The 114,793-nt window shown below is 41.9% G+C and overlaps 7 protein-coding genes across 8 annotated transcripts; 3 read left to right on the top strand and 4 right to left on the bottom strand.

The window, feature by feature from the left end:
• Positions 1-1,069: 1,069 nt before the first annotated feature.
• On the bottom strand, positions 1,070-2,399 carry htr1aa (5-hydroxytryptamine (serotonin) receptor 1A a; the record flags this gene model as incomplete). Its single annotated transcript, XM_079161844.1, has 1 exon — positions 1,070-2,399. Exon 1 carries the CDS (start codon positions 2,351-2,353, stop codon positions 1,070-1,072), a length of 1,284 nt encoding a protein of 427 aa, XP_079017970.1. The 5' UTR covers positions 2,354-2,399.
• Positions 2,400-18,108: 15,709 nt separating this feature from the next.
• rgs7bpa (regulator of G protein signaling 7 binding protein a) lies at positions 18,109-24,223 on the top strand (the record flags this gene model as incomplete). The annotated part of the gene is made up of 6 exons (XM_079161657.1): positions 18,109-18,258; positions 19,199-19,365; positions 22,222-22,352; positions 22,776-22,920; positions 23,861-23,931; positions 24,132-24,223. 6 exons carry the CDS (start codon positions 18,109-18,111, stop codon positions 24,221-24,223), a joined length of 756 nt encoding a protein of 251 aa, XP_079017783.1.
• Positions 24,224-26,508: 2,285 nt separating this feature from the next.
• Positions 26,509-34,056, bottom strand: c7a (complement component 7a). The gene is made up of 17 exons (XM_079160797.1): positions 34,036-34,056; positions 33,809-33,887; positions 33,456-33,597; positions 33,228-33,369; positions 33,011-33,149; positions 31,774-31,917; positions 31,414-31,657; positions 30,561-30,680; positions 30,290-30,456; positions 29,937-30,165; positions 29,564-29,735; positions 29,345-29,432; positions 28,768-28,900; positions 27,574-27,762; positions 27,290-27,389; positions 27,000-27,184; positions 26,509-26,903 (listed from the first exon to the last, which is right to left on the bottom strand). Exons 3-17 carry the CDS (start codon positions 33,580-33,582, stop codon positions 26,698-26,700), a joined length of 2,385 nt encoding a protein of 794 aa, XP_079016923.1. The 5' UTR covers positions 33,583-33,597; positions 33,809-33,887; positions 34,036-34,056; the 3' UTR covers positions 26,509-26,697.
• An 8,133-nt stretch (positions 34,057-42,189) lies between these two features.
• Positions 42,190-55,380, bottom strand: plcxd3 (phosphatidylinositol-specific phospholipase C, X domain containing 3; the record flags this gene model as incomplete). Its single annotated transcript, XM_079160491.1, has 6 exons — positions 42,190-42,343; positions 43,349-43,450; positions 44,064-44,239; positions 45,942-46,115; positions 46,357-46,613; positions 55,278-55,380. The coding sequence occupies 6 exons, from the start codon at positions 55,378-55,380 to the stop codon at positions 42,190-42,192; spliced, it is 966 nt and encodes a 321-aa protein (XP_079016617.1).
• Positions 55,381-57,258: 1,878 nt separating this feature from the next.
• On the bottom strand, positions 57,259-99,813 carry oxct1a (3-oxoacid CoA transferase 1a). The gene is made up of 17 exons (XM_079160911.1): positions 99,668-99,813; positions 98,674-98,782; positions 97,954-98,044; positions 92,978-93,113; positions 92,639-92,788; positions 92,154-92,260; positions 91,388-91,448; positions 79,669-79,776; positions 79,277-79,391; positions 78,662-78,756; positions 78,055-78,103; positions 76,841-76,913; positions 75,526-75,601; positions 68,253-68,342; positions 67,064-67,144; positions 58,274-58,375; positions 57,259-58,169 (listed from the first exon to the last, which is right to left on the bottom strand). Exons 1-17 carry the CDS (start codon positions 99,770-99,772, stop codon positions 58,134-58,136), a joined length of 1,584 nt encoding a protein of 527 aa, XP_079017037.1. The 5' UTR covers positions 99,773-99,813; the 3' UTR covers positions 57,259-58,133.
• A 434-nt stretch (positions 99,814-100,247) lies between these two features.
• rimoc1 (rab7a interacting mon1-ccz1 complex subunit 1) lies at positions 100,248-104,895 on the top strand (the record flags this gene model as incomplete). Its single annotated transcript, XM_079160807.1, has 6 exons — positions 100,248-100,341; positions 101,016-101,125; positions 102,955-103,101; positions 103,269-103,400; positions 103,591-103,705; positions 103,828-104,895. 6 exons carry the CDS (start codon positions 100,248-100,250, stop codon positions 104,061-104,063), a joined length of 834 nt encoding a protein of 277 aa, XP_079016933.1. The 3' UTR covers positions 104,064-104,895.
• A 130-nt stretch (positions 104,896-105,025) lies between these two features.
• On the top strand, positions 105,026-109,455 carry fbxo4 (F-box protein 4). Of its 2 annotated transcripts, none has more exons than XM_079160485.1 (7): positions 105,026-105,242; positions 106,003-106,277; positions 106,362-106,582; positions 106,892-106,967; positions 107,084-107,256; positions 107,399-107,625; positions 107,727-109,455. In XM_079160485.1, the coding sequence occupies exons 1-7, from the start codon at positions 105,078-105,080 to the stop codon at positions 107,817-107,819; spliced, it is 1,230 nt and encodes a 409-aa protein (XP_079016611.1). In that variant the 5' UTR covers positions 105,026-105,077; the 3' UTR covers positions 107,820-109,455. The 2 variants fall into 2 exon arrangements, with proteins under 2 accessions (XP_079016611.1, XP_079016610.1); XM_079160484.1 differs by having other exon boundaries at positions 107,396-107,625.
• The last annotated feature ends 5,338 nt before the right edge of the window (positions 109,456-114,793 follow it).

The raw sequence follows: 114,793 nt of genomic DNA, 5'->3' as shown, positions 1-114,793 counted from the left end.
ATAATAACATAATGTAGGAAAAAGACGTTTGATGCTCTCTCTTGATTTTTTTTCTCGAGCTATTTTCTTTCTCAATCTGTTGTTTCAGTCTTCAGTCTTTCCCACACACACACACACACACACACACACACACACACACACACACACACACACACACACACACACACACAGGGGACAATCTCAAATAGGGATGAGAAGGGGGAGCTCTGGAATTGGAGGAGAGAGAGAGAGAGAGAGAGAGAGAGAGAGGGAGGGTGGGGGAGAGGGAGAGAGAGAGAGAGAGAGAAAGAACATATATCATAAATGTAATACCAGCCTTCATTTTTGAAAAAAAATGTCCCACCTTCTTTTGCTTTTGACTCCGAGATGGATTTGATGGACAGGCAGAGGGGTTTGTTCCACAACCATTTGCTGTAAGACATCAAACACACCATGCACTCCACAGCCTGATCGCCCATCATCATCTTCATCATCATCCCTGTGGCCTGTTTTATTTGCTCAACAACACAGTCAATTATTCATTCCTTATATACGAAGATGTGATGATGATGATGAGACAGGTCCCAAGTGAAACTGTTTTTGTTTTTTTCTCACAACAGGCCCTGATCTGTGCTTGGCTCATTAGCGATGTAATCGTCTAAACAAAGATGGACTCATTCTTAATGACAAACTTTGATTGCTTTTATTGTGTCAGTGCTACAAAGCTCATGGTGTGGGACGGAACCCCCGCGTGTCTTAGGATAAAATGCATGGAATCAGCACATGACACGTGTTGCATGGCAATATAGCGATGGCTGCCGTCGCATATAGGCTATATAATACAACACTGAACAAACATGAGCTTGTACATTAAGAGCGAAAGTTCCCGTCTTGTCTCATGTCATCACAGGATAGCGACCCCGGGGTTTCCTTTTTCTTTTTTACACGGTCCTCGAACACCCACCGACAAAGAGACTGTCCCTGAATGAAAAGCCCCCCCCCCCCCCCCCCATACAGTCAGCGAACATTTCCTGCTGTCCGTTCATTCACTCCACATCTAAGTAAACGCACATGTTTTCACTGTGTGTGGTTACGGTCTGTGGAATTTGCATCTGATGATCTTCTTGAAAGCACTTTGGAAGTCTTTGTTGAAGTAGGCATATATGATGGGGTTGAGGAGAGAGTTGGAGTAGCCCAGCCAGTTTATGACTGCGCCCAGCCAGTCGGGCATGTAGCAGCTCTCTGCACAGAAAGGCAGCACAAGTGCGACGATGAAAAAGGGCAGCCAGCAGAAGATGAAAGTTCCCATGATGATCCCCAGTGTCTTCACCGTTTTACGTTCCCTCGCCAGCGCGATCTTTCTTTTCGCCCCCGAGTTCTTTTCATTCATGTGTTCGTAGCCCTGCGAGGAGGACTGAGGCGTGTTGGGCAGAGGCAGGTGCGTTTTGGAGTTGCCGATAACTTCTATTATCTCAAGTGACTCACCCTCCTCTCCGTGCTTCACCGCGCCGTTTACGCACGGAGAGCTGGGCTTCGACTCGTCGCTGCGCTTGCAGCCTTTGCCCCCGGCTTCCCCGTTGGTTTTCTTGTGGAAGATGCCCGGAGACACAGTCAAGCACGTGTCGGACACTTTTGTTTTCTCGGGTTTCTTCACCGTCTTTCGAATCCGAAACCGAGCAGCCTTGAATATTCGGCCGTACAGGACCAGCATGAGAATGAGAGGGATGTAAAAAGCCCCAAATGTGGAGTAGATGGTGTAGCCCGGGTCCTGGCTGATGAGGCAGGCGTCGGGGTTCGCCCTGTCTTCGGCGCTTCTCCAGCCTAACATAGGCGGAATAGAGATGGAGAAACCAATTAGCCATGTCACGCTTATCAAGATCGCAGCTCGCCTCGGCGTCCGTTTATTTACATAGTCAATTGGGTCTGTTATGGCCCAGTACCTGTCCAAGGCAATTGCGCACAGATGCAGGATGGATGATGTGCAACACAGTACATCCAGGGAGATAAATACATCACAGATCCCCTGCCCCAGTGTCCACTTGTTCAAAACCTGGTAAAGGGCCGCCATTGGCAGAACCAGCACCGATACCATGAGGTCTGTCACGGCCAGAGATCCAATAAGATAGTTAGCCACATTCTGGAGAGATCTCTCCAGGGCGATGGCTGCCACGACGCACGCATTGCCAAATATGGAGCAGAGGATGAGGGCCGCCAAGAGCAGAGAGGTGATAATCTGGTAACTCAGCTTTACATCTGTCGGAGACCCAGAGCCCGTGCCATTCTCACTCCCGTCCCAGTCGGCAACCACGTCCACCCCGTCAGGGTAACCGCTGGTGGCGTTGCTGCCGTTGGCGCTTGTTGTTATAAAATCCATAATGCGACCACACTGAGAGCGCAACTTTCCCCAGAGCAGTGGGGGACACGCAATTGGACAGATAAGCAGGACCCAGTCAGCCCCTCAGACTGCTGCCGCTGTGCGTTTTACCGGGGTCCATCGGAGTTACCGCGTTCGTGCCGTCGCTCTCAGGACGCATGACGCAGAGGTGTTTGTGAGTATGTGTGTGTGAGGGGGTTTGTGTGAGTTGTAGCCCGTGAGTGTTGACAGCCGGGTGCGCTCACGGGTACTGCGAATCATCTGAGCTCGGTGACGCCGTGAATTCATTTATACCAGCAGCTTTGGGTACGTCAGACCGTGTGGAGGTCGCCCTGGAGTTTTGTGCCCCTGCTCTTCTTGTTGCTCCGTTTTTCACTGCAGACAGCCGACGAGGGCGCAGAGCTCTCCTTTCTTTTTCTCTGTCCTTTGTTTTACTCTTTGGACTCACTGAATGTAACATTTTGTGGATTTTTTTTAAGTTTACATCTCAAATGGTAGGTGCCAGTCAGGACTAAAACGTAATAGCCTAACTGAGTTATTACAAAAATAGCATGATAGCAAAAAAAAATATATCAGCAGGATACTGGAAATAATAACAGAACATTTCTTAATTTTTCATTACTTCTTATTAACTTTTCGTTTAAGGCAACTTCATCTGAAACAGACATTTTTTTGATATTCAAAATACCGTAAAAAGAAACTCAGTAACGAGTATGCGTGCATTTCGAGCCGGGATGGAAGGAAAGGTAACATGCTCGGAGCGTTGGGAGCGAGAGGTAGTTTCAGGACCAGGGACAGCGCCACGACAGTGCAGAGAGGAGAGCTGCTGTCATCTGCTGTTTACAGCGGGTACTGCATGAGCTGATGGCCACGGTTGCATCAGTATTTTCAGGCAAAGTTAGATGCTGTGGGAATGGGATGAGGAAAAAGGAAGGCTGTCGAAGGAGATGGTTGAAACGATGAGAAGCAAACGCGTGCAGGGTTTATAGTTAGCAGGATCATTTAAGCCAAAATAAAAAATGAAAAGGGAAAATTTAAAATAGAACAGAAACATATTCCTGCTGGTACTGTCGACTCAAGTGACTACAAGCCACTAGTTACAACGATGGGTAGAATGAGTCCAACATTTGTGTCCATAGAGTATAACCATATAGACTAAATATATGAAGGATGAAGGTCAAAGCGTCATTATTATCTCCCACTATAGCTACAACGGTGAAGTCAACGCCGCCTTGACATTCAGCTCCGCATTCTCGTTGAACTTGACTGACCCTCGTTGCTGCCTTGAGTCTCAAAATGAAAATGAGTATGTAACTAACTTAGGGCCTTTAGCCATTCTTTTTACACCAACGTTACATTTTCACGTTTCAAGTTTAGTCACAGTCACACATGGATGGGTTTTATCAGAGGGCAGAAGTTTGAAGATTTTGCCTGAGTGTGCAACGTTGGCAAGCTAATGCCTGCTGCAAGCTGCACTTACTATTCAAAGTGGATTCACTCATTAATTTAGCTCATAAAAGACAAGTACATGGCTTGTTCCTGTACTCCTTCTGTCTGTATGACGCTATGTGTGGGGGCATCAATAGCTGTGCAACGTGCAATGTCTTGTACTTTTGTCTAGTTTGTGGGTAACAGGTAATACTTCCAAGAAACTGCTAGATTCATTGAAATGTAAGCATTCATTTGGAGAAGCAGACAGAGAAAACACTGTAAAAACACATCACTATGTATATCCTGACTTTATTGAATCTCAAGCCAGAGACCTAGAGAAGGCAAAGAAACGTGTACAGAAAGACATAGACAGGTGGAAGAAATGAGGGAGAGGGGGAGAACAGAGAGATGGGGAGAAGTTTTGGTCAGGCCAGTGGTTGAAGCTGGTCCTGATCTTGTTCTTTACTTGCACAAACTGCAGCACAACATCAAAAATGAGGCGGCTTCTTCAGATTCTGTTGAAGCCGTCTTCTTCTTCTCCTTCTTCTCCTTCTTTGTGGGGAAGAAATAGAAACAAAAACAACACGTCAGTACAGAAACAAACATAAAAGGTGATCCGAAGACATCTTCAAGTCAAAGACTTGTTGTTTGGTCCAGAAAAAGCTTCATCGCTACACAACTCATGAAGCCTCTGGACAGAGAAGCACACACTTGGACATACAAGGATTCTCATGCTTTCATATCAGTTCGAGAATGAAGGGAGGGAAATGAAAGAACAAAATCAGGAGGGAAGTTCAAAACTGTTGAAATCTTTTAGATAAGGGCTAAAACCTCTTCAAGAACAAACAAGTCCAGTTGAGACAACTCGTCATGAATCTTTTATAGTGTCTCTCCTTTTATGTTCTACAGGATCTGGTTGTGTCTCTACAGCCTCGGTGGACTGTAGTGTCTTTTCAGCCTCGGTGGACTGTAGTGTCTCTCTACAGCCTCGGTGGACTGTAGTGTCTTTTCAGCCTCGGTGGACTGTAGTGTCTCTCTACAGCCTCGGTGGACTGTAGTGTCTTTTCAGCCTCGGTGGACAGTAGTGTCTCTCTACAGCCTCGGTGGACAGTAGTGTCTCTCTACAGCCTCGGAGGACAGTAGTGTCTCTACAGCCTCGGTGGACTGTGGTGTCTTGACAGTCTCATCAATCACCTGGTAGATTAGCATTTTGACTGCCTTAGTGATGGCTGTGTTGGTGGGGAAAGAAAAGGCAGTGGTGGCAGGTCTCACACTCTTCTCTGACCTGATGGCAAGTCTGGAGGTTGATCCTGTCTCTCTGGTCCAGTTTTCTGGATTCAAGAAGTTTTGACATCCTTTATGTCATACAAATGTCATAAAGATGTCAGAATCAGGTCCACACCAGGACAAGGAGGATGTCATCCACATGAAAGCAATTCTCACATATACCACACAACAAATGTGTTGTGTGATAAATTCACGAATGAGATTTAGCACATGTGAAACAGCATTCTTGCATGTGATCATGCATGAAACACATGAAAACATACATTTCACATGTGATTGTGGCTGCATGCATTTTAATATTTGCTTTCATGTATTCACAGTGAGTGCATTGACTTCACTGATTGCATTTTCCATGTAAATACAATTAAAGAAGCTGTTTGTATTGGAAAAAAACCCTTTTTTTATAGATCCATTTTAGGGGGGATACACTTTTCACTAATTGTGCAGAAGAATTGAAGATATTCATATCTCTGTCTGATTAAATATTTAGATTTACTTCTCTATATTTAATATTTGCTCAAGCTTCTGTATCGTGCATTTACTTCGGATGAGGGTTGACTGTTTTTATTTATTTTTCTGTGCTCAGTTATTATAACGAAGTAATTACACTTCACCTAACCCATAATAATAATGGGGGTTCTGTTTTTCCTCTGATGAAGAATCTTCTCTTTCTTTTTGTTTTCTCCATTTGATAAACAATAAAGCAATCTGTTGCAACAAAGCGCCACATCTTGCCTTCTCAAGTTATTATCAAACACATTTAGGTTCTCTTAGAGTCTAAAGAAACAAAAAATTAGACATCAAATAAAGGAAAAGTCACACACACACACACACACACACACACACACACACACACACATATACACACACACACACACACACACACACATACACACACACATACACACACACATTGTTTGTAAACCCCAGAGTGAAAAAAAGCTGACACCATGGTAGTGGTCGTGAGAAATAAAAGGTGCCTCTGGTTTTTTCACCTTATTTTTTGTGTGTTCAGTGGTTGCATAGCAGTGTGTTTTCTATAGGTCACGGGACAACAGTGAGGCCATGACCAGTGCACCTATTGTGATGGGGCTCACCAGGGGGACTTTGTCTTTGCCAACAGTGTGGAATGTCCCAGCGGGCTAACAGGGGCAGGAGAGGGCAGGCCAGAGGGCTGCAGTGCTCACCTCCTCTAAACTGGAACAGTCCCTCTAGCTCCTAGAAACAAAGTTACACCCAGTAGGAGCGGGATGCAGAGATAAGACTTGGGGAAAGATGACAGGGGAAAGACCAGGCTGGTTGAAGTTGAATCAGATGCGCTCTGCTGGTGACGGAGGGCCTCGAAAGCGCCGTGATGAGCTCCCATTTGGGACCGACTAGTTTAAATGTCTCAGGCAGAGTTGGAGGTCGTGGAAGTGAGGATGCCGTCGAAGAAAACGACAACAACGAGACTTGCGCCCAGTGTTTAAAAACAGCGAGACCCAGGCCGAGGAGTGCAGATCCAGCCGGTGAGGGAAGGCCGAGCAGTGTGGAGCAGCTGGTGAGACCTGCCCTGCCAGGGAGGAAGGCACACAGAAAGACCTGCAGCAAGGACAGCAGAGGGAGATGGAGAGAGGGAAACCAAGACAGGGATGAGGAGAGACAACATGTTGAAAACGTAGGACGCAGGGAAAGAGGAAAGCAAAGGCAGAGAAAGGCGGAAAGAACTGGCATACACGGAGATGGAGCCCAGAACAGACAGGGAACAGGAAGCACTGAAAGTTTGTCCAGCAGTAATTCTGACATCCCGTTCAACAACACTTTGGAAGTTGGAGAAGGATCAAACAACTTGCAGAGAGGATGCACATGCCCCAGACTTCCAAGTACTGGCTGCACCCAGACCATCACCGCCAATCTAAACCTCCAATCCCCTCGGCCAGCAATGAGATCCATGTCGTCTGCTCTCCCCCAGCCTCCCACCCAAACCAGATCCACACCTCTGTCCCCTCAGAGACTTTCATCCAGAACAGCGACAGGAAACCTGCACCACCACCCATTTAGTTCATACAGAGTGGCAGATCCGTTCTGGATGGAGGTGAGAACAGGGGCAGCAACTGGACGATCGTCACAAAGTCATCAGACACGCATCCCATCTCTCATCAGCTCAGAGCTTGGAGAAGAAGAGGAGGAGGAGGAGGAAGAAGAAGGAGAGGAGGACTTGGATGATGGCGAGGAGGGAGGCAGTGGCGTGATGGAGGTGATCGGTCAAACCATAACCTCAGCAGTGGTGCCGCCTTATGTTCCCTTTGGGGAGAGGAGGATGGGTAAAAGAGAGAAGAACAGGATTAGGTGTCTGAGGAGGAGGCAGAGGAGAAGGGAGAGGTGGAGACAGAGTCAACTGCAGGAGAGCAGACAGGTGAATGACACAATTAACTCAGCATCAATATGTCGATGGCTACTGAAGTCAACGTTCTTTTACCAAATGTTTTACCAGTTATTTTAGGATTAAGATCAGGCGACTGCTTCATATCGTGTGTTGCAAGAAGAGTCACAGAGTTTGGGATTAAATCATTGAATGATTTATTTTTCTCTTCCTGTTTCTTAATCAATACAATGCTAATACAATGCAAATCATTTATTACCTATACAACCAGCGTGTTATTTCTATGTGGCCACTGAGAAGTATAGGTGCAATCATCTACCACTAAATGACAGTCACCAAATCAAACATTGCTGTCATCATGTGCAGTCTTTTTTTCAGTTTGCATTAGCAGGATACTTGAGAAAACCGTAGGATACTCTTAAGCTCAAGTCTCAAGGCACTCCAGCCTTAAATTACCTAACTGATCCACTTAAAAGTCCATTTACATTTTAGGGTGGTAGGCTAGTGCAAGAAATCAAGTAAGAGTTTGGAGTGTTTGTGTGTGTGGTACAATACAATAGGCAATCAGACTAAAACATTGCTTGTTGGGTCCACTTTTAACTGTATTTATTGCCGGCACTTTCTGTGACTGTGTGTGGCCACACGTGTATTTGTGTGTCTGTGTGTGTTCACTTCAACTAGAGTCTGACTGTCGACAGCCCTATCAGCACCCAGCTCATCTCAAAAGCCATTGTCTCTGTGGTTTAAAGTGGGGTTACATCTGAATTAGTTGCATGATGAGGCTTGGCTGGAGAGCCCTTCAAAAACAACCAGACAAAAGAGCAGATTCAGGTTTGATTGGCTGCTGCAGATCTGCTGTCACGTTGGCGTACTGAAATTATTCTGACTGCTGAATTAGAGAAAGTGGAATAGAATTAGTTGCTTTGAAACACAGACTATCCATTTTCTAATTCAATGCCTCCCTGCTGATGGTGTTATTTTTGGTTTAGATATTCCTCTCTCTTTCTCTCTCACATTGGGGTTGCTGTGTTAATGTATGCATGATGTAGATGCATAATACACGTGCTATCTGGCTCTAGCAGATACAATTGTCTCCGTTATAATGTGGTCGATTATTTCTGTGGGAGATAACAGATGGCACAAGCCATGAGGAAAATGCATGAAACGTTATTACATCTTTTCTAATTTGTCCCACAGTTATCAGGAGCCAAATGTTAGAGACTCAAAGTTCTGGCTGAGTCAGTCAGATGAGAAGATTGATACCGCTATCTTTTCTGAGAGTGGTGTTGGTCTTCTCACCTATCCCTCAGTAAAAAAGCGAGTAAGCGTATTTGTCCCAACTTTACCCTTTTTATTTAGTCGGAGGAAATTGAATAAGCTTGCTTGGTCATTTGTCATTATCAAGGCTTGTTGAGTATGCATGCGCTTTCCTCAGTGTTATCCAACTTTGCACTTCTACAGTTACATTCCTTTTCACATGGGAGCTGCTCACTACAAGCACAGCATTTCTGCTATGAGTCATAGCTCTAGGGTTTTTAGGATTCTTCTCATTCACCCTCTCATATAATAATTATTTTTTTGGACCCATTGGTCTCAAAGCCTGATTTATATTGTGGATATGTATTTATATGGATTGTAAATTCAATATCCAAGTATGATGCTTTATTTCTTTTCCCCTGCATACATTCCAGCATTGTTGGTGGAAATGGTTGTCTTAACTCCCCTGATAGAATCTAATGTAAATATGTCTGAGTACAATGTCCTGCTGTCCTTTTTGCATACAGTATAAAGAAGGCCATAGGTCAGAGCGGGTGGTCATCCAGTTCCCCACTGGAAGTGGTTTCATCCTGTGTGATGGGGAAACCATTAGTGCTGGATTGCTCAGTTACTTCATCCAGCTGCTGCACGGAAGCTGACATGTGGTTTTAGTTGCTGCCTGTAGTTCTGCAGAGACATTTATTGGTGTAAGAATAACAATACTTTACACAAATCACATTTGTTTCACGTTAGTGGTGCAGTAGATATCTTCGAAGTTAAGATGGTAAAAAGACGAGGTTTAGGCCTACTCTGTGTCTACAAATATATTTAGATTTACGCTCCCTATGATAAAGAATTGTATTTACTTTTTTACACGTTTACCAATGCAATCAAGACAAAAGGTGCCATGATAAAGTACAAGTTGCCAGGGGAGAGCCTCAGTACCCTTGATAACTTTGGAGCTGAGCACTGTGTGTTGTCTACTCTGTGTTAATGACACACCTTGGGAAGCAGGACTGGTGCAACACGGAAATCCCTGGAGCTCCCCCTGTGTGAGAAAGCGGTAATTACTCTGTATGTACACCCCCCCCCCCCCCCCCCCCCCCCATGCCCCCAATGCCTTTTTTAAGACACAGGCTTCAGACACCAATCCTCTGTGTCTGCCGACATAGGTCTGAGGAGGAGATGGGGGACTTGAGGGGCCCCAGTTCTCAGAACAAGTTGTGGTACTCCCTCTGATATGAGTTGTAGCTGGAATTTGGAAATGCTGAGTGTGGGGGGGGCTGTTAGATGTCTTGAGCTATATGAAATAAAAGGATGCAAACTAGATTTAAAAAGGTAAACTGAAGACAGGCCATCTGCAGCATAAACTATTTTTTTAAATCTTAGAATCCTAATTGTGTCTTGTGGAAAAAAAACTCTACCTGAAGAGATGCAACGCCTCTGTTTTCTGTAACGTGAATGGAGGTTGAATTGGGGTCAGCTTCAGGGTCGAATAGCTCTCTTTAGCGAACAACGTTTATGCTTTACAATAAGAAGTGAGACAATGTAGGTAGGTATAGACGTTTCACTCTGTTGAGCTCACACCTGACACCCTCGTGTCCTCACACATATTATTGTGCTGTGCAGGTGGGTGTCAAAGATATTTACACCCAATCAAATAGGGCCTGTTAAAGAGTATTTCATACACAATCTCAAGAGGAACATGAAAGAATTTTTTGACAGCTGCGATGATAATGTATGCTCAGAATCTAATATGTGGGAGAGGGGCAGATTTCTGAATTGGTGTCCTTTATTCTTTTACTTGATACTTAAACTGTCTGTCTGAGAAGCTCAATCCGTATAGACATGACCCTAGAAGTGGGTGATGGTTTTAGAGATAGAAGAAGAGATAAGCATTGCAATAATATTTTGAATATATTCATAAAAGTATTTTATTAAAAATCATTCCGGAAAGGGGGAGTTGAAGAGGTGGGACAGGGGCCTGAGTCAGACGTTCCCAGTTCACCCGCAATACATGTTTTGGTTTACCCGGTCTGTCCAATAGAAAAGCACCACTAAGGTTTAGATAAGGCAGGCCGTTCCCCCCAATCCACCCCGCCCCTCTTGTCCATGTGAGATTTGAAGTCCCCCACCAGGACTATAGAGTCCCCAGTCTGCTCCGTTTCCTGGATGCCTCTCAGAGACTCCAAAAAGGCCAGTTACTCTGAGTTGCTGTTTGGTGCATAAGCACAAAAAAAACAGTAAGAGATTTCCCCTCATTGACTCACAGTCTCATAGAGGCAACATTTTCTTTCTCCGGGGAGAACTCCAACACAGCTGCGCTCAGCTGGGGGCTCGTGAGTATCCCCACATCTGCTTGGGACCTCTCACCTCGGGCAACTCTGGAATAGGCTGTAGTCCCAAGAGGGAAGAGCCCACCTCCCAGGTCTGGCCTGAGAAGGGGGCCCCCGGTTTCCGTTTTTCCGGGCGACTCTTTTCTGGCCGATTCATACAGGGTCACTGAATCGCTCTAGGTCTGGCTCCTCCCCTGGGACCTCTTTGCCTTAAAAAAGACCCGACCGGGAGTTAAGGTGGTGATTCGTTGGAGGGGGTAAAAGTATTTTATGCGTATACCTTTTTAGAGTAAATGTTTATTTTAGCGCTATTCTGATTTGAATCTCATCTAAAACCCACATACGTTAGCTCATACATATATGTTTGCATTTATACACATATATACATTGATTTGCATGAGGAGGAGGTTTAAAAGACAAGATGCACATGGGGCAAGTACATCTATCGATCTATCTGTCTTTTCTCTCTGCCTTTCCTCCTCACCCAGAGTTCAACAGGGAACCCATCCAGCAGCAGCAGTAGCGAGGATGATGACGTGAGCGCCGGTGAAAAAGAAGGTTACATCTGCGCAGTGTGTTTGGATGTGTACTTCAGTCCTTACATGTGCCAACCCTGCGACCACATCTTCTGTGAACCCTGTCTGAGGACGCTGGCTAAGAACAGCCCCACCAACACCCCCTGCCCCCTCTGCAGAACAATCATCACTCATGTCTTCTTCCAGAAGGGTGAGCTAATGGGCAGAAAGCACTTGCTGTACAATTCACATGATTGAAAAAAACTCATCACCTCTACTTGTGACTGCTCACAAGTCTAGATTGAATAATGTGAGACGGATGGAAAGACAGTTTGAAATATGTAAAATGTGTAGTTTAGAATATATTCACTAAGAAGGACCACGCACATAACTGTGTGAGTTTCGAGAGGTTTATTGCATAACGGAATGATTGTTGGATTGGGAAGCGGAAGAGGTAGAGGGTTGAAGGGATGAAGGGATGAAGGGATGTGGGGTAGGGATCAAGGTAAAGGGATGAAAAGGTGTAGGTTAGGGATAGAGGTAGAGGGATGAAGGGATGTGACGGGGGACCGTTGGTGTCCGGCGGCTGGTGGGAACGGAGACTGTTGGATGGGGGGCCGTCTCTTAGGAAGCTCTGGAGGTGCAGAGTCCCCAGTCGTTCCTGTAATCCTGTGAGAGAGAGAGAAAAAGGAAAACAAAAAACGGGGTTGGGGGAGGGATGAGAGAACAGATCCGAAGAGGAAGTGAACGGGTTAGTAGAGCTTAAATACTTGTCCGGGGGAAATGAGCCGTGTTCTGGGCGTGGTCCCGTTCCTGAACAAAGTTTATAAAACTACATGTAATCCATGACTGCATGATATAGTTAATATACATGTATATTTGCAGCTCTATGTGTATTCGTATGTCTGTTGGCTGTTGCACTGATGACATCTAAGCTGCAGATTGTTCAGAGGGCCCAGCTGCAGATACCCCACAGGGAGCAGTGTAGACCTTTAGTTCAGCTCTGACCAGATGAGTCACCCAGATCGAGAACGAGAAGACAACATCAAACACGTTCGGAACACTGTCATTTAGAGCTTTCCAATGGAAATAAGAAATCAAATTCCGTGTAAGTGAATAATGCATTGGGCTATGACAAAAGAAGATGTGGAAAATGAAACCGTAACCCCCAACTCATAAACCTTGTGATCACTGCATGCTGATCACATGGGACATAGTCGTGAAGTTCTGTGATTCACTTTGGCCTACTTCTAGATGCATGTAGGAGAAAATGAGCGGCAGGGACACCGTTGTGGCCATAACAAGACAGAGTGGCCGTGGTTATGAGCGCTGCAGACACACTAAGGGCTCTTGTGAGTGATTAGATGACAAGGATCGCAGATTAGATTCTTGTGATGATTACCAAACCCAAGGTGACACAGAAATGGAACAAGGAGAAAATGAGGGAGTCTGGCGATGCTGCATCTGCTGCTTTTTAGAATGCATCCAATACATCAAACATAATCCATCCAGGCTATCATGAAGTGGCGGTGTGAATAAGATGTTTATGTTTGATAATATTTACTTGGTCTCCCTGTCTGTCTTACAGAGCTAAACCACACAGCAAGGACATTCTTCCCAAAAGAATACCTTTCCCGGAAACAGAACTTCCAGAAAGCAAGTTGTGCAAAGTGGCCTCTCCCAAGCTGCCGAAAACTCTTCCGTATCTTTGGAGGCAAGTTTTTAATTACCCAACATTGAAATTCTCTCAGTTCAGGATCAATTCATCAGATTTGGCAAAGTATCAGCAGCAGTAGGACTCGTTTGTAACTTAACTGCTATTCTCTTTGTATGTACGATTGCAAGTCTTGACAAGACCTGTGACAGAGTAAAGTAAACCTGCTACACAATCATCCTAAAAGTACCTGAAGGTATGGTACAAACACAATACTTTATAGCATACAGAATACAAATTTAAGGGGCTGACTTTCCCACACAAGCAGGCAATTTCTTATTGTACAAAGAATGTTTGGAGAAGACCTTGAGGGGAAGCAGTGTTGCATCATTCCCAAGAGTTATTTGCTTACCTATGTGCAATTACTGATATTGCACAATTGCTAGTAATATAAATACATATTAAAGTATTTAATGTGGAGTCAGCAATTCAAGAGAAAGATTGCTAATATTTGAACTCAAACAAATAATAATAAAACAGATTTACCGTCCCTCCCGCTCCCACTGCCTTTCTCTTTATACATCCATGGCCTTTCTCCTGTCCTGTGCACGAGCATGAATGTTGATTGGCTGGAATAGCCAGGGCTGTATAAACACCGGGGTTTTTTCAGCCCACACACAGAATGGACAGCTAGTGGACCGTGAGGAGATATTATCTGAATTAGAAATTGTGTTTTGGATCAGAACTGCGGACTACACCTTTAAACACTCCAACCTTATGGCAACAATTACTTTCGGCAAATTATGAGCTCACAGCTTCAAGTAAAGGAGCAGCACAACATGGATAAGCTGTTTGAAGCAAATAAGACTTAAATACACAACGGTTGTTTGGTATAAACTGAGCATATGGATGGACAGTGGAAAAGTTGATTATGCTGCAGAAGTCGATGAAACATTTTGTTCAGTATTTCTCTTTACTATTTACCCACAAAACTTGTTTTGTTTTTGTTCTTGTCTGGCAGTCAGGTTTTAAGATATATACTCTAAAGAAAAGCAGAATCACCCTTAAAACCTAAATCTGTTTGTAATCTTAGAATGTACATTTCATTGAATTCCCCTAATTTCCCTCAATCATTTCTACGTTCTTGACATTTTGATGCATTTTTCCAAAATGAAAACTTGTCCCCATTAGAATCTATTGGAACTGGCATGGATTCAAGTAGCGAAGAAAACTGTTTAAATATTAGATTTTTTTTGGGTGGAGTACCACTACCACCAGATGAGATGCCCCATTTGTACCCCAAATCAGGCTTCCAGAGGCAGTCCAGTCCCATTGCTAGACGCCAGTTCCCCCACGGAGGAGGCTACCGGCTGGACGATCTGGACTTTGAGGATGACTCTCGAGGCTGGCGTTTTGACATGGACATGGTCATCATCTACATCTACTCAGTCAACTGGGTTATTGGCTTCTTCATTTTCTGCTTCCTTTGCTACCTCTTCTTCCCTTCTTTTTGACAGTCATGGCAACTATGAGTGAATTTTATGCAGGTGGGATGACGAGGTCGAGGGAAATTACAAGAGTGTACCAGCTTGATGTCTGTTATTAATAAATAATTGAAATAGGGAAATATTGTAGGGGGAAGTTTTGGGAATCAATTGTTCTCTCTCTCCACATGTTGCACATGAAATGTGGGTTGAAGAACACTTCCTGTTCCTGTATGGAGGGGGGTTAATACATGTATAACATCTCCTAGGTTGTAGTGATTTACTTGCAACATAAATACATACAGTCTGTTAATGTTTAAAATGTTGATTAACACCACAGTCAACTGGATTACTACCAGTCTGGTTGCTTTCAATGACATATGCTAAAAATGTCATCATCATTTCCCAAAATCGCCCACAAATGTCTAATTTAAAAAGATCTGATGGACCGTGGAACGAATTTGCATCAAAAGTTTTCATTGGGAAATACAAGCATGAGCAGCTCCTCTGGTGATGATTGAGTTCTTTAGTGCTTCTTTATACTTTTGCCCAAAACCTAGAACACAGCATTTCAGTACTACCACAGGTATTTCACATTTCCATGATAATACTGTAATGTAAATCCTAGTCCAATATAAATGATGATAATAATAACCAAACCACATTAAAAACTGAAGACTATTTTTGGATGGATTTTCATGTTCATGCATCCTCACAAAACTTAATTAAATGAAAGATTTGCTCTTTGGTTGAAACCACATGTTTATGGTTTTATGAACCTCTTTGTTCCAATGTACCACCATACACCATATCCTTGCAAAAAAATGTAATTGACACTTTTGTTATAATATACAGTATGTCTTGCTAGATGATTTTAATTTGCTTGGACTTTGTGGTTTCTATTGTTGCACCCCCTTGAGGGAAGGATGTTTGACTAAGTCACTGTATTTTATAGCCAATAAAGTTTACACGGTAACACCTACATACAGACTTGGCTTTTTAAATGAATATGTAGATTTGAAGTGATTTCCAATTTGGCAATGAAACCATGTGTTTAAGCCAAATAAATTACTCTATACTCGACACATTTAGTGTTATTTAATTGAGATACCAAATACTGTATATGTTTGAGCTTTTCCAAAGAGCTTCACTTTTAGTTAGTGGTGTGCTTCGCTCAGTGCAAGTATTGTTTTCAGCTTGATATAACTTTACAAAAACAATCAAGTGGTCTGTCTGGTGGGTTGCTAGTTTTAAAGCGAGAAAAGTCTAACTAGCCCTTGGGACAGAAAGCTATACCTCTGTGGTTAGTGGCTAGTACAGTCTTGCTAGTGCAGGAAGCAAAGTTTCTATGATGAGATGCGTAAGGCCCCAGCAAAAACATTTGGGGAGACCAGAAAGACTTTCAGTTGGCAACTCAGGAAGGCATAGCATTTAATATTGACTGGCAAAGTTATAATGACTCCATTTATTAAAATGGTACACACGTTTTGGAGTAAAAGCCATTTAAGAAGAATTTATTGACATCGCTCAGAAACCAGGAGATGGTTCAGGGTGCTATCTCTTCTAGATCCAAATCCAATTCAAACACATGATCACTGCATAATCTTTAACATTTTAATAGACATAAAATTACACTGTACATTTTCTATGTCGCTCCCCACTGTATGTGTCTTTTTGTGTTTGTTTGAGTGGAGCTGTGTGGGAGTATGTCACTTACATAGATGGATTTTGAAAGTCTTCCTCTGCATTCATAATTAAATAGTAATGCAGGTTTAGAAAGAGCACTCACCATACACTAAAATGGACTCTTAATTTATTCAGAATATCTACACTTTCGTCTTTGTGGTTGTGAAAAGCATGCAAGGGCAAATAGCCACCGCTGAAAGCTGGATCCAAGCACGTTGATAGTAGCAAACCAAGAATAGGAATCTTCTTGGTTTCATCTAGGCGATGAACTGGCACATGTATTGCTAAATTATACATTTATATATTCATATACACTGTAGCCTGTTTTGTTTCTTTGATGACACCATTCTGCATTTGTGTGTGTGCATGAAAGAAGCATACTTCCAATTTACAAATTACTTTTTGTGGTTATGTATTTGTCTGCCTGACATGTTTTGCATGGATTGCAAGTAAGACTTCCGTTGGGGGGGGGGGGGGGGGGGGGGGGGGGTTGTGGGCTACTATCAAGCAACATAGGAAGTAATAAAACCCAATTATTAACACATTTAAAATATGTTGCTGTGAACTCTAATAAAGTAACACTACACCATTATGTGTGTCAATAAGCATATTATATTGAGAAGAGACATAGATTTAAAAAGAAAATACAATAAAACACACTTTTCGTCCCAAAACAATGGCCCTGCATATCACAAATATGCCACAGATGTGTATATTTCAACCGTGGTGTTCAATGCTAAAGTTTAAATTGACCCACATTTAGTCTCCACTGGTGCATCGAATAATCCTTATGCCATTTGACTTATTTTCTATGCGGAGGCAAAGTGGCCAGCCGTCTGATGTTCACACGTTTGGGAGCTAATACAGCTCAGGGCGGGGGTTTCACCTGACGGGCCCAATTAGTATTCTCGTCCCTTTGGGTGCGCAGTGTTGCCAGCCACAGAGCCACGTCAGGCCTGTAGCAACTGCTCGTCTTCTAACTGCCCCTCCAAGGTTAGAGATAGGGCCGCCCGACCAGCTGGAAACACTCGAAGGGAACCGAGCCTGGGAGCGGATTGAGATCCGCCATAGCAGGGATTACGTTTTTTTCTGTTTTGTAACGTTCAGATTTTCTCCGACACAGAGGCTTAACGTGTCTTCTGTGCGATGTGAAATCCTCCGCGGCGTTGCGTCTCTATACGGAGGTTCTGCAGCTAAGTAAAAGAACGTTATCGCACCGTTTTTATCGCTGTTTAATGGAAACGCGCAATCATAAAAAATGGTTGCATCTGGAGAATATCCGTGAACGCGATCGTCTCCTTCCGACATCGGCGCGTCAGAGAAGACACCTCAGCTAGCTGGACTCCGGGTTGGGTGTGAAGTCTTCACTGTGTGCACCGCGCGCTGCTGGATTGAAGGTGACTCGCGCCCCGTCGCAGTCGAGGCAATGCGGAGAGGAGTCGCAGGCGCTCATCCGGTACTTTTTCTGCACTCTGAGGCTCGTCTGGGAACATATTTGCTCCGTCTCCCACATTAGAGGGGGAGGAACGTGAGAGACGGACAGAGCAAAGACAATAATCGGGGTTTCAACCCAGCCAGTAGTTGGCTGAGGTGAATTGAGCGTACAGGCAGAGGAGAGGAAAAAGGTGAACAGTAAGGTGCAGGGTGGTGAGGCAGGAAGAGAGAGAGAGTGGTGGAGTTTGGTTGGGAAAATAAGACAGAACCGTTCTGTGTTAGGGCTGTTTTATTAGTGGATGTGTATGCATGAGTTCTGCATCGAATGGGCGCAAAAACCGCCCCAGATCCGCCGGGAACATCTTCCAGATCGGCAAGCCTCCGTACCGAGACCCACAGAGGAGGGAGAGCACCGAAAGTACCCGCAAAGCCCAGCGCGCCGTGGCCGACTGCAGAATGGTAGGTTTGCGACACGTCGATGCCTGCATGGTGCCTCTGATTAGGACGTTATTAGCGCAATCTTCCTTTGTTCTAGGACAGTCGACTATCCCGTGCATGCAGGATGCACAGGCGACAGCTGTTAATAGCTGCAACAAAAAAAAGAGTGTAACCCGGTCTGGGAGCCTAAAAATAGATTTAAGCATTTGCATTGTTTTGTCGACAGCGAAGGCAAACAGATCATCTCGGCGTGCAGATTGATTGGGATTTGCATTTGGAGTGTTGGTGATTTGGCCTGATTTCAGAATTGCCCCAATCACAAGATTTTCGAGATGTTCGTGATCATGTCACATGTTTTGACAGATGTTTGACACGCATATGTCGATCATATGTCATCCCTTTCATCCGATTTCGCCATGCATCCTCGCTGAGTGCAGCAGGATGTTATGCAGGAGTTGCACAAAATGAACCAAATATTTGTACACCAACCCCAAGCTCTTCAGTTGTGCAAATTTAACATAATGGTACCTCCGTCAATAAAAGAAAAATCTGGATTTTTTCATCATCCACTTTGACTTTGCGGACTATTTTAATGGCAACGCTTCACTTTGTTGCTCAGTCACAAGTTACTCTAAGATATCAATGCACTTTTGTGACCACATATGTGCAAGTTTGCATTTTTTTTAAAATACCACCTCTTATTTGTCTTCAGTGTGGGGAGGAAAAGAATAGTGAGGCTGTGTGTAGTATACTGCTCAGCATTTCTTCTTGTCTGACACGTTTTCATGTTGACAAGTCAATATGCAGGCCATGGGATGAGGGCATTCTACTGCAATGACCACAACAGGAAGCCATGAGCAAGCAAAAGTTGTTTGTTATATTTGTGCGGCGCTTACTTGACTGAGTCATCTGGGGAATAACTTGTGTTTTTGTGTGATTTCATCATCTCATTGTAACACAGATCGTCCAAGAATTTAATACGCTTGTGGCTCTGTACCGTGAACTGGTCATCTCCATTGGCGAAATTACCGTGGACTGTCCTTCTTTACGGGCCGAAATGCTGAAGACCCGAACTAAAGGCTGCGAAATGGCGAGAGCGGCGCACCACAGTCTCTCCTTGATATCGGGGTGAGTTGGCACCGACACTGTCCATGGTGCTGAAAATAAGTACCTCGTAAAGAGCTGTCCACGGTCCTGATAGTGCGCCAAATGGGGCGCTCTGCAACATTGCTGCGCCTAAAGTTGTTAATTATAAATATATATATTACCAAAGTACATCTCTGATTTGCATAAGCATCCCCGTTTTAGGCACATGTATATTTAAGCCTGCTCCTCAAAACTTCAAAGAAATCATCCATGTGTCTGCCGTATTAGCGTTATAGGGGTGTGTGGGGGGACACGAGTTCAACTGAAAAAAGAAAAAAAAGCATGATGTCTCTAATTGCTAGTGGGACAGCTTTACCAGGAATCAATCACAACAACATGCTGTAACTGACCGCTTCCCATTAGCTGGGGCCTAAAACGATAATGCACAAAGTGAAACGCTTCCCAGGAAGAATATCTGAGATAATAGTATCAATAATGTGAAGCCAATGACTTTTGTATTGCTTTAGCTTTTAATGTATTGTGAGTGTTTGTGTGTGTGTGTGTGTGTGTGTCTGTGATAGTGTGTGTGTGTGTGTGTGTGTGTGTGTGTGTGTGTGTGTGTGTGTGTGTGTGTGTGTGTGGGGGGGGGGGGGGGGCTCTCTTTGAACAATGGATGTTATTATTTTCTAGAGTTCAGAATATTATAAGAATCCAAATACTTGGCTTTATCTTTCCTTAAAAAAAAGATACTCCTTAACAAACAGTCAATGTTTGTTTACGCTAGAGGTTTTGTTGACGACAGGGTAAAACAGCTGCGATAGAAGCTTGACGTGTCTGTTGACTTGGCCTGCACTCTCCATTGAGCACAACATCTACTCCACATTGGTGCCAGTGGAAGAAGGGCAAAGTGAGGCTTGGGATTTGAAGGTCCTCAGTGACGCTAAGATGCCAGTTGACTTGGCACCCTCGAATTTACTTAAATAACAATGGGACAGACTGAAGCCAGTGGTGAGAGGGATTTGGAAAGACGCTCTGCAGTGCTAGCTGCTTGCCAAAGCCTGGCTGCTATTGGAACAATAACAGCATCAGGTTTACTATAGCCCATCGTCCTCCTACATACACATTTGCTGGAGACCTGAAAAAATCATTCAATGATCTCCATTAAATATTAGCCTGCCATATTTTTCATTGGCACGCGTTTAAATGTGTTAGGCTGTACTCTACTCTGCACTGTAACCCATTTCCTGGCTCAATAATTAATCCACTTGCTATATCTTACAGCAATTTAAGAATGCATATCCTTCACTGTCTGTTACATGCATGACAAAATCTTTCCATTTAATGTATGGAGGCTTAGAACCGCATGTGCATCACACACTCGTATGGTTAGCCAGCAAGCACGTCGACTGCATGTTTCCTGTCATAAGGAGGCATGAATCATACAACATCCAATGTACAGGGACATCTCAGTTGCATTTTTTACAACACGGCTTTAATAACATCTTATTCAAATCATTTGAGAAACAGAGCAGTCTGTACTTCTTTTCCACATATATGGCTCGTAATTATACAGCTAGATACAGTTATACCTCCAAGCCAACAAGTACTATCAATTATAGTCCTGTGCTTGAATTTTCTGCCGTTGCTTCAGAAAAAGAGACGGTGTAGCAGCTTTATAGAAAACTCTAAGTTTCCATTGATAGCAGCATCAACGTCATTGTCATAACACTCTAAACCTCCTCCTCTAAAAGCTCTCCGGGCCATTTCAATGTCCGTCTCCACTGCTAGAGACACAGGGCTTGAATTAGACAGCACAGATCATTCCCCTTTAATCAAATAAAGCCAGTGTGTCTGAATGGTTTGAGTGATGCAGGGCCTCTCTGATCTGCTAGAGGAAAGCTGATAAGCAGGATAGCATTGATGATAGCTCTGCTTCAGCAACAGTACTGTAGAAGGCAGCACTGTGACAAAACAAGGATGGCAAGGAGAGGCTTGCTGTTGGAAGAGGGGAATGCAACAGCATGATTTGTGTGAAAAATATTTGCACCAGGTGCAAGTTTCACGCCTTCCATCGCTGTCACTTTCCCCTGTGATATCACACCCACTGGATATCACCTGCTGTAGTTCCCCTTCGAACACCAGATTGATATGGTCTTGAAGCTACTGCAGTGTCTTTTCAAAGCTAGTGATCAGCTCTGGGTAAATAAAACATACTCAGATGGGGGTTTATGTTTGAACTTCTCCACTGAATTTTATTTACACATTCTCAGATGGTTAAACAAACTAAAACACATGGACACACGATAAGATAATCAAGCAAAATCCAGCTAGTTGCAATTTTGACCCCGTCTGCTGTTGACATATAAATAGAAACAGGTCTAAAGAAACAGACCACTGCTATTTATTCATCCTTAATGCAAACTCCAGCTTATCGCTCATCTAGTGGTTTCAATTTGGGATACCTTTTTTTATGATTTTGTGAGTTTATGACCCCTTCTGATATTAGTTATTTTTATATTTACTGTTTTATGAAGTGATATAGAAGATGTGCATTCTTAAGGAATAATTAAGTTAGGTGAATTTGACTCTTTACTTCACTATTAGCCGCACTATTTTACTTTTTTCCCAGTTACCCAAATCAGGCAATGTCTTGCCTTTTTATGCAGTTTGGAATCTACATGCTGAGCACTGATCAAAGGATCTGCTAGGGTTAGGTGTAGCACATACACATCGAGTAACTGAGCTCAACAAGTCTAAACTCATCAGTCAACTTTCGATTTGTATTCATTTGTAATGAATTATTTTTTTATTTGTTTCCATAAAGTGTATTGTACCCAGAGTGCATCGGGTTCCAGCTGTCCAGTAACCGTTCTGTGTTCTAACTCCGTGTCATTTCAGGCCAGAGGACGGGGAGATCCACCCTGAGATCTGTAGGCTCTTCATCCAGCTGCAGTGCTGTCTGGAGATGTACATCACTGAGATGCTCAAATCTGTCTGCTTGCTGGGCTCCCTGCAGCTTCACAGGAAAGGTTAATACATGAACAAGCCTCGTGGCATAGCTGTTGAGTTTGGGTGTATACGCATGTTATATACAGCATGCTTTGTTTGCCTTTTTAAAAATGTCTTTCATTTAAAACAAATGACAAAGAACACAGACTAGCAGATTTCAAAATACATGCACAGATGTCATTATTTATTGACAGCTTTTAACATGTTTTATTATTCAGAATACCATCTAAAACTTCATCAAAATTCCTTTAATACCACCGGCGGACTAATCAACAAACCTGAATATATGTGTACAAATATAAACAAGTGCTTCTTTCATAAACAAAGACAAAACATGTGATCGAACGGTTAATTTTATGTCCGTTTTTTTCCGTCCTTGTTTCCCCCTATGTTTAGTGTAGTGGTGACACATGTTTAGGCTCGCTGCTCTCTATGTGCTTTAGGTAAGGATTCCTGTGGCCCTACCGGGGTCGAAGGTAAGACGGAGGAGAGCTCAGACATCCCCATCCTGGAGGACACCTCTTCTTCCCCCACTGACTTTCCTCAGCTCTGCTGGCTGGTGGCCACTGACATAGAAAACATAGAAAGGTAGGTAGACAAAGAATGTGTTGTGTCCTTCTGTGTGCGAGTGTCAGTGCTGTGTGTTCGTGTGTGTTTATTGATGTGTGAATAATTACATGTTCCTCGTTGTAGCGTGAGTGTCAGTAAACATAATGCAAAGTATGCCACTATTTTTCACAAAAGATCAGCGCTGCATTAACAGGTTGCTTCATAACATTCATTGTTTTCTTTAAAATAAAAATGTTGTTAAATCACTTCATTTCACTACATCCCACCTCAAATCTTCCTCGGTCAACCTCACTAATAATGTAATAGTTGATCATTTACAGCTTGCTTTGTTGAATATTTGTTGTTATGAAGATATAATTGCAGCGCCGAGGAAGAATTCATCTTTCTTCAACAATCTGTACAGCGTTTCTCTTTCTTTTGTTTCTTTTTGCTGTTAGTCATTTTTAAATGTTTGTACAAGGCCATTAAGGACAATTCATATTCTATAAATTACCAGATGTTTTTGTGCAATGCCAACTCACAGTATTTACAACCGACTGTACTTGGCAGAGTTGACAAAAAGAATATAGATTATATATATTAATCTATAACATCATATTAATCTATAGCATCTATATATTTATATAGATTGATTTTATTAATTTAAACACAATCAAATTATAAAACATGTAAAACATCCACTTTTACTTGGGATGTTGCAACATAGACTGTTTCCTGACGTATTGAGGCTGCATCTCCTCGTCACAGAGTGCTTTGTCAGAGCGTGTATAATATTAGCTGCTGAAATTAGACGAATACATTTTATCATGCCGAATACAATTTATTTAAGATGTATTTTTAGATGACACTGCAAAAATGGGGCAGCTGAGCATTTGCTGAAGTTGTGTGTGTGTGTTTGTGTGTAGATACAGCGCGTGAAAGACGCTCTACATTAAAGCCCTTACTTGTGTTGTTGCAGGGATATGAGGGAGATGAAGAACCTTCTCAGTAAACTCAGGGAGACAATGCCTTTACCATTGAAGAACCAAGGTGAGACTTATTTAGCTTCACCCAATGACACACACACATCCCCAAACACACCTCAACCCCATAGAGCAGGGACACTTTCTCAGTCTTTTATAGTCAAAAAGTATCGACAATCCATTGAGATAAAGAAGAGCACATATCTAAAACTAACACAAATGTCTAACTTGGCAGTGTTGTGCTCTGCCGTGTGTTCTTGTGCCCAGATGACAGCAGTTTGCTGAACCTGACTCCCTACCCACTGGTCCGACAGAGGAAGAGGCGGTTCTTTGGGCTCTGTTGCCTGGTAACCAGCTAAGGGCCCCGCCTTCGTGGGTAGGAGGCGGCAACAAAGACACCATCACGCACTGTCCTTCACCACTTGTGTCTCCCACCAATCTATTACTGCCATTTTCAAATAAATTGTCTCTTTCTCTTTTTTTTAAAGGCTGCCCATTTTATAATTTTATTTTGTGATACAAAGAAGAATTGTAACTGCAATGTAATGAAAACAAAAGTCATGAACATATATTTTAAGATATTTTGCAACACATTTTCCCTTTTTTGGTAAATGAAGTCAGATATTTGCTTGTCCAATGTAAAAGAGAATGAGAGGTCATTTGAAAGTGTCAATGTTCATTTACTTCTGCAAACCCGAGTGAATGAAATGAGGGTTCATGTAAAAAAAAAAAAGAAAAAAGGGAATGTAATTGTCAGTTTTTGTCAGAAATAATGTGTTAACTTATGAATAGAAGCCATCTGAATATTTCACGATGGCACTTGCAAAGACAAAGTTATATCTTCGTATGTCTAAGCTGAGATGAGAGGTTTGTGCAGGGTAAGTTTGTTGTGTATTACAGTAACTGTTTTCTGTTTCTTGCTGTTTTTTCTTCTTAAAGTACTTAATTTAGTCTTCCATAAACCAAGTACCTGTATCCAACTTTAACTTTCCAGCTTCAAAATGGAATATATGATACAATACTCAAAAAGAAAACTTCTTTGCACACAATATCTATCTATAAATTGAGACATTAGACTTGTATATACACATACTCTTTACGCAATGCTCTCTGGATCATTTCAAAGATGGAGGTGGTCAGTAAATATTCTGATTGTTGGTGTAAACAGGGAGGGTCTCCCTCTGTCTCAGGCAGTCCAGTGCAGACAGAGGCCAGGCAGCATGGTTCTTGCTTATTAATGATAGTGATCAATGTTTATGGCACGGTGAAGGTACAGTAGTCAAAGCTGATATAGGTCATTTTACATTGTTAATAAAACTTTTGTTATTGAAACTAATCATCTAGTCTTGCATGTAATCCACTGAATGTTCCACTGGGTGGAGACAAACTATCAAAAATGTCCCATTTGTCTGACACGTTTGAGTTCTGGTAAAAATCGAACTGTGAGTCAAACTGAAAAAATTTAATGGTTTGAGTTCACTTTAGGTGATAGTTAAAGGGTAATAATTCATATCTTGGGAATAAACACCCCAACATTTAAATGGTATTTTGTGCTGGTTTGTCCCACTCTTAATGCCTGTTTTTAGAGAACACATTTCTATCTTGGAGGGTAAGAAGGGTACAAAGATAGATGGAGGTACAGAATGGGAAAGAGAGAAAAGCAAGATGATCTTTTATTAGGTCCATAACAAGCAGCGTTTGTCTGTATTTACTGAGGGCTGGAGGCTGGATTTTTTTATCAGTAAAGGAAAAGCTTGAAGGTTTTGTCATCATATAGTGATAAGTGGTTGACATGATTTATTTCAAGGATAATGAAAATTTGGTCGACTGTATACTATTATATTTGTTATAATCTAAACATGCAGGTTAGGTGAATTATGACTCTAAATTGCCTGTAGATGTGTGTCTTTTAACAAATGGGTGACATGTCTACTGAATGCAGGGATACACAGAAGTCCCCTATACACCGGAACAGCACAATATAATGAATGGTTTATGTTACAGTATTGTATATAAACTGTTGTAAATTGCTCTGAATATAGACACTGTACACTATATTTTTGCTGCCCAGTTCAAACCATGTTTCTCCAATATGGTGAATTTGCAGATGAACTGGAGGATAAATGGTTCCTTTGTAGATTGAAAAGAAATCCTTTACTTTTTAAGCTATATGAACTATTTAGAAACGTGTTTAAAAATGCATCGTCACAAAGCTGAAATCAGCGCTGTTTTTCTTGGCTCATCAAAAGATGACTTTTTGGAGATACATGATTATCGCAGGACAATGACATTCAACTGACTTTTAATAAAATATATCATACTCTGACTTTTTGATATACCATATCATGACTTTTTTCCTGGCTATTATCAACATACCATTTTTCTTCTTCAAACTACTATAACTTGACAGTTTTTGAAATGCTATACTATGATTTTTTGCAACTATTATGCAATATGACTATTTATTTTTGTCATCCTATGCTATGACATTTTTTCGACTTTTTACGACATACTATACTGTCATTTTTTTATGACTTTTTTTGACATTCTATACAATGACTTTCTGTGGCAGGTTCAGACACACGCACTCGCACCTTGAGAGGGCAACTAGCTAGAATACATTTTCAGCAGGTCCATTTACCATTTTGCTATTTATTCGTTGTTTTGATACAGTTTTACATTATGTTTACAGTTTATACATCGTTATACATGCATAACGATGTTCTTTACCAATTTGGTGACGCGGGTAACATTTGATACAATACTAATTCACCAGAAAAATATCAGGAGTGTTATAGAGGATTAATGTGTAAAGGAAGGTGGAGATTTAAAGTCATATGGTCAATCCCGCATCTTCAGCAGTACAAGGCAGGATACCTACAACTGACACCGTTTCTCCCTTACATCTCCGTAGTCCTGTTTCACACTCGCTCATGGTCTGAGACACTGAGGTTGCATCCTCCCCAACTTTTACACACACATTTAATCCCGGGGTCAAGCAATCTGCAGAGTCCTTGCAGCGACACTCGTTGGTTTGATCTAAATGAAAGGCGTGAAGACAAATGGGATCAATTACTACAAACTGCAAATACTGTACATTGTCATTGACTGTTTGTAACTATTAGATGTCCCTACCGTCACAGGTCTCCCACGTGCGACAGTTGATGCAGCCTGTTGTGTTGCGCTCCGGCCACTTGCATGTGCTGTCCTCTACTATTGTATAGTTCTTCCCCATACACTGCAGAGCATGCATTTTGCAGACACTCAGAAGGACTGATTTTCTATTCACAGGATTAGCGCCGCACACCTCCAAAGATGAACTGGCGACAAAAATCATCATCAAACACAATAACCACAAAAACAAAAGAATTATTGAAATCCGTCCAATTTGCAAAATGTCACATGGACAAAGTCATGAAACATACCTGCACTCAAAAGGCATCTTGCAAACACATTTTCCTTTGGAAGACTTTTCCCACAGTTTACATTGCACGACAGGAGAGCTGGGTTGTTGCGGTGTACCAACTGTGGGATACATAGAAATCATTCTTCCACATTGCTGACATCCATGGATGCAACGAGAACATCATAGTATATGGAGCATTAAAGAATGAATGAAAAGTAGGGTACAATCACATTGTGTTACACAGCAGTTCCAAGCAGTCTGTTAGATGACTAAAAGGCCTATACACCTTGAAGTAAAATGTACCTGGGCTGCATTTGATGTCTGCTGGGTCTGGTGAAAAATGCAGACTGGGGTCACATATAATCGTTGGTTCTCCTAGTAGCTGTCTACCGGCTGGACAGGACAAGGTGACTGTCTCCCCTATGCCATAGCCCTGCTGTAAAGGAGAGGCTGTGACGTCATCAGAGAGGGACTGAATGTTGCACCTGGAGACTGAAAGAAAAGAGGACTTCAACAGGTGTAGAATATCAGGACGTGCCTACCCGAATGTGTGCGGACCCCACAGTATATACGGCAGCATACCCCCGCTGCTAAACCATTCTTTTTTTCTCTTCAGTGAATGTCAATTTGCCCACTGACATCTTGGACATGTCAAGCTCTCTTTCAGGGTCTATAATCACTGGAATGACACAGAACTGGTGTAAAGGGTGGGAATGTGATGTTGTGGTGCAGCTTGAATCCCCCTCTGGGAATGATACTCCCTGTGCTCATTGATGAGCCGGGTAATGTGGTATGCATGGTGTCTACCGCTTGTCTGTTTGACCCCTGCAAGGTCAGGCCATGGCTCTACCAAGTTTTGCTACGTGCTACCTGGGTTAGCCGGAGCCCCCCTACTTCTCCGCTGCGGCAGCCTATAGGTTATTAAGAAGTAGGTTGCCCCTGCCGCTCTTAATACCCTTGCTGAAGCGGGCTTAGGATAGTTTGGCAGCAGCGTGTGCTGCCTTATATACTGGGTCCTCACATATTCAGGTAGTCACATCCTGGTTGGCTGGCTACGCTTTTGCAAAATGTCAGTGGGCGAATGCATGCTCGTGATTGAAGGAGAGTATTACCCATAGAGAACAAGCCCCCAGTAAGAGCGCCAGGCATTGAAACACATTTAAAATGGTGGAATTACAATTTCCGGGTGCGTCACGTGAGGCCCAAAAACACTTTTCCCGATAGACTTAGATTGGGAGAGAGACGTATGTATCTCAGTATCTTGCGCATGCTCTATGGGCCCAGTGATGCGAAAGATCAACGTGAAATCTGGGTATTTTAAACTAAATTCTGCAATCGGAAGTCAAGCTTTTTTTGCTACATGCACCACTGAGTAACTTACATAGGAATGAATGGGGTGTCAGCTCGGACACTGTATCCAGTTTTCTTTATACATCCACAATGGAGTTCTTATTGAACTAGGATTACAATATCCTTACCTTTGTTATAGGTACTCACCTGTACACAGTCCAGGGCTGGTAGACCAGGTTTGATTAGCAGTGCATTCTAGGATGCTGTCACCAACGAGATAAAAACTGCCAGTACAGGTGTACTCGACCTTACTACCCACAAGGTAAATGTCCTTAGGGACCTGTGGAGCATGTGGTGACAAGAAGGGTTTTATGTTCCATTTTTCCAGTTTTGATTTTATGTACAGATCTCTTACAAAGGAACAGAAATTAGGAACTGAAATATAAATACCAAATGTGACTCCATGCCATTAAGCCAGGCTCATTTCCCTTTATTGGAGGCACATGAAATATTTAATTTCACATACACAAACACATTTCCCACATTGCCTGTTGTTTTCATGTTGGGACTCAAATGTGCTTTAGAGGCATTATTATATTTACCAAAAGACTTCATTTCTCCATAAGCCTTTGGTAAATTAGGCTGACTGATATAAAGACAAAGTCCTTCTTGGACATAGTGACTCCAAACTTGAAAATCAATTTGTGTGATCATGAAATTATTCAATCTTTTCAATAGTTTGTTATGCAATGTACGGTATATAGATGTTTGGCTTAATCCTCACCAGGATGTAGCCGTTGATTAGAACAGGTGGGTTTCCACACGTCTGACTTGCTGGAAGAGTTTGGTCAAAGCAAAGAGGCTCCGATGTTCTGTAAAGAAATAAATAGTAAAAAAAATCAAGATGTTGTGAAGTGTTGATGTTATGAAACTTCCTTTGATGCTGAGAACGCTGGTGCCTGTTACAATAGTGTTGCAAAATTCAACTTAAACTCGCTCTGACTTTAAGTATTGCAGGTCTTGGTCTTCACAGTCAGACGCCTCAGTGGGTTCTCCGATACATTGTTGACCCCCGTTCTGAGGAGCGGGATTAGAGCAGCTACGTCTTCTTGATCTTCGACCCCCAGAGCACGATGACCAGGCGGACCAGCAGGCCCAACTGCCGTGGATCACTCCTTAATGGGCAGAAACAGAAAGGAAGAACGAAGTGCGATATTATCCAATAAAGAGTGATTCATCTCTTCATTATCTCATCTAACTCTCTGAAAGGAATTGAATGAGCCTATTTCCCAAAATGTCAACTAATTCCTTTAAACATATCAAACCACCTTGAGACCAAAGTGTAAAGAACCTGCCGAAAAATATGTAACACCCACCCTGCTGACCCTCCGCTTCACTTCCCTGCTCACAGGCCAGTCCTGTTGTGCCAGGCTTACAGATGCATTTGCATTCATCTCCAACCATGACAACCATGCCATTGTTTCTGCAGGGCCGGCAGTGGCACGTGTCGCTCTCTGTAAGGTACTGCTCTATGGCCCTGCGAAGGTAGAGTCTCTTCACCCCAGCACACTGAACCTCTTTCACCAGCTCCGACAGCGGCCGCAGCTGCCAAAACAAGAGAGAGATGGAGCGTTGTGTTATTTGATAAGATGACTGAAATGCATGTATGTGAATCCAACATTACGTTCACGCTTTTATAGTTCAAAATGCTTGTTTTACTCTCCCTCACTGTTTGTTTTATGACCTCCGGAAAAGATCGAACAGACTCAGCCCAGTTTGAGAACATTTCCCAGTTCCTGTCCGGATCAGAGAGGTGCATGACCTGCAGTGCTGCGATATGTTGGATGCCTCCTCCCCGCACATCGACTTTTTGCACAGGATTGCTCCTGGGGCCACCTATTTTGAAAAGGTTTGCATAGATGAAGGATGACAGAATGATTCAGAAAAGGCAAGTGATTTCAGAGGCTGGTGTGTTTATAGTATTAACAATAAAATTGTACCACTGCTTGATTCGTGATGACTTTGACGACCTCCACTCTTGCATTCCGTTTTGGAGATGGGGAATATAAGAACCCAACGTTTAGTCCTTTCACATTCACTATACTGAGAGCTTGTGCTGACTTGGAAACAAAATGAAAGGAAAAAGACAAACAAAAGTCAGTGTCAGAAATGAACAGCAGGATTGAGGCAGCGCTTCATGGCTGGAGTGACAATTTGATCAATCAGATTGACAATTGAAAAAATCTTCTAATACTAATACAATTGCATCCAACCACAGTTTTATGGTTGCATTTAACCACTGAACATTGAAAAAACTTTCAATTATTATTTGTTACTTTGGATATTCTAGGTGCCCTTTGTGACAATTTAAACCCTTCATTTCTAAATGCATCAAGAAACATATTGATATTGCATATTTATTCAAATTGTGATGCAAATATCAAAACACATTTCAGAAAAGTTAAATATATTAAATTCTAGAGTAGGTTATTTGCTTTTCTGAAATGTATTCAGGGAAAAAAACATTCTGATGACATTTTCCCTAAAATATATGTTGTGTCAATGGTGAACAACGTGATATAGTTCTATTTATTATTATTTTTTGTCATTTTCATATATAATACTTTTACAAATAAAAGACAACTAGGCACCATTAGAATAATTATGATGGTCAACCACCAGTATGTGAAGTAAAAGGTAATTTCTTCCCATTATGTCCGATAGTGGAAATTAAAGTTTCTCAAAAACACGACATGCTGAATTTGTCAGGCGCCTGAAGATTCACTATTCTTTGATTCACTATTCTTTGATTCAGGCATACCATGAAGCTGTTGATGATATATGAATCCTCACCCATTTGTTTTTCAGTTTCTTCATCAATCCTGGCGATGATCTTAAAGGAGCCTCCGAGGCTTCCTTCAGACAGGTAGTGTGTTCCAAACCTCTGTAAAACCTCCCTGTAGGCAGCGTAGTCGTAGACCGACGGGAGTTTAACCAGTGCCTTCCAGAACTCCTCAGATAGCGGGAGGTTCTGATGAGAGTCGCTCTGGAACTGAGCTACCTCTATGTCACTCTTTAGAACCAATAGCTTCTGGAACTGGAAGGAACAGTATCATTCAATAAGTTACATTTTTGAAGTTTGATTTTCCATTTCCATTGTCATACATTATCACTGGGATCTACAGGGACAACATTTTCAGGTTCAACACACACCTGGGTCTTGTCTTGTGTCTCGTGAAAGTCATAGTTGTTATATCCTGTCGTGGTCCCGGTCACTGTCTGTCTGTTGACAATGTCCTTCGCATAGTGCCATTTACTGACGTACATCTCATCACTGAAGTCATTCTGAACTTTAACCTGAGAACAGCACAGGTTTCACAATGTTAATTTGACAATTTAAAGCACCCAATCTTAAGAAAATGAAATAAATGTGCACAGAAACTGAAGATCTTGAGTCTTCAAAAGTACCCTGTGGAGTTTTCGACCACAATGGTGGTGGAAGTAAGTAATGATTTCACCACTACATTTCCAGCATTCACAGAAGGTCTTAAATGCACACCACAAGACTTCACCAATCTGCAGCATCGGTTATAACACTTAAAACTGAGCAACCTTTGTGGTATGAGCTGAGGCAGCATTGTTATTCTCTCACATTTACCCCCTTTACACCTGGAACAAACATGCAAACTGTATCTGTTTGTCCTACCTGAACAAGGTAAAGGAGTAAATGCACCCAGAACACACTAACATCAAAGTAGGATTGGATCCACCAGACAATATCTGGGAAAATAAATGAGCTCAGCAAGTTTAAAAGGTCAGCTGCAAAAGCTGATTTAGAAATGAATGACGCCCATTCGTGGCATTGCTTTGCTTGACCTGGAATGCACCATTTTCGCACAACTGATTTGCATGGAGATCCAGAGATAGAGGTAAAGTGAATGCTCATTAACACCCGGTGTAATGCAAAGATGTCATTTTTCAGATAATATTTCCAGATACAGATCACATGTTAATACCAGGTGTTACTGGGTCCATTGTGGATGGTTGGGTCAACTAACCCAGTTTCTTTTACACCAGCGACAAGTCATGCCTTTCTTGTCCTTGAAGGCTCAACCATCGCCACATTCTTTTCTCAACTTTAGTCGAGAAGCTTTAGTTGCCAAAAATGAATCAGATCACAAAATGCATCGATATGAATGCACCGATAAAGAGAGGAAAAGAAGAAGAAGGCCACAAGTTGATGTAACAAACTAATAGATTCAAAACAATGCTTTACAAATCAGGTAGAAAATATTGTCACGTGTTAATAGTCCTTATGGATGCTGAGAAAACAAAGCTGTGGTCATGAACAATCAAAACTCTGCAGGGTACCTTTACAGTAAAAAGTGAGAGGACTCCAAGAGGAGTATCAATATTAATTGCAACTCTAGATGTTTCCTGAGTGACCAACCATGAAGCTGTACTGGATCGTACTAAGGGGCAGTCTGTAGAGAGCATTGTGGACACCGCTGTTGATGGAGCGACACTGTCCCCCAAAGCTCCTTGTGTTGATGACAGGGGCCCTCCGCTCCCCTGACACCACATCAAACCTACAGAAAGTATCCCAATGTTAAGCCTATACGTGCTTCTGTGTTGGTGTATGGGTGCACAAACGATGTGTCACTTACCCGCGTCCTAGCTGGTCAATTTGAGGCGGGGGAGCTAACGTTTGACATACGTGTCTTTCAATGTCACAGCTACGTTCGTCATCTCCGTCTTCCTCACAGTCCTGATCTCCGTTACACAGCAGAGACTGGCTAATACACTGCCCTGTGGGTCCGAAGACAGACAAACAGCTCTGTGATTGTTATGTAATTCTGTATGATTATGGAAGTGAGCAGAGATTATTTTCTAACCCGATCGACAGCGAAACCTGTCACCGCATCCATCCTCCAGAGGGCAGCCTTGAGTGGTTTCACAGGACCTGGTCTCAGTTCGCTCCCCATCACAGAGGTTCCCTTCAAACTGAGCGTAGACAGCCATAGCTCGGCTTCTTGTCTGTGACATACCACAATGTGACACAGAAATATAAAAAAATATATACTAACAAGCATTCAAAAAAATATCTTCATCATTTAAAACAAAAAAATCTTGCTAGTAAAATGTGTATTTGATCATCATTCTATAAAGTGTTTAACTTTATGTTGTGCTAATAATTTCCTATAGAGAGCAGTGCACTATAGTCAATACTAGAATTATTCGTCCTCACCTGTAATTTGGTGCAGCCATCACACTGTGACCAGTCACCATAAGGCCCCCACTGGCAATGAACTCTCTGGTCACAAAACCTTGGGGATGAAATTTAAATCAAATGATTCGATAAATGAAACCAAATAGGTGTGATGAAACCAAATAATCATTGCTGTTATCATTTGTATCATTTATATTATATGTAGTTTTATTAATGTTGAAACAGCAGAGCATTAACAGATTTACCCTTTGGGAGTGAAAATGAATAGCAGCCATGGCAGGGCTGCTAAAAAGAGTTGTGTAATGCTCTAAGGAAGTGAAAAAGAGAAGAGGAAAGGAGAGAAGAAGGCAAGAGAAGATAAGAAGTTTCAGCAGTAAATTGAGGACACAAAGTAAATGCTCAAATACTCAAAAATCGAATCTAAAATTGTTGTGCAGAAATCTGAAAAATAGGCTTAAAATAGGTGTGATTTTCCTGTTATTGAGAGTAAAATGTACTTGCCTTCATGGTGAGTGAAGAGCAGCAAACAGAAGAGTCTTGAAGAGGCTTTGGCGCTGCTCAGTTTTGTTCAAGTTAGGGAGTCAAACTCTTAGAGGAACATTCCTTGGAAGTCCTTGGGTTTCATGAGGGGAAAGGAAGATTTATTTGTGTGTGTGTGTGTGTGTGTGTGTGCGTGTGTGTGTGTGTGTGTGTGTGTGTGTGTGTGTGTGTGTGTGTGTGTGTGTGTGTGTGTGGGGGGGGGGGGGGGGGGGGGGTCTTTGTGTTAGACAAGAGAAAAGAACATGTGGAGCTGCCAAAATGCTCATTGTGAAACTGAAAACAAAGTTTCCTCTTGGAGTGAGAGTCTATATATCTGCTGTTGTTCTTTGCTGTTGACTTTGATACAAGTATTTAAAAAAATATTCCAAAAAAGCCCACAACAACATAACTACCACCTATTTTCTGGGTTGCCCGCAGCACTAAACAAAGGTCTGGCTCCACACATTATCATTCTGGTACAGCAGGAAAAAAAAACGCTCTGGCCTATTTTGCATCTCTTGAAGCCAATAACAATCATCTTGGGCAAAGCACAGGATGCAGTGACAATGCCCTTGCAAAATAGATCAAATACTGTAAAAACAATCTCAAAGACAGGACAGATATGCAGTTTCTGTGTGAGTGTATCCAGACAATGATTCATGATGGAATTGCCTGTGAGGCAAAGGGCACCAGCAAAAATCTTTTCCTACAATGGCAAATCAAACTGTCTGCTGTGAAAAAAGGACGTCCCGAAAAAGGTGAAAGAAATGTCATGTTGGGGCCAGTGCCCCTTAATTTCAACCCAATCAGCCCCTCCAGGACTTCTCATGGTACATTACACATGTTAGCTTACAAGTTAATGCTTTGTCAAAGGTCAAGCTCAACTTTTAAACCAATGCAGACAGAAACAGAGTCAACTTTATTGACCAAGTATGTGTACATACAATCGTTTTTTTGCATTGCTCTCAGTGTACACAGAAATAGACATAACAGCTTAAGGACAACAAAGCTGAACAATTAAATTGAAAGGATAAACAGGACTATTATGTAAACAAGTAGGTGTATACAGTACACTCTGACCTTTTTATGATTGATTTGTGACATACTATACTATGACCTTTGTATTACCTCTTTGTTGTGTTAGACTATGACCTTTTACAACCTTTGTGACAAATTATTCTATGACTTTTTAATTTATTTTTATAACTTTTGTGACACACTATACTTTGATTTTCTTGTTACTTTTGGTATCATATCGTTTTATGACTTATAAAACATAGTGATGCATAAGTGCGCATGGTCATGGAATGTTCGCCTCTCTCCCCGGATCCCCCTACCTCGTTTGGAAGTTTTGTGAATGTCTTCCAGATGGAGGAAAGCAGATTGGGTTGTATGTGCACAATACATCTATATTTTATGTTGCTTGCATTCGATATTTACACGGATATCAGCCATATTTGGCATTACAAAAATTCCGCCGGAGTGCGTGTTGCTGAGACAAAGAAAAGTCTCGAACAATTTTTCCTCACTTGTCTGTCTGAAAAATGCCAGTTCAGTGTCAGAATGTCCAGAAGATATGTGTTTGGTGACCATGGGACTAAAGACAATCAGTCAAACACAACTTGTTCAGAGGGAGATTTGCTGAAAGCATGAATGAACAAAAGCTAAAACAGACACCCATAACTATGAGTATTGAGATGTGATATAGTCTAGTAAACACTGGAGGGCAATAGAGATTTGAGAAGCGTTTCCTCTTCATGGCTGAAATGTGAATCAAGGCTGGGCAAATGAATGGATACGGTAAGTAAGTAGAGGAGATTTTTGAGGGAAACTGCATATAGTTAAGGATCTATTAGGACATCTTAATGATTTGTCCACATGTTGAAAGAGACAGAGAGAAAGAGAGGCTGCATGAAGAAGTCTATCACAACCAGATGTATATCTGCAGAGGGACATCTCTTGCAGCCATATTTGAGTTTCTACTGCTATTTAATGAGGAAGTGTTCCCAAATTTGTATGTGGAATCCACATCGCTGTCTAATTATGGGTATATATATCTGCTGTCACAGCCAGACAGGAGGCCATACTGTGCATATCCATCACATACTGGCAGCTCAAACGGGAATACCACTGAGTTTGAGTGTTCGGATTAAATGTTTTTTTCAGCAGCCTTAGGGCAGGCGAGGTTGTTTTAGTGAGCGTTGATTCCTGCTGCCTGTCATTTTGAGAAATACGCAAGAGACAATTTTATCCTGCCCACAAATTTAGGATGTAAAAGTAATGTGCAGCTCAAAATGAGCTACAAAAGACACAAAAAGTTAGTTTTACTACAGTGGTGATGGCATTTTGGTAATGCTGCTATATTTTCTGGCCCTTAACAGCAGAGGTATAAAATAGAGAGAAATACAAAGCTCAAACAAACACTTTGTGCCAACAAGCTCAGCCCTACATTCACACAAAAATGAAGCTCCCTCAAGGTAAGCATCTTATTCAGGAGCCATTTTCCAGGTACAGCAACTTTAGAGCAATGCATACATTGCATGGCATTTTCTACTTGACTGTCATCAAAGAGTAAATGGAAAAGCGAGCCTTCTATCTAACATTCAGCCGTCTCATTTGTTACCATAAACTGTGCATATATATCATTTTATGCAGCACTGTCAAATACAAGAAGGTGTCTAACTAACTACATTAGTCTAACGTTTTGAGGAGAATTGATGTTGTTACCACACCAGCATATAAAAAACCTGGAGAAAACTTTTACACAGTGTCACCTCAGGTCAAAATAGACACAACATAAGGGATGCATACTTTGTTCTTATTAAACTGAGAAAATGACCACAAAAGTGATTTCCTGTATTTCTGAAATGACCACCCAATATGACTAGCTACTGTACAGCAGCGAGCCAAGTCCCTGCACTTCAGGCTAGAACAGTTGGCTCAGACAATAGGCCACCAGACCGTGCCCTCCATTAGTGCCGCTTCTGTGAGTCTCATGATGTTCAGAGGGCATTGTTGATCGCCATCTGCCCTGGAAGAGAACAACAGGCGGTGAGGCTCCGACAGAGACAGACTTAGTCAATAAATATGGGGCTTATGTGCTCTCCTCCACAATAAACCGTACCAATATTTCAACATTTCTTCATTAATGTGATATTTGTGTCCTGATAGCCTACTGGTCTAAATGCATACTGTTTGTAACTGCTACGTCCCTGGTTTGATTATCCTGGGGACCCTTTGTTGCATATTATATGTTTCCTGTCTGTTTCTACCATCTGTCAATCAAGGCAAGAAATTATAAATACATATAAAAGACCCGACCCCGGGTAAGCGGAGGAAAATGGATGGATGGATAAAAGAGATATTCAAAACCTGTTTGGAGCTTATCAACAGTGAACTGCCGAGACTGTGAAGTCAAACAGCAATTAACAACAACTTTGTCAGTTCAAGGTAGTTAGACAACATACTGTAGGCCAATGGTTCCCCAACCTAGGGGTCTAAAATATATTATTAGTTTATTTGTTTTTTAACTTTTCTGTTTTATTCAGAAATTCTGGATAATTCTACCTCCTATCTAAAAACGATGAAAATGAAACAGTTTCACTCTTGTTGCTGCAGGATTTGATATTCCTTCCTTTGTAGGTTGAAAACAATTGTCTACTGCATGTATAAGGCAAATATAACACTCTAAAAAACAAATGTATTTTCACAAAGCTTTAATATAGGCTGTATTTTTCTTACTTCATGAAAAGTTGGTGTTTTTCAGCGGACAACAGCAATATGAAGATATGAAGCCGATGACAAGTTGCGTCACATAAAGGCTCACAAGCCAAAAGGGTTGAAAATAACCACCATATAGGTCAAAATGAATTTTGAGCTGTAAGAGGCAATAGAAAAGCTGCCAATCTTGAATGGAGAAAGGGAAAATTATGTCAAGGTTATGCCTAACTCTTTGACTTTGTAGGTGAATAAAAGTGGTAACGACCTGCGATGAACAAAGTTCTGGCCGATGTCCATTTCAGACAGAATGACACGATTAACTTGAACTCTACTGTCTCTCTCTGTCCCCTTGCTGTGATGCTGTGAGTGTTACCTGCTGCCTCCATTTGTCCGCTTGCTGTTTTCATGTCTGACTGAGTTAACGACCGATTCCAATCCCCAGTTGCCCCTCTCTCCCCGATAATGACTCCGTCTTTTGTTGACTTTTAATAATTAACTCCCAGCCTTTTACGTCTCTCACTTTACTATTGCAGCTTGTTGTGTAGCTCGTATTGGCAGATAAATTGCCAGCCTGTGTTGTGTGCACCCCATACAACTAGACACAGGAGTGGCTGGCGAAATTGCTCTTCCTCCTCCTCCTTACACTCCAAACTTTTCTGAAACTGTTCATCTCGTTACTGCCCCTCTCTAAACCGTCTGAATGCCATCATCCATCTCTACCTCCCACACCTTTACCTCCTCCTCATCTGTGTGTGTGTGTGTCGGAGAGAGTGACAGATAAAGACACACGGATAAGCACACAATAACATCGGGCATTTGCATTTTATTTAAACTGTTTACATAAACTCCAAGGACATAGTGCCATTTCTTTCCCTGTTCATGGTACAGCATTAATACTGTCCATTAGGAAATGGAATAAAGTGAATAAAGGGAATGAATAAGTTATAACCTTTTCCTTCACTCAACTACTGCAATGTAACATCTAAGCAATCAAAGCACTTAATACCCATCCAGTCAGCTGGGCTGTGTTTACCAGCACGACACTGCTGCTGTACTGAGCTTCCAGAGCAGTATGTGCGTACGTGTGTGACATGATGTCACTTAACCCCGTGCATTTATATGCATCAATATGAGAACTTGACTGTTCGATTCAGTGTTTGTTAAAAGCAGCTGCAAGCTTTATTTATGAGTCACTTGACAGAAGGTCAGAATAACTCAACAAAATACAGATTTTGTGTTCTTCTTTTTAAAAGCGAAGACCTTGAACCTAGAGCCGGATGCACGCACACAGTGAGCAGTGAGCCACTCTGCAGCTGAGTTATCTCCGTTTCCTCTTCGTGAGCAACACCTGGCTGCAGAATGGCAAATGCTGAATTACAAAACACAGTCTCAGCAAGGTCACCCTGGGTGCCGCTGCCCACCCACCTCCATCCTCATCACCCTGGAAACTGGATGATTTTAGGATGCTCCTCTGCACAGATAGGGAATGAAACACTGGTATGCTAGCTTAAAAGCTGCAACTCTACCTAGATTTATACTACTGCCATTTGGTGATTGAATTGAATCACAATTGTATTATAATGGCTTTAATTAACACATATTTTTTATAAATCAAGCATCTAACTAACCAATCACCACTCAACAAGCCAGATACTTGACGTAGTCACTCATCACGCATAGAAGCTTTATTTGATTTGCCGTTTCCACTTACAATAGAGTCACCTTTGAACAAAAGTTTTTTTTAAATTTTACAACAGCAAAGGACTCTTTTCACACCAGAACATAAAGGCAATGACGACGGTATGGACCAGGGAAGACACAAATGTCCTTACAACACAATTTACAAGCCTTTAAAGTCTGCTTGTTTTCATTCCTATGTGTATGGGGTAGTAGCAGTGCAACGTTTAAAAAATAGATCCATTTTGGAGATGTGTCTTAAAGGGTAAAAACATTTCCAGCTGAGATGCACTCATGCTCCTGAGAGCATTACGCAGAAGGTAACTTAGCAGATGCACAAACACTAATGGACCCTGTTGCTGAACAACAAAAGTATACTGTTGGGTTCATGCACTTGAAACTATGAATAGAAGAAGCAGTATGATAGCTCAGTTAAGGTATAAGTTAAGAAATTATTGTCAATGGCTTTGCAAAAGTTTAAATCATTTACAATTCATCGGCGGCATACTATTTGCAATTACAGTATGTACAAACTTTCCACGATATAAAACATTTGAACATGAAACCACACTGAAGTGAAAGAAGAACTGTTCGAACTTTAAATATTAAACTTGAGCTCCATATTGAAGCATACAATACAAAAAAAAACGACTTTCCAGCTGATACTCAGTCTCTCCATCATGAGACTTCTTTTTCTTTTTTTTTTTTTAGAAATGGCAGAGTTACTTACAAGACACATACATTCACAAATCCAAAGAGTTGAGTTTCTTGTTTTGGTTGTATGTCACCAAACTAGACAACAATGTCTTTACAGAATACATTCTCAGCAGAAAATGCCACACTGATCATAACGTGTGTGGATGTTTGACTCGTGTATGATTGTTTTCATGCAAAGTGGGGCAAAACCTTGCAATAAAAAATATTCCTATTTTCTTTCTGGGTGCCATTTTAAAGTACTTTTCCAGCCTAAATGAAATACTGCAGGGTATAGAATGACACCCTTTAAACATAAATTAAAATTAAATTGAACTAAAGGAAATAGCAGAAATCCGGGGATTCAGTAACATTCAGACACATGAAACACCTAATAAGGTAGACACCGAAGAGTTACAGCTAGATATTAAACTAAACATTTACTGTATTATTTTCAATGTGTCAAAACACGGCTGTTACATCAAGACCCACTGACTCCATATTATGATGTTTAGCCTCTTCTGACTTTAGATAAAACGTGTCTGTGAGTGAGTGTGAGGCAACATTATCACCTGTTATTATGAAAGACACAACACCGTGATACATCTCATGATGACTCATATATACTGCACTACAGCAGTAAGTATAGGCGCACACACAGACTGTGGATACACTCTCGTACCCAGATGTACTGTATTTTTATACTTGGCTATCACGACTCAGCACCCACCACAAAAATCCAATAAATTTGTCACGTTGGATTCTTAACCATTAGAAATGACTCGTAGCATTGATTGCATTTCCTAAAGAAATACTTTTTTTTGTAGATTCCTTGCAGCGACAGCTGATGCTTGTCTTGGAATTTTTGTGTCGTTTAGATGCACCAAAGATAACGTACACATAGCGTGATTGGTACATTGATCTCCAACTAGCCGAGCTGCACCTTCTCGAAATCTCTGTGGTTTTGAATGAGTGAGGTAATGACCTACTCATGCACAAAGGTGTCTGATCAATGTCTAGGCTGCAAGCTGACTTCAGAGGAGACTATTATTGGGAGAAAGCCCCTTCAGAGATTACTGCTGAGGAAACATATAGAAGATGGTTCATTTATTGTCTATGTACTGACCAAATAGATTGTAATAACACGTTTTAAACACATCCTGCTGTTTTTCAGAGACACCTGCAGTGATCTGACCAGGGATGCATACTGTAATAATTATTTTTTAAAAGAAAACATCTTTTGTACAGGTTTGGACAAAAAACGGCAAGCTATTTAAACCAGCCTAGAATTAGAGTGGTTCCAGTTGCATACACTTATTTGACAACAACTTCTGAAAAAAAAACTGTCACTAGAATAAAAAAAATAATGTACCAATACATTTAGTTGAAAGTTGATATGCTGCGAGGAATCTACCCCAGGTGAAGTGGTAAGTCAGAAAACTGTGCATTTGATCAGTGGAAAAATCAGTTACTTTTACAGCACAGGAAGTAAAGAAAACCAACATCCTTGAGAAACAAAATGTTGATCCCCAAAATAGAAGAAAACAAATGATAACCTGACTCTCTTCGTGCTCCAACCAAACACCTGTGTCGTTTCTCCCAATCCCAACTTCTCCTACCTCAACACCCTTTTGCCATATGAGCTGTCAATTCACTATAGCCCTAAATAAAGTGAACGGAGCAGTGCAGCTCTCCTGAAATAAATGCCAAAGAGAAAAGAGTGAGAGCACAGAACAAAGCCCCCAGTGCTAGTGGTAGTGACCGTGCTCCCCGCCGCCCCCTGTGGGCTCTCAGGTGGCATCATCTTCATCGTCTAGGTGATAGTTGAGGGTGATGACGGCGCTGATGAACTCTCCGAGCTCCACAAAGTCAGCTGTGATAATGTTGATGCCGCTCTCCCCGGGTCTCTGCGATCTGATCCACTGCATCATGCCCGGTAAGGCCCTGGGAGAAGACGCACGGAAACATGTACACACATACAGAGACACAGAGACATGTTAGGGGAATGAGGAAGACGGGGATACAAAGTCACAAAATATCTAGAGGGATAGAGGAAGGGATGATTCATGGTTGGCTGGTTTAACACAGAGAGAGAGACACGCTGTGATAAAAGATCTCTGTGACGCAGCATGAAATGTCTGCAAGCCAGACACCAGCTGTGAGGACGACACTCTGAACACTTGCTGGACATGTTCATGTGAGCCGTGCAGCAGGGGAAGGGTGCTACTCCTGCAGATGCCTCGCCCAGGTTTCTACTTGGCAAAATTCTCAGAGTTGTCTCCTCCTCATGCTCGCTTCCCTGTTCTGTCGAGTTCTACGCTGGCACCCTGTGTGGCAAAACGAAGGGATGGAATTCTGAAGGATGCCTACATCAAAGTAACCAAACGCCTGGTGAGAATGGCTGATAGCGGAGTTGTCAAATGAATAATTCATGCCAGGAAAATTGATGTTTTTTGCTGTTGAGGCTTTTAACAAACTGGTGACACTAAGAGGGAGTTATATACAGACAAAACTGGGGGTAAATCTTGAAAAGAAAATCCTGAACCAGAATTGAGCAGGGGAGATATGGAAAGAGGGAGGAGAAGGATGAGAAGCATCGCCTTGGGTTTGTGTCAGCTGTTTAAAAAACTTGAGGTTGGTGTCAAACACCTAGGCCCAGGGATACCGACGAAAAAACAACATGCCTCTGGATCTAGTTGTAAAATGCTACAATGACTCACATATGACTGTTTATGCGAGTATATATGTGTGCACATTTCTGTGCCCACATTTCTGTGGCCTCTGGGGCAAAAGGTGTTGCTATAAGTTTGGTTCCACAGTGCCTGTGCATACGTTGAATAATACTGTTTGCCGTGCTAACCCCGCATCTCATCCAATTTTAGTGTCATACTGAACATGATCATAAAACATTTTTCTTATTTTTTTTTATACATGAACAGTCGTACACACCTTTCTGTGATTGTCTCTCTCAGTCCGCTAGCCATGCCCTTCATCACAGTGCTGGCCTTTGGTGTCAGAACCACCTGGGAGACAAAGAAGGTCCCCTTCCTCCTGCAGGAGTCACATCACGTATTCATACGTTATTTTTCTGTGTTTTTCTTTTATCAGTTTATGTAAAGCACCTTATGACATCTGCTGCAGAGAGTTGCTAAACGAATACATCAATGTTCCACACCGGGGGGGGGGGGGGGGGGGGGGGGGGGACTTATTCTGTCAGGAAAAAAAACAACACAACTATTTCACATGCAAATTTATGTCAGATTTTGAAGATTGCTTCCTATTAGCAGTTTCCTTTACATGAATGTATTCATGTGTTTTAAAGGGGAGAAATGTGGTTTTAACTGAATTTTGGCACGACTGCAGAAAAGCGGGGCCATACTAGGTTTAGGCCTAGTCTAGTTTATAACTTAGCCATTGGTGTGTCACATAGCCAGGGATTATAATAACTTTCATCCTAGTTCCCATCCTCTTAGTTGGCTACATTTAACTAACTACAGCAAATTCAACTGTAAGTCATTATTTCCTGAACTATGAGCAAAGGATGAGCATATGACAATAAATCAAGGTGATGGCTGATTGACCATCATGGTTAGATCACCTGCACAGGTGACATGACAAAGTCCCATTTAACCTCGCATTAAATTAAATAAAAGTAGAGGCTGACCTGCGGTCAGTGACAGACGCCTGGAGAAACTGAACAAGCTTCTCTGGGTCGGTAGTGTTGGCCCAGGGAGAGGGCATCATCTGCCCTGGCCACAGGAAGGGCACTTCCAGGGCATTGGGGTGGTGGTAGAAGACAAGCACCTGGTACTCCTTCTCCCACACATACTGCAGAGACACCTGGAGATGGAGGCATGTGCTCAGGTTATAGGTGACAAAAGAAAAGAAAAAAGGTGATGGGTGTTGAATAGTAAATACAAAAGAGCCCCTTCTGTGCTGAGTGACAGAAAACATTTTAAACAAGTAGCTGCGATGGACCTGGCAGTTTGTCTCGTAAGCTTTATAAAGAAATGGATATAATTGCCTGATATGATGCATCACTACAGCTGATTATTAAGCAGCTTTGGTTCAATATTCAGTTCTGATTGACTATAGACACCGTTTTTTGGGGGCTAATAGCTGATTATACAGTAAATTGACAGTATTAGAGGTGGATATACTCCAAAAACCTACTTTGTATACCTGCGTATATCCTCCACTATTCCAATACACAATTAACATTGGTATTTCAGAAGAGAATCTGTCTTTTATGTCTAATCATAGTCTATTGCTTATCGAGAAAAAAACTTAAATTAAATTGATATTTTAAAGCTACTACAGGCTATTCAAGAGGTGCAGGAAGACTGAAGACTACCTGCCAGAAATCCCATTCCTAGTAAATAATGAATAGCACTCTTGTGCAGATCTATATGTAGCCAACATTTTTTCAGAAACATCAATATTTTTACATAGTGGCTGACGTTCTGCCACAGTGTAGCGTATTGGACACGAGAAACATATCTTTTGATTAAATCTCTGCTGAAATATTTTCGCTGGACGAGTGTAGGTAAATCAATTAAGTTAGCAACAAAAAAACAAAAATGAATATCCCCTGTCAGCTGATTAAAGGGAGAAGCCAGGTAATAAGTTGGATGGTGTCTAAGGAGGTGGCTATAGTTGAAGAATAGGCCTTTTCATCTTGATCCCAAGATCCACATAGCTCATTTATTTAGTTTTTGATTCCCCATCATTCATACGTATTATGTGATAATGAGCCTCCAGCTGTATATTATCCCCTGTGTATTTCTATTGTGAGGTAGAGGGGTGACAAGGAAATAATAGAAGAGATCTACTCAAAGACAAAGGAATGGAAGAAAGGGGAGCGAGGAGTGAATATAATACCTGTAGAGGAAAGAACACCATTTATTTTGTCTTCTCTAAACACCACCTGAGATGCACCTACAGCACTGAGAAGACTTAGTATTGTAATCATTACTTTTCCAAGAATCCGCAAGTCACTATTGTCCTTTTCCTCATACACTCCATCCTCACACAGCTGTAGCACCTGACATGAAACTATGATCTTTGGTATTGATTACTACTCCTTCTTCCAGGTTCTAGAGATACACCGTCACCTCAGGGTGGGGGGAGGGAGGGAGGGAGGGGGGGGAGGGAGGTGGATCAAGTGGTGGAGGGTGAAAAAAAAGGGACTGAGAAAAGCGGCAGAGAGACAAATCCATCTGAGCATGGGAGCACTTTTCTACTCGACTTCTATGCGAAAGGCCATACTCTGTGTGAAAAACAGTGAACACATATAAGGGATGTGATAACCATCATTCTGCATCTCAAGAGGTCAAAACATAGAAATCACTGTTACGCTGCGCTGAGAAAACAATACTTTTCAAAAGCCCTTTGAACACACACCCACACACACACACACACACACACACACACACACACACACACAATGAGAGCCTGATTTGTGTTCTTTCTTAATCAAGAGTTGAGTTGAGAGAAGCATCTGAAATAAACGTTTGAGGCCGGCTTGTAGCTTCTACAGTACCTCCTGAGCGAAGACGACTGGGCAGAGCTTGTCCCCAAACACCTCTTTTAACATGGCCACCAGTTTCTCATGGTGCAGGTTCTGCACGCCGTAGAAGTGGTTGAAGTCCAGGAACACAACCTCTCTGGCATGAGACGACAGGAAACTGCTGATCTGCTCTAGACCTTCTCTGACCTAAAAGAGAAGCACAATAATTAACAATACATGTAGAAATAATTTGTTTCATGACATAATTATATGAAATATAGGCACATAAAAGACTGTGATGTACTTAAAATCTCTGAAGGACCACGTGTGAGTCTGCACTCTCACATAAATATGCTGCCACAAACAGCGATGTAAAAACATCACTTAGCAACCACAAGCATTGCAAAAATATTCATCACATCAAAAAGCAGCAAAACTCTGTGCTGACCGTGGCACTGAAGAGCCCGTGGGCGAAGAACAGCTCGTTGTCGGGGTCGCGGGGTTTGGTGGAGATGCGCAGGTCAAAGAAGCGGATCCCAGCCTCCAGCTGGCTGGTGAAGTTCATAGTCTGTGTAGCTAACCACTTCCTCATTAGTTTCTTGGCCACCGTGCCAAAAACCGAAACAAAGTTCTGCACCGTCTCCGGCTGCTCGGGTCCCACTGGAGACGCCTCGTCAATGTAGAAACTGAAGGAATCATGGGAACCTGGAGAAGACACAAACATGAGGACGCATGCAGGTGTTGACTGCTGTCGGTCTTATTTCTGCGGCGGGACACAGCTGGAAGGCAACATGTCATGACAACAAGACTGACAGTGAATAACAGTATTTTTGGTTAAACCTGAAGCCGGTCTTCGATCCTCTGCCTCTGTCACTCTGCATGCCTTCAAAATCTGGTCTATTCTAGTCTTCGATGATTCAATTTGCAATTTCAGAGCCATGGAGATTTTCTAAACCCCTCAGAAAGGCCCATTCCTACCTTTCACGGGTTCTCGTAGATAATAAGATCCTTCCTCCTTTTCATATAACATGATTGGTATACTCCTGTTGGTCATGACTAGATTCCTGGTGGTAACTTTTGAATTCAAGTTTAAAGTCTAGACATCTATCTAATCAGACGTGTTCACGGTATTTTCAATAAATCAGATGTCTTGCAGAGACAAAGAAAGATAAAGGAAGACTACAAACTCATCATATTTCTCAGGTGGATCACAGCTATTTCACACTCTATATCAAGGACACATAGCTGTACAAGAAGATTTGGATAGATTTCTACCAGACGAGGTCGCTGAACTACTGCTTGCACTGAGATGCACCTGCTATGAACAAGCTGACCTACCATTACATTTCTGGCACGCCACCTATAGTGCTCATTATCACTCTGTAAAATATCAAAAGAGTCATAAATCTATTTCTTCTGCAGAAAGTAGTCCTGATGAAACTGAAAAGATACATGCTGTTACATTTTCCAAATGTCATCTTTCATTGCTTCAAGGCTCAGAAACACATTTACATTCACCGCCACTGTGTTGGAGTAGCAGCGGAAATGTCAGAGATAAGATATCTTAAAATCTCAGCAGATAAAACAGAAACTATCAGAACAGATTAATACCGTTTAATTCTAGGAGCTGTATCAAGAGAAAACTACTAAATCCCATCCCACTAGTGGCTGTTACATTGGACAAAAATCTGTCAATATATCGATGCTTTCCTCTGTGACACTTAAGCATGTCCTTACCATCGATCCATGGTGAGCTCTAGCTAAGCTAGCTAAGTCTGAAGGTCGTGTGTCCTTCCATTCCTGTTTGAGAGTAAGACGTGTGTGTGTGTGTGTGTGTGTGTGTGTGTTTGTGCTCACGTTATCCAAATTAGGCTGACAGTAATTCTGGTATCTTCCTCCTGCTCTCATAACTGCAATCAGCTTCATCACGTTCCCTCCCTCAAACCAACATTCACCCTCCTCTCCTCCACCAACACACAGACACAGGGCCCGAGTTGACCTTCAGCTATACTCCAGTGCCAGGTCTTCACAGTCGGCCCAGAGAATGACCATAAGCAGGTTAGACAGCTGAATCCTGGGGGCAGGGCAGCAACCAGCATCTCTACAGGCTCATTCGTACCACCACGGTCGCAACGTAACAGAGTATGACCTTAACCAGTCACAACAGCTGGCTGTGCTGTTTCTGCAGAAGAAAGAATATTGTTGTGTAACAAAACACCATAATCATTATTTATCCACTAATCTAGTTATTTCTTTCTTCATTAATTGATTAAAAATGCCAAAACATGGTGCGAAATAATCACAATCACAACTTTGTGCGTTACTAATAGCATGCATGACAAAAAGACATTATGCTGCAGAGAGGAAAAACAGCGACTGAAAGGCCGAACATTGTGCAAAAGGTGCGGAACATCTATAGGAATCGGCAGACAAAGCTGCATTCTATCACAATCACACTGCTATCTGAGCTGTGAACATGATTTTATGTTGTTTACGTTATAAAAACATTTGCTCCACTTTAATGCTGGGGCCATGTCTCAAGGGCAACACATTCATTTAGTCTAGTCTAGTTTAGTCTAAGGAAACACTTTTGAAATTAACTGTGCAGACATCGCACCGTCATCTTCATACAATTCTTTACATCTAACAACATTGTGCTTCAGACATGAGTCATTTCCCTTTTAGTATTGACTACTGGAACTAATAATCACATTTGTTAATATGTTTAACTGGCAGAACATTAGACAAGCCAGTAATCTCTGCTACCACAGAGCTTACTGAAGGAAATCCAAATTACTACTTCCCTTGTGGCCTCAACCTGCAGTGAACAAACTTTTCCATCTGTATCAAAAAACAACTAATTTGGTGGTAAAGGCTTGCATAGGGATTATGCTTTGGTTCACATTGATTTAAAGGGCCATAGTCCATCATTTGGAATGACCCGCTTACTGAAAACAATATCCAAACTGTTTACTCATGCAGTTCGATAGATGATAGATGTGAAGATCCAATATTATTACTCCTAACTCGTCAAATACTGACGCGTGGTCAGTGGTCCTAAGTTTCAAACTATGACGCTATGTCCCCCTCCAGCGTCGGTTTTGGACATGTCAGTTTCCACTTGTACAGTGTCTTTTCAAAATAAACTTCCGTCTCCACAGAAAGTTAGATTTAAGGAAACAAAACCACTTAGTTAGATTTAGGAAAAGAGTGTGACGATAATGTGACTAGCGACTCACCTGAGTTACATTAAATAACCATGAATAACCACACTAACGTCTCACAGGACTAACGACTGCTGTGACAAAATGTCAAAGTTAACTGTACGGTTCTTTTCCGCACAAAACACAAACAGCTGTCTCCTGGACGTAAGTCCTCTTCGTTTGACCGATCCAACTCGCCTCCCACTGGCACCGTGTGAACTATTTCGCTCTTTATACTACGCCAGTAGATAGTCAGGAAGGCGTGTGCATGGACAAACACCCAAAATGCACTGTAAATAACTAAATCCTTGAATAGTGCTAGTGGACGTCAGCTTTAAATGTGAACTTTGCAACATCATTTCGTCACTGGGGTGAATAAGATGACAAGAACGTGGAAAAGAGAGACGATGTGCCAGAGTGCAAACAGATAAAGGCTGAAACAAGCAGAGGTAATGATTCACTTGATGACGATGATGATGACGACGATGATGATGATGACGATGATGATGATGATGATGATGATGACTGTTACCTTAGAGAATTGACCTGCGTTAACTGAGTAATTCTGACTGAATGAGAGCAGTGAGGAGCACGGGTGGTTTATGCCCTTTTTCGAAACAAATCATTTCTACTCACCGTGGACTCTATAGAGCAACGTAACGTATATAAAAACGTTTTAGTGTGAAGTAACAGGGTGGAGGTGAGCTAAATGAAACTTCCCATCCTCTCATGGATCTTTCTATATATAGTCATGGAAATGTTGCTCCCTGCAGCCCCATGTTCTTCAAACTCCTGTTCAATTGGCACTAGTCTCACTTTGTTTCCCACCTTGTTACTCTCTTCCATCTTCTTTCGACTGGCGGTGCGCACAAAGCCCATGCATTTCCGATGTTGCTGAATGTTTTGACTTTTAGAATCAGGATGAATGTTCTGCTAGAAAACTCAATTAACGGCTGTGGTGAGGCAAAAGCAGCCTGTGGAGAATCCATACCTAATCATTTCTGCCCGTTTCTTAGATATCCTGTCAAAAAGATTTCCTCGAGCGGCTTGTAACATTGGAAAAATACTTTGCTGTCAGTTATAAAAAGACATGAATGTGCACCTGGTCAGACACAATGACTTTGGTCAATCTACAGTTGAGGTAAACGGAGATTTGGGTGGTTTGTGACTTACCACCCATTTGCTTCATTTCTCTAGGACAATTGTTTTTCTCTCTCTCTCTCTCTCTTTCTTTCTCCTGAACTATTTTCTCCTGCTTTGTTTGTTTTGAATCTTACATCCTCTGTTTTCCAATTGGACTTTAAGCCGACTGCATCTCACTGCACTGCCAGTGTTAATCCTGGCATATGATACCATTCATCTTCCTTGTTCAGGGGCTTAAGTGGCAGCATAATGGTCTTGGGACTGACGGACAGATTTACAGCTAGTCTGGGCCGGCCTTTCCCTCTGCCCCAAGGGAGCCGGCAAGACTGACTGAAGATGCCTTTTCTGTAATGGATTTGTTTTTATTGCCTTGGAGGCCATCTTAACTCAATCCAATTGCCTTCACCCTTTCCCTCTGGCCAAAGGTATGCTATTCATTTCTTACTTATGGTAAAACCATAAGCTGCTACAGTCAGCCATTGGAGAGGGGTGGTATGGCTCCCATGAGCCCTCTCGTGTAAATATGACCCTGAGGGCTTTTTAGTAGCTTTGAGGTAAAGTCATTTCTTCTGTCCAGTAGTTTGTTTGCTTTGAATAAAGTCAAACGTGTAAAAAATGTCATTTTACCTGACAGCGAATTAATACATTTTGGGTAACTACTGTCTAATTTTGAATTAGATACTACATTTTTTACGAGTCACTGTATATATTGACACAAAAAAAATGTAAAAACAACAAACAAACAATTAATGTGCTCATGCATGCTCAGTATATCTTGGCCAAATCATCACAGTAGTATACCGTGACAATTTCGTTCATCATAATACAAGATTTAAATAAGATTTAAATCAAATGTGTCCCTTTTCCAAACGTGTTTGATCGCCAAGCATGTGTAAAATGTTAGGCCAGTTCAACAAATAGTGTTACAGCTGCATTGATCAATATTGTTTATATTAACATTGAAACTAATCATTATGTGTCTATAAAGGGGGTGAAATAAGTCATTTATAAGGAGAAAAACATGTCACTGCGTGGCATGTATATCGGCCTGTTTTGGAGTTATTCTGCCCCTTAGTGGCCAAAAATCGATTGATGGCGTTTTAAAAAGCCAGAAAGAAAAGATGTGGATTATTTGTTGACATAAATCACTTAGAGAGTAAATTTAAACACTTTGGTTGCTTAAAAATAACCAAAGCTTAGTTGATTAACACAAGCAACATATAACTTTAAATGTACATTTAGTCCTTGTGCACACCTGTCGGACACAGATACGGTATACTGAAGATCCAGTTTAATTACTATGGTAGCAAAACAGCCGTTCCCTGCAGTAAAGCTTGTTTCATGGTGAGAGAACCACTGAGAAACAGATTCACACTATCTCTGGCAGCACACCTCTACTGACCACCTCAGTCTGCAGCACTCACCATGCAGATCTAACAATAGCCGCAGAAAAACAGCCCATCATGTCTCCCGCTGATCAGCTTGGGGGTACGGAAAATGATAACTACTCCCTGCATCTTTCCCTCCTTTTCTCCTTCAATGACCTCCATCTTTAATCTGCGACCGCTCCTTCCTGCTCATCCCCTCGCCTTTTCCCCAATTAGCAACAGAGTAGAGCTGGCGCAGGTCATCTGACTTGTAGACTCGATAGTTTGGCACAGTGTGAGGCAAAAGTGGCATATGGGACCAAGCACAGAGACACGAGTCATGTCTGAAAGAAGCCATGTTCTTACCTCACAAACAAGGTGATTTGGACCAGCAAGAATATGCTCATGAAAATATGTATTATTGTTAAATAATAAATGATCGAACCACAATGCACCTGGCTGCTGGGTGGTGTCATGAGTTACAGCAAAATAAACAACTCACATGGTCAAAAGGTTATGTTCAATGCTGCCCTCGTATCAACAACAAAGAAAATGAAAATCTGACTGTATTCAAAAAGCTTTTGTTTAAAAAAAGAATATTTTGTATCTGATTCTGACAAAAGCTGTCTTTTCACAGCTCTTCTCCTTTTCTGGACACATTTCAGTCATCCTTCACAAGAGCACTGAGTCAGCTTTCCTCAGGGTGACAAATGATTTATTGGTGTCTTTGGTGTCTTTGGACTTTGGACTGCGATTTTAATTCAGTGGGACGATGACAATCAAAGAGAAAAGGACAATCAATTTTGCAATATGTGGGAATCATGTTGGCACTCGGGATCAGGCTTTGATCAGCTGAGGACAGGATTTATTGTTCACATTTCATCTTCCTCTGCACCTGTCTCTGCGGTGAACCACAAGGTTCCATAATAGTGCCCGTTTTCGTCCCATAGGATCTATTTAAAGAACTTAATTAAATAAATATTTACTTCATATCCGGGTTACAATGAGAATATGCAGCTTCATGAAACCTGCTGTCCATCTTTTTATGACCCTTTAAATTCCAACTGTGTCCTGAGTGGAAGGGTGTATTTCACCTAAGAACTGCTGAGAAATTAAACCAGTTTCTCTCTTCTTTAGGGACTCGGAAACATGCTTTTATCTCTTCACTTATTGATTACAGTAACTCTTTGTGTGGGAGTCAGTCAGTTGGCCTTGTCTCGCCTGCAGCTTGTTCAGCATGCAACAGCGAGGCTATACTCAAGAAGAGAGACCATCCCTCCCCCTGTTCTGGCCTCCGTTGACAGTCTTCCAATTAAATTAATCCTTTTATTGTTTTTTAAAGCACTGCATAATTGGACACCAGTGTACAGTAAATCTCCACTTCCAGACCCCTTAAGTCTTTTGACCAATATTTCCAATCCAATCTAAACTAATCTAAACATACGCGCTTTTGGTGAGCATTTGTTCTCTTTAGGGTCTGTACATAAAATGTCTCCACTTGACGAAATATTGAATTGCTTGTTGGTACTGGTATGTTAGGAATCCTTGCTTAGATTAGTTGGCACTTCACCATTAGTGCATTCCTTACACAAATAATTAAACAAACAAACAAACTGAGTCACCATTTAATCATCCTGACAAAGGCAGTTCACGGCAGAAGTGACCATCCATGATCAGCATGAATTAGTATATATTGTACTGTATAATGTGACTTTTGAACTGTTTTCACTAGAGATTGGCCAGGTAGATCTCAGTCAAACGTAACAGCAAGAGGACAGAAATAATATCTGTATGATTCGTGATGATTTTATCATCATCATACACAGGTCCTTTGTCTGCATTAGTTATCCAATTACTCTAAATATGGAAAATAGATGGCATTAAAATCAGATTCCATCTTCTCTGTCACCGCAAAATGTTCTGATAAAATCATCACGAATCATACAGATTGTATACTAATGAGTACAGCAGTGCAATGCTGGCAACGCAGACACAGTGGGGACAGCTTAGCTTTTTGGCAACAGCAGAGCACCGTGCCATAACATCACCCCCACATGAGTGCTCCAAATTGCCAAAATACTTTGGCCTGTATCATTGAGGCTGGTGAACTCTATTTTTTTCCTGTCAAATAAATAGCATCACTGAATTACAGGCAACAGTGGGCGGATGCCAAGGATTGTATGTCAGGAATCTAACATGATGAATGTAATATCATTTCAACTCAAAGGAAGAGTGAAACTTGTAGAGGAAATAAAGCAGTTGTCTCATTTGTTTCTTGTCTGTCGCAGTTTTATTTGAGCTTGAACAAAGGCTTGTAAATGCTGCCTTCCAAAATGAGATAAAGGGATGCAATATGAGAGACTTTTGAAGGAAATCAAATATATACTGCAATAAGAATACATCGTTCTTGTTAAATAAACTCATTAAATCATGTGGATTTTTTTTTCTCGACAAACCTTACACCAAACTAGTGCACACAAGCACAAGAAAGTGCAAAGAATCTGCGGATGTTAACAGAATCAGCATCCAAATGGAGGATAGACAGAGAGCAGCTGAGCTGCTGGCCGCAGGGCCAATAAGAAGTAATGATACCTAATTAAATGGGACAGAGCATGTTCCCATGCTGGCTTGGCATGGTGGACTGTGGCGTAATACAGCACATGTCACGTGATTTGGCAAAATCACAAGCATGAGGTAATACACGTCATGCTGCTCCTGTCTATCAGTGAGTATTTGATTACATATAATGGACTGCACGTGTTAGAGCAGAGGACAGTGCTGGTAATATACCACGCCTCATTGGACTCGAGGTCCAAGCCATCTGCACCTGAAAAGCCATCATTGCACATGCCATCAGTAAACACACCAGGTACTAACAGCAAGAGAGAAAGAGATGGAGAGGAGGGAAAAAAGAGAGCGGGCAGCACGGAGGATTAGATATGCAAGAAAATGAAGAATGAGAGAGCTTTGTGTGGAGGTGTGATAATCACTAGGCAGCGGATATGGAATTAGATGGCTGCTAATAGGCCATTCCATCACTCAGATCAGTGGTGGGCTTTACAACCAGCATTTCCAATTTGAATGGAGTTTAAGGCGACCTGCACACCGATTGGCTGAAGGTCTAACAACTCATTTTCTATGAGAAGCGCTGTGATGTACTGTGCGCACAGACTAAACCCATCCCACTCACTCCTCCTCTGTGGCCACCACCCCAGTACAAACGCCAAAAGTCCCACATAATACAGAGCTCATGGTTTATGTATATTCTTAATCTTTAGAGCGGCTCTTAGTCTTACTTTTTTTTTTCAATACCTCATATCTTCTCCTCGGAATATTAGAAGGACAAGCAGACCATCACAAGAGGATGCTGAACTGTTCAAAATACATGCGCTTCTCACGTTGCGCAACAGGTTTCACCCTTTATTCTAATGAGGTAAAATGAAACCAAAGCCATATTTAGGTTGTAAGGGTTGCACGGGGTGCCAAGAAAAACATCAAAGTTTGCAAACCAATACAATATTGTAAATGTTGAAACTCACAGCCTATTTATATATTCCTCATTTACTACGACAGCTACACGTAATGCGCGCGGACAGAAAGACATGGACACACTCCCTCACCTTATTACACTGAGGCAACGTAAAAGAGACACCTACCGGGAATAGCCAGGTTGGTGAGCGGAATAGTGTGCATGCTCTGCGGTAAACTTGCCATCCAGTCTGCAAAGCGCATGTCGCTTCTCCCGTGAGACGAAGCCATGCTGCCGCCGTGCACAACGTGTTCTCCCGGTCCGGTGCCTGCGCCAACCTGGAGTGCGCTCTCTCTCTCTCTCTCTCTCTCTCTCTCTCTCTCTCTCTCACTCTCTCTCCCTGCCGCTCTCTCTTTCTCACTGTCTGTTACACACATACACACACGCGCACACACCAGCGCGACAGAGAGCCAGTCCACACACCCTTGAGCAGTACGCATTCGCGGATGCCACAATTACGAAAATGGGGTTTGTTGGATCGATCCAAATATGGCAACAGCTTGTACGCAGCAATAACACTGTTACACGTTTCAGTTTTTCAGTCACAAAATACGACAAGAACATGCAGCAGCCTACCATTAATAATTCCAGTTTTCAGTGTTATTTTCTCTAAACGATACTAGACCAAAATCCACGCATTTTCTTATACGTGTTTCATCGCATGGCGGCAGAACATCAACCGGTGGCTGCATGTTAAACATGCAAATTAAACTTAAACAATTAAGTTGTGCACTTGAATAGATTTTGAGCATTTCAAACACACACGAAATATTTTAATCTGATCAAGCCTACTTGTTAGGGAGCAGTGGTATTTGTTCAGGTATCCTCAGTAGGCCTATGACATTATTAGAGATGTCCATTATCTCATTACTTCTCTACAAAAAAATATATATGTAAAGTACCGGCTGAAATTAATGTTAGCGCTAAATAGCTACTGGGATTGAAAGCGAATTCCATATTGATCTAGAAGTGCGTCTAAGGTCATGCACTTGGCTGACAAGAGAGCCATATGGCAGGGATTCATTATCACTGCAATTAATATGGCAGTGATAATGACTAACTGACATTCACTGTGGTGGCAATCAGCTGGCTGGCCAACTTATCGTGAGTCATTCAACAAACTGGGTCACAATAGTATAAAGTTGGAGAATCTACCAACAACTGCGGATTCTTTTGTATCATTTATACCCATGGGAGCCATTTCGAACCGGTGTCCCTCTACAGCCCTTCCAAGCATTGTTTTCCCACATGGTTGTGTTTCTGCATTCATGTCTGAGGTGAGGTGACATAGGAGGAAGGGTTGATTTTATAAAACCACTGTGGACATACAAACCTGCATAATCAGGAATCCCTAACATGCATAGACTGTCAAATAATTTGCTTTGTTTAGTTATAGACTGAATATCACCATTTTGTTGCCTCCTGGTTGGAGGCAACGTCCATAAATGATCAGCAATGTGAAAATAATCAAAGGAACAATAACCATTCTCTGGAGAAACGGGTCTAATTGGATAGTTAAAATGCCCTGCATGCTTGCCACCATGACTTCATGCTGTCCATACTCAATCAACTTATTATACCTATTGACATTTTAAGCAAAGCACAGTCTCTCAATGTTTTCATTTGTAATAAAAAAATGTTTTTGCTGCACTGCTCATGTTCAAACATATTGGTTTGAGTAAAAGCCTTTCATGTTTCCCGTATTACAGTACCCACATGAGAAATAGGTTACTAAATGTAGGCTTACAGGGAACCACTCGCGTTTGACTCATGAAGGGATGTTCTGGATTTACATCAACAGCCGGTGGCAAAAGCCCCTGTCACTTTCTTTCATTTTTCTACTTGATGACCCAATCCAGTTGATCTCCTTGAACCCAAAAGCCCACTGGCTGAATTCCCCAGTTATGTAACAGCCCTCAGGTAATGGCAGCGTCTCTCTACTCGAGTGGAGAAATCACATCAAGAATGTCAATGCAAGCGCAACCTCCATATATAGAAAGCTCTAACCTGTGGAGTGTCAGAAGCCATCACTCTCAAAGCCATTTGCGTTCAATCATTGTGTGATTTGATGCATCATTTTAACAAACAAGTCAACTGTTGGTGTTTTTTAATACTTTTTATTCAGAAATCAGAAGATTTAGAGAGAAGAAACAAAAAAAGCATTTCTTTCTTTCACCCAGCAAACAAGGTTGTATTGGATTTGTATATACAAAGGCAAGTGGAGAGCGTATGCCTGTCTAAGAAATACGAAGCTGAGAAACAAAAAGGCCTTTACACTGTGGCAATGATTATTGTTAATAACATGTTTCTGTCGGATCCTTATTATTACTACATCGCTTTCATTTTCCAAATGGAGAAAAATTAAATATATCTTACATTAGATGTATAATCCAAGGACGTTTTTGTAACTTGGTGTGTCACCCCCTTTATACAACTACAATACAAGCATCTATGCTGAATCACCTCAACTACAGCACACATTTGTTTTCTAAATTCATCCCATTTCAGCTCTCTACATCCCTTTTTGTTGATATACTTTAAATATTATTATTAAATTATTGTATCATTTTTGTTCATAGTGTTAGTGAAGTTAATTTTTCTTTCAGAACATTTAGAGAGTATTCCCTGTTGTCCACGACATTTTCATGTGGCTTATTTGGTAATAGCTGCACAAATATGAGTCAAAAATGCTGAACTTAACGGTGTAATAGGCAACAATGTAATGTTCCCTAACCGTTTGCCAGATCAGATCCTTAAAGAGAACCATGCATGTTGGCTCCTCTGGTTCCCTTATTTAATATTAGCGAGGACTACACCTTTCTGATATATTTGGATGCTGATTACCAGGGAACTGAACCAAACAGTTCTGTTTAACAAGCATATTTGACCCGTCTCAGGCTGCTTAATCTCCAGCTGTTTACCACAGAGAAAATAAATCGAGTGTCACACAAACAAAAAAACACAGATCCATTGCCACCCCCTTTTAGATTTGCTGCATGGACCTCAGGTTGGGAGACACCTAGAAGACACCAGACAGATCACAAGGAAGTCAAGACATGTCTCATGGTTATGAAGTTAGGAAATGAAATATAGCGCTGGTAGCCAAACTGTTAAGTTACTTACTTCAAAATCGGTGCCAGTGCATGCTTTGATATCCTCAGGAGTGAGCCCCTCCCATACTTCTATCAGAGTCAGGCCTTTTGTCTTATCCACATCAAACACGGCCTGGCAAACACAAACGGGGCAGAAAAAGATGGAGGGAAAAAAAAAGACAAAAAGATGACATGTTTAGAGAAAAAGACGAGGGTGAGTGATGAGACACAAAGACAAAATGGCAAGAATGAGCATTTCCTTAATAGATGGGTTTGAACCCCATGATGTGTGGTCCCCGGGGTCCCAGAGGAGGATGCGGGAGTCTCAATTATCAAAGTGATTTAAAAGAGATGACAACACCCTCCCGCACCACTTCAGTGTCCTCCATAGACGACAAAATAGCTGCAATTATTGGTGAAATTGTGAGTGTGTGAAAGAGTGGTCCTCAACTCCATGAGGTTAGACCACTACAAAGTAAAGAGCAATTACATATTAATTGTGGTAATACTTTTAACAGTTGAAACGGAAAATAAATAAAAAAATCTGTTGGATTCACGAGTCCCTGATGAAATAGTCATAGGCATAGCTAGCATCAAGAAGGAAGGGAGGGGAGTCAATGTTGACTCCCCTCCCTTTGAGGACAACATTTCGTTGTCCTCAAAATATTTTTTTCTCCCAGGAAAATTCTCTAAAGATGCCAAGATTTCCAATAACCTGAACTAAAAACACGAGATTATTTCATGCAGCAACACTCGGTGGAGAGTGAAGCATCGCCACAGCGTCCATAGCTGACAGTCAATTATCATTATCAATTCTGGTTTAAAAGTGGCATTGTGAGTTTCTGTTTATACCTGTGATCACACTTCTACAACAAACAGGGAGTTGTGCACATGTTTTGTGAGGAGTTTTCCTGAATATAGACAAATTCACAAGCAATTAATAACGAAGCCGATTCCAAGATGAGCTTGCACAGTGAGGCCCCAGGAGATTTCCACATCTCTAAGAGTAATGAAATGCTGTACATGGGTAAGGGCATCGCTCCTGTTGAAGAGACCGGGAGGTGGAAACCTTTAGCAAATTACCATTAAGAATCTCCCAAACCTGTCATTTACACTGAAGGCCAAAGTACCATAAATGCATCTAATGAACAACGAAAGAAATGTTCTCTTTTCTGAAAAGTAGCAGCAAAAAAGAAACTCGATCTGACACGCTAATGCTTGTGAAGTACCTTCAGGGAGCAGACTTGTTATTATCTCTTTAAGCCTTCTTTTTGGAGTCAAAATGATCATTTTATTCTATGAGCCATCTGTGTACAACATTAGAGTGACACTGTTTGTTCTGGCCAAAGTGTCTCGTCTCAAACACATTTTGTTTTTGGGTTCTTTTCTTACTTGCATTCATGTACGTGTACAGAACAATGATCGGCAAAACTAACTTTATGTTACTACGCTTTTTTACATTCTCAAGAGATATCCTAAAGATTGTGTTGGGGAAAATCTAAATGACTAATGATTATGTGTGCTTACAAAGCTTGGTGTCCTTATGTGTCCTTGTTGTGTGAACTTCCTCTGACATTAAGCGCCACAGCTGTTTAGTCTATCCGAAAGAACACTCAGCACTGCTTGTAATGGTAAATAAAGTTGTAGACGGCGTCAATACTTCATGGCGTCCTCCGATGATAAAAGTGACCTTTGTACTAGAACGAATTGTTAAAGTGTCCCGATACTTAGAATATGCTGAATGAAGGCAATTCGTGTGTGTTATGCTTTCATGACGTAGATAGCCTGTGACACTATTGTTTACTTGGTATAAATATCCGAGGCTCAGAGTCAGACCTCTGAGCAGCCTTGATCCATGTATACTGTATGTGAATCAACTCTGTCTCCTTCTTGCCAGAATAAATGGCCTATTGTTTGATGATTTTCCATCGGTCTCAGGTGAATGTTTCTAACAGATTGAGAACGATTTTCAGCATAAAGATGACCATTGATTTCTCAGGTACCTACTATCATTAAGGTGGATAACTGCCCAGCTTAAAGGAGCAGTGTGTAGGATTTAGTGGCATCTAGTGGTGAGGTTGCAGATTGCATCCAACTGAATACCCCTCCGCCCACCCCTCCTTTTCCAAGCGTGTTGGACTGACGGACTAAGCCACAGACACATCCAGGCAAAGGCTGTCAGGACTTTCAGCTCATTAGAACCACACACACACACACACACACACACACACACACACACACACACACACACACACACACACACACACACACACACACACACACACACACACACACACACACACACACACACACACACACACAGAGAGAGAGTGACAGGGCAGGAGGCAGATATCTCACTCCAATATAGCAAGACAGATGGAATGTCACAAGGGTCTATGGTTAACACAGGCACTGACATGCATCTCTAATCGTCACACGTGTCTCAAGTGATGAAGGAAAATTAAAGATGTCCCAGAGGTGCTGGATATAGGAAGAGCAACAGTGTGCTGACAGGTGCTGTGTAATCAATGTGTCCTCACAGTTTGACGTTTTCTGCTTTAAAATACACAGGATCAGGACACAAAAGGAGCCGGGGGAGTAAATCCTAAAGCGACGAACCATCGACTGACCTAGTTTCTGGTAGCCACCACTTTTTCTACTGACAAAAAAATGTGCCTCCATACGCAAAGCAGCCTTTTTGTTGTGAAGCTGTTGAGTCACCTTTCTTCACAGTCACCACCATCATTAACAAGATTGATGCAAGTTAGTCATTAAGAAGCTGCTACTCTAACCCATGTGTTGTCTGGCGAGAAGTGGGCTGAATGTCATGGAACAACAATAAGCCAACATCATTCAGCCCACCTCGTGCTCTCGACAAATGTGAACATTACAAAGAGATGGGAGTAAAAATTTACATTTTACCCTCCAACAAATAGACTTCAACAGCTCATCCAGTGTCCTGTCAATGCAACACAGCAATTACAAGGAGCAGGTTTTGAGATGTGCTCAGACAGAAACAGTGTGACAATAAATTAATTTTAATTTGGTTCCCGGAGTACTAATTGCCGTCATTGGGCTCTGCCGTCATCACGGAAAACGCCACAGGTAACACATTTCTTGGCCCATTATGACGACTGAATAATTCAGGAGTTGTTCTGCTTCATCTGTGAATGAGTGGGCTATTTTTTTTTTGCATTTAAAACCAGGAGATAATTCCCTAAATAACTGTACTGAGAAACTTAGCATAAAAAAAACCATCGCCATAGCAGCGACTCGAGCACCAGGGGCCACGGAAGTGATGCGATTCACTCACCGCGCCGCAAGCAAGTGAACAGGGGAACTGTGGCCAAGAGAAAAAAAAGGGCAACATTGTGTATAAAAAGGACCAAACCATATCGGGAGGCAGCAGAGACTCTGCCTGAGGCAACAGGTTTCCCATCACCCTGAGTCTCGAATCGCAGCAACACTATTTAGGACGACGCTTGAATTACCATCCCTTCTGGCCATCGAGAGCCAAGCCGGATGCCGTGTTTGCGAGAATATATTGTGTGTCAGTATCTGTGTACGAGTCTTGAGTGGAGGGAGCAGAATATTTGGTGGCAGGTTTGGCAGCCCCCAGTTTCTGTTGTCATTTTAAAAACAAATTGGAGCATGGATTTTATTTATGCAAAATAGCAAACAGTCTAGGATAAGCATTATCAGGCTTATTAAAAGCAATGTTCGCCACCTGGTTTATAGTCCCTCGTGTTTTACCACTGGGAGTTTTCTCTGGGGATCACCACAATAATAAAGTTCTCACATCCCACAAGACATTTTATAAACGGTGCTTTGGGCTAATAAAAGAACAAAAAGCTCAAACGTTAGGCTGCTGTGCTGTTGTATTCTATTCATCTCGCCGTAAGTTAATAAATAACACGGTTCCACTTGACTTCAGACATAAAGCCCTAATTGGTTTTATGACACCATCTTTAATAAGTTTTTACTTTACCACCACATCCTGTGAGATTAATAACAATTGTGTGTAATACAAAAGTGCCGGCAATATCCGCACTGAGGTTTCAGCATGGGGCCTTATTCATTTGTAAATGGTTAGTTTTATTGATCAGCATTTACTGGCAATCACAGATAATTGTTTTTCCCCTTCCTTATTATCATGGAGATACATGTAGCAGAGAAGACTACTGCTCCACTTTCAGATGTATCGCTTGCTGAACGGTCCTGCAAGAGATTTCAAATATCTGTCACAGACAAGTTGAATCCCACTGGCAATATGGAAGGAAACCATCTCCTCTCATAAAACTGATGCGTGTCTGTTTTTCAAGCGTAAAAGCAAGTTTGAAGGCCGATGCGTTCCTTCATGTTTCACCTCGCTTTATGGATATCCTCTGACAAAAAAGGGGGAAGACCAAACATTTGTAAACGTTTAAATACCTTACAGGATCTACAAACATTGTATAAACTCTAATCAAATTGCTATGAACTAAGCGTAATAAATGGAGTGAAATCTCTCTTGGGTTCTCTCAGGTGCACAGAGCATAACGATACTGACCATCCCTCTAGATGAGGACAATACACATTTGTTTCAATAGATAAATGCTCTGCACAGCACTGGGCTGTGCGTGCACCAAACTCATTATTATTCAACAGGTAAGGTTGAATAATGCTCTCCGTTTTAGAGTAATTTAAAAACACTCTCATGTGTCACAGTCAGAGCTTTCAGCGTAGCCTTTTGACATCCCTGCCTGCTGTCATTGCAGTGAAAAACAACTCTAACGCTAAGGTTCCTGAAAGAAAAGAAGAAAATATAGTTGGTTCACGGGTTACAGCTACTGGACGGCCCCCTGCGGGTAAATCATCAACCTATTCCAACAAATAACAGGTAACATACACACACTGTACATGCACTCTGAGGTCTAGAGGGTTCTTATATATCGTCTCAAACTCACACCAGGCTAGCTACAGTGTGTTTCTCCTACATTGTGTGTGAGCCCCCGCAAATAAGAAACACTCGTTTTTGGCAAACTTCACTCAGACACAATATTAGAGGGAAGACGCTTTAAGAAAGGAGGCCTGAGAAAAATATAGAACAGGTGTTTGTGATAAGCAAAAATTGGCTTCGCAAAATTACAGTCAGAGCTGAAACCATGTTCACGCCGTGTCTGACTAAATGGATGTGGATTCAAACTTTTTTGTAATTTTCTTCACATTGCAACGGACATGACATTAGAAGGATAGAGAGTAGAATAGAGGAGGAGGGTTATGATAAGTAGTAAGTATGTGTTGAAAGACATGGCAGGAAATGAGAACAGAATGATGAAAATTTGAGCCATTACCAAGAAAGCAAAAAGCTGGGGATGCAATAAGAGGAGAGAGCACTAATGGATATAGAAGGAGTGAGAACAGCAGGAGACGAAATGAGGAAGGTGAAGAGGAGGAGGTGGTACAAGTGCTAGTAGGGCAGTCGAAAGAGCTTTAACCTTTGTAAATATTGACAGAGATCTGCTCGCTGAGAAATGTTGCGCAATCACAACAAAAGCCAGCCGAGCAGGAGCGAACAGACGGGGTGGAAAAACAAAAGCCATGGACACGCCGTCTGACTTTGCCCCCGACAGGTCGTGCTTTAAATGAGCGGGTTCCAAAGGCTGTGAACACCAGAGGGTTGCAGGGAACTGACTAAAGTACAATAGGACGCCGCATCAGCACTCAGCTCTACTATTGAAACCTCTCTCTAGACCATTTTTCTTTTTAACCTCCCCCACACATTTCTTTTCTCCCAAATCAGCATTTATGCCTCCTCCATCCTACTTCCTCCATTCTCACTAACTACCATCTACCCCCCCCCCCCCCCCCCCCCCCCCCCCCCCCACCCCCTCATCTTAACTGCTCTTCATTTTCTTCCAATCTTGTACTTTAGCTTACTGCTCGTTTCCCCTCCAACAGACAATTCCACCCTTGGGCCATCACAAGCACTATTCTGACAAGATGAGTGTTACCATGTAACTTGAATGTTGGCCATTACAACTGGATGGGAGCGATACAAATAATGTTCCTGGCCCCCCCCCCCCCCCCCCCATATGTGCTGCCAAGTATGCCAACGTATTGCTGTAAATGGCTGAATCCAAATGTTTTCGCCTTCTTCCGTCACAGCACGCAGAACACAAACTGTGGGGAGCTGATGAAATTCAAAAACAGAGCAGAAAGAGAGCGCCTCACACACAAATGAAGACGATGGAGATTTGCCTTTAGGCTAAGCTCCATAAGCTTTCCAAGGGAGACCGAGCAGCGAGATTCCCCAGAGTACACCCAGTGGTCCAACTTTTTTAAAAAAAGGGAACCACCAGCCCCACCGGAACGTCTTGGGTCAACAAAGACTATCCAACCACATCCAGAACCCCCAGGATCAATCTTTTTCCACCCGTGCCACTGTGGAGCCTGAATGATCCCCTCCACAGAGGGCAGCTGGGTTGCCTTCGGGTTCTTTTTCAAAAATATCGAAATAAAAAAAAAGGGAGTCCAAAACATATAAAGCTGCAGATCAGCTGCGACTAGACTTATTGCAGTAGCATCAACAACATTAGAAGCCGGGCCCTGAGGCAGGGATGGCATAATTAAGGGAAACCCAACCCTAGCCATGAAAATGAACAAACCATAACAGAATCAATAAGAAGCCTCCTTCCCCAAATCCACTGATTGAATTAATGTTTACTGAATAAATGTAATTTCCATCTACTTGTGTCACTCTGTTGCATCATAACAAGCTCTCAGTGGCAGTGTGATTGTTTTTCGTACGTGTTTGTGTGTGAGGGAGATGTAATTGAGAGATAAAGATACAATGTGTGTCTTGTGTTGCGTTGCGTTCAAAGTCTCTGTGTGTGTGTGTGTGTGTGTGTGTTGCTTATTGCGGACATATTCAGGGGACGGATTGGCTGTGATAGGAACGCAAACCCACTGACTGGGTTTAACTTATTCGATTTTGGTTTCACTTAATCTCTCATGACTGCAAGGTGGGAAATTGTTATACTTTGCAAGGTGAACAACCAGGTCTCTAATAAAAGCAAATGGACCAATATCTTTTTAATTCATATTAAATAAACAAACAACCAAAAAAACCATAAACTGGTGGTAGAGGGAGGAACCTGCAATGTTGGCCACAGGTTAAAGACTTAGTATCTGTAGTGGCTAGATCAAGTGTGTATTCAGCATATTCATGTTTTACAAGAACATTGCTGCTTAATGCAGAATTAACAGAAATGTTAATATAAATAAACTACTTGCACAAACTTCTCTTCTCCCCCAGAATCCTAGTCTTTTACAGGCCACATGTACTGCGCAGCCACCGGTGACTCATTGCCACCAACTAAGGAGCACCTATGAGTAAGCCGCCACGTTCATGACTCATCCATCCATTCGTGCATGCATATGCATGCACAAAATATTTATTTTTTATTGTTACATTTATATTTATAAAGTATTTTGACAACATCATTATCAAATTTATCATAAAATAAAATATTTGTCATCATTATTATTATTTTGTAAGAAACCAAAGACAACATTTTTTCCATATTCACGTGTTTAAATTCTATATTCAATGACAAATCTGCAAAGATCTAACCCAAATGTGTTGGTGTGAGAACAATCCCAAAATATGTGTTGTAATAAACTGTTTCTGAATATTCATCACAGAAAGAGAAGTTTGTGTTTATGTCAATTTTAAATGTCTGCATGTAGTGATTGGCGGGGTAATATTTATGGATCATTTTGAAGTACTTCCTCAACCTTATTCAAAATGAGAAACACTTTATTTATACCGGGGAGTGAGCTGGGATTATCTCTACCTTCTTATATTCAAGGAAAAATGAAGCAGTAAAAAAAGATCTGATGCAAGATTTCTTAAAAACAATCCAGATGGGAAAGAACCTTGTGTGTGTGCAATGTATCACTAGAAGCATGTCATATGAATGAGTGGGGTCACTGCCCCCAGTACGTTACAACGGAACCATCCTCCATGACGTGCAGCGGTTCCTCGCCTAGTCCCTGGTGCAATATTACAAATAATACTAAACGTATTATAAGTAAGGCATGACTCGCCCTGATATTCTTACTCTGACCCTAACCAATGCAACCAACGAAGGCAAAACAGGATTCATAATTTAGCCTCTGGAACATGCATTCTAGCACCAACCTTAACTAAATGATTCAGTCCTGTAGAGGCAGAGTAGGGCAGGTCATAGGACGGGTTATATTGCATCCCAGGTGAGCCACTAGTCCTACTCCAGTCTCGCGTTAGTTTACAGTTCTTTAGGGCTGCTACAACAAGCTAACTGTTGCATTGGCTAACGCAAGTAGCTTGCTACTGTTCGAGACAAAAAGGGAAACGCCTAAATGGAATGTGTTTAAAACATAATCTTTTTTCTAATATGCTACAGTCTCTATTGATTTACTTTCAGTTTGTCACACTCATGTATGCACAAACAGTGCCAAAGAATTTAAGATATTTGGAATTCATCATTGGACCAATGCAGTGTCGATATTGCATTCTGGTTGTTGACTGACAACGACCCGAGCTAGGACGTCCTCCCTTGGGTTGCTGCACATGTAACCCAGCAGGTGCTGCTGTTGGAGGATTTTAATCTGAATTTCAATAACATTGTTATTTTCCAAAGAAGAGAGAAAAAATATTTTAGAAATGATGATGAGATTTGGTAATGGTTTGAGTCAACCAATTTCTCTTTTTTATATTTTGATCTCCCTCTTCCCTCTCAAAACCTGTATTGAAATTATTTCAATATATATAAATTAAACATACAAATAAACTCACCTTTTCTGTGATGATTCGATCCACACACTGTTTTCCAGTTAAAGGCAGGTTGCATTTGTCCAATATCTTGTGTTTTCCTCCCTGAAAGACAAAGGGTAGTTGATAAAAAACTTAATTAGAGGTCAGCCACCTTTATTCTGTGTTAATACTTCCAGGGATGCAGCTTCAGTTTCAATATATCCAGGGATGCAGCTAATTATGTACATTCATCCTATCCCCAAAGAATATACAGCACATAGATCAACATGGCTGCCTCGGTGTGTTGGTGCGCATTGTTTTGTATTCAGACCCAGGACAATTCCCAGGACAATTTCTTACCGTTACACAACCTTGCACATCTTTTCTCTTTTAATATACACATGACACTTTAAAATATACTTGATTTAACATACTCTTATTTGTTTGTTTATTATATTTTATTGTCAATTTTCTATTTTTAAATGATGTCATACTATTGCACTGTGTTTTACTCTTACGCACCAAATCACCTCGCCAATATCCTTGTATGTGTAACGTACTTGGCAATAAACATATTCCATATGAGGCTGTCTCAGTTTCCCCAACAGTCTCCCCCCCCCCTCTCCTCCTCCCCATAATGAATGAGAGCAGACTTCAGGGCAGTAAATTTATGCTCACCTGCTGCACCATCTGGAATATAGCTGGGCGCCAGACAGGCTCCCATTAGCTAAAAACAGCATGCTCTGAATGCAGAATGTTACGTTGAACTTGCATCATAGCGGTTCGGACTTTCGAAAAAGTAAACCAATTCAGTTGGAGTGCCTACTGCTTTTGTCGAAGACCCTGTGGGGTTACTCATCCCTTCCTACAGAACCAGTCTAACTAATCAGCTGCTCCCAATACGCCGAGTCCAATTCTAGACCTCTATTCAAATTAGCTGAAGACGAACCAACAGGACAGGTTATGGTTTGTGTGCAAAATGTCATCGGGATGAGCTGGCGCTCTCTGTTCAAGAGGCATTAAGCAATCCATTAACGGAATTATCTCTAATCAGTCACACTCATTACCGTAGGAAGCAGAGACAAGGTGCGCTGGTGGGTTGTACCAACATGGGAAAAGAAAATTGCAAATTTAATTGGACCTGGACCCTCAGGGAAGGATATTAGACTTTTCGGGTAATTTGTAAAGGCAACGCTGGTTAGAACAAGCATGGTAAAACACACACACACACCTTAGCCGAGTGCTCCATTGTGACCACCACCTTGGTTCCAGCGCTAGCCACCAAATCCATGGCTCCTCCCATTCCCTTCACCATCTTACCCTAAGAATGGAAGATAAAAAAGGATCAAGGTTTCAGCTTCATTTCTTTTGAGAGGACAAAACAACCTAAACACCTTACAATATAACACATTGGAATCTTAAACAGCCAATAACCATGGCCTTAAAAATTAACATGAGGTTCAATGAACAAAAAATAGAACAAAACAACAATAAACAAAGGCATTCATTTCGAAGGGTGGAACGAAATGAAAGCAATACGTTTTCCCTTCCAGTTGCCTGTTTCATGTAGATAGCTCCCCTCCATCAAAAATACATAACAGTTTACAAAGCTGATATGTGGCTCCGTGTCTTCAAAGAGTGGATATCTTCTAATGCTCTGTGCCTGGTAAAAAATAATTTCATCCCTGCACTAATAAGACCCCGAAAAACTTCACAGACTGAGACAGAGTAGAAAGAGTTCAGAATGGATCTTCAGCATCTAATTATAAAGCAAGGAATCTCCGTAGGTGTGCATGTCCTTCGCATATCTCGAGAAACAATTATCTACTTCACGATTATATATATATATATATATATATATATATATATATATATATATATATATATATATATATATATAAAATATATCAGACAATGTCTGCATCTGCGTTGTGCTGGCGTGTCTCCGTTTCAAGGATAGAACTGCATCGCGATGAGATTATTTAGGCTTCAAGTCTACTTTATTGACAATATGTGAGTAAAGATGAGGTTGATGCCCAATAAAAAGGCACGGAATAACTGTGTCCCTGGGCGCAAAGCAGCCGCTGTTTGGCTCCGATGCAGTGAGCAGTGTGTGTGGTTCCATTAGCTGTTAGCCGATAGCCAAACACACCGTCTAAAACAATACAACCGAGCAAACTGTTTTATCCCCACTGTGTCTCACTACGGGGGCCAGTTAGGAGTAGTGAGTGATGAGGCAGCAGTCAGCATTCAATCAATGGCCGTGTCTAACAGGCAATAAAAGGTGTTTTGAGAAAGTGTGAATCACTCCAACCACGAGAGGTCTTTGGGCATGCAGCCATAAGCGAGCCTCCAAAATATGCAGTTTGGTGCATCACTATGTAAGACTAGCCGTGGACGGACACAAAGACGCACACACCTGCACACTAATTTACTCACACAAGCACTCATTCCACTCATGACCGATCTCATTATCTCCTGGCGGAGTAAACAATGACATCCACCGTCTTTGTATTGGGACACCGGCAGAAATGTCTGAAATGACCGATATCTGAAAACCTGAACAAATCAAACCAAAGCCATCTACATGAATAGACACCACTGGCGGTGAGTTTTGTAATTGGGTGAACCAAACCCTTACTTGTAGGAGCAAGGTGATCAAAACTCATGGATCTTGGTACAATTTGATCAGCAGCATCTTGAGTGTTTATTTAATGGTCAAAAGGTATTAATGGTCGACTAAGATGCAGCAGCAGCAATAGGACTCCAGTATTGGGCGTTTTTAATAAAAGGCGTTCATAGCAGCATTTTTTATTTTATTCTAACTCTTGACCACAGTTTCTTGTACAGATCACAATCGTAACAATCAACAAATATCCAGAGACCACCATCTCATTTTTAGGCGGAAACAATAAAACAGCAAAGCAATGAGCCAGCAGCAAAGCATCTGCATTGAAGCAAACTTTCGGCCAACAGCCATGTTCCCCTTTTCAGCATTTTTTAATGAGTTGCTTAGATTAAATGGTTAAACTACGGGCTTTAAACCATGTCTCAATGCTCTTATGTGCACAAAATGTTTTGTCTTGTTATAATTCAGCAAAATTAAATCAAATAAAAAAAAAGAAAATCTTCAAAAATGTGAGATTAAAATCACAGTCTGTGAGTCAAGAAAGTACAAAAATAAAAAGCAATCTGAAAGATCATCACAGCAACAGCATTGCCAGCCGGGTGAAAAATTGTCCCTCGTTTTGTTCAATACAGAAGGTTTCCAAATAAGGACGGCTGAGATGCAGATATGGCCACAGGGTGACGGCTGAGTAACTGAATTAAAATCCCATTTGCGCATCAATCATGTGAAGAGCCTGCTTTGCTCTCTGCTCGATAACCAGCGGATATATATGCCAAGTGCGGTAGGGATACTGTCTGCCTCCAGGGAGGCCAGCTGGGTGGAGAAGATATCAACAGAGAGCGGAAGGACGGTTGGGAGAGGGCAGGAGGCGGGGAGAACGTAGGGAAGAGCATAGATTAAGGATATGGGAGAGGCTGCATTTTAATTTCATATACTTAACGGTATTATCTTATAGAACACCAACGGAAAGTGGCTTAACGTAACGTCCTTAAATAAAAACCACAACATCTATGTGATTAAAATAGGATCTATTTTGATTTTTAACCTTCAAACACACCCATTTAACACGCAGTGCCTCTTCAGATGATACTCCAAAAGGAAACCGTGTCCTTTTTCATATGATCAATGTTAATGCACTGACAGTCAAAGGGCTAGGTGATGTGTGCAGAGGCCCTCGGGGGATAAAAACCTGATGGTAGCACGTCTGGATTTACAGCTGCTAATGTACTCCACCCAGCAACTGAACTGTAATTTATCAAAGTCGGCATCTGCTTTTAAGATTACACGTCTGTGATGAAATACTAATCAGGGTATGATCAATAAAAGACTCAAAACTAAAATTAGCATTTGAAGGACATTATTAAATGCTTTGCTATTGGGGCAACCAAATGTCTGCTGGAACCACAGTTTCCTATCAAAAAGGAAGTGGTTGCGTCTTTCAGGCAACTGAAAATGCAGACATCAAGTGACTGGAATTGTTATGGGCCATTCACTTTTGAATGAATGCAAGCTTTGAAATGATATGATGCAGCCACAGTGCCTGTGTTGCATCGCAGTGACAGCAGCCAAGCATGCAGGAACAACAATTCAGCTGGTGTGTGTGTGTGTGCTTGTGCTCAAATGTCTCTCTAATGCTTACGAACTTGGTATATAGAAAACACTATGAGAAAAAAACACTGCTCACCGAGTATTGTCCATGACCTATATTGCTGGGAGGATTGGCATTCGCTTGCCTCTGACTAACGGCTATATGGAGACTCTTATGACACTTAAAGGCCAGCAGAACATGCAAGGCACTAAATCGGACTGAAAAGATTGTCAGTGAGTCTTAGTTGCCTGGATAATTTTGCTATTTAATTCGCGCAACATTGATGACATTAACCTTGCTGGCCCACGGGTGTTTAATTTCCTCACCACTCTGATTGTGTCCATTTGACTGCTGTAATCTTAGCACCATGGGGTGAAGATGCCCGGTGACACATCGCCCTTCTAAACTGCGACTATTGTTCAACTGCTGAATTTAGGGGTCTAACACTACACAAAGGTCACAGTGCCGGTTTGGTACAGTAGGAAAAAGACAGTAGTGCAAGTGTCAAAGATAGACAAAATCATCTTGATAGAGATTGAGCATTTTGCCAATTGGCAACTTTGGCAAACAATTTCATTATAGAAATAGGGAACATTGTCGAAACACTTCTGTATTACACTGTACAAACACTGAAACAACCCTGAACAAACACTGACCACTGAAAAGCATGCGTCTTTGTTTACCAGTTGTTGTTCTTTAAAGCCTGCGAGCTTCCCTTGGTGATCCCTCGTTTTAACGTCACAATGCTATGAATTGTGGGTAATTTCCTCTGGCAAAATGCGGGCTTATGAACAAAGTGTGCATTGAGGGCTCAAAATGTCTTTGAGACAGCCCTCAAAGCACTTGACAATTTGATAGTGCGACACCACAAAGCCTTCGCCGGAACAAGCCTCAGAGTCTTGTTTGTCTTCGAGTGTGGACTGTGGACATCGGGATCAGGTTTCCGTGCTTACCTCAACACAGGTTGCTAACGGTGCACGACTTAAGGTTTCCGGGCGTTTTTATTTCGCTGCACCAGTTATGAGAACATCTTCTTGCCCGTCTTCCCACAGAAATGTTTTCAAAACATCCATTCTACTTGTTCACTGGCTTTTTGAACTCTCTCTCTTTGAAATGAATCCTTGCCAAAGGCGGATATACAGTATCCTAAACGTATGCCAACTAAATGTGCGTTAGAGAACATCCATTCATATAATGGCTTTACAAGTGTAGATGATGTGGGGGGGCCGCAAAAGTCAGTCTCATTGGTGCAGAACCCAGATAAGACACGATTAAAAAAAGACACACACATCCAGTACAAGCACACACAACTTATTTCACACCAGTCAATCAAATATAAAATATAAGTAAGGAAATACATTGTATATCAAATATATGCAACAATAGTATATCAAGGCTACATATATGATATGTGAAAAGTACTTAAAGATGATGATGGTATCTACAGGAACATACCAGTAAAAAATATACCCCCATAAGAAAGTACTCAGTCTTACTAAATGTACTGACACACATAAGGACATGCATTAAGCATATACACGATGCAGAACCCAGATAACACAATACTCAAGTTAAAGCTCTCCTAAGATGACACCTATTATAACATGTGAGAGCAGAGACGTTGACAGTTTCTCACTGAGCCATCAATGGCATATATAACTCAGGCTATTTATAGATAAAAGGCCGATACAGCATTTTACAAGAGTAAAGCATGGAAGGCGATGAAAGTGCAATTAAATACTGTGAATTCCTGTGCATAGAACATCTGTCCACGAATGTGGGGCAACAGGTGTAGCAATTCAGAGTCTGGCCTTCTTTTTCAAAGCGACCTCTGCATACAGAAGTGCCTACACACTGTACTCTGAGAGGGAACACTCAGAAAACTAAAATCTTGTTTCCTTTTCATCCGTTATCAGTCAAAAGGATTGACTAAAAAGCAAACAGCTTTTTATTGGATTGGTGTTCCAAAATATGACTGCATGACAAAAATCATCAAGGGACACATTCTCTGACTAGCACTGTATTAGTCGTGGTAGGCTCAGGGGTTTGCTTGCATGTTTTTGTTTGTTACCGTGACAACAGAATATGATTTCCTCATTTGTTTAGCAAGTGTTCACTTTTCAGACGGTGGCATAAACAACACGGAAAATGACCCCCTTCACAAGCCTTCGTTACCCAGACAACTAATGAGAAGAATCAGGGGGGGAGACAATGGACGACGCGCACAAAGTAACTGGAATACTTAACATTTTACAGTGTACGACCGGTGAACACAGCGTAATCTAACACAACGGTCACGTACGTGGGAACGTGACACTGAGAGCTTTGTGTGTAGGACTGTAACTGATGACAAACTGGCCACCAATCCAGGGAAATCTGTTACATGTTACAATGATACAGCAGGAAAACGTGCGGCGTTCTAAGTGAAATGCACTATATTCTTAAGCAGCTCCTTAATGAAAGCCGGCATCAGGCCCAATCATGAGCGCAGAGTACATTTTAATAGTCAGTAGCTGGAGTTATTGTAGCACTTAAGCTGCAGTTATACTGAGCCTCCGGAGTTTTGGAATATATTTCTGATGTAGCGCACGTTTCTCTGTTGAAGGTCCACGACTATCATACTGAATTCTACTTACGTTTAACTGTATTGCTTTGGTCAATTTGAATATGTTCACTGTTGCTTCATTTGCCTCTCAGATTTGAAGGTGCAAGTGAAAACTGAAGTAGCACTGTTGAGGCAGCCCAAATCGATAAAAGTCAAATTTTAAAAACAGTGTGTGGCTGACTGTTAGAAATGTGTGAGGAGGTACTCACAGAAGATATCCGTTTATACATTTAGGACATCTTGATGAAGCTCCAGAAGCTAAATGATATAACCGCACACCAAAGCCAAAATGCCATCCTTTATTCTAATGCTATCAATTGGTTTTCCAGATGTTTCAGACTGAGTGGAGATGTAAATGCATTTTAAAGCCCTCAACTAGAAAATATTCATCTACATTTTGCATATTTGAAGCATTCAAAATCAACATAATCGCGCTAAGTGTACTGCATCCACCACTCCTACGTAAAACATTTCCAATTTCACGCCGTGTACCCATCTTAGGTAGTGAATAATTTCCATTATCCTAGAAGGTGGGAAATGTAATTCTCCTCATCAATCCTTTTGAAGAAATGGGGGATAATGAAGATTGAATGTGGAGGTGAGGACAGAGCGGTATTTCTGTCTGTGCTGCTGCATCATTTTGCTGTTCGAACTGTCTATCACGAGAATGGCCAAAGAAGATAAACCCCCCTGCTTCTGAGCAACAGCTCCACTGCAGGCCTTCAATATCTGCACAACATGTTTAATCAAGCACCGGTTAATTAGCAATTACCATGGACAAACAAGTACAACTGGAGAGGTAAAGAGAAAATTAATTAGGTCGAAAAATGTAGAGATCACCAGCGACAGCAGCAGTTCTGTGCACGGAGCTTCCTAATGCAACATGTTCGTTTTATTCTCAAGGTCTCTGCATGTAAACATCTTCCGACACTCTCGTCTCCACTTTGCTGCTTAGAGGAGACGCATCTATAAAATGATGCGCTGGCTGAAGCAACCTTGCAAGTACACTTAAGTCAAGCAGAAAGCAGATGTGTGCCAGGGGGGCATTTCTTGGTTGAGCCCTTCGGCGATGTGAACAGTCTTTTAATGGGTTTGTGACCTTAGTAATCACTGAGGAGGACTGTGGCCACTGTGGTGCTAAGACCAATTGACCTGGTGAAACGTCGAGCAATAATGTCTGCCAGCCGTTACACTGTAACGCTACCAAACAAGCCCTTCTCCTCGACCCCCTGACAAGCATGTACCGGTGGCTCTTGAATAGCAATTACGAAGGCTGCACATTTGTGAATCGGTTTCAACAAAGACACCTTCTATTATGAGGAATGCTTCAGCTCCATCATCTATAGAAATAAACAAGAGCTAACAATTAAGTCTCAAAAGATAAATAATATAGCACCAAACTGAACATCTTTGGGGTTTGGACTGATGGTTGGACAAAATAAGCAATTTGAAGAAGTCACTGTCGGCTCTCGGTAATTGTGGTTAGATTTTTAAAACATTTTTGTTACATTAATTCTAAAGCCTCAAGTCAAGTGCATTATTGGCTATTATATGCTTCATAAAGCAGCATTTGTATCACGCCTCTTGCACTGATGTTGGCGGGTTGACCCCCAGCAGCTGGAGCAGAAAGCGCGAGTTCGTAAAAAAAAAGATGGATGTGTGTCATAAGAAAACTAACTTACCGGGATCATCCAGTTGGCCAGGTCTCCATGTTTTGACACCTGCATGGCTCCCAGCATTGTCAGGTTGATGTGACCACTACAGAGAATGACACAAAAGAAGAAGACAGCTGTCAACTTCAGAATCAGTTCTTAGCTCATGAACTCACTCATCAAGTCCACTCATCAGAAAATGCATACAGTATAGACACATTTCCGCCAGTTTACTTGTGACAAGACACACAGTACAAACACAAATATGTGATAATTGATGGTAGTATAGATTCTCACAACAACAAACAAATGTTTTCACAATAAAAAACATCTTTCCATCTCTGCTGTTGATAGCAGAACTTGTCAAAAGTAAAAAGCTGGTGAGACGGTTTTATTTTCATCCCTTTTTTAAACTCCTGTATCTTCTTAGCACCTTTCCTTCCTTTCCTCCTGTTTCTCCTGAATAATGAGTTCTCCTACCTGCCTTTTAAGTAGGTGGGAGCATTGTTAGGATGCTTGCAGTTGCATAGATGTAAACCAGGGTTTATGGCACTGCTGCCTACAGTAACTTCCTTAATTGTTCCTCCATTTCAGGTGGCGACACATAGCAGGCGTGAAGTCATAGACGAACACATAGAGGCTAAGAAGTGATCACGGTTTGTGACGAAGACGTACGAGTCATCCCAGTATGAGAAGAAGCTGGATTAGTATTTGAGGCCACTCATCTCACAATCCATCAGGTTGTGTTATTCTCCCTCAGTGACTCTGGCCTCTTTAACGGTGTTCGCACAACAGCGAGCGCACACACACGGTTAGGTTCGCTCCCTGCCAGTGTGACTAGACAGCACTATTTATGAGCACTATTGGATTTCCACTGGGTGGTGGACAAACAGAACTGATGCTTCAGGGTGTGCGGGTGGGAAATTTCAGACAGCTGGCAAATCAATAAAAACCGGGGACCTTGGGAATATTGGCATGGCTGCTGTCTGGTTGTACTGGTGACATATCCATATCCTGAGTGGTGACGTGGCTATTTCTTAATATGCAGTGTTGCAAATCGTGGCTATCTCAATCCCAATGGTGAGAGCTGGCTTATGGTGCAGGGGATAGAACTAGGGAATTAAGGAAATATTTGCTGAGAAAATGATAAAAAGAAAAGTGTTTGTTGTTTTGTTTTTTTCAGCATAAACTGCACCACAAGGTCATAGAAGTGACCAGTAGTGTCACGATTTTTTATTTTTTTTTAGAGATCAATAAGCTATGTATATGTCAATTATGAAAGGTCAGGCATATCTGAGTTAGAGTTAGTAAATACGTTTTCAAAGCTTCAGTGTTGTGGCCTTACCCTCGGATCATGGCAAATGACTCATCACTGGAGAAGTAGGCAGCTCCCGGGAGCACCGTGACAGTCTCCTTCCCTGCGGAACAGACAGCTGACATGTTTAATTCATGGAGATGCAGCAGCTGCAATTTTCTTTTAAAAGTCTCACCTGCCGATTCCGATTTTCTTTCTAAGAAATTGACAGTCAGGCTTTTTTCACCACCATCCCGAAAAGTTATTTCAACCTTCCCGAAGTCAGTGTAACCTGTCGAACATTCTAAATTGTATCCTTTAGCTTTGTTATTGCCAACAGGTTCCCTCTCGAATATCTATTTTATCTTGCTGATAAACTGCAGTTCAAACAAACTGTATTTACTCAAGTTTCTTGGCAAAAATTAAATTTTACAAAATTAAATTTGAACACATCATAACATAATTGACCTGCAACCAATACAATATATTTATTGGATAGAGCTTGAATGCATCATAATGCAAGTCAACGCAACCTCCGTTAACGTTAGCTTTTAACTCAGTTATAAGCAGACTGTGCTGCCAGAGCTGTTGGCAGGCGAGCCGGTCCCCAAGATTACTCTGAGGAGCATACGTTGAAATTAATAATAATATAATAAGTGTCTGATTATGTTATTGTTCCAAATATTTTAAGGTTGTTCCTCCACAGTTTATTTTGGACTTGCAGTGGTGATTAAAAGCTTTATGTCTTCTTCACTTACACTCAAACATTTTCACACCAGCAACATGTTATGGCTGTTTGTGGCTGTGACGTTACTGTCTGTGCCGATGTGTGCCAACATAAAACTATCATGCGCTGGTGGCGGCGGCACAAGCGTGCAAATGTGAACGGCAAAAATACCGAAAATGTGAGACTGATCGGCCGGTCACCATTCATGACCGATCAGCTGAAAAACAGTTGCTTTCGATAAGCAGCTGATCAATCAGTGCATCTCTATGAATCTATTTGGCAAAAACAAAATATTGGGATTGATTTAACATAGCATAGAGGTTAATATCACTTTAAAAGTGGATCTGGATCAAACTTTAAATTACTTTATAGAAAATCCATTGTACACACACACACACACATTCATCAAAAAGTGTGTGTGTATAATGCAGGAAATCAGTTGTCACCGAAAAGGTTTTTTAATCAATCCATAATTTAGTTGGATTTTTACATATACATAGATTTATCATCGTGAAGAACTGATTAGGATAACCCTCACCAGCATTAATCAGGTCTGCATCCACTGCATCCTCAGTGGGGTACGGGCCCTATGCAGAGAGAAATGAAGATAAACAAGAATGTGCGCACAGGCGAGGCAGCCACATACTCTCACTCGTCACTCAGCCTCACCAGCCATGATCCTTCAAAGGAGAGAAAGACACAATCACATGTTGGTGATTGGATGAGACATTGATTTTCTCTGTGCCCAACAAAAGGAGCAATCCTTTTGCATGGAGAGGGGAGGAGAGAAGAGAGCAGTATCTCTTTAAAACTGGCATTCATAATCAAAAGAAACTTTGACAAATAAGGCATTAGCATAGGCGCCTACTTTCTCCTGCCAAAAAGTCATTCTACAGCAGCAGCAGCCTTTGTTGAAGGCTCTGTCAGCAAGAAATGATCGCGAGACAGAAAAATGAAAGAGAAAGTCGACCTGCCACAATCTGGCAAACCCAGCACATTTAAAATGTCTTGCTACATGCTCAGAGCACAATTCAGTTTAAAAATGTTCCACACAGGATGGAAAATAAGCTGCTCATTAGCTTGTTTAGTTCAGATTGGAAGCACTGAAGCCGGAGCGGGAGGAAAGCTCTCTGTAGGTGTCTTACCAGTCCCAAAATTCCATTTTCACTTTGGAGGTTTACGGTGATGTCTGGTTTTATAAAGTTGCTGGCCAGCATGGGGATACCGATACCGAGGTTGGCTGTTTGGCTCTTTGTTAAAGATGGCAACTATTACATTTGTAGTCATGCATTGTGAAGCAGGTATTACAGAAACATACTCAGCATTGATTTGAAAGCTGCTTTAACAGAAACAACCGTACACCAGAGAGCATACCGTGGACATTTTGGTGTAAGTTTGAAAGATTCCACAGAGCTATGAAGTCACAACATTTCCAACATACCAAATATGTCATGCTGAACTATAGGGGACAGTGAAATGGAAAAGAAATCAGGGACGGGTTAATAATAAATCAGCCACTGAGCCATCAGCCATGAGGACCAAAGCTATCACAATAAGATGTAAAAGTAAACTGCTGAGAAAAAAAAAGTTATTTGAAAGTGCAATCAAGAGCACACAGGCAACAATTATTCATTATGTGTGTTGAAAAAAAAAGCTGTACAGAAAGAAAGAGGTTTTACTTAATTAAAGGGAGGAACCTAGAGCACAACGTGATGTGATTTGGGGATTTGCTCGCTGCTGGAATTCTTTTTAAAGGATACCATACATCCCATCCTCAAACTCCAGAGCAGCCCGGCGAATGATCCTTTCCCGAACAATATCCGAGTCCTTCTTTGGTTTGGGCTTCTCTTCTTGGCTTTTCTTCACCGTGCGTTTCTGGAAGCGTACAGGAATATACGAGGATCAGGGAGACAGCATGCTGAGAGGATATTTCTGGCTGAGCATAAAGACACATATGAATAAGAAGAGCTAGCATGTGCGTTTCTGAACAATGATGGAAATGTGAAATCCTGCTACAATGGCTTCGTCAGAAAGGGGTTGACTCATCTTTGCTGTTAAAGGATTAATCATGATTTTCAATAAAGTGACTCACATAATTCAGACACGATAGAGAGAATGGATATGTATGTTCTGTGTAGGCCTGGTTTTGTACCTCGATCCTTTTTTCGTAGCTGGCTCCCTGGACAACCCTGTGGACGTAGATGCTGGGTATGTGGATGTCCTCTTCAGCAAAGGTCCCGACATCCACCACCTCCTCCACCTACACAGAGGGATGAACACGACCATTGAGATTAAAGATCAGATCAGGAACCCACGCACAGGTGGAAGTGCGCTGCCAGGAAATGACGTCCGTCTACCCAGCTATGAAATTGAACAGATTAACTGATTGAAGACCAAGAGTTTCTCTCGTTCTGCTTTTGCGGGGTTATTATCTCAAGCATTTATCTTGAGTTTTAGGTTGTTGGGTATTTTTTAATGCCCAAAAGAAAAGGAAGCTTAAGCGTTATTTTAAGCAATACAGCAGACTTTTCAAATTTGCTTTGATATCAAATCCTAAATTGAGCTACAAACAACTCTGAGGGTGACGCACAAGCAGACATTTGCACAGCAAATATGATCTCACTGGTTTAAAATGTCTGCTACCGGCATGTAGTAAGGCAAGGTAAATATTTGTGGGAGAGTCTTACATTCATTCTTTTAGCAACGCCACCGGGTTCACTGAAAGCTGTCTGTGTACTCAAAACCAGCCTGTGTGACTAAAAACAGAGGAGGATCATCAGACACACCGGGGCCCAGGGGACAGAGCTTGATCCTGAGATCAAAGGAGATGGAGAGTGGGGGAGATTGTTTTGGTGTTGGGAGGATTTTGGTCGAACCAAAAAAAGAAACATACAATGTTTAGCTACATATCTATATTTTCAGGTCTATTCCACACACTCCGGCCTCAAGAATCTCTCACGACATTTACAGCTCAGCTTATTCTTTGGTTCTCAGTGGAGCTGCTACAACCTTGGCCATGTATATTGTCTACATACACCCCATTAACACTTTAATCACTTTTAATATGGCAGCATGTTGTGCGTCAGTAATCGACTAAGCAATATATTCCTGACTCCGAGACAGAAGTGCACCACCTCTCTGTAGAAAGTGGCCAGCAGCAGACGAAGAGTGTACATAAAGGGTTATTTCTGTCCGACGAACAAGACGGATGGAAGTGGCTATTGATTTAAGCTGAGCTCGGTCAACATGCCTGGGATAGAAATCCCAGAACAAACGCACCTGCGCCCTCCTCCTTAGGTAACATTAGGAACTGCTATAAACTGAGCCTCAACTTACATAGGTGTTCAGGGACAGCATGTGTGGGCTCCACTCAATCTCGCCGCCCGTTTTAGCCTGCTCTAGCTCCTAAAAACTCATATGTCATGCTTACATTTGTACGTTGCGTTATTAAAACGGAAGAATCAGATTAGATTTAGAGGACGGATTGTGCTTATAGATAGATAGATAGATAGATAGATAGATAGATAGATAGATAGATAGATAGATAGATAGATAGATAGATAGATAGATAGATAGATAGATAGATAGATAGATAGATAGATAGATAGATAGATAGATAGATAGAAGAGACCCCCAAGAGGAAGGAGGTGCAATTTCTTTCCTTCTGAAGATGCATCAAGGGGGGGGGAGCACTTGGAATCTACACTAAATTAAATGGAAAAAGAAGAGTTATCGTCACATCTTTAGGGACCAAAAGGGGACTTAACCATGACAACATAATTCTCGCCCTCCCTTTTTACGCTCCTGTGCAGCCTCACAGTGTAACCTACTTATTCCATTTACATGAGGGGCAAGCAGCCGTTCAGAGCAAATTGAATTGAATCTCTCCTTATCTCTACTTCCTCCCTCAGCACTCGGCACTGACTGAGAGGAGTCAATGGCAAAGAGTGGATCCCATCTTAGCGTTGTCATGGATACGCAGGCTTTGGTCTGTGGTGAGCTCGGGCCACTCAAGGCTGTAGAGTGATTTTAAGACTCCTTTTCTGGCTTCCCTCGGTCGGGTTATGGTAAATCTCTGATGCTCCGCAGTGAAAACGAGGCCATGCGAGATGAGATTGGTAGCGCGAGAGAATTGATACGGCGGTCCCACACATCCGCCCACATCTTCCTCTGGGGGCTTGATCTGTCTTTTGTGAGAGTGATGATTTCCACAGACATCTTCATCAAGCAAGACTGAGCTCATCACATTATAAAACAGTTACAGGGAGAACATAGGGAAGACTGGGGTGCAAATATTTGATGGTGTAAATTTTGTCTCCTCGATCTAAAGGTCAAATAGCGTGCCCCTCAAAAACCAACAGCAACAGTGAAAAAAAGAAATTGCACGTCAAGGACGAGTTTCAGTTTCAGTTTTTTGGTTGTCAAAACACACAAAAACAAACTATGTATTCAGCTCGATTTTCAATTAGCCTTCCGTAGCTAAGTCGCAGCACAATAACAAGCTCATACAATTTAAATGTGCCGAGTACATAAAAAAGCCTCCTGCTCCTTTCATCTAGGTGATGTGTCCTGCCTGCACCGGTGCTCAGATGCAGTTCAGACAGGAGGTTCAATGGACGGGGACGAATAAAGCATTGAAATGAAATAATAAAAATAACACGCACACACACACACACACAAAAGAATAACACACAGATACACACACACACACCAATGAGCAGGTGTGTGGAGCAAGCAAACAGGCACACGCACAGACACATTGATATTCCTGTAACTGTAGAGTGATTTTCAGATCAATGAGAGCAGAGCCAGGCATGAAGTGAGCTGGCAGGAGGACAGAGGGAATCAAAGTGGCCTACGGGGACACAACAAGCCTTTTTTTTTTTTTTTTTTAGCTTTGTCAAATCGTGTTACTCTCAAACTGATTGGATCACAATGCTCGCAGATTCCTAGAATAAACCACCAACAGCGGTGTTGCATACATTGTTTTCTCTACGGTTATTAAACAAAGCTGGAAATGTGCCTTGTTTATCAGAAATGTGTGCTAAAACAAGATAAAAACTAAAAGTGCTGTATATACAGTCGACCGCATTTTCAAGCGCATGGAACTAAAACCAAAAAATGATCGGTGAGTGAAAAACACCAGCATGCTTTCAGACAGGAATTGAGATGCAGCCAGACAACACTTCAGTACCAATCACACTCAATGCTCTGAGCGAAGGTATTCATTGGAGCTGATCACGCCCCTATTGACCATCTGGCATACGTGCACCAAATAAACAATGTGAGATCATATCGGCATGATCATTTTGATAATTCTAACAAAAATAAATAAATAAGTAATCTGCCAGCTTCTAAAAGCTACTATATTCATTACATCCTTTATTAAAAAGGGCAGTGGTTTAAATGAATGCCTTATCTTCCCAGGGTTGTGCCAAAGGATAATTACATTTTTCCTCTGATGATCATTGACCCGCAACACATTTAATCAAATTTTGGTCATTTGTCATCAGTATCTTCTGGTGAACAAGCAATTTCAACATCTAGTGCGCACGCTGAAACAACATTTACCGAGCAAATGTTTGCTCTCTTAAGTGGAAGTGGAAATTTAGCCTGATGGAGGTAATACAAGCGGAGGTCTGGTTGTCACCAGGATACTGAGGAATCTTCTGCTAGGGACTATAAATATTTACATCAAATCTTATTTCAATCTGGCAAGGAGCTGTTTGGCTATTTTATTTTGGAAGGCTTGGGAGCACCGATAACACCAGTCTATACTACGCAGTACGCACCACCAGGCGCTTTACAACTACTATTAGTACTACTACTACTACTACTACTACTACTGCCGCGTGACTATTCTATCCATTAGTGAGGAACGTTAAACTGGTTATTTAACGGTCTCGATTTAATACTGGTGACTCTTTATGACCAACATAAGTAAATGGAAACAATCAGAGAGAGGATTGGCTATTTTTCTATAGTTATTCTTAATGCTTGTTATAGGTGCCACCAGGTTGGATTCTGCGCGAAATCAGATGAAATCCTGCAGGTTCACCAGAAACTCCTTCAGCTCAGACTCCAGCGGGGCCTCTAGAGGGGCCTCCGGCAGCGACCAGCCCACCGCTGACCGACACAGACAAGGCTTTGCGGTTGCCTTCCGCCTGCCGCCAGAAGCTCCGGTGGGAGGGTGACAGCCCAATGCCCGGCAGTAGTGTTATCTCCTTCGGCTAGAATCAAAGCGCTGGTGTTGGCACAACGCTGGTGGAGACCCAGGACATATTGCTGGGCCCACTTGGGGGGGCCCAGCAATCAGACTATCACACCCTGCTGCAGTAAAATGAGACATTTTCTAAACGGACTCTGGGGCTCCAAAAACACTACCACTTTTGTCCATAGGGACCGCCAAATTCAACAAAATGAAAGTTCCTTGAAGTAGCTTTAATAACTTATTTCTGAGTATTGAATAGTCAATTTTAAGTGTTAAATCAGATCTGTATAACGCCTTGACAAACAGATATTACAGACTGTAAAATCCTCAGTGGCCAACACTATAATTGCAAAGCTACCTGACTTTACGATCCATCATGTTCGTGTTTTGTGTGCGTACTGATATGAGACAGTCCGGAGAAAGAGATGGCGTGGTTAGGGGCAACAGAGCAAGAGGATGACAGTGACACCACACTCTCATTATCCTGTGTATTTATAGCCTCTCCATCTTCCTCCCAGTGTGCGTATGTCTCTGTTTGTGTATGCGGGCACTTGGCCATGCTATGCTGCCGCTTTCGAGGATCAGCTCCGGCTCCATCCTCTAACCCAGAATACTGACAACATGAGCAATCTGCTTCCTCTCAGTGGAAACTCTCCTCGCCTATGACAGCCTTCATGGCATCCAGGAAATAGGAGACAGCCAGCCAATGCAAACCCTGACGACATTATAGGAACTAAAAATACATGTTTCGAAGGACACACACTGCACACCAAAGGACATTGTGTCAGAAGGATTTCAAACTCCAGTCCGAGCTCAAATGGTAATGTTTACATTTCAAAGAGCACTTAAGCCTCTGTGCAGCCAGCGTCAGATTCAGATGATAGGCAGCCATCACAGAACTTTGAACATATAGTCACAGCGCGTAACATGCAAATTTACCATTTCAAACATTCAGTTTGTGAATATGTTTAGCAAATCAGTCTTCCTCTTCTGCTAGCTCCCATCATCTCTTTTTTTAAAATCTATACTCTCCTCTTTTCTGCCTTTCTGTTGAAAACCCTTCTACAGAGACCTGCAGTACAGCTGATTATTAAACGAGCCATGCGGGTTGTTACTGGCTTTAGTATCAGTCAGTAAATGTCAGCATTGCAAGTGTATTTAAGTCTATGTCGAAACTGGCTTCCTCAAGTCAATGCCATCACCAATTGCTCTGTTTGGCCTCTATTTGGCGGTGCAGACGGGCAAATACTGCTATCAAGATCCCTAAAAAGGTAAGCTGTAAGATACACTAGTTCTTAAATATGAATCAGCTTTTCTTTTGAGACTTTATCTGTTTGAATTAATGCCTGAGCAGAGCAGCTGCAAGCCCACAGACTACATTCAGTCGACTACTTTAATCAGACGCCAGTATGATTTGGATGTTTAGTATGTGCACAAATGTATGCACCCGTGCCGAAATGGACAGCCATAGTTTCAGAGAACTGACACATGAATGTAGAATAGTATCTGGTCTTGTAACTCGGCTACCATTATCACGCCTGCTGCTGTATATACGAGTTCATTCATGAGCTCACCTCGTGGTGTGTGACTGTATTTCTACCAAGGCTTCTATAAAGGAATTGAGTTGTCCTCCATCACTATCAAGGTTGCTTATTCATGAATCGATGTGTAGTCTCACAATCTCAAGATAGTATCAGCTAAATGGATATGCTAGTGCAATGTCATTGCTATCAGTGTCATCGCAGAGTGTTTTCTTCTCTCGCATGCATACAAACGAGCATACGCACGCTCTTGTGGGGAAAAGGATGTCAAAGGCTTTCATTCCCCTCTGTCCATTGTTATTACAGCAATTTGCTCTGGTTGTAGCTCAGCCAGCCCTGTCATTACCACCATTTGCTCTGGAGAAGTTTCAGCTCAAGGTTTAAAAAAAAACCAAAAACCCAAAACTGTGACACAATACTGAGGAAAACATTAATATTGCTGGTGTGACATACTATATAGTATGTCACAAATGAGGACTAATGTGCAATGCCTTTGTAGAGATACTGGCTCAAAACAAGTGCCATTACTGTATTGCACAATGAGGATGTTCATATCAAAGCCCTGCTAAAGCAAAACACAGATCCACCTGCAGTGCAATACAAGTGTGTTATAAAGTCAACACGAATAAGGCTTTCACATAGCAGCTCTGAGACAGGGCAGTGAATGCCTATGGCATTTTACACTGCATGAATTAGCCAATCGGCTAGCAGACTTTTCCTTACTCATCGCTCTTCATCTTTTACTCAGGGTTTAAGTCACTGTATCTCCCGACATCGTTCACAACGGTATGAAGAAGATTAATCATGTTCACATCACGTAGGTGCAAGTCTATCAGAACAGCGTCAATTAGGAAAAATGTAGCGCCTGCAAACTACTCCATGCCAAAATATTAATTAATGACTATGTTTCCATCCTACGTCAGGTCAGATTTCTGATAAGTGGCAACCACACCCATATTTATATATATAATGCACACCAAAAATCAAACAAGCTCATGTAAGATCAATGGTATGACCATGCTTATGGGTGGGTCCATGTACATATGTTAGTGGGAGGCAGTCCAGCAGGTTAAGGACCAAGTACCACCAGCCTGGAAAAAGTGGGGCACAAGCTCATGCGGAGATTTGAAAAATAGTATATAAATGTGCCTTTGGTGGTCTATAAATAGAGCTAATTAGCCGGCGTATTGGAAATAGGCATATAGCAGCTGGAAGAATCAGGGACCTGCAGTTCAGCCAAAAGTAACCTGATAAAAGCAGCATATATTGACAGCCCCCCCCCGCTACGCCCAGAGCTGCATGCTTTTTTAATGTACTTGTAGCCTGCAGGAGGGGCCTCCTTAAAGGTGCAGGTAGTCACCACTGCTGTGCCAGGTTTTGCAAAGGCATAAAAAGTCAATGTCAAATCATGACATTTATTGCACATCTTATGTTCACGAAAGCTAATTCATGAACCTCTTAATGCAGGAAATTATGGGGGAAATGAGTGGATTCATAATTATTTGCCAACACTACGGTTTCCTGTGTTTCGCAAATGTGTGCCATTTCTGTTTCAACACAAATGTACAGTGGGAGGTTAAGGGTGAAACCCTGGGGGACGGAGGTCATTTATACCCAATTAGACCTCTAGCTTGGTAAAAGAACATAGTGACAAATACATTCATTAAATTCATGCATGACTGGTTGGTTGTTTTTGTGCACACACCAACACCCACGCCGCTGCATTGCACTGCCACAGTGACAGAATACAGTTGAGTCATTTACCGTGACTGATGGTCGAACAACAGCAGAAACCACTGCTTTGATCCGGTCTCTGGTGTATTGCATCCCACAATGCAATGGGGGCCTTCACTGTAACTGTGATAAGGGAATGACTGGACCAGCTGGAATCCGTGGAACATTGAACAATTGAATAGCAGGGTTTGGTTGCCTAGTAACCATGACAGGAGCTGTTGATGATCTAGTCATTTTCAAAGTGCTTTTTGTGTTTTCTTGTTTTCTGAGACCCCTCCTGCCTCTTGTAGTTTAGATCCAGTAAGAAAATAAATAAATAAATATAATAGAGGACTACAATGATGTGCCAGTGGTTACTGACCTGAAGGAATGAAGCCGTAGTGGTGGGTATCGTCACAGTTTGATCTCTTTATAATGGCTCATGTATCATGATGTCATTTATATTAGAAGTTTGTTTCTTCCCAGATTATACCATTAATGTCGTACAGAAGTGGAGTCACCAGGTTACCGATCTATACGTCTCTAATGGATTAAACACCCATTCACTGAGCCTGAGGCAAACAAGATATTTTGATGACTGACAGTTATAGATATGAAGTATGTAAATATTTCAATTGAATATGCCTTTCAAAGAACAGAGTCATAAGTGTAAGTTAAGAACTTGTAAAACACATAAACCGGACACAGTCATCTCATTTTGCAAGTTAGGAGGTCAAGCCGAGCTAATTAAAACAACTGTTCGGCAGCAGTGGGTCGGCTCGACATGTTTTTAATCAAGAGGCTAATTGGGCACCGGCGTTATGTGTCAAGCGGAAACTCATCAGTATTTATGGAACTTACTTTGACGCCCTTCAATGTGGCGTTATGGATATTTTGGCATTTCCTTGACTCTGATTAGGAGAATTAATTTCATGAAGTATTTTTTGAAGAAAACATTGAATTGAATCTGGAATGAATCAGATAAATCAGCCAAGCTGTTCTGGCCTTGTTGTATGTGCTGTCCAAGTTGCTGCCCTTTAACTGAATGTGACAAGTGCATGATCTTTACTCTACCCAATTTTCCTCAGTCCGGTCAGTCTCCCGCCGCAATGTCCTGACATTTTTTTGCCCTTTGACAACAATGAATTGCTTAGCTCCTGAACAGCTGGAGCCAGGTAGGCTCCAGCTGTTCAGGAGCTACAGAGAAATGAATCTGATGCAGCAGACAAGCAGCTTATTCTGCAACATGATCGTCAGAGAGCTTGCCGCACGCTGGCCCGGGCTGCGAGTTACACGAATGGCTTCAGAAAAACACCTGAGTCCGTCTGTTGAATCCTTTCCCGGCCTTAACGAGTGCACCGAGAGAGCAGGGTCAATGTTGACAGCACCTCGCCATATTCATGACTGAGCATGCTCTGAATCCTAAAAGATACATTTATTTTCAGAGAGATGGTAATTGCTTCAGTATCAGACATAAAAAGGTTCCTAATGGGTATTGCAATACAGGCCCATCATGTTATTGTCACGACTAAATAAGCCTGTCATAGATAATGTTCTTATGTTACCTGCACTGCCATAGAGAATGGTAGAAACCGTGTGATAAATGACCTCGATAGGATGATAAGAGAAAGTGTTCAGGCAGCTATAACGGGATTCCAAGTGCTTAGCACAACTAATGAATATCATTCCAAATACACTTTTGAAATATGAATTCATTTCAAATTCCACAAAAATTGTATGCATCTGACATGAGCACACAGTGAATCAGTATCAAATGAGGAAGAGACCTCACTTTTCAGTTGTTGTTATATTTTCAAAAAGCAAGTAACATCAAATCAATAACCACACGATGTAAGGAAGTTTTGAAATGTACCGAATTCCAATTTAACGTTTAAAAAAACCTGTTTGATATTGTTTGTCAGACCGAAGCACCACTGACAGTGAATGCCCCAGCGGATAGAAGCATTGAGTTGATCCGTGGATGACAAGTGTCTGAAAGGACTATTTGTTATTAGAACGTGATGTGAAATAAGGAGTGAAATGCAAAATCTTCAAAGACTCGGATGAAACTGACACAGTCTGGTTTTAGTGCTGGCAAGGAACATAAAATTACTTTTTAAAATGGATTAATTTAAGTTCAGATGCAAACGCAGAGCTTTGCTTTCCAAAAATAAGACGATCTGTGACAGGGTGAGGACTGCGTTTTGGTTAAGGTTAATTGATTGAGACATTACTTCTTTTTACAAATAGGCAATTTATAATTTCTTTAGGCTCCACGCCAATGTCTAGTTCTCAACTAAAAGACTGTACACTGTGTCCTTGTTGAAAAATGTATTATTTCTGAATACATGAGAGTTGGCAGAAGCTGCTTGGTCCATAACCTTTTCTCGGTGCTTGTTAACTCAAGCAGGTCAAGTGCTTCCTGGAAGCTTGTGACAACGTGGGATCTAAATCTCACATTTAACTTGTCACGTCATTCCCTCTCTCTTTCTTTCCATTCCTGCCACTGTATGCAAGTAGAAACGCCACAAAAACAATTTCAGAAAAAAAACTAAAATACGCAGCCTGGGTCTCTAAACCCATGAAACAATTATTTCATCCTCTCCACTCACCAAACATACCCCCGAGCAGATGATTCTGGGTGCACAGAGGTTGAAGCAGGTTAAATCCAACCAATTATGCCTGCATCTCATAAAGCAGCCGTCTAAGCAAAGCTGCATTATCATTCATGTCACCGCCGTCTACATTACAACTCCAGCAGACGTCACACAGACACATTTCTTGGTGGCGCTGCTGCCGTCAGAGTGACTAGTCTTATTATCCCTTTAAAAGAAAATTAGCTAATTTCTTTTTCCACATAGAACTGACTGTCCACAATTCATTGATGTCCATCATCGGCATCATGGGTGTCGTCAGCACACACGCAGTGGGTTAGTCAGGCACGATGGGAAATAGTGCAGAATACCATCTTAAGACTTCTTAAATATACCTGTGCTACTTACCACTTTAAAAGGCTCTCTATACGGCTGTATAGTGAGAAAATGTACCCTCCCCATTTGGTCCCACACATTTCTAATCAACAGAAAACTAAATCTCCAGCAACAGTGAAATAATTGAAAATGTGCTTTGTGGAACCCACTTAGATTTATGAGAGCCCCTTCGCTACCCATTTATTTTCTGAAAGCGCCTCCTGTGTTTTATGGTTTTCACACACGCAGTTTTTCTCCCGGCTGCTCTCTTAATCAAACGGTGTCTATATGGGAGGTGTGAAGCCGTTTTGTGTGTTGGAGAGACACACACACACACACACACGCATAGACACAGAGGGAAGAAATGAGCGATCACATTTCTAGACAATCAAAAGCAAGACAGGTGGGTGACCAGACAGATAGGATGACACAGACATCCCAGAGATAGCAGGACGTTCAGACTTTGTTTTCGGTCATACAGATTGAGGCGAAGATCTTTGAACTTCTAATCTTTTCATAATCTGAGGTCTAAGAGTTATTTTCAGATGAATATAAACCAATTCCAATTCCAAGTGATCCTTTCATCCCACGACCATAACACATCTGGCCTTACACCTGTAACATGCCCGTCTCACATTTCTGCTTCTGACCTCGAGTGTGAAAAGGATTTTTTCTTTTTTTTCCTCTACCTTGTCGTTTGAGGTTGGTTAGATAACATCCATTTGATGATGACTGTGTTGTTGTTCTTCCGTTACGGGTGATTAGGTGACTACAGACTTTGTGCGGTTGGGTTCAAATGCCAATGGCATTTTTATTTACACCATTTCCTTCATGATCTACAGTTAAACATAATTAAAATGTTTCTTAATCCACATGGATATTCTTCTGATGTAGGTGGCCGGCTGATTTAGTTTGTTGAAAGACAAATTCACACATTCACACGCTCATATGAGACCAGTTCCAGGCGGAGCTGGAAATTAAAAGGTGCAGAATACGAGATTGGGAGTATTTCGATTGTCTCAACGGCTATAAACATGTCGATGGCGAGCCAGAGGCGCATAGCTAACGGTGCTAACAGTGCAATCTATCGCAAAAGTGCTGACAGAGCTAACAGTGTTCACCAGAGGGGTGACCAGAAGGTGGGTGCTACACACGCTTTATCAGCTGCAACCACCGTATGAGAGCAGTGCAGAGCGGCGGCCGTGAGCTAACCAGTGGGGCACGCTCACATGCACTAACGTGCACTAACGTGCACTAACGTGCCGGCCTGGCTATGTCAACAAAGCAAGGAGAAGCTCAGATAACAACACACACAGCAGGAGAGCGACTTTCAGCTGCAAGGGCCAGAATAACTAAATTCCTAGAAAAGGAAAGTCTACATAACACATGAAAACCATTAAAAGGAAAGCCCAAGTCCGTGTTGTTGGAAATTCATACCTCAACTATGGTGGTTTTGGCTGCCTTGCACATGGGCTGGTTGAAGTTCCTGGCTGTTTTCCTGACAGAGGAGAGCAAGAAAGAAGTGATATGAAAACAAATAATAATATTTCAATTAAAAAGGCAGAGATGAGCAAGTAAACGCAAAAACTCTCAGTGTAATGTCCCATATCTAGCATCTGGTACGGCATGTCAGTTTACTGGAAGAGACCGCTCTCTTGTGGAGAAATACTTTACTACATCTACTAATTGGTTGGCGCAAATTACCTTACTGATGGTAGATGGAGGGTCAATACTGAATTTAGACTGACGAGGATATCCATTAACTTAATGAGTGATTGATTATCTGGATTTTTCTGACGTTGTTCCATGTACACTGTTAGTAATGATCAGTGATGATACTAAACCTAACCTGAAACGAGTGTGCTGTGAGAATAATTCAAGATATAGAAGCTGATGCTGATATGATATGATAACAAACATATCATGTTGCTAGAATCAGTCCATACAGTACATCCCTCAAAGATCTTATAAAAGTTCAAGGTTCAAATAATTGAATTTCCATTGAAGAACATCTTCAATGAAAACCAATCCCGACCTTTCCTTAAACTGTTTCACTCTCGCCACATGACATTGGCATCATGTGCAGATTGTTGTGCAAACACGAGCAAGGTGATAGAGATCAGTCTAATGTGCTTTGAGGCAGGAAGGACCCGAATCCTTTACTAGATAAATACTGGTATATTCCATTTCATCCGTTCGTTACCTGAAAATAATGTTTCCGGCCTTGTCAGCTTTCCACGCCTTGACCAGTGCGAAATCTCCAGTTATGGCCTTTTCCATGATGTAGTGCCTGCCATTGAACTCCCGCACCTGTACAATGTCAACCCAATTCAAAGAGTGAGTGGCGCCGGATGCAGCATTTTCAGACTTGGCCCAGATATGCGAGTCCAGACCGAGGTTAGTCATTGCTGCTGATTTTTTATTAATTTTTTCACACAAGAAAATCAATAACATGACAAACATCCGTGGCGACGCATTACGCCATCTGTGAAAAGCCTTGTTTCCCTCGTTATTTAAAAGGAGAATGAATGTGTGTTTTTTGTAATGCAAAGCCTATTTTGAGGACTTCTTGAACCCAGGTCTACATGCATCTTCCACTGTGAAGAAAGGATGTCTTTCACTTCTGGAGAGAACAACAACGCACCATATCCAGCTTCCTGGGAAGCAAAAAGTGCTCAAAACGCTCACCTCTCTCTTCTCACTGGCGATGGCAATGCTGCCATCTTTGTTGTACTTAATAGGAGAGCCTCCCTCTTGGATCAGTGTGCCGTAGCCAGTGGCTGTGAAGAAGGCTGGAACCCCAGCACCCCCGGCCCTGATCCTCTCTGCAAGAGTTCCCTGAAGGGAAAAAGAGTGTCAGATTAAAAGAAGACTACAATATATAAATGTCCACTGCATGCCTTTGTTATTGTCCAGTACGTCACATATACAGTATGAGGTCTGATCATTTGGATGTTGGAATTGAACATGTCAAAACCTCCTAAAACATAAAGTTATGTATAGACCTTTCCATGTTTTCTGACCAACCTGTGGCGTCAGTTCCACTTCCAACTCCCCGGTCAGATACTGTCGCTCAAACTCTGCATTCTCCCCGACGTAGGAAGAGATCATCCTCTTGATCTGCTTAGTCTTCAGCAGCAGGCCCAGGCCAAAGTTATCCACTCTGAAGAAAAACATTCACATATCATCATGAACCTTTGAATGGGAACGATTAGGTCAATTGTTAATGGACGGCATTCATATGGTGCTCTTGTTGTTAGTGACCACTAAAAACACTTTACAACACCAGCCAACATTCATCCATTAACACACACACACACACACACAAAACAATTTGGGGTTCAGTATATTGGCCAAAAACACTCTAAAACAATAGAGGATTGAACCGCCAATCTTGTGATCAGTGGACGACCGCTCTACCTCCTGAGCCACAGCCGCCCCCAGCTAGGCTACAGTATATTGAACAAATACCGAAGACAGAAAATTGTGGGTTTAAACTCACATTTTCAATATTCAACAAATAAAGATTTTAAAGAAAACGAGGAACAGTTTATACAGATTTCACAAGTTTAATGCAGTAGTTCAACATAAGGCTGCTAAAGCTGCCTCTAATACAAACTGTCTTAAAGGGTGCAAATGTGTATGCAATCGATTATTTAGTGTTTCATATGTAAAATGGATTTAGTTAGCTTGTAGAGATTTATTGCCATTGAAGGATTTTATCTGTTGATCCGTTTCTTAAAAATCCTAATTACGTCCACCGTTACTCAATGTAGTTCCCACGATAGTTTAGTCTCATTTGTCCCTGCTCTTTGACTGGGAGGAGTCTCCTGACATTGTGCAGTTTGAAACATAGCTCTTATTACCAAACATCCCCAGGGAGGTTATTGAAAGTGGTTGTAACTGGACCAAACCAAGTGATACGGCTCCTTTTATGTGATCTTACAGCCTATCCATGGCCGTAATGAAGGCTTATGAGACCGAGACATTTGAGAGCATCGCCTTGTTTATTGTCTGGGAAAACCGCACAGAATTATTACTCTGTTTTTATTACGCATGCTCATGTTGGTCTCAAATCTGGGTTACACCTGCTCCACGTGGTGCTATAGGACGTCACACATTCAGACCTATACATAGCACTGGGACTACTCCCCTCTGGGACCAAAGACAGTCACTGTGTTACTAGGGCTGTTGGGATACTAACGGTTTAGTGAGATGACTGACTTTATGTGGCTGGTCAGTCATTAACAGGCTTCCGTCTTGTAAAAGTCTTATATTTCCCACCCTGTCTTATTACAGGCAATATTCCTCTGAGAACACTGCAATCAAATCAAATCTGTTTTAATGACCAACCAAATGAAACTTTCAAAATGTTTACTTTATGTTAATGTAAATCCTAGGATTTAAGAAATTGTTGTCCTTTATTACCGTCTCTGATCCTACTGTTCAGAGCCAATACAAAAGAGCGGATTTTCCTTGTTTCCGATATCCCAGGAAGCTGAGAATCAGGAACCACTGCTTTGTCCGCAACTCTAATCTCAGATCCTCGGCTGACAAGATATCTAGGTCATGTGCGCTCAGAATATAAAAAACAGATGACTGTGTAAAGCACCCCCGTCCCACACGCCGCTAGCGTTACAAAACATCCAAGACCGTCTATGTGAAAGGGCAAGTCTGACTAATGCTAACAGTTTGTTATCTTGTGTGTGTCTGTATGTTTGTTTGAGGACAAACACCACGTCAACTTCAACGGGTGGACTCTCCTATCGGGGACAGAGGACAATACAGAATTGAAATAATGCAAGCTCTCCAAGATAAATGTTCAGTGATCAGAGCAGCTTCCAGAATTGGACACAATTTCTGCCTTTCATACAGAATCTCTGCTGGTAAAAGCATGAATATAAAGCTGCAGGGGGGTACCGCTCTGTCACAGCTCAATAATCTCCTCTTGTGTACAGCTGAATGCTCTCTCATCTCGTATTACAGTGCATGAAGGGCCCACTGTGTCAGTCTTCATCACGCCAGAATTCAATCTTCCCAGAAAACATCAAACACACTGCTCTTACTCTTTCTTACTATTCGCAAAAACTTCATCCATCATATTGTCTCGTACTGACTCCCATATGTCGTATTTGTAGTATTGCACTTTCACCAGATTACAGCAGTCTGTGTTGAGAGAAATTGCGTTTATCTCAAAGTGCTCATCGTGGCGGTAAAGACTGTTCTCTCTGTTATCACGGGTGCATTATTCCTGAGATAGAAGCAACACAGAGTGTAAAATCGTGTCCTTCCTCTGAGACTTGAAGAGGATTAACAACCCATTCGGGTCTTCAAGAACAAAGGAGCAGAGGAAGAGAAGTTTACAGCTTTGGGAAATCTTCTGTCCAAAATGAAATGTTACACAACTGCTTCTTTCCTCTCACAGCCCTCTTCCCTGCAGACACGCTTAGTTGTCACCAAAACAAAAAGAGTGGATGTACAGCATACACGGGCCCGGTAGCTTTTACAAAACACGAATAATCAGTCGTGTGTTACGCAGTCAGTTTTAAACTCCTTGTTGCAATATGAGCCCGACGCAAGATATGTACTGACGCGTACTATAAATACTATAGATCCCACTAAAATGTACATGTAGCCTACATGTGGACATGCATAAGATGATCCACTGTGTTGGGGACTGGCTCAGAGACAACATGGCCACTGTTTGTAAGAGGTTGCAAATGTACAGTCTATGGGCAGCAATGATTGTTCAGAGGGCTCAAGTAAATAATTTGAGTAACTATTTCAAGAATCAATATCCAGCAAAACCAAAGTCCACGAGAGAAGTCTGGTGAAGAGTAACTTCTGTGAAGCACACTTTGTAGGAAAGTGTTTTTCTGGCTGAAATAACTACCGGCACAGAGAAATGTATTCAAAGTGTCTGTGCAGAGACTTTGAAGACATTTGATCTTCCTACTGCACAACTACAATAGGAATCACTCTGTGCCACCACTTTGGACTCTAAAACTCAATTTAGCAGTTTTATGAGCGTAGACAAGTGTTTTCAATAGTTGAGACTGCTTTGTAATACCGATACTGTGTGCTGCAATTACGGTAGCAGATCCCTACCGTGGGCCCAGGTTACATACATATATCTTTTTTTTTTTGTTAAGTTTCTGTAGGTTTGTCAAAATATCCAACCGTTCAGTTTGACTCTTTCAGCAATAGCAATCCACGCACAGTTGTGTAAGTATGTCTGCAGTTGTAGAGATGGAATACAAGTTCTGCAGGAATATATCAGACCAGAGGGTAATCAATGTCAGAGTGGGGTTTCTAATTTGTGCTGTATGCAGAGTGCAAATAGGAACAGTTCAGAAATCACAGTTTGCACCAGCAAATCAAGTCAAGTTCAATATTTTTGGAAGCCAGTACTTTCAATGTAGAAATGAAAGAATGTGTGTGTGAGGTGTTGGAACATGTTTGAGGTAGTCAGAGGGAAAGAAATATTTTTGCAGAATCTGTTTCATATTTAAGTAGAACAGATTTCCAGTGACTCTCTCAAGTTTCAGTGCTGCTGTGCAAACAATTCATATAAAGCTGTGTGTGGCATTCAGTTACGGAAAAAGACTGCAACGTGACCACTGACAAGACTGTTTCCTAGTCTGCAAGAGAGACATCAACATGGTGCCAAAAAAGATCCAGGGAAAAATGTTCTTTCCAGGATTGTCATGATTCAGGTATTTCCTACATGATTGAGCCACGTAGTCAGAATCAATGACTACGTCTCTAGTTTGAGATTCTCCTGCATATTGTCGTAGAATATTTTTATGTTAATCGGGAGAAGAGAGTGTTATTCGCAAATCAAAATAATCCAAGTCTCCAAATCATTCAAAGTTGTCCAGTTCCATTTAATCTCTTGCAAGAGGGAGAATCCCCCAACACAGCTCTTCACACAGAGACTGCTGGGAGCATTCTTCAACATCAGTTCAAATCCTCACACACTATATACTAAAGCAGGAACAGTCTCCTCCTTTAGACAGGTCAAAGGTGTCTTACTCTGGTTTATCTGAGCTCCCATTTTCCCTTGATCTCATTGTCAGATACATTTACATTAACCTAAACATCCCCAGGACAGAAACAAACCCCCAGTGTGACCCTTTCTGACCTTCCTGTATCTGTCTTTACGGTCCTCTAAAGTAAACAGTAACTTTTAGTTCCTGATCTGATCATAAATCATGTTTACACAGAGCTATCTGTCTTTACCCCATGTTTGGACAGAGCTAAATGTCTAACTCTGTTCTTCTAATGTTTCTAACCATTTCATGATACTGATATATATTTTTTACCATTACAATATCAAGGTAACGAGACCGAATGCTTAATAAAGGGCATTGATGTCAGCAGCTGATTGCCAGAAGGGAAACATCTGAACGTATTTATCTGGAGTTTGTCCCACTGAGAGAAAAGACACACATCACACACACCTGACTACTGAAGGAGTCACTGCAACACCTTTTCCTTGTGCCTGCAAATCTGATAACTTATCAGAAGCTAATTACACACACCTGACTACTGAAGGAGTCACTGCAACACCTTTTCCTTGTGCCTGCAAATCTGATAACTTATCAGAAGCTAACTTCTGGGCATCTCTCCAGGTCGACACCGCATGTTTGAGGATACCGCCACAAGGTCACCAATACCTCTCCAATATTTAAAACAAGTCGGTAAGGAGATGAAGAGAGTCACACGCCTTCGTACGTCCAATCAGGACTACGTGTGACATTTTGTTCAAGACTGGTGAAAGAGTTAAAGGTCAGATTGAACTTTCTTTTCAGTGAACGGTTAACGCACACCTAATGAAACAGAAATGACACATGACGGGATACATGACACCGCTGACCTTTCTAGATTCAAACGTTGGAATGATGGTGGTGATGGAGTTAAATCAATATCAAGCACCGTCATCAAATGCACTGTGTGGTTTGCAAGCACACATGCGGATCCACACACACACACACACTTACCCTGCATTGTTGCTGACGGCCGTGAGACCGTTAACGCCGGTCTTCAGTAAACTGTTGATGAGATTCTCTGGGATGCCACATAATCCAAAACCTGTGTTGCGCCACACAAAAAGACAGTAATGCATTATAAACAAAAACAAAGTGGAAGCAAACAAGGAGTCATTGCAGAGTGTGTGAACAGGCTTAACTATGGTACTTCAAGGTGGAACTTTCACCTAGTAGGGTTAGGAACTTGGCAGATATGGAAAAAAGAAAACACAATCATATATACTGCTGTTACAACACACACAGGAAAACTTTAAATCTAATAACATGGTCAACCTTGAACCAAGCCTCAGGTAATTCTAGTCATTTGTCAGTATCACGTGTTTCTAATATTCCACTGAGTGAGGCGGATTTCTGTTTGTCTGTGTTTTTTCCCCCCAGATAGAGGTGACACACAATGGAAAATGTTTAACAATGTCACTCCGAACTTGACTATAAATAAGAGCTGTGGAATTTGTGTGTGCTCTGTGTGTGGGTGGTAATCAACCACCATGCCAGACAAAGTTCAAGCTCACGTTGCGGTTAAGGGCTCATTAAACATACATTGTTTTCATGGGTTAACAAAACTTGCACGCAGTTAAAAACTGAGATAACATGCCAGCACTGTCACCGAGGTGTCTATGTATCCATCCTATAATCTTAAGAGTCCGTTTGTGAAAGTGCTGCATGTCTTACCTCCCACAAGAATGGTAGCTCCACTTGGGATATCTTTGACTGCCTCTGTGGGATCCGAGTAGAAGTGTGAACTTCTTTGGCTGGAGGTAGAAAAGTAGCAGCCGCAGGACTGCAGAAAGCGGATCAAGAGGCGGTTAAAATAAACAAAAACACTTCAATTTAATCTTTCAAAAAGAGCTCCAGGAACTAACTATAAGTGATTCTGAATGAGAACATATCAGTATAACGCTTAAAAAATGTTGCTGGTTAAAACAATACCGACAGATGCCTGAGGGCAGCTAATATGTTTGCACAGATCAAGTGGCTTATAGAGTTTACTCAGTCGAGGAGGGTAAAGATAAGCAAAACTGATGAACAAATCCTTCAATAAAAAGGAGCAGAGCTTGAGAGTAGCCTGCAGCTAAGAGTCCCAAGACAACAGTTATCGGAGGACTCAACTCAAACTGTACCTGTGGGGTTAAAACCAATTCTGATTTCTATGCAGCACATTTTCTTGTGTTTTGCCACCTGTATTTCACAGTCTGGGCTATCATGGATTAGAACCATGATGGGCTTCCCAATACCCATTGTGTGGACTAATATTGTGCTGTGAGTCCACAGGCTATGTTTATTGCAATTACTTTATAAATCTGTTTAACTGGCATTTGATGTTACATACTTGGGATTTGAGTAACACGGATACCTATGAACGTGTAACCTTGAGCATTCACTCATTTTGCTTTCCTTATTAGTTCTAATTTCAGACAGCACAGTGGATTATGAAAGCATGTATTGTACAACGTCCAGACTATAACAGGTGCATAACGGAAATATTGTTTGCGTGTAAATGCATGCTGGTAGAGGTGGATCATGTAAAGCCGCTACAATGAACTTTCTATTCATTGTTTAAAGTAGTTAATCGTCACAATTTGATATGATCATGTATTCCAGCCATTTACAACCATCTCGTGTTAACCTTGTCAATTATTGAACCCATCAACGTAACCGTACCAACCTTGCTCAATTGCAGATTAGCCCCATTTAATTTGGTTCTGCGGGGACCTGAGAGGTTTTTGAAGAATAAATTCTCCGCTCTGCACAAAGCTTTGAGGGCAGCCATGTTTTGGAGACACGGGGAGAGGAGCACAGTGATAGCTCCAGCAGACGAGACGACAGATGATGTAGGCGGCTGAAAGGTTGCAGTGTGGCTACCAGCAGTGCTAGCTCACACGCCAAATCCTCAGCGCCCCAATGACATTGGCTGGTGCGTCAGTGGGCTGGACTAGCACGCGGGGATACAGAGAGGCTCGGCAAGTTTATTTAAATGTAACCCTTTCACCACCATCACCACGTCACCACGAAGTACTCGGCGAACTGCAAAATGCTTTCACTATTACAGAGACGTTAATGTCGTTTCAAAAACCCCAGGGTGGAATAAATAACGGGATTTAAGTACATTCAAGTGTGGAGATAACTACCTCCAAGGCGCACGCGCACGCGCACACACACACAAACACACTGATGTCTCTTGGAAACAGGCATGACACTATGAGCACGTGAGTAATCCCTGGCTCACGTGACGCATACTTTTAGTCATGGCCGACGACTACAGGCGACAGGGTTTTGAGTTGGAGAGAAGGATATTTGAGTTAGACATCAAGTGTTCCAGTCTCAGAGCTGAAAAGCAAGGTATGGACGTGACGTTGTTATTTGTGTGTCTTGTGGCCGTTTTTGGCACCTCGTCTGCGTGGCTACGATTATTGTTCAGTTTATTAGCCAACTAGCAAGCTAGCTAACGTTATCTAACATAGCTTGCAACTATAACAACAGCTGCTGTCTCATGAAATGTTAACGGCAGATAATACTTGCCCAACAGTTAACTAACGGTCGGTGAACATTTAACTGCGTAACGGTTACTAACTGACCGATGTTTGTTTTTGAATATCTGGGTGTCCGAGTTAACGGCTAGCGTAATTTTGCTAACGTTAGCTAAAATGCATTATTGTTGACAAACGGTTTACGTTAGCTGGCCATGAAACACGATGCCCCGTAAAAGTAAATACAATAGGGGTGAGAGTTAACCGTAGAAGTAAAGTTGCCATTATTTTATGTTGAATTGTACCTGTTATATTAGTCAGTACATGTAAACATTGTTAAACGCTTGAAAACGTTTGTTCACATTTCATGCCATGATTGTATTAACTTATTATGTTGGCAAATAGTCGCATTGCCTTTAGCTTTGTTACGTTAAAACTATTTTGCATACACTTGTAAATATAAAGTGCCATTCATCAACAACAGTAGACATTTTTTCTTGAGTAGACCTGTAATTGGTAACATGTTAATGTGCCTTTCTTCCACAGATGATGACTATTTACAGAATGCGTCTGCCATACTAGACAAGTTGAAAAGCTATTACAGGCAAGGAGGGGAGAGTAGCAACCTTTCCAAGGTGCTTCAGGATTACACACAGGTACTTCATTACACTTCATGAGTGTTTAGTATCTGACTCTGTTTCCTGTTAATCGTTTAGTTTATAAAATATCATAAAATAGTGAAAAAATGCCTCTCAAATTCCCTGAACTCAAGGTGATCTTCAGAGTGTGAGGTGTATCTGCCTTAGAGTCCAAACCTCAAAGGTATTCAGTCATGCGTACTTTTATTAAACAGGCAAAAGCATCCTTAAATTTGAGAAGGCGGAACCACCAAATCCTTGTCAGGTTTGCTTGATAAATGACATAAGCGATTAACCAAAATGAATGTGTGTTATTTTTTGGTTTTACCCCTATAAACGTCAAACTTGTAGCCCCTCAGCTTAGCCTTGGAGTTCAAAACCATATGCTATACATCTACAAATAGGGGTAATATTTACTTCACTGATATCATAGCTTTCACAATGTAGGCGAGGAAATGTATGCCCTAACTGCAATCAAGTTACTTAACTTTGTACCAAGAGATGCTTAGATTGAGGAAGGTTAAAGCCAAGTGTGTGCTGGAGTCAGGTTAGTTGTAGATTGTTATGGTTGTCTTGTTGATGTGAAGTGGTCTAAACCCTGACTGAAGATGCTCAATAGGGTTTTTAGTAGGGGTGCAACGGATCACAAACCTCACGGTTCGGTTCGGATCACGGTTCTTGAGTCACGGTTCGGATCAGCAAGGGGAGGAGACAAATATAACTTTGCTATCCATTTATTAATTAAAGAACTTCAAGAACACTTAAAGCAAAGAACTTTGGGCTATAGTCTTGCATGAAAACAAATACTGAAGATGTCCAATTTGAAACAAAATTAAATAAAAATAAAACATTCAAGAATCCTCAATTCTGTTAAGTTTATGTGCAACATAAGGTATGTTGAGACCCTCGTCCTTTGATCAAAATTGAAAAAAAGAAACAGCCAGTGGGCTAGCTTACACTGTTTAGACTGAACTGAACTGCTCGGCAACAACTTGGGTCAATGTTTACTTCCTGTCAGGTTAAGTCATTCAAATACACAATAATGTTTACCATTACTGTGAAATGGTCTACAACTCTACATTTGTTTTCAAGAAGATGAAAATATCTCCATTGTCTGGGGAGAGGGTAGACCTTTCTGTGGTGACTGGGATGTTGCTATTGGGCCTGTCTAGCTTCACTCTGCTGCTTCTGTCAGCACCTGCACCAGGTGTGTGTCTGTGTGACTCTCACAGAGGGGGCGTGTCTGCAGCACCGGACTATGAATCTACCACTCCGCCGTGATGAAGTGAACCGTCACAGTCAGCCGTTGTCGTATGTCTTTCTCTTTAAACAACGCCTACATGCCGTAATGCTTTTGTCCACCACCCTTATCCGGTCATAAGTTACAGGGAAGACAAAATGCTCCCAAATGTGCGACTTAAATGATGCCGGGAGCTTCTGAAGCTCCTCCGCTTGCCGTGACTCACCGTTAAATGCTTCACGCTCCGTTCACGTGAACACACTACTGCTTTATCTGTTCACTGACACTCTGCATTGATATTCGGGGACTTGTTACTTGAAAAGGAACAGCAGCAGTACAACTTTATTACACACTATAATGATTATACTGTATAAAAAAAAATTAAAAAAACTCAATTGATCCGAACCGTGAGGTGTGATCCGAACCGATCCCGGATCAATCCGTGATCCGTTACACCACTAGTTTTTAGTGATTCTGAAGAACTCAATACAGTCATTTAGTTTGCTTCGGATGACTTAAACAGTATTTTTGTAAGTGTGAAACTTGTTGCATAGTTTTCTTAAACATTATATTCAGTGTGAGTATACATTTGTTTTTCATCCTGTAGGTGATCCTGGACATCACATTTTATGAAGAGAATAAACTGGTGGACCAGGAGTTCCCTGAGGACTGCTCACCTTTTAAAATCCAGCAGCTGCTGCAAGACCTGACCGAGCCAGAGGTTTTGGCAGGGAGGCTAGCGCCAGCACAAGAAGTGTGTATATGTGTGTCAAGACCATCTTGTGTGCATGTATTCCCAATGACGTCAATTCCACTTTAATGGGATCTCTGGTTTATAGTTATGCTAAAAGAGAAGTAGCACATATTTACTTCCATGTCATTGTCTTAACAGTGCTATTTATGTCTTTTGGTTTTTCATAGGTGCAGTCTATGTTGGGCCTTGAGCTGTTAGAATGCCTCTATTGGAGACGTGGAGCTCTGCTGTACATGTACTGCCACACCCTTCATCAACGAAAACAGTGGATTAAGAAAAACAAGGACACATTCCTTAAGGTGCCACACTGTTAAGAGATCTAAGTAGATTCAGTAAATTGTCTTTGTGAACAGAGACGTGGGCTGCTTCAGCCAGATACATTTACTTTGTTTTGGTACAAACAGAAGATTAGTATCTTAAGTTGTTTTTTTTGTTGGCATATGCTGAGATTGGTCCTAATGCTGATCTGACTCTGTTATTTCAATCTAGTGTATTCAGGAAGGGGTGCGCTACCTAATGCGGATGCTGCAGGTGAGAAACTCTGTGAAGCTCAACGATGGCGTGGTGCTCCATGACACTGCTACAGCAAGCTTCCTATCTGAAGGTAAATATGTCATCAGTTATCTATGAATAACACAAACTGTTGTGCAGCTTCAGTCAAGTTTGAGACAATTCTTCATGTGAGCCATTCGATCATACTCACTACTTACTTGTGATTTTGGCCAGGCATCTTCTCAGACACACACCTGTTGACGATGATGTACATCGGGGAGATGTGTTTCTGGGCGGTCAAGTACGAGGACTGCAGTGCTGACACTATGGATCGCAAAGAAGATCGCCTCCAGTTTCGGGACATTGGCACACAGATCCTCAACAAATACGTGCTGGCCTGTGAGGGCCCTCTGCAGGGCCAGGGCTGGAACACAGAAAATGCCAAGGAAATCCTTAGTATTTTACAGTGAACCCAGCTGCCCCTGTGTTGAAGTTGCCCTCGGGCACAGATCTAAGTTCAGTATTCAAATGTGTGTCAACCCCAAATAAAAATGCAATTCATCAGGTGGGGTGTAATCTTGTGGAAGGTACAGTAGAGACATGGGGAGAAAGTTTATGTGAAGAAAAAAAGTCTTTGGATCAGTGTCTACAGGCAACCTCATCCCATGCCAAACGGCCCAGGCCAAAGCAGGTGAAGGAGAGGTTAGAAAGGATAAGACTGGTGGTGTAAAACTGGCAGGGGATGCAGCCCCGGTTGTTAAATAACATTTTGCCCTGTCCTGCTGAAAAAGCAGTTATCATCTTGATTCCAGACTGTTGACTGGGGCACTTATTTTGCTCTGAGAATGTGTTATAATAACATTAATATAAATATTAAAAGGTTATTAATGAAATTGACCTTTTTTTTTTTTCTTTTTTCTTTTTTTTAAAGATTGAAAGTAATCCAGCTGGAAATGAGACATTGCACAGTAACATTTTATTTATTGTTTTTTTGCTATTTTGTTATGCTTTTTAATATATTATAATTGCATATACATTATATATGTATGTGTGTATACAAATATACACTAAAGGCAAAAGAAAGGTGTTCAAAAACAATTGACAATGATGTATTCATGACTATTTGAAGTATGTTCAGATTTGTTCATACCAGCTTTGTAATGCGCCACTTGTATTCCCATCTATTGCAAAATTACATTTCTCTGCCACTTCAGTAACCTTGATAGTACAACTATTAATAGACTCTGTGTTGTTTGGACAAAAATCATTTTCTGTTTTTTATGTCCTCGTTGACAATAAACACGCGCGTTGTTTTAAGAAAAACACGATTTAGCGGCACATTATTGAAAAACACAATACCCACAATGCCCCACTTCAGCCAGCAACAAGGAAGTAAGACGGATGGATGTGTTGTCACCGCTCACTACGTCGATATCACAGTGGTCTTACCTTCTCTTAGCGTATTACCACTGACTTCTGAAATCATGGCAGGACAGACCCAGCAGCTCAGCGAGTCTGTTGTGATCCGCAGCCTCAGACGGTTCAGGGACCGATATTTTCCAAACGGTGGTAAAGTTGTCAAAGGCTCTTTGACGCCTGTTGTGGACGCGGTAGAAGAGCCACAACCGGGATCTCTGGATAGTTTGCCGGTGAGTGAAATATAATGTACATGTCTTGTTTTGTTTGACTTGTCCTAAACTATATAGCCGTTTTAATGTCTATATTAATCTCATGGCGTGAGGCAGGGGCAGGTATGTGAGGTTCAAATACATTTCTACAAATTCGAAAACTGGAAACTGTTCCTCGCATATCTCGATAACCGCTCCTCCAATCTTCTCACGTGGTGGGTGTATTGATGGGGACCCCATGAAGTGCTTTTTTTTTTTTTAAATCTGGTGCAATTTTGACACGCAACACGTACAATATTAATCACGGGACGTTGTTCTTCGAACCTTCCGGGAACTTTTGGCGAACATTTGAGTTCAGGGTAGGTCTGTTCAAGGTGGAGCTTTCTGTTCTGGTTGAACAGGCTTCATAATGCATCACATTTTAATTGTCAAATGCACTAGTACCAACAATTAATGGACAAGATGTCACATTACATAAAGTGAAATAAGATGGTTAAATGTTGCCAATAGCCATAGAGTCGAGTTGTGAAGAGACACCCTTTGATACTTAAAGAAGCCCACATTTTGCTGTTAATATTTATGTAGCCAACTCTCACTAAAGTAACATTTGAAATGCCGGGCTTTTGTTATCCGTTTGTGTATTTCTATTGATAATATATATTCAGGTGTTAGTGATCGTCCACCGTGTCCTTCCTGTCTCATTCTCCTAACCAGTCCTTGACACTCTTTTGGTTTAGTTTTGTTGAAATCATGGTATTAAATCATACCCTCCTTCTTCAAGGTGGACATACAGTTCCTGATCATGACCTTACTGTCTCCGGCGGATATCTGCATTCTGGGAGCCACCAGTCGGTACTGGAGGGCCATGGTTAGAGATCCAATACTGTGGAGATACTTCCTGCACAGGGACATGCTAAACTGGCCCTCCATTGACCACGTGAGCATGCCCCAACTGGAGTTGTTGGACGCACCACTAATCGATGAAGATGAGAGCCTGGACGATAGAGAAGAGTGGGACGACAAAGGGATGGAATCGAAAGTGGACTACATGTCAGAGTGGGTGTCTTTTTTTTTCTGTCGTCCCGTATCGAGGTTGGTTTGTTTGAAAGAGATTTTGACCGCCGTTTTATGTCTCGACAGATACCTGAAAGGCTGCCCATCCTGCAGACAACGATGGCTTCCCTCACGGCCGACATATGAGGTCGTGACCTCTTTTCTCCAGTCTCTGGTGCCCTCATCTGAGCCACGTTATGCCATGTTTGGCCCCGGCATGGAGCAGCTGGACGTCTCTTTAGTCACAAGTGTCCTGCGTGCTCCAGATGTGCTTCCAGTGACGGGCACTCCTCACAGACAGATAAATGGTGAGATAACTGTGATGCTGTGTGCTGATGATGAAGGCTAAGCTCTTCCCAGTCACCACTATTAGCATAGCGACAAAACTACCCCTGAATCAGTTTAAAGTCCAGCTTCTTCTTGAGCTGGTTAGAGCTGGCACTGGAACAAGATCACTTTAACAAGCGATAATGCTGATGTGGTTATTTTTACAAACCACACACTTCACTTACTAGCTGTACGTTTACTTGCCTACCACTAGGTGGCAATATTGGCCAATAAATGTTATCAGCTAAGACTTCCCAATAATCTAACCGACCCTTGTTTTTATACTCTAGGTATTGGCTCAGGGATCAGTTACATGTTCAACAACCAACACAAATTCAATATCCTGACTCTGTACTCAACCAATAGGTAAGCACTTTGTATTCAAAGATACCATGTGAGTTGCAGTTGCAATCTGTTTTTCCTGCGTATCGTTGTGAATACTGCCACCGTCATTAAAACTGTGTGTTTTTGTGTGTGTGCAGGGCAGAGAGGGAGAAAGCCAGATTGCAGCAGCAGAGCATCAGCAACAAACTTTTTACCTTTGAAGGAGCCGACGACTCGGGCTATCCAATCTACAGCCCTGCTCCTCAGGTCCAGCAAGTGTGCCAGGTGGTGGACGGTTTCATCTATGTAGCCAATGCCGAGCCTGAGAGAGGTGAGATAAGATGGCGTATCTATTCGCAGCTTCTTGCTCCTCTGCTACCACCATGTCGCATCATGCACAGTGGGGTTTTTTTTTTTTTGCCATATAAATTGCCAGCGAAGACCATTTGCATGAAAAACCATGTCATCAGTAGGCGACGGGGAGTCCGAGGCGGCTCAGATTCGGGCTGTGCTTAGCTGTGCCGAGGGTTCAGCGACCAGGCCTCTGCTGGTGCTCTCCTGTGTCTCCAGAGAAGAATCGGAAGAAGTCAGGATAACCCACCTGCAAACTAGTACCAGCAGAAACGGGGCCAGGTGTCGGACTCCCTGTGTCAACATCGCAAAGAGACTCGGACTACCCCAGCTGGCTAACCCGTGGATGGTAATTTATAGATTAAAAGATTGATGATTGAAATCTATCCTGTTTCAGGAGACTCTTTTTTTTTTCTTCAACCTGTGTTTGTGTTTCTCGCTCTTATTCAGGTGCAGGATACAGTAGCAGAATCCCTATCAGGCCTTCTGGAGGGCGTCTCCTGGTTGCTGAGATGTTCGGGAGTCAAACTCTACGGTAGCTAGTTATCTAACTTCTGCTGGCTGCCAGATGAATGAAAACCACTAAGACACCAAGACGCACCACGCCATTTCCTGAGTAACTTGTGCCACATGTGCACTGATGGGTTTCTGACTGTTATTCATCCGGGACAACTGAGAGAGACTCTGTTCTTATGTACAGAGAGCCAAATGAAGGAGTGATAGCAGGACAGGAGGTTTAACATTTGTCTGGGCGCTTCACAGTCCGTCCGTCTGTCCCCCCCGTCCCCCCAAACTGGGTTTGTTCACTTCAGACAATAACACATACAACAGTACACACTCTGTGGTCTGTTCAGCTGTTTAAGTTACAACAAATGTAGTTGTTGTTGTTGGATGAACACTGCTTGTTCAATGAGACTTGTGGTAAAACACAGATAAAAAGACTCCGGTGCAGGACTACAAAAACCCAAATGAAAAAAAATTTAAAATTTCACTTTGACTCAATTTATTACCACGTTTAAGACTTGGCGTGCTGCTGACTAATCAGGTTGCCCGCTGTTAAGTTCAACATGGGAAAGAGATTTTTCCTGATTTGACATGACATTTTTCAATATTTCATGTCCGGTTCATAATGACCTGGCGTTTTTACAGTCCGCTTCTGTAACTTTCAGACAAAATCCACTGCCCTCTGATCAATGCTTACCTCTCATATACTGTAAAGATATGACTTTTAGAGCTTTATAATACAAGCAATTTATTGAATTCACTTTATAAATATTTGATGTTGTGCAATAAAGAAGTTGCCTTTTTGAGAAATGGCAAATACTCCTGATTTTAAATATTTGCATCTGTTATCTGTACAATTAGAAATGTATATAAAGTAAATTTCTTATACAAATGTTTTTTATGAATACAGATTTCTCTTGTGGTGGAGAAGTCACACTTTCAGTCTCTCAATCACCCTGATAGCTGTATTAAATGTCTGTTAAATAACCAGTAGCTCGCTGTTCAAGTAATGACAAAACTATTTTTGTCTTCTCTCTTTCCTTCTTTCACGTCTTCTCTGCACACATGCACAAGTTCACATCTCCTGAGCAGTGGATGGTATATTTTTCTCCCTGCTTTCCTTTCCTCTGAGGTCAGCCCTGGCATGAAATGTTGAGTCAACATCTGTATGTCAGCAAGCGAGGGAGAACATTGTGTTGTGGCCACCAGGGGGCGCTACTAGTGGCTGTATGTTTCTATGCTTTGTTGCCAAAAGCTCTGCCTTTCTAACTGCCTTGACTGTTTGACTAGCACTCACCTTAAAGCTCTGAAATGTGAGAAATATTCGTCAAACATAGATATGAAATAATCACAGCAGAACAACGGATACATTTTTTTTTTCTTATTATGTGTAAGTTATGTTTGTCCCATAAAAATGATCACCGATTGATATTGGGTGTCCCCATGACCTAATGGCAGCATGTAAGGCATGACAACATAATGAGCCTCGCTGGTGCTCTTTTGTACTAGTCCCCTAGGTAACCACAAATCTTAGGTAAAAGTATATGCCCCCCCCCTCCCTCCTGGCAGCCCTTCCATCAAAAAGCTCTTTTGTCTCAACAATCATTTTCATAGACGTACAGATTTAAAATAGGACCATGATTGGTGCAATTTAGATGCATTTAGCTGAGCTGAATACTGGTGAAGCGGAGATTGATTCATTTTTTTCCCCCTGCTGAAATTTAAAGGGAAAATATGGAGAAGTCGGCCGCTGTGTGTGTGTGTGTGTGTGTGTGTGTGTGTGTGTGTGTGTGTGTGTGTGTGTGTGTGTGTGTGTGTGTGTGTGTGTGTGTGTGTGTGTGTGTGTGAGAATCTGACTTTTCCTCTCAACTCATCTCTCTGTAAACAGGATGTCTACCTCTTAGCTACTCGCTCCACAGTTATTTACCTACATGTTATGTTTGTGTGTTGTACGCTCTTTACACAGAATGTCCCACAATGAAGGTGAACCACATAAAAAAACATTAAAAAAAAAAAATAGTATATCAACAATGGTGACTTGTTTTTCGGGCAGGTATGCAGAGAACAACTTACCTTAATCTTTTGTTCTTACTCTGTGATCATGATGCAGCCGATGGAGGTAAAGCCCTTCCGCTGTCAGTGTGGATGAATATGTACAGTTACAGCCTGAATGAATGAGCAGTGAATGAAGATGAGCTACTTTTATGTGAATGCAGACTAAACAAAGTAAACTAGCGATGAGGTTACTGTGGGTTGGCATCCAGGATGCGTTGAGTCCATTGCTGGAACTTGCTTTGCTCGGACATTTTTCCGAGTGTGTTTGTTTAGACTGCAGACTGTGGACCATTAGCACACATCCCTACATAATGTTTGGTGGGGGGGAGGTTTCCTGGGGCCTTGTTTTGGAAGGTAGGCCTCCAGCTGCCTCTTGTCTTCCGAAAAAAAAGAAAAGAAAGGGGCCTCTGGGAAATGATGTCATGAGGAAGACACCCCAATACTGACCCAAGACGGTTCACAGAAGTCTGCAACAGTATGTGGACAGTTAAAACATGCCAAGTAAGATGTGTATAGTGACACCAGGACGCAGCCTATTGGAAACGCTTTGTATATAAAGCACAGAAACAGAGGGACAGATAAAAAGGCTCTTCCGTGGCTCACAAGAGATTCATCTCGATGTAATGCCCATGTTAGAGAGGTGTGTTTATAGGGTTCTTTGTACAGCCTGAGGCAATAGAAACAAAAAATAATCAGGTATTGCCTATAAATTCCCGGAGGTTTCCCCTGCCCAATGAAGCTTATGTGTTTGTGCCGTCCAATATACAGTATATAGTATCTCCATATAAGCCATAATGGCCTCATTCACCACTACTTTTCAGAATTTGTAGAATAAGTCATTTGGAGAACCGTATTTACCCGGCAGTGTAAAAGAAATAAGTGGTTATTTTTGCTGAAAATGTGCACAAAAACGAAATCTAAATACGCTTTCTGTTGAGTTCACAGTATTGAAAACACTTTCTGTGCACCTATATCAATGACAGGTGGGGTGGACTACTATAAGAAACATCTGTACAACATAAATCTATAGTTCAGCAATAACTATTGCCATTGCCATGTTTATGATAATACTTTGCTGTTGAAAATGTGTGTGCTTTCTGGGACTGCAGTTTTTGTGGTGGTGCAGAATTACGTATTCATAAAGCGTCATTAATGCAGCAGTAGATTCAACACTGGGAGTAAACTGCTTTGAATCTAATGAAGATCTGTCGCTGTGTCAATAATTGTCTGACTTGAAAGATTGAACTTGGCTAAAAACACTCCTCACAGGGTGAAGTACAGCAACCACAGCGGCCAACTCTTCCTCAGACATCATCCTCCCCATCTTCCGCTATCCCTCTCCTTCACCGTTGTCTCATCCCACCCTTTTCACTCTCTCCTCCTTTCATTAGAGTTAAGTCCCTGATTTGTATTCCACGATAACGGCCAAGATTAAAGTAGGCATTGAAGAAAAAAAAAAAAAACAGCATTTGCATGATGCATTCACTGATTAGGCTAAGCGTCCCTCTTAATTGTGTTGTTTTGCACATGGTGGGGCTCTCATGCTGATACTCTGTGGATCTTACTCTTCCCATGCAATCTCGCCAATTCGCTTCAATTTCCTCCCCACTTCACTGCGTCCGTCCCACCTACCTCCCGCTGCCATACGCGAATATGGCAGGTCAGGGACTCGCAATACTGGATCAGGGTTTTAGAAGTGTTAATGGTGAATTACTTGTGAATCCCTATGAATCTATGAGCAGCTCAGTAATAACGAAGATATGGACCCAGGAGCACAGTGATCCGTCCTTGTATTTGATGTTGTTGTTGTTATTTCTAATGTGTGGGTGTGTGTGTGTGTGTGTGTGTTCCCCCTGTAGCCATCTCCTCTCTTTTACCCTAATCCAATAGGCAGCAGGGTGCTGACATATGGTTGTGAGTGGCCACACTTGTGATGTGAAACCGCACTAAATGCATTACAGGTGACTTGAAGGGGATGACACAAAGGGCACTCTTTCATTATGTGGAAAATAAAAACAGACGGACAAACACGGAGAGGTCCTGCATGGCTATTGAAAGGAAGCGTCACGAAAAATACATAAATAAAAAAAAAACAATTACGGGAATATGTGGCTGTGCCTGAAGCAACGGTGCTCAGTCAGGCGGCTCGGAGTTTGAAGCAAAATGATCTGGAAAAGTGTGGTGATTTACATATTGTTTTTATGTCAACAAATCACAACAACAGGGAATTGATCCTTCCGATGAATATTTCATACGTCTGACATACTTTATTCCTTGGTGCCTGAGACTTCCATTCCTGTTCAAAACCTTTTAAAACCACATGAATGAGCCACATTGTTACACTGGGAGATGTCACATTATTACATTCAACTTGGGCACAATAGACTGTGGTTGTTTTTTTTTTACTGATCCCTGCTGTAAATACTCACTGGCACATTAAATCCACCGATGAAAATAGTCCTTGACGAATACACTGTTTACTTCAGTAAGCTGAAAGCTACAGTGCCTCTAGCTGTTTTAGGAAATTATTTTGCCTTTTTTAAGAAGTGAAACTCTTAATATGTTAATATAATATAATATAAATATGAGCCATTCATAAAGATTTACATCAGTAAGAACCTCCAGGGCTGAGAATCACAGACAGGATGTGGAAGTTGGAAAGTATTTGTGGGACGACTAGTGCATGGTTGGTTCTGGTCTATTCCAAAAATACCAAATATCACCCGCCCCGTCCTTTAACGTGGATTATTGGATATGGATGAATGTGGCTTACAGCAGACTGATCAAGGTTGAGTCACCAGCGACAGCACTCCCAGCCCTGCAGTGCAGGCACAGTGGCATCAGTCCGTGTGCCGGATGCATTGTTCTGTTGTCACATTCAATACAGCATAAGTCCACATGATCACTCAGGGCAGACAATCACAGGAATGAGTATTCCATAACAAAGGAACTAATTCAATGGACGCCCCCCACTCTGCTCCAATCAGGGCTCTCCGTCCCTCTACTGACCAATACGTGGCCATGTTCAGGGGTCACTTACTACACACACACTGTTTGTGGTGGGTTTTCTCTGTTTGGTAATTAATGTCACAAAGTGCTCCGAGACCAGTGAAAAGGTCAGCTAATTACAGTAACCCTAAACTTGAAAACCTCATTTCAGCTATAGCTCTTTCCTCTGTGCAACTGTGCGAGTTATAATTGACAGTGTTTGTGTTGCATGGGAGCAGCCTTGTTTGTCTCTCAGCGTGGATATGCGCACTGCAGCCGTACGACTTAGGAAAAAGCTAAGCCATAACTTGTGGGCCTTGTGGATTTGATAGAGACGGGGATAAGCCCATAAAAATAAAAGGATGGCTGCGCTCAATGCAGACGTGCCAATTCCATTTCTTTCCCCCTTGCATCACAAATTATGTCAACAACAGTGCATTAGGAGGAAGATACAACCTCCAGGCCTCAGCAGCCGGTATGTTTGTCGGTCAGTCTTCGTTTCTATTTCCAGCTGACTATGTTGAACACTGTAGGTTCCAGTTTATCATCTTTTCTTATAGTGCTCATGTCCCTGGACATGCTGCTAAACTCGTTCGTCAGTCGAGAGGACAGCGGTTGAACTCGACTTTATTGGCTCACACACGACGTCATAACGTGAAGGTGTAGCTACACTGTTGCGTTGTATGTAAAAGGAGCAGGAATGCTGTCATGCCAAAGTCAAATCCTGAAAAGAGAAACTATCACATGGTCCACAAATACACTCAACATGCAGTTTAACGGCAGCAACAGCTGGGTCCATGGGGGTGTTTCTCTCTCACGTGTCGGGGCGGGCACTCCATGCTAATCAATGGCTCTTGGGTCCGGGGATGGGGGGGAGGTATATCCAGACAGCTGCAATTCTGGGCGAGCCTCTCGTGGCGTCACTTCTCCAGTGGACGCTCCACGTGAGCCCCCACAGCCTACACGTTACAGACAGGCAGCCATTCATGAGCTGCGTGTAGTTCTCAGCATCATGTTGTGTGAAGTTACACCCTCATGAGCCTCTCTAAAACCACGTAAAGCGCTTTATTCCTATTGTGTTCGTCTTTTCCCTTTAATTTTATAATCAGCGGACATGTGATCAAACATTTTGTTTTTGTTATGTCTATTATTAATGCCAGGCAGACGGAGTAATAATAATAATAATACATTCTCAGGGTGATTTTATTTCCATCCATCTGAAGGCAACACGTATACCTGTTCCATCTGCAGTCTCTAATTGGAGTGATAGCGCACTGTCAAGCCACAATTACGCACGCCATATCCGCTGCTTAATTTATGTGCAACAAGCACCTGTTGCAACAAAACAAACACAAAGTCACCGCAGAAACCTTCGTGCTCGTGCGCACTTAAAACTGGTCGCTTATGTGTAATTACACTACAATGTTTCTGTTGTAAACCGACACGTTAACAGGTCGCACAGCTCCGTGAAAAGTTGTGTGGACCACTAGACACAACTTGGACCGTCGGGACCATCCGTGTTCTCCGTGTCTCTATCTCGAAGCATCGGGTAACCCAGGGCAACAGCTGTGCGCGTCATCCCCTGCTCAACGTCTGACCAAAGTACCGCCTGCAGCTCCGCAGTTTTGATTAGGCCTACGACAGCACACACAGGTGGACGTGATGGGGAGCATGGCGTGATGTCTTTCGCGTTGAGTTTCAAAGCGGTGCTCGTGATCCCAGAATATGAAATCCTCATTTATGCGTGTATGCAAAGCTTATGTCGCAATATGAAGATAATACTTGATCCGTGCCCTTGGTGTCCTCTTGAGCGCACAGAGCAGCAAGTGACCTGCTATCGATGTATGGATTATAAAGCGATACAAACAAACGCTCTGCGCAGCTGCTGATTCTAATGGCAGACATCTGAAACATGACACATTATTAATAACACCTTGATGTAACCAAAAAAACGTGTTCCGTGTTGTATT

Source organism: Pholis gunnellus (genome assembly GCF_910591455.1).
Source record: "Pholis gunnellus genome assembly, chromosome: 6".
In the NCBI taxonomy this organism is placed as follows: Eukaryota; Metazoa; Chordata; class Actinopteri; order Perciformes; family Pholidae; genus Pholis; species Pholis gunnellus.
Note: the sequence above shows the minus strand (reverse complement) of the source record. Positions and strands in the feature narration are given on the sequence as shown.

Bases quoted from the DNA above. Each gene is read 5' to 3' on its own strand.
- oxct1a (XM_079160911.1), bottom strand. From the start codon at position 99,772: ATGGCTGCCCTCAAAGCTTTGTGCAGAGCGGAGAATTTATTCTTCAAA. The intron at 75,602-76,840 runs GTAAGGCCACAA...CATTCTCTGTAG, and splicing joins TCATTTGCCATGATCCGAGG to TGGTCACATCAACCTGACAA. The intron at 68,343-75,525 runs GTAAGTTAGTTT...TTCCATTCTTAG, and splicing joins TGGCCAACTGGATGATCCCG to GGTAAGATGGTGAAGGGAAT.
- fbxo4 (XM_079160484.1), top strand. From the start codon at position 105,078: ATGGCAGGACAGACCCAGCAGCTCAGCGAGTCTGTTGTGATCCGCAGC. The intron at 106,583-106,891 runs GTGAGATAACTG...TTTATACTCTAG, and splicing joins TCCTCACAGACAGATAAATG to GTATTGGCTCAGGGATCAGT. The intron at 107,257-107,395 runs GTGAGATAAGAT...CCATGTCATCAG, and splicing joins CAATGCCGAGCCTGAGAGAG to TAGGCGACGGGGAGTCCGAG.
- c7a (XM_079160797.1), bottom strand. From the start codon at position 33,582: ATGGCTGTCTACGCTCAGTTTGAAGGGAACCTCTGTGATGGGGAGCGA. The intron at 29,433-29,563 runs GTCAGAGCGAGT...ATTTCTTTACAG, and splicing joins CAAGACCTGCAATACTTAAA to AACATCGGAGCCTCTTTGCT. The intron at 27,763-28,767 runs GTGAGTACCTAT...CTTTTCTTTCAG, and splicing joins CAGCCCTGGACTGTGTACAG to TCTCCAGGTGCAACATTCAG.